At 49.0% G+C, this 144,179-nt stretch overlaps 1 long non-coding RNA gene across 5 annotated transcripts; it reads right to left on the bottom strand.

Moving 5' to 3' along the window:
* Positions 1-44,528: 44,528 nt before the first annotated feature.
* On the bottom strand, positions 44,529-104,984 carry LOC103348944 (uncharacterized). Of its 5 annotated transcripts, none has more exons than XR_011379087.1 (4): positions 99,825-104,984; positions 95,900-98,698; positions 68,823-69,257; positions 44,529-45,450 (listed from the first exon to the last, which is right to left on the bottom strand). It is a non-coding gene; the product is annotated as an uncharacterized lncRNA (long non-coding RNA). The 5 variants fall into 5 exon arrangements; XR_011379090.1 differs by having other exon boundaries at positions 95,900-100,378; positions 100,853-104,982; XR_011379089.1 differs by having other exon boundaries at positions 68,898-69,257; positions 95,900-104,965.
* Between the last annotated feature and the right edge of the window lie 39,195 nt (positions 104,985-144,179).

Genomic DNA, 144,179 nt, shown 5'->3' with positions numbered 1-144,179 from the left:
AGCCAGGAGTCAGGTGCTTCTCCTGGTCTCCCATGGGGTGCAGGGCCCAAGCACCTGGGCCATCCTCCACTGCACTCCCTGGCCACAGCAGAGAGCTGGCCTGGAAGAGGGGCAACCGGGACAGAATCCGGCGCCCCGACCAGGACTAGAACCCGGTGTGCCGGCGCCGCAAGGCAGAGGATTACCCTAGTGAGCCGCGGCGCCGGCCACCTACTCTGTTTTAAGGTCTCTTGCCTCAGCACAGCCAATTAGAGAAAGAAAGAGAAATTACCAGATAATTATCGGATAGACTTGCCTCCTTGAATTAGTTCGCTTTTATTGTATTCACTTAATAGACATTATGGTAAACTCACGGTCACCCAGTAAAAGGTCTGCTGGGATATAATTTTACTTATTTATATATATTACATATTACTATAACAAGTGATTTTAAAAATACTTATTCACTTTTTTCTTTGACTGACAGAGAGAGAGATTTTCCATCTGCTGGTTCATTCCCCACATGTCAAAAAACATCCAGGGCTGCTGGCCCAGGCTGAAGCCAGGAGCCAAGAACCCCATCCTCGTTTCCCAAGGACCTACATTATCACCGTCTGAAAGCTGGCTGAGAAACAGAGAAATCGGGACAGGAACTGGCACTCTGATATGGGATGCCAGCGTCACAAACCCCAGCTTCTCCCACTGCACCACAACCCTGGCTCCTCGTTCACACTTTTAAAACCCTCCATTGCATCCACTCTAATATCCCTGTTCCCTCCCGTCAGCACCTCCCGTTTGACCCTCTCCACTGGTGCCACCTGCTCTCCCTGACATTCCTGCAACATCCTGGCCCTCTGGGACCCCTCCCAGTGTGGGTGTTCCCGGCTCAGCTCTGGCGTGGGTGGAAAAGGGAGCTTTTCAATGACGTTATGCAAAAAGGAGAAGAGTGGTGTGAGGGCTGAGTGACAAGGACCTCTCCAGAGTCTCACACTCACACCTGTGCCTCCAGACGAGCGGGGTGCACCTGCTCACTGCCTCCCACCTCTGCGAGAAGCTGTCTGTCACACGTGCTAATACTCTTACAGAGCCCCCTGGAGCAGGTGCTGGTCAGACCCAAGTCCACGTGCGAGTGGCACAGGGGAACTGCCCAGCAATGACCCGCTCCCCCATTTGTTTCAGACGTTCTGAATTTCTCAGTGCGGCAAGAGAACTCCCAGGAGAGCTAAGGAACAGCACTGCTGGAGACCTGAGCACTGAGGGAGGGGTCATGCTGTGCCTGTCCCTGACGGCCCCCATGGAAACAAAACAACCCAAAAGGCAGGTGGGATGCCAGTGTCCCACAAGGAGTGCTTCCTGCTAGCGCAGACCCTGGAGGCAGCAGGGGATGGCTCACGTGACTGGGTTCTGCCACCCAGGGAGGCGACCCGGCTGGAGTTCCCAGCTCCTGGCTCGCACCTGTCCAGTCCTGGCCATTGCGGGCAACTGGGGAGTTGACTTGCAGACTGGGGAGCTCTCTTCCCTCTCTGCTTCTCAGTATCTCTCCCTCTGCCTCTGAAACAAATTTTCCAAAGAATTAAGGAATCCAAGGAAGATGAAAAATTTAGTTTCTAAAGTTAAAACTGCAACCTCACAGGTTTCCTTTGAGCACTCACTGTTCTGGCTACATAAAATCCACGTGTTTGCTCCCTTCCAACCGCTCCAGCACTGGCTCCTTGCAGGAAAGAAAGCAAGCCCATGACTCAGCACAGCACGCATTAACCTCCCCGACACGCAGGCCCAGGACCTGTAAGTAACCTGGTCCCCAAGGCAGGACCCCTGCAGCCCTGTGCTGCCAACACTGGGCACTTTGGGTTCCTGTCCTCACTGCTCCCAACTCAATGCCATCCCAGAACTCAGCAGCCCTCCTGAGTCTACAGCACCACTGCTTTTTCTCCCCAGACCAACCCCCCTGCTGACCCCTACGTTCCCCTAACCTGTCCCATCCTCCCCTGTGACTCGCATCCTCTGTGAGTCCTGCTTCCCTCTCTCTCTATCTCCCAGATCCAATCAAGTGCTGCATTCTATTTTCTGTACGGCACTGTGGCTCTGTAAAATAGGGTCACCTTCACTCACAAAGCACTCTGCTTTTACAAAGAAAAATAGCCTTTTTTATTCCCTAATACTGCTCTGTCACTCTGGGAGTCCTATTGTGAGGGTGGCAGAAAATCCCCAGCTAAATAAACGTCTGGTCTGGTCAACTCTTGTCTACGGCCATACCATCCTGAATACGCCCAATCTTATCTGAATGGATCTCTTAGGTAAAGTGCAGCTTCTGGGGCCAAAGGTGTTCAGTCTCTTCCTCCCTTGGCCCCTCCCTGAGATGGCACGGTGAGGAGACCTGTGCAAGGCCGTAGAGCTAGACAGATCCCTGGACAGAACACCAGGCCCTCCCTGTGCACTGGGCTGTGCCTGCACCCCTGGCAATGGGCCCCTGCTGGCCACAACCCTGGAGCTCTGGCTGCACCTGACGCTGAGGCCTGTGCCCTTCCCACTGGCTCAGCCGCCTCCCTGCCACTTTGTCTTCCCACTGGGACTGCTCCTGCAGTTCCTGCCTTGGGTCACCACAGGCAAGGCCTCCCTGGCTCCTCACTCAGCTGCTTTCTGTGGCCCCTCTATCAGCTTCTGCAACATTCCAGTTTCAGTTCTTAGCAGACAAGAATTCAACACGGCTCAGAAACCGTCAACTCCGGCTCTCTTCTGCCTGAAGAGGCTACAGAGAAGACGTTGCTTGGGTGGAGCACCACCCACTCCCTTGGACCCAACTCACTGGTCCATCCTGGAAGAGAGGGCACTCAGGAAGCTCCACTGTTGCTCTCCCGCCTCCATCGAGCCTCGTCCTCTGTCCCCCAGAATCCAAGCCATCAAGTCCAGGCCCCTTTCTCAGCTGGCTGATCCAGGACCTCTTTAACACACACCCCACCCTACCCAAACACATATATGCAGGCTGTCTCCTAAAACTGCAGTCTCACTACAGACTTTGATTTGGGCTGCCAGATGCTGCAGGGTAATGCTTTCCACCCCTGCTGTAAGAAACCCCCTCCCTGCACAAACAGACGTGCACGCGCACACACGTACACGCATGCACACAGGTGCCGCACAGCAACAGTCGGCTGAAGAGACCGTCACAGGCTGCACAATACGCAAGAGACAGGTGTGCGTGCATCTTGCTTTTTCAAATACCATGTCTCCCTTCATCCTCACAACTTGTGTCTTAATATAGAGGGCGAGTCACTTCCTGGGGTTACATGGTAAGTGGCACAATCAGGCTTCAAAGACAGATCAGAGACTCCAAGGCTCAGCTTCCTTCAGGGACACCATGAAGCCTCTCCAGGGCCTCTCCCACCCAACCCTGCCCCCTTCCTCTGCAGGACCCCAGGCAGGACCCCGGGAACCTCCTGCGTCAATGGCAGCTCTGCCAGGGGCTGCCTGTTCTCTAGCCTCCCTTCCCCATTACATCACTGCCATCTCTCGGTCAAGTCCCACCCCTCAGTTCCAGACATGGCAACCCTCCACACAAAAGGCTGTTTCTCCTGCCCTGCCTGCAAATCGATCAAAATCTTAGCAAAGTGGGGCAGATGCTTTTGAAGGATGGCCAAGACCCCTTCCACCCCTATGGGCACTCCTGGATGTGCCTGTGTGTCCCTCAAGAGTGGATCTGCCCGTAGGACTTACTCTGGCCAACAGGACACTGGAAGATATGACACATCCAAGACGTGCCCAGTGCTTACCAATGGTGCTTGCCTTCTTTTGTTGTCTTTGGTATCCTGCGTTGGGCACATGAAGGAGCCTACTGGAGACTGGAACAGAGACCAGCAAACTAGTGTACAATCCAAGTCTACCTGTCAAAGAACAGTTTTCACAGACAACACAAACAACTTATTTGATGGTGCTGTAGGACTACAGTGGTGTCTCCCCAAATTCACACTGTAACCCTAACCCCAGTGAGGTGAGCTTGGGAGCAGAGCTGTGGAAGGGCACAAAGGCTTCAGGGCGGACCCCTCAGGAATGGAACTAGCACCCTTAGGAAAGAAGACCCCAGAGCACCTCCACGCCCCAAGAAGGCACCACCCATGCCTCCAGGAGTGAGCCCTCCCCAGACACATCTCCTAGAACTCGGTCTCAGACTTCCCGGTTCCAAAACTATGAGAAATAAGCTTCTACTGCTGATAAGCCTCCAATGGATGCATTCTCTGACTGCAGTTCACATAAGCTAAAATAATATGAAATCCTAACTTTTAACCCCAACAAAATCCAACATTATTCACCTTGCCAAAATGTTCCATTCTTCTGATTAGAAGACCTATCTTACCAAAAAAAATTCTTTTTATTTTAAATTTTGTCAAAAAGCTGCAGACATTATTTTTCTCTTGTTTTATAAATAACTGCATTATATTTTTTATTTCTGCTGCTTGGGCTGCAAAGTCTGAAACACGGATGAAGGACTCTTTCAGAGGAAACCACTAGACCCCCAGCCCCTGGGCCGGCCTCTCGCAGAGCCGTGAGAAGTGGCAGAGGGTTGCCGTCTGGAGGCACGAGGTGTTAGTGCCATTTACCAGCCACCAGGAGCTAACTTGCTCACAACACAAGCAGCTCTACCAGGTGGCCTAGGGTCCTCAGAGCCTTAGCCCACTCTGCTTTCAGACCACGCTGTCTCCCTGGTCTCCTGGTCCTGGCTTCAGCCACTTCTCCACCATCTTCCTCTGTACCCTCGCCCATGGTGGCCTCTTTGGCGAAACGTCCCTAGGTTCCTAGCCATGCATCAGCACGTGCTGGGCTCCACACCCTTTCCACCTTGTGTCACATCTACTCGCCCATTTCCATTCTGCCTGCACAGATTCCACATACAGAAGTCACATGATGGTGTTGGTGAGTTCGTAATTCCACATCATTACGGCTCTTGAAGATACCTAAGGTCTTTCTCATGTAGTTTAAGGACATGTTAATGTCTCAAAAAAAAAATGCACACTAGGAAGTGACATTGCTCTTCAAGGAAAATTACTCTCACTAGTTTATCAAGCCAGCAACGTCTGGTTTGTGGCAATCGAGGGAGTACATGTGAAGATACACCCCACTTGGAGATCATCGTGAGCCACATTCTGCTGCAGTACTACTTCTGTGGAGCCCCAAACCCTCATTTTTAAAGAAATCATTCGCGAGCAGAGAAGCAGAGAGATACAGATGTGGACAGACAGGGAGTTCCTATCTGTGATGCCTTTCTCTGGAGGCCTGCAGTCTCATCTGTGCGTCCCTGGTAGGTTTTGCCAAGACCGCATTACTTGCCTCCTGAATTCAGTACTCGAGTTAGGCAAAGCTGCCGTCTCCGAGAGGAGCAAACCCATTCTTCCAAGCCTTTTCAAGAAGGGCTCCAATCCATCCGCGAGGTATCTGCCACAGGCCTCCATCCCCTCCTGGAACCCCCCACTTCTTAGCCTTGTCACATTGGCTACTGAGTCGCAGCACACAAATCTGGTGGGGCACATTCAGACCAGAGCAATCATTTAATCCCACGGGAATCAATTTTCTTAATAAAGAGGTACAGCAGGAAGCCTCTAATGCCTCCCCAGACCCATTTTTTTACTTTTCTGCTTGTCAACAATGAGGGATCCTGGTCCCCACAAGGCAGTATGCCATGAAGTCCTACTTCTGAGGCACTCTTGTCCCAACTTGTCACTTCAGCACCCACCACCCTCCATTAAAATTCTTTTCAAGATAATTATAGAGCTTCACATCAGTTTTTTTTTTTTTTTTTGAGGAGGCTTTAAAAAGAAATCAAAGAGGTGAGTGAGAAGTTATTGACAGACACCAGAAGATGGCAATGGTTTAAATATGAACTTCTATGGTGGTTACGGTTATGGACCCAAGAGGCAGCATCTCTGTTTCCCTCTACAATTTCAAATCCTTTAATCCAAATGGAATTTGCAACCCTGTCCCACTACTTATGCCTGTAATCTGTCTGCTCAGTGTGGGTTTGTCAGCCTTGGAAACAACCTACAAATTATGTAAATAATGAGGTGCAATATCGTAAAAAGTGAGATAATTATATAGCATTTTAAAGATACAACTAAATTGTTTGCATTTTCCAATCAAAGTAGTAACATATTTCAATTTTATGTTTAGTCAAAATAGAGATTTGAGGAACAGGGATTTTTTAATAGCTTGTCAATCTAACTTTAATGTTTTAATAAATTATCCCATGATTCACCATAGTCTCTTCCAATTAACTGCTCCTCACCGTGTTCCTCAGAAACTCTAATTACACCCTAGATTATCATTCGGAACACCTGCACTGGTGGGTTTCCGTCAGCTCAGCCCTGAGTGTTCTGACAGCAAGGGCTGTAATCAGGGAGAGTTTCTGGTTTTGGACAAGTATTCCATGCCCCACCTTCCTGGTCAGGGCGTTTCGCTCACTCCATGGTCTTTCATCTTGGGCTACTCATCTGGGAAAATGTGGGTAGTTAGCGTGAAAGCCGAGAGCATGAAGGAGCCTGAAGGAGCCCAGAGTTCACGCTCTGAGCAGACATGACTTATCCTGGACCGCCATTTCCTGGAGAACAAAAGGGATGTCTGTGCACTGTGTTCGCAGGAAGCCTGTTCTCCCAGCCAGCGACACCCTGAGGGAAGATGTGTGATGAGATCCAGAGCCCCACGTGCACAACTGCACCTTCATCCCCGCATCAGGAATGCACGTGTGAACGCCTAGCCTTAATACGCGACCACATCCTGTGTACTCACCCAGCGTCAGCCAGTGGCAGCGACTGGAGTCAGATGCACACAGTCCTCCCCGCTGGTGTTCAAGCAGCAGCCATCAGTCTCACTCTTCACTGACGGAGATCCAATTCCAAGCTCTTTACCACCACCCATGACATGTTGATGACAGATTAAATGTGGTTAATGATTTTGGTGGCTTGGAGTAGGCTGTATGAAGCCACCTCAGTTAACTTCAGCCCCTAATCAGCTGTACTCACAACCTGGTGCCTTACTCCACAGGGACCATCCTCACACCAATATTCATGGTGTGTTGCTTCTTTGTAACTATTCAGATGTGATTATCACTCCCACATATCACACCGCCATTCCAACTGTCAAAGCTGTGTATATATATATATACACAACTGGTGTTTTTAGTGTATATGTACATGTAACCATTAAATATATACATTTTAATATATAAGTGCATAATATAATATATACATATATTTATATACACATGTATACCCATTAAAGACCCTCATTAATAAACTAGGACATTTTACTGTGCCAGTTGTTAAACTATAAAGTTATCCAATCAGTATAATTAAAGGAAAAGTTGTATGTGCGAGATGCAATATGGCAAACGGCCGACACTAGAAGTGCCATCAGGTGAAAATTATGCATGCACTGTAAGCCATGAATACAAAATGTGGTACTTGTGTCACAGTGACTACTGGGCGGACTGGCAATGGGGTTGGTTCCAGCAGGACAACAGCAACAAACAGGAGGCTATGCCTGTTTGGGGGCTGTCCTAGGAGACAAGCGTTATCACTGCCAAGTGCCTCTGTCCGTCCAGTAGAGAGTGACCCAAGTGCACAGACAGGCACCCTAGATCCTGACCCTCCTTTCCTTCCCTCCATGCCTGTCGCAGAGATGGACATATGCTGGTCGCCTCCTCTGAGGACCACAGCAGGGCTGGGCTCTGGGATGGTTGGAAAGGGAGCAAGAAAGAAGTTACTCTGATGCACCCTCAAACTAGCTACGGGAAGGCGGGACACCTGCAGGGATCGGTACAAACCGCAGACAGTGGGACCCTGGACTTCCTTCCACTTTCTTATTACAGGTCCAAATTATTAATTTGGGGGACCACCCCCACTTTATAAGCAGATGCCTGTTTTAAATTTCAACAAAATGAACCTGTGTAATCTCCGAACTGTGTAATCTCAGAACTGTTTCCAAATTTGAAGTCCAACTCAACACTTGCCAACACACCTCTCCTGCACCTCCAGTAGGCACCATGGCAGGGTGCTGTGGCCCCAAGTGCCTGAGACTGACACCTCAAGGCTTGTGCGTGAATCCTACACTTAGGGCAGTTAGGCTGCACTTGGACTGCCTCCTAAGACTCTGCGCCATTCTCTCACCGTCTGTGAAGTGAGAACACTGGATCACACCAGAGTTCTGGGCACTGGATGAGGTGACCGATGCATGAGCATGGGCAGAGGGTCTCAGGAGTGGCAGGTGTCACTCTGTAGTCGCTGCAGCTGATCACGCTCCAACAGCAGCACCCAAGCAACTGGGAAGGCGACTCGGATGGAAGCAGCAGCTTAACAGGCAGGGCTCTTCCTAATGACCTCAGGGAAGCAGCTATGAGAAGAAGCCTTCATCAAATGAGCCGCCGGTCCTCCTGCAACCCTTTCGTTCACAGGAGTGCACTTCTCCTCCTGACTTCACCCACAGAAACTGCGGATATTGGTCTCGGCTGAAGCCTCCTGAACTCCTGTGGCCTGCAAGGAAAATACGTACTACGGAGGAAAACAGTCCAGCCCGTCCATCATGGGGAAGAAGTAGGATAACTTTTATTTTCTCAGTGGATTCAACTTCTCCTTGTTACTTATCACTGTCTGAGTGGAGCTAACATTTGAATATATTCTGCTTTGTTTCACTGAACTTTATTCAAGGGTTTTCAAGAAACTGGATGTCGAAGTCTTCCTTTGTCAAATTAGATGTGAATGTGACCACCCAAAACAAGCTCCAGGCCATAAACTGTCCAGGACTGGTGTTACCAGGGGCCAGGGTCAGACAACAGAACTGCACCGCACCGCACTTGGATTTGTGTTAAGATTAAAAAGCAGGGGGGGACCTCTGAGCTTAGAGGCCAAACTGAAAAATGTCCAGGAGCCCTGGGGACAGAAGTGCCAGTCTCTCCCACTGGGACATTGGTTCACTACTGATTTGTCTTTACTGGAACATCTTTTTTTTTTTTAAGATTTATTAATTATGCTTCAAAGGCAGAGTTGTAGAGACAGAGAGAGAGAGAGAGAGAAATAGAGAAATAAGGATCTTCCATCTGCTGGTTTGCTCCATAAATGGCTGCATTGGCCAGGGCTGGAAGATGCTGGAGACAGGAGCCTGAAACTCCATCCAGGTCTCCCCCATGGATGGCAGCAGCCCAAGCCCTCTTCCACTGCTCTCCCAGGTGTATGAGCAGGGAGCTGGATCACAAGTGGAGCAGCCAAGACTTGAACCAGCACCCATTTAAGATGCCAGCACTGAAGGCACTGGCTTAACCTGCTGCGCCATAATGCCAGCCCCAGAATGGAACATCTTTTTGAAAGACAAGGTTAAATCTTTGGATTTTAATTATTAATTACTGAACTTTAAACAAATGAAAGAGAAGTAGTCCTAGGAAGGTTTAGCTTGCAATCTGCTTTGTGGATTCTGGAGGGTATTTTCAGCTTCATTCCTTCTGTTGCTAGAGGCTCTCCCTGAGCTCTGACGATACACTGCCTGTAACTGCTGTACACGTATGAAGAAAAATGGAGGATGAACAACACAACTTTTAAAAGTTCATGCAAACAAATGACAAGTTTATTCTGGCACAAAATAAAATTCTGAAATCCACGTGTATGAGGGGTCCTCAAGAAGTGCATGGAAACACGTATGACAAAGAATTGTGCATGGGTTTCAATTTTGGGGCACGAGAATCAACTTGTCTTCTAATTGCATTTTCCCATGAACTTTCTGAATAAGCTTCATATTAGTCATGGTTTTATTTTATAGTGTTTGCCATCCTGGAGCCTGAAGACCCCAGAGGGAGCCCCCTTCCTCAGGGTTAGCTGACTCTTAGCGCTAGCAAGAAGCACTGAAGCCAACCTTTAACCCAGAAATCAGTGAATCCGGGCTCCAAATCCCCACGCGCCCTGTGTATCAGGCTCCTGCAGTCCAGAACAGCAGCTCCCTGGCTACAGACATTACCGAGGGCCAGGCATGGGCAGGCCAGAGCCCACCAGGATCACCTGCACCCAAAGTGGACACGCCCAGGGCGTCACCAAGCAGCTTCTACCCCTGCCTCCCCCATGCTCCTTCTGCCCTTGGCTACGCCTGGTCCTTCCCCAGGTAGCCTCTGGGGGTGTGATGGGTATCATACCCCTGTTTCTAACTGTGTCTAACACTAGCTGCTGCCAACAGCAGCTCCCTCCTCATCGGATGTCCTCGCCACACCTGATACACACCTGTTCTTAACGTACACTGAGACGAGATGGAGGACTCTGGAAGAGGGAAGAAGGGAAAGGCAGGGATGGAGAGAGGAGAACAAACAAAGAAGGAAGGAAAGAGACAAGAGCTCTCCCTTCGAGTTTTTTTTGTTTGTTTGTTTGTTTGTTTTAAAGAATGAAACCCTGGCTGGTGCCGAGGCTCAATAGGCTAATCCCACACCGGGTTCTAGTCCTGGTCGAGGCACCAGATTCTGTCCTGGTTGCTCCTCTTCCAGTCCAGCTCTCTGCTGTGGCCCGGGAGGGCAGTGGAGGATGGCCTAAGTGCTTGGGCCCTGCACCCCATGGGAGACCAGGAGGAAGCACCTGGCTCCTGGCTTCGAGTCAGCGCAGTGTGCTGGCTGCAGCGGCCATTGGGGAGTGAACCAACGGAAAAGGAAGACTTTTCTCTGTCTCTCTCTCACTGTCCACTCTGCCTGTCAAAAAAAAAAAAAAAAAAAAAAGAATGAAACCCTTTCTTCTTTTTCTTTTTTTTTTTACTTGACAGAGTTAGAGAGAGAGAGAGAGAGAGAGAGAGAGAAAGGTCTTCCTTCTATTGGTTCACTTCCCAAATGGCCACTACAGCCGGTGCTGCAGCGATCCAAAGCCAGGAGCCAGGTGCTTCCTCCTGGTCTCCCATGGGGTGCAGGGCCCAAGTACTTGGGCCATCCTCCACAGCTCTCCCTGGCCACAGCAGAGAGCTGGACTGGAAGAGGAGCAACCAGGACTAGAACCCAGCGTCCATATGGGATGTCGCCACCACAGGCGGAGGATTAACCAAGTGAGCCACGCCGCCGGCTCCTCAAGAGATTTTAACACAAATGCAGCCAGGACCTGGCACTGGACATGAACCATAAGAGGAACACACTGAACATTTACCAGCCACAGAAGGAGAGTGTGGCACCAATTTTCCCATAAAATGTGTTAGAATACATAACAATGTGACAGAGATTATGAATGAGATGGTCAGGGTTGTGGCTGGACACTGTATTTTTTCTGATATGATTTTTCTGTTTAAAACCTCAAAACACTCTTTCCCAGGTGGTGTGTTGTATGAAATTATGATGCTTCCTACTTTCTGTTTTTATTTAAGTTTTCATTTTTAACTGACAATTATATATTATATATATTTATGTGGTAAAATGTGGTATTACTATATATAATTGTATGCTTATGGGGTAAAATGTGATATTTAGGTACATGTATACATTGTAGAATGTTATAACAAGATAATTAACATATCCATCACCTCATATATTTGTCATTTTTTCACACTCTTTCAGCGATTTTGCAGTACATAAAACATCACCGTTAGCTTTGGTCACCTGAAGTGCAATATACATGTCCACAAAACCTACTCCTGCCAAATGGGACTTTGCACCCTGGACCATTTCCCTCTGCCACCCCACACCCCAGCCTATTCTGCTCTCTACTTCCCTAAGTCCAACTGTTTTAGATACCACATCTAAGTGAGATTAGGTGGTATCTGTGCCTGACGCATTTCCTTCTTCAGAAGGTCCTCCCGGAATAATAACGAATGCGGAATAGGAGTCCACTGTGCACATGTGCCAAGTACTTCCCTCGTTTACCTGCTGATGGGCACTTAGGCTGGCATAAACCTTGGCTGTTATGAATAACGCTGCAGTGACTCTGGGAGTGCAGACAGCTCGCCACCACGCTGGTTCCAAATCCTTTAGATGTACACTCCCAAGTGGGCCTGCTGGATTTCTGGTAGTACTTCCATACCGTTTTCCATAACGGCGCCCACCAACGGTGTTTAGGAATTCCCTTTGGCTAAACCTTTACCCCAGTGCTAAGACGCCGGTTATGACATCTAAGTCTGCATCGGAGCGGCCAAGTTCAGTTCCCTGCCTCCTTCAGCCTGCTGCTAACACAGACCCAGGGAGGGAGTGGTAATGGCTTGAGTAGCTGGGTTCCTGGCACTCATGAGCGAGACTGGACTGACTTCCCAGCTCCCAGCTGGGGCCCCTCACCCCCTGGCCACTGTGGACGTCCGGGGTGTGGACTAACAGACGGAAGCTCACTTGCAAAGCCCTTTTCTTCATATGCTCTTCTTTATTTCACAGTTTTGATAACAAGTACCCTAACAGGTGTGAGGTGGTATCTCAGCGTGGCTTCCATTTGCACTTCCCTGGTGATCAGTGACACTGAGCGCTCTCTAAACTGCTTCCAGCCACCTGTGTATCTTTTTACAAAACACCCTTCATGGCCTTTTTAACTGGATTTTTAGTTTGCTCACTATTGAGCTGTTCCTTACACATTGTGGATAGTAACCCCCATCCGATATTTGGGCAGCAAACATCTCCTCCCCCTCTGTGGGCCGTCAGTGCACCCCGTCCAGTTTGCTCTGCTGGACTCCGGGCGGTCTTGCTTGGCTATTCTGCTTTGCACTGCCTGTGCTTTCAGAATCAGATCCCCGGAGGCCCTGGACAGACCAACCTTGTGGAGCACTTAGACTTTCTGCCGGCATCGGTTACAGTTTCAGGTCTCATGTTCATGTCTTTGATCCGTTGTGAGTCTGTCTGTGCATGCCATGTGAGATAATGATTCACTTTCGGTATCCTGCATGTGGCTGTCCTGTTTCCCCACATCACTTATTAAAGAAACTGTCCTTTCCCCATTGTGTGTTCTTGGCACATTTATTGAAAAGCAATTGACTGTAAATGCTTCGTTTTATTTCTAGGATTTACTCTCTTCCCTTGGTCAATGTTGCCTTCCAGGCCAAAACCATGCTGTTTTGATTACTAAAGCTTTGTAATATAATTTGATATCAGCTAGTAAGATGCTTCGAACACATTTCTAACTATTTATTCTTTGGCTGTATAACCACTGAGATTTTATTTAACATCTAAAATATACCAAGAACTATGTTAAGCACCAATAATAGAAAAAAAGGTACAATTCTTATCAAAACAATGTCTTTAGTAAGAGATATAAATGTCAAGAAAATAGACATTACTATGTGTAAAAAGTACTGATATAAAATAACGCGTAATGGAAATTCAGAGAAGGGAATTCTGCCATGATTCCACTATGGATTTAATGACAGTTTGCTTTCTCTTACTAAAATAAAGGGCATTTCAGCAACTTCTACTTTCAAGCAACTGCCTTCTTTGGTAGTTTTCAGTCCTAATAGTTCTCAGTGCCCAGTAACACTGCCAAAAGCCCTGGCCCTAGTCTGAACACAGCCTTCCAGACCAGAGGAAGCCTATATTCCACTTAAGAATTCCTCTGTCACCCTCAGCTGTACTGTCCCTGGTGAGCAGTTCCTTAGTACTTTATACCCACGACCCAGTTCTCCAGTCTATAAAACCGGGGCAATAATATTTATCTGCTTTTTATGATTTGGCATTCAGCAGTTAAACGGCTTGTTTATTTTAAAGGGGCCTTATAATTACTAGTTGGCTTTTCCTAACTAGCTAGGCCTGCTTCACAGGGGCCACGTGGGGTCACCGGGTTGATGCTGCCAAACGTTCCTGAAGAGGAGATGTTCACACCACCATGCAGTCACTTTCTATGGCATGACGCGGCTCCCTGAGCTGCTCGCACCCGGGGCGGATCTGGGGTGCAGCATTCTCTTACCAGACAGCCTCTGTTGATGGGTTACCAGCAGGATCGCGCCCCGACTCAGGGAAAACGTTTCAATACATACATCCTACTCTCCAGACAAACCAGGCCGACAGGGCAGTCACACTCCCAGGTGCTCAACCCGGCACCTCCATGTGCTTCCAACAGCAGTCAAACTGCTGCACAAAGCCAGGGACGTGGGACACCACTGACGTCAACAGGAAACATTCCTGAAAGCACGCACACCAGGCGGTGGGAAGGTGCTTTCTGTTCATTTACTACTTCACCGAGTCTCAAACACACCAACAGCACTGTCCTTTAGGCTTAAACAAAAGCATACTTTTGGCTGATAAGGAAACAACAGGAAATTAGATGAGATTATTTACGACTTTAAAAATGAAAAACTACAGCTGGCACCGCGGCTCACTAGGGTAATCCTCTGCCTAGCAGCGCCGGCACACCGGGTTCTAGTCCCGGTCGGGGCGCCGGATTCTGTCCCGGTGGCCCCTCTTCCAGGCCAGCTCTCTGCTGTGGCCCAGGAGGGCAGTGGAGGATGGCCCAAGTGCTTGGGCCCTGCACCCCATGGGAGACCAGGAGGAAGCACCTGGCTCCTGCCATCGGATCAGCGCGGTGCGCCGGCCGCAGTGCACCGGCCGCGGCAGCCATTGGAGGGTGAACCAATGGTAAAGGAAGACCTTTCTCTCTGTCTCTCTGTCTCACTGTCCACTCTGCTTGTCAAAAAAAAAAAAAAAAAAAAACTACATAAATAATCAATGACACAAGAACAACTAAATTATATAAAGGGAAACATTTTTCAGACATTTGAAGTTATGTTTAACAACATTTACTGATGAAGGAAAGCGTTCTGAGCAAATTAAGTAAAACAGAAAATGTCCAGAGAGATGTGCTCAGCCCTGCTCTTCCTCCAGAGAGAGGAAATCAAACAAACGAGCTGCCACCTTCCAAGACGAGTGTCTGGGGAACAGCAACGAGGTGGGAATCCTGCAGGACACTGAGACCTGAGGTGGTGCACAGAGAGAGGACCCCAACTCCCCGGTCAGAGTGAACCCCACCACTGGAAAGGTTGAAGAGGAAACCCCTTCACCATGGACACTGATGATTCTAGCTACAGGAGACGCCCACAGTCATCACAGGCTTCATAGAAACAGGAGCTACCCCAAGTCAACACAGCAGCTGTGTTTCAGAGAGGGAATTCCTGTTGCCTCCTCCAGCCCCCAGAGCACAGGCTGCAGTAGTGTGCAACCATCTTGAGAAAGGAGACGCTTTCAGAGTTCACAGTGCTCTAGAGGACAGAAGCCCTCACACATTCCCATCCTTGCCTCACAGGCATTCTCCACATTAGCAAACAAAGACTGCCAACTGCAAGAACCCAGCTAGATCCAGCTGCCCAACTGTGACTCCACACCGTAACCCATGCAGAGCTCTGCACGACAGTGGCAGGTGTGTTACAACGGGCAGGTGATCCAGGGAAGCAAGACCTGAAAAACAACTCAGAAAAATAATCCCAAGGAAAGTCAATGAGATTCAAGAGAACACAGACAACTCAGAAAAATTAGGAAACATTCCTGGGTGAGAAATTAAGCGAAGAAATAGAGAAGATGAAAATGAACCAAACAGAACTCATGGAACCCACATACTCAATCTGTATACAAAGTACAGTTGAGAGCCTCGAACACAGACTAGAAGAAAGAATAACCTTGACTGAAGACCAGAACAACAACAACAAGAAGGAGAAGAAGAGGAATAGGAAGAAAAAAATGAACAAATACTTTACGGGAGGGCAAGGTAGTCTAGAAGGCTAAGGGAAAGAAAAAGACACTAAAATTCAGTTCAGTGAAATAAAGGCTGAAAAGTTACTTAATCCTGAGAAATACATGAACATCTAAGCCTCAAGGACCCCAAACACACTGGACGTAACAAAGTCTCACCACAGCATATTATAGTCAAATTGTCAAAAGTACAAGACTAAGACAGAACTCTAAAAACAGCAATAGAAAAATACAAAAATCACCCTGAGAGGAACCCTCATTAGACTAACATCAGTCTCCTCAGCAGAAACCTTACAGTCTGGAAAGGAAGAGAATGACATATTAAAAATAAATAAATAAAACTTCCAAGTGAAAATATTATACCCAGCCGTCTATCCTTCAGAAATTAAGGAGAAATAAGACATTCCAAGACAAATAGACACTTAAAGGCTAGACTAGCCTCACAAGAAATGCTTTAGGGGATCCTATATTTGGAAATAGAAGATGATAACTACCATCATGAAAACACAAGAAAAAATAAAATTCACTGGTAAAACAGTTATCAAAATATAAAAGAGAAAATAACATGGCTGAATCACTCCAGAAAACCACCAAAGCACAAAAATCAACAATAAGAAAAATGGAGAGAAGTACCTGCGAAGTTTCCAAGATGGCAGAATAGGGAGGGAGCTTACTGTTGTAGTCCAGGAGAAGATAGTTAGAAAAAGTGGAGAGAGTGCAATCTCAGGGAAGAGTTAGAAAACTGCAGTGGAAACTCCACGCAAATGAGAGGGACACTGTGGACCTACATGGAGGATGTGGATGTGCTCAACTCAGGACCCCAGCAGCCAAGAGCCTCAGCACCAGTTTGGAGAGTAAGGTGAGACCAGACTGCAGCAGTCCAAGCCACTGTGATAAAGCTGTGGGAAGAGCCTGGTGTGAGTCTGGCTTGGAGCCCAGTGGAGGACAGTGTCCCTGTTAACCTAGAAGGATAAAAGGGGGTCTCATTCCCCTCTCCCCAACCACCCGGCACTGGTATCCTTTAACCAGCCGAGAGAGGGCAGGTGCCACTCTGGACACCTAACAGCTCTGCCAGCCTGAGTCCCTGTGCTCAGCACCCACCCAAGAGGAGACACCTGAGTCTGGCTGGGAGAACTGACGGGGGCTGGGTGCTTGTGACTGTGACTATCATGTGTGCTGGGACCACATATACACGGTGGCTGCATGGATGGTGCAAGGGTATGGCTGGGTCTTGTGGCAGTCCCGGTGGGCAGATCCAAATGCTTGGGGTTCCCTGATTCCCTGGTGGAGGTCATTGATGTGGGATCCGTGCCCACACCAAGAACTGCATGAACCCTTTGTATGGTTATTGTGGCAGTGCAGATGCCTGGGCTAGCACCAGGCACTGATCTCCTGGGAGGTGAGAAAGAGCATGAAACTATGCTAAGAGAGCTGAACACACCTCCCCTGATTGAAAAAGAGAGAGATTTATCATGCCTAACTTAGCTGTCACCTTAGACACTCTCCTCACCCTGGAGCACTGAACAGAGCTCCCTGACCACACCCAGCACATGCCTCTGAAAATTCAGTTAAAGAAGGGACACTCCACTAAGCCACAGAGGAAAATAATAAACACAAAATTAAAGAAAAAAGAGTAAGAAAGACAACATGACACCCCCAAAACAACACAACACTTCAATACTAGAATGTAAAGATATGGAAGAAATGCCAGAAATGTAATTAAAACAAATTGATCATAGGATTACTTAGAAGTAATCAGAAGCAAATCTAAAAAACTAAAGAAATACATATATGACATGAATTAAATATTTTTCCATGAAATTGAGATTTTACAAAGAAATCAAAATGAATATTGGAAATGAAGAATTCAGTAGAACAAATTTAAAATGTGGTGGAAAGCCTTAACAACAGAGTCAGGGAGGCAGAACAAATAATATCTGACTTAGAAGAAAAATCTCTGGAAATTTTACTGTCAGTTCAAAAACAAGAAGAAATTAGAAAACTAAAAACAGTGTTGGAGATTTATGGAATGCTACCAAACGACCCAACATACAGATCCTAGGAGTTCCTGAAGGTGTGGAAATAGAAAATGAATTAGAAGGCCTTGTTAGTGAAATAATTACATAAAATGTCCCCAATTTGGAGAAACAAAGGGATATCCAAGTACAGAAAGCACACAGAACTCCTAACAGACATGAACAGAAAAAATTTTTACCAGAACACACTGTAGTCAACTGTAGTCAAACTATCCACAATAAAATACAAAGAAAAGATTCTAAAATGTACATGAAAGAAACACCAAACTACTTTCAGAGGATCTCTAATTAGACTCATAGAAGACTTCTCATCAGAAACCCTACAGCTAGGGGAGAATGGTGAGAGATACTCCAAGTCTTAACAGGAAAAAAAAAAAAACTGTTAACCCAGAATACTGTACCCTGCAAACCTCTCATTTATGAATGAAGGTGACATAAAAATCCTCCATAACAAACAGAAATTGAAAGAATTTGTCACCAATTGTACAGCTTTGCAAAAGATGCTTAAGGATGTGCTACACACAGAAACATGGTCATCACAATCAAAGAATGTGAAGGCAGAAAATCTCCCAGCAAAAGTACAAAGGAAATCCAAAGTAAAATAAATAGGAATATTTATGGAAACACTGCAGGGCCAAGTTGTTTCTTATTAGTAGTCACCCTGAATGTAAACAATCTCAACTCTGTTAAAAGATACAGAATGACTGAATGGATTACAAAATAGAACCCATCTATTTGCTGCCTACAAGAAACAAATCTTACTAACAAAGATCCAAGTAGACTGAAAGGGAAAGGATGCAAAAAGATAATCCATGCTAACAGAAACCAAAAAAAGAGCTGGTATAGCCATCCTAATATCAGAAAACATAGACTTTAACACAAAAACTGTTAAAGGAAGGGCAATATGAAATTATTAAGGGAACAATTTAACAGGAAGACTATTATAAACATATATGCACCTAATACAGGGCACATGGCTATTTAAAAGAAATGTTAATGGATCTAAATGGAGACATACACTCAAATACAATAGTAATGGAGGAGTTCAATACCCCAGTTTCAGCAGTGAACAGATCAACCAGACAGAAAATCAGCAAGCAAACAACAGAGTTTTTCAACACTATAGACCAAATGCCCCTTACGGATATCTACAGAACTTTTCATCCTACAGTTACAGAGTAAACATTCTGCTCACCAGTGCATGAAACTTTCTCTAGGATGGACCACATGCAAGTCTCAATGAATTAAAAAAAATCAGAATCATACTAGGCATTTTCTCTGACAACAATATCCAGATCATATGAAAACATAGAGACTGAACAATACGCTCCTAAATGAACAGTGGGTCTTGAAGAAATCAAAAAATTTAAAAAAATCTCTGGAAATGAATGAAGATGACAATACAACACATAAAAACTTATGGGATATAGCAAAAGCAATGTTATGAGTAAAGTTTACAGTAACTGGTACCTACATCAAAGAACTGGAAAAACAAAATAAATGTGCTATCAATGCATCTCAAGGAACTAAAAAAAAAAAAAAAAAAAAAAAAAAAAAAAAAAAGCAAACCAAACAAAAAACTAGTAGAAGAGAATTAATTAAAATTAGAGAGGAAATAAAAAAAATTGAAACAAAAAATACAAAAATCAGTAAAACAAAGAGCTAGTTTTCTAAAAAGATAAACAAAATTGACACACCAACTAATAAAAGAAAGGAAGGGGAAAGACCCCGGCATTCGATATGGGCACTGGTTTAAGTCCCAGCTGCTCCTTACCTGATTCAGCTCTCTGCTATGGCCTGTGAAAGCAGAAGACAGCTCAACTCCTTGGGCCCCTGCATCCACAGGGGAGACCTGGAAGGAGATCAGCTCTAGCTGTTGTTGTAATTTGGGGAGTGAACCAGCGGAATGGAAGACCCCTCCCTCTCTCTGGCTATACCTCTCTCTGTAATTCTACCTTTCAAATAAATAATTGTTTAAAAAATAAAATTAGAGCTGAAAAAGGAAATGTAACAACAGAACTAAAGAAATAAAAAGAATCATCAGATTACTACAAGGAGCTGTATGTCAACAAACCAGGAAGCCTAGAAGAAATGGATAGATTGCTAGACACATAATATCCTACCTACATTGAGCCATCAAGACACAGAAAATCTAAATAAACTCATAACCAAGATGGAAACTGAATCAGTAATAAAGACCCTCCCAAAAAAGAAAAAACCCAGAACCGGATGGCATCACTGCTGAATTCTACCAGGTATTTAAAGAAAAACTAATTCCAATTCTTCTCAAGCTATTCAAATCATTGAAGGGAGGGAATCCTTACAAATTCCTTCTATGAAGCCTGGATCACCTGAATTCCTAAACCTGAAAAAAATACAACAGAGGAAGAGAACTACAGATAAATTTCCCTGATGAATAGACACAGAAATCCTCAACAAAACACTATTCAATCGAATCCAACAACACATCAGAAGAATCATTCACCAGGACCACGTGGGACTTATCCCTGGTAGGCAGGGATGGTTCAACACTGACAAATGTGATACGTCACATTCACAAACTGAAGAAATAAAACAGCTGATTATCTCAATAGATGCAGAAAAAGCATCTGATAAAATACAACACCCTTACATGATAAAAACTCTAAGCAAATTGGGTATAGAAGGAATATTCCTCAACACAATCAAGGCAATTTATGACAAACCCATGGCCAGCATCCTATTGAACAGGGAAAAGTTGGAAGCAATCCCTCAGAGATCCAGAAACAGACAAGGATACCCACTCTCACCATTGCTATTCAATATATTCCTGGAAGTTTTAGCCAGAGCCATTAGACTAGAAAAAGAAATCAAAGGGATACAAACTGGGAAGGAGGAAGTCAAACTATCCCTATCTGTGGAGGACATGACTCTAGATACAAGGGATCGAAAAGACCATGTAGAGACTACCACAACTCATGGAAGAGTTTGGTAAAGTGGCAGGTTATAAAATCAACACACAAAAATCAATAGCCTTTGTATACACAGATAATGCCATGACTGAGAAATAACTCCTAAGATCAACACCATTCACAGTAACCACAAAACATATCAAATACTTTGGAATAAATTTAACCAAGGACGTCAAAGATCTCTACAATGAGAATTACGAAACATTAAAGAAAGAAATAGGCCGGCGCCGTGGCTCACTTGGCTAATCCTCCACCTGTGGCACCAGCACCCAGGGCTCTAGTCCCGGTTGGGGTGCCAGATTCTGTCCCGGTTGCTCCTCTTCCAGTCTATCTCTCTGCTGTGGCCCGGGAGGGCAGTGGAGGATGGCCCAAGTACTTGGGCCCTGCACCCCATGGGAGACCAGGATAAGTACAACTGAAAGCAATTTGCTGATTCAATGCAATACCAATCAAAACACCAAAGACATTCTTCTCAGATATAAGATCAACGATGCTGAAATTCATATGGAACCACAGGAGACTCTGAATACCTAAAACAATCTTATACAACAAAACAAAGCCAGAGGTATCACATACCAGATTTCAAGACATACTACAGGGGCTGGTGCCATGGCACACTGGGTTAATCCTCTGCCTGCAGTGACGGCACCCCATATGGGCACCAGTTCTAGTCTTGGCTGCTCCTCTTCCAGTCCTGCTCTCTGCTATGGCCTGGAATAGCAGTGGAAGACGGCCCAAGTGCTTGGGCTCCTGCGCCTGCATGGGAGACCAGGAGGAAGCACCTGACTCCTGGCTTCGGATCAGCACAGCTCCTACCATTGAGGGCATTTGGGGAATAAACCAACGGAGAGAAGATCTTTCTCTCTCATTGTCTCTCTCACTGTCTGTAACCCTACCTGTCAAATAAATAAATAAAATCTTTAAGAAAAAAAAGACATACTACAGGGAAGTCATAATCAAAAAGCCTGATACTGGTACAAAAACATATGGCTAGACCAAAGAAACAAAATAGAAATTCCAGAAATAAACCCAAGCATCTACAACCAACTTTTCTTTCACAAAGCAGCTAAAATCAATCCCTGGAGCAAGGACTGTCTCTTCAACAAATGGTGCTGGGAAAATGGATCTCCACATGTGAAAGTATAAAACAAGACCCCTTCCTTACCCAAAAATTCACTCAAAATGGGTTAAATACCTAAATCTACATTCCAATACAATCAAATTATTAAAGAACATTGGGGAAACACCGAAAGATATTGGCATAGGCAAAGAGTTTTTGGAAAAGGCCCCAGAGGCACAGGCAATCATAGCCAAAATTGACAAATAGGATTACAACAAATTGAGAAGCTTCTACACTGCAAAAGAAACACTCTACAAAGTGAAGAGGCAATGGACAGAATGGGAGAAATTATTTGCAAACTATGCAACTGATAAAGTATTAATAACCAGAATATATAAAGAGATCAACAAATTCCACAACAAAACAAACAACCCAGTTAAGAAATGGGCAAAGGATTTGAACAGTCATTTTTCAAGAGGCAATAAAAATGGCCAAAAGACACATGAAAAAAATGCTCAGGAAGTGAGCCAGCAGTGAAGTGCAAATCTAAACCACAATGAGGTTTCATCTCACCCCCATAAGAACGGCTTTCATTCAAAAATCAACAAATCAACAAACAAAAAATACTGGAGAACATGCAGGGGGAAAGGTACCTTAATTCACTGTTGGTGGGTATGTAAACTGGCCCAGCCACTGTGGAAGACAGTATGGAGATACTGAGAAATTTGAATAGATCTACCATATGACCCTGCCATTCCACTACTCGGAATTTACCCAAGGGAAATGAAATCAGCTTATGAAAGAGTTACATATATCCCCATGTTTATTGCAGCTCAATTCACAATAGATAAATATGAAATCAATCCAATTTCTGTCAACTGTAGACTAAAGATATTACGGAACATGTACAGCATGAAATACTACGCAGTGGTAAAAAAAAAAAAAGGTGAAATCCTGTCATTTGCAACATAATGGATGAAACTGGAAAATATCATACTTACTGAAATAAGCCAGTCACAAAAGGACAAATACCACATGTTCTCCCTGTTCTGTGATAACTAAAAACTAGCTAATAGAGCACTTAAATGGTAACCTATAGAAGTGAAACTGACACTTTGAGATGCAATGTCTTTGACCACTGATGAAGTTTTTTTCCCATACTATTTGTTGAACTCTTTACTTAGTATAATCATATGTATAGTTAATTGATAATAAATCTTAGTAAAAAAATATAAGAATGGGAATAGGAGAGGGAAGAGGAGGAGGGTGGGTACCGTGTGAAGAATCACTATCTTCCTGAAGTTGTGCTTATGAAATTCATGAAGTTTGTATTCCTTAAATAAAAGATTGCTGAGGGGGAAGTACCTGTATGGACTCATGATTACATCAGATGCATACTGGTGTACTGTGCCTTTAATGACTTTACGCTTGACTTCCCTCTAAATTCCCCTACTGTGGAGCATTTGGGTTACTTCCAGTTTTTTTTTTTTTTTGCACCATATGTTGTAATGAACATATATTTTTATGACTTATTTGTCATTACCTACAGAATACTTTAAAAGTGTAACTGTTGAATGGAAGGGCATGTGCTTTGAAAATTTTGACAGTTACTACCTAATTATTCTCCAAAACAGTTGTGCTCGTAATTGATATACCTGCCTGACTTCCAGCCCTTATAGATATTTGGGGAGTGAACAGTAGATAGGAGCTCTCTGTCCCTCAAATAAATAAATAAAATTAAAAACAGAAGGTGTATCAAAAACAGAGAAATGGAAAGGAACAAAGAAGACAAAGAACAATCAGAAAACAATGAATATATGGCAAAAGGAAATTCTTACTATCAAAAATAATCTTGAGGCTGATGCTGCGGCTCACTAGGCTAATCCTCCACCTGCGGCGCTGGCACCCCGGGTTCTAGTCCCAGTTGGGGCGCCAGGTACTAGTCCCGGTTGCTCCTCATCCAGTCCAGCTCTCTGCTGTGGATGGGGAGGGCAGTGGAAGATGGCCCAAGTGCTTGGGTCCCTGCGCCAGCATGGGAGACCGGGAGGACATACTCGGCTCCTGGCTTCGGTTCGGCACAATGCTGGCCGTAGCGGCCATTAGGGGAGTGAACCAATGGAAGGAAGACCTTTCTCTCTATCTCTCTCTCTCACTGTCTATAACTCTCTCTCTTACTGTCTAACTCTGCTTGGCAAAATAAATAAATAAATAAATAAATAAATAAATAAATAAATAACTTTGACTATAAACAGGTTAGAAATGGGTTGAATTCTTCCAGCAAAAGATATAGGACATCTGCATGGTTTTTTAAAAACTTTTTATGCATTCATTTGAAAGCAGAGTGACAGAAAGATTGGGAGAGATAGAGAAATTGAGATCTTCTATCTCCTGGTTCATTCCCCAAATGGCTACAATGGTCAAGTTTGGGGCAGGCCAAAGCTAGGAGCCAGGAACTCCATCCAGGTGTTCCTCATGGGTGGCAAGGACCCAAATACTTGGGCACTCAACTGCAGCCTGCCAGGCACATCCAACAGCTGCAGAATGGGTCACATCAGTTCACAGCACATTCTCCAGGGCAGGTCACATGTTATGCCACAAAACAAGCCTCAACAAACTCAGGAAGACTGAAATTATATCGTGTGTCTTCTCTGACCCCAAGGGGATGAAGCTAGAAGTCAACAAAAACAGGAACTTTAGAAATTGCACAAATGCAAAAAATTTAAATATGCTCTTGCATTACCACTGCCTCAATAAAGAAATAAAACATTAATTTAAAAATTTCTTATAACAAATGAAAATGCAAATTATATACCAAAATCTTGGGACACAGCAAAAGCAGTACTAAAGTGGAGTTTATAATCATTAGTGCCTACATCAAAAAAGGAGAGAGATTTCAAATAAACTACCTAAGAATGCAACCCAAGGGGCTGGAAAATAACGAATAAACCAAGCCCAAAAGCAGCAGAAAGAAAGGAATAATACATACCAGAGCAGAAATAAATGAAACAGACATAAAAAAATACAAAAAGCCAATGAAATAGTTGATTTTGAAAAGATAAAATCAACAAACCTTTAGCAAGGTTAACCAAGAACAAAACAGAGAGAAGACGCAAATAAACAACATGAAAGAAGAAAAAGGTGACTTAATAACCAACACCACAAAAATACAAGGGATCGTTAGGGATGATTATTAACATCCTAATGACTGGGAGACCTGTAAGAAACATATGTATTTCTGGACACCAAAAAATTAACCATGAAGACAGAAAACTTGAATAGACCAGTAAAAAGTGGTGAAAGTCAATCAACAGTAAGTCTCACGAGGGAGAACAAGTCAAGCCGTGAAGGCCTCAGTGCTGCATTCTACAATACTTTTAAACAACAAATACTAATTCTTTTCAAACTGCTCAAAACATGTGAAAAGGGGATTCTGCCAAATACATTCTGTAAGGCCAGCATTATGCTGATACCAAAACCAAAGAAACAACCATGAAAGAAAGAAAGAAAAAACCTAGGCAAGAAAGGAAATGACCACTGGGACAGCCACCTGGCCTGCTGTTCAAGATGGCAGCAGGACACCAGCCTGCCATATGCGACTGTCTGGGTCTGAGGACGCTCCTGAGAGCAGTAGTGATGGTTCAAGTGCTTGGTCCTTGCCAGCCACAGGGGAGATCTTGACCGATCTCCTGGCCCTTGGATTCAGCCTCGCTCAGCCCCAGTCACTGCAGCACTTGAAGAGTAGACCAGTGGATGGGAGCTCGCTCTCTTTCTAGCTCTCTCTAGAAGATATAAAATTAGTCAATGGGTTTATGAAAAAAAGCTCAACGTCACTAATAAAATGCACATGAAAACAAATGAGACACAATTTCACTCCAGTTAGAATGGTTACTATAAAAAAAAAAGAGTAACAAACACTAGTGGGAATGCCACGTTTTCCCTCATTGGTGGGACCTAAAGACGGAAGTAGGGAGTAGACTAACGCTCACTGGAGCTAGAAGAGTAGAAGGCCGATACATAATGAGTACCAAAGCACAGTGGGAGAGAAGAAGCGTTCCTACTGTCACACTGCACAAGAGGGTAACCGCAGTCTACAACAGTTAAACAGGCATTTCAAAACAACTGAGAGGGGGAAGCCTTAGCAGCTTCCTAGCCCATAGATACGATACCACGTGAGAAGAAATGTTAATGTGGTTTGATCATCCACTCCCCACGTGGGTGGCAGGGACCCAAGAAGGGGCATCATTATTTCCTGCCTCTCAGAGTGCATGCTAACAGGAAGCTGGATTGCAGGCAGAGGCAGGACTTGATCCCAAGCACTCTAATATAGGATGCAGGCATCCCAACTGGGAACTTAACCCATGGTACCGTAATACCCACCTCTGGGGATTCTGTTTCTCACCAACTTTTTTTTTTTTTTTTTTTTTTTTGCCTTAGCATTGATAGCCGGAAAGTTGCGAAGATGAAAACAGGGTAGTCTGCATCCATTAGACCAGAGGTTTGACCACCACCTAGGAGCCCGTTAGACAAGGAATCCCAGGCTCATCCCAGACGAACTGTATTTGCACACTGAGGTTCAAGAGGTGCCGTTCCAAAGGATGGCAGGAAGCTAGAGAATTGTCAGGAGGCCCGGAGAATGTTCTGGAAACTCTGCATCCAGGATGCACAGGATGCTTGCAGGTGTGTCTCCAACATGTCCAGCTCATAGAAGCAGGCAGCAGCTCTCCCCCGGGCATGCCCAGAAGAGAGCACACATCCATGGGGACCTCTACTACTGCTGCCTCCAAAGCCCTAACACCAGGCTCCAGGTGGGTGACTTTTACGCACAGTCCCTGAATTAGCAGAGCCGAGAAAGAACAGTGGTTGATATTTTGGGATGGGACGTCTCATGTTGCGGAAATGTGTTCACAATAAGCTGGCAGCCAGCAATACATCAAATACTCTCTAAGGGCTGAAGCTAGAAACTGGGCACAATAGGCTAGGGACGCCTGCTGTTTGGGGTGAAGTTAGAAATAAAGGCAAACCTAACTCAGGTACACAAACAGGAGGCAAAGCCAAAAGCAGGCAGAACAAGCAAACACAGATGAGAAATGTGAGTCCCCCCGTCTATCCTGACGCGCATTAGAGCCGGGAACGGAAGCTGAGAAAGCGTGTGCTCGTTCTGCCGTCAGTTCAGATACACTGGAACCCGACTTCCCCGAGTTCCCTTTTCTATGAGGTTCTGCTGGAACTGGCCGAGAGGGAAACTGCTCGAGAATTAGATGGCAGACAGGACTTCCGGGGGCCCTGCGGTCAGAGGCAGAGGTGCCAGCGGGCTGCAGCCTGTCCTCACTCCTCCCAGCCTGACTCCACACACAGACACACACACACACCCCAGCTCTCCTCACGCACTGATGGTAAGCAGCCCTGGTAGCGAGCACTCTTTGGGCCTCCAGGACCACACGTGGACCTTATTCCGTGACACTCCCACTGCTCTGCTCGCTCAACAGAACGACGAGCTGGGGACGGGGAGATGCCGCGCTGATGGTCTGTTCCCAGTGACCAGAGTCGCTGCCGTCCGCCACATGCAGCGTGCGACACAGGCGTAGTTTAAGCCATTCTCTGTTGTCACATGTCATCGGATACTGACACAAGACAAGGCTCTCAGTGAACAGCGGTCACTACTGTATATTTCAGCGGAAAGGAAGAGTGCCATGGACTCTGTTGTTTCTCTGTGCACAGCCGAAGGCGCAGAGAGAAAAGCCTGAATGAGGCTTCCCAATTCCAGGGTGAGCTCTGGGGCAATGTGGCTACATGGTAACTACGCTGACGCTTTCTAAACGCCACCATAGGCCACAGCTGCGTGAACGGAGAAGCTGGGGCAGCTCCCGGGTCGCTGCAGCCGGCACACCAGCTGGAGGTTCTCCCAGCCAAACTGGGGACCCAGGAAGCTCTCCCTGCCAGGGAGAGAGCACGGCGGGGTGGGGAGAAAAGGCCCGGGAAGCTGCAGCCACTGCACGGGCCCGGCGCTGAAGCCTCCGCTCTAAACCAGACTCCAGGTCTGGCCCTGCAGGACACAAGGCCCTGGTCTCTTCTGTTTCAGGCTGGGCAACACGCAGCCTGCAGCCCGCAGAAGGCCTGTGAAGTCACCGGGGCTGGCCCTGCCAAGGAAACCACAGGTGGGACTCCAAACTCAGTAAATCTACAGCAGGTCAAATTTTTTAAAAGATTTTACTTGATTATTTATAATCAAGAGAGAGGGAGGGATCTTTAATCTGCTGGTTCACTCCGCAAATGGCTGCAACAGCTGGGGGTGGACCAGGACAAAGCCAGGAACCAGGAGTTTCTTCCAGGTCTCCCACATGGATGCAGGGGCCCTAGAACTTGGGTCATCTTCTCCTGCTTTCCCAGGTACATTAGCAGGGAGCTGGATCAGAAGTGCAGCAGCCAGGACTTGAACCAGCACCCATATGGGATGCTGGCAGTGCAGCCAACAGCTTAACCTGCTGTGCCACAACATCAGACAGACCCAAGCCAATTTTTAAGTTGATAATTTTGTGCAACCCATGAATGATGTTATAAATATCCTAACCGCCCTTTGCAGAAAACATAGGTTACCACCCTGCAGCAGAATATCCAAGCCTGAGTAATTTATAAAGAAGAGAATTCTAGCGGTCTACTTCGGGTCATGGCTCTGGAGAATGAGGAGTCAAAGGGCATGGCACCAGCATCTACTCAGCTCCTGGCCAAGGCCCCACGAGAGAGAACAAAGGGGCACACCTGGAGGAAAGACGCCGCCGGGGCAGGCGTGCTGTCCTGTCGCACCGGCTCTTGTGAGAAGGCCACTGCTCCTGCGTAAAAACCTGATCACCTCCCAAAGGCCGGAGCTCCAACACCACCACATGGCGATCAAATTTCCACATTAGCTACAGAGCAGACAAACTGCATCAGGGCCCTAGCGTGCCAGCCCAGGCCCCCACAAGGCATGTCTCACCTCAACACAAAATACCACCGTTGCCCAACAGTTCCCAAAGCCTTAGCGCGTTCCAGTGCCACCCGAAAAGCCCAAAGTCCAGCTGTGAGCCTGTGAAACCAAAGCAAGTCATCACCTTCCAAGATACAATGGCGGGACAGGCGCAAGGTGGACAATCCCATTCCCACAGGGAGAGACCTGCCAGCAGGAAGAGGTAACAGTTGCCAGGCCGGCCCAGGACCCGGCGGCAGGCATCGAGTCTTCAGTCTCAAGCTGACCTGGAGGCCGCCACTCCATCTGCGGCCTCCTACACTGGGGGCCCAGACTCTGCCCTACTACCCCGTCTCTGGGCTTAGCCCACACGTCCTCTGTCGGGTGCACTTGCTCAGTGTTGCGTGCGGCTTCCCCAGGCAGGCGCTGCAGGCAGCTGGGGTCTCAGCCGCAGCCCTGCCCGGGGGCTCTCTGAAACCTGGTGGGGGGAGCCAGGCCCCACAGGTCCTGAGTTCCGCACCCCTGCAGAATCGCCAGCCCTTGCACACCACCAAGGCTTCCGACGTGGCCCTCCGGGGCTGCCCACCAGGGTGTGGAAGCAGAGCCTCAGGGCGGCCCCGGCCAGGGAGCCAGTGGGGGACACGCGGACCCGAGGCTCCTGCCCTCCTGGGAGCTCTAGGCCTGTGACAGAGGTCCATCCTGAACGGTCTCTGGAGTCGGGGCCAGTTTCCCACCGGTCTGACCCTTCGCTCCTGGCTCCCCGCTATGCCGTTCACACCTGGTAATCAGCCACCCAGCCACAGCTTGACTCTGTTCTCCCGGGCATGCCTCGTGGTTCTGTGGTCACCGCCTGCTTCCCTCTCCCTCACTCCTTCTGTCTTTCCCTCGCCCCTCTGTGCCACACCGCAGTGGCAGCACCTGCCGGCCCCCACCGCTCCGGTCCGCCCAGCACCGCGGCCCAGGGCGCCCTCGCCTCTGTCCAGTGAGGAGGCCCGAGGCCGACGCCCACAGCTCCACTGCGCACCTGCCCACACCAGTTCAGACCAAAGCCCCTAAGACGGCCTCGGGACGCCCCCGCCGCGACCCACCCCGACCTGCGCTCCCGAGTCCGCCTGGGGTCCCCGGGACCTGCGTTCCTCTGCGTGGGCCGTGAATACTCACTTTCCACTACCGCTAGGCGGGGACAGGTGCCGTGGGCAAACAGGGCCCGTTCGGCTGTCCGGGAGGAGAAACACACAGGTCCCCGCGGCAGGGGGGTCGCCCCTTACGGGGAAGCACCCAACGTGAGTAGGCCTGAGACGGGTACCTGGGACCGGGCCTGTCCCTCCGACCGGGGTGGACTGCAGGACTGGAAAGGTCCCTCGGAGCGCGGGGGCCGGACAGCGCAGAGCGCAACCCGAAGCTCTCCCCTCACCCTGCTTCCACGGCAGAGAAAGGCGATCCACACTGTCCACACTATTTATAAGGCAGGGGGCAGTGCCCCATCGAATAGGCAAAGGAGCCGGGGTTTGAGCGATGGGAAGGCAAATTGGCCGTTAAAGGGACCGCGTTTCTTGGCGAGGCAGGAGAGTCCCTCCTCGCCCCACCTGCGTGTCCTGAAGTCAATTCGGGCAGCTGCTGCCCATGGGCGCCGCCGCGCCCTTCTTCCCAGCGTCAAAGCGGCGTCCGCTCGCTCGGGAGCTCTTCACAGGCGCCGCGCTTCTCGGCCGCTCCGGCCTCGCCGCACTGTCGGGCCTGCGCCCGGAGATCCGGGCCTCACACCCGGACGACGGCGCGGGTGTGCAGCGGCGTGGTCAGCGAGATCGGGCCGCTGTGTCACTCACTCGGAATACAACTTAAAAATTCAAACACCTGTCCAGACTAGCGCATTGGTCAGGCGCGGCAGTGACGCGACAGGACGGAAGGCCAGGGTGGATTTGGAACTCGGCCCTGGACTTCATGCACGCACACACCAGCTGAGTTACCGCAGTCGGTGTGGCCGGGCAGCAACGCCCTCTGCTCGGCACCTAGACGGCCCAGGTGCTTGCGCCCCTGCACAAACCGGGGAGACCCCGAAGAAGCGCCTGGCTCCCAGCTTCAGCCTGGCCCAGCCCTGGTCATTGCGGCCATCGGGGCAGTGAACCAGCAGATGGAGACCTCTCTCTCTCTCTCTCTCTCTCTCTCTCTGTGTCTCTCTCTCTCTCTCTCAGTACCCTTTTGTATGACTAACGAATTTTATCGAAATAAGATGGTAAGCACAGACTCGGCACCTTGTGGGTTTCCCTCTGTTTACTCGGAGATTTTAATGAGACACTTTGTGCTGGATGGAAGGTTTCTGCATGGCCGGGCCGTGCATGGCGCAGAGCGACCGTCAGAAAATGCGGTTCCTGCAGAAATGCTTTGTCAGCACGAACGTGGAGTTTCCTGGAGGGAGGATGCTGGAATCATCTTACTTGAACAGAAACAAAACAGCAACTTACCCTGACCACAAGCACACGTGAAACTGCCTTCCGGTCCCTTCCCTCCCAGGGAGAAGAGACAACAAGGACTCTGATAAGCAGCGGATTCTTCTCGCCGGGCCGGGCCTCTGCCAGCTCCAGGCCTCCAGCTGTGGAAGGCTCTGCGAGGCTGCTGCTGACTCAGGTGCCAGGGAGGCAGGGGCTGTTGGCCAGAAAGGAAGAAATGCGGCCTCCTTTGTTCCCCGTGCCGCGAAGCACCCTGCAGACGACGACGATCAGAAGCAGCGCTGGCCTTCGCGAATCACGGGACTTGGCTCCTTTGTGGCTCCGTCTTCAGAGACTCCCCGAGACGGGTCTGCTGCTCAGCCTCCCCGATACACATGGCTTTGTTTGTTCCTGTTTGCCTTGGTTTCCCATTTATGTGCATGGCCTCAAGGAACGGCTTTGATGCTGGGCTTTGCGGGGAAGAAGTAAGTGAGTAAACACAGACGTGACATACACACAAAATGCAAAGAGAGAAATCAATGGGACCCTGGTGGTTTTCAAAACCCACGTGTGCCTGCAGTTTTTCTAAGCAAGAGTCCATTTCAACAGCAGTTGTGTGTCTGCGACTACTGAAGTGTGCGGATTTCCAGGGCCATGAATTAGTCAGGCGTTTGGTTTCGTGGTGAAATGTGGTAACTGTAGAAACAAAATGTGTAAGAGGCGTAAAACCATTTTAATGCCATCTTTTCCCACGTGACTATGAAATGAAGTGTGGATCAGTTCTCTGGCACATCTTTCTCAAGGGTGACTAATTCATTACCTGCTGCCTGGAAAAATTCACTTGCCCGAGAGTCCCTGTGTTATGTTCTTTGACTGGGAGTCTAATTGGACTTCCCAGTGTATTCCACGCATTCACGGAATCTGCTCAGACTTCCTTTTTCTCCCGCCCCATCCCTTGTACATCAAGGTGGGTGGCACTCGGTTGGTTTGTTTGTTTTTGTTTTGTTTTGTTTTGTTTTTGACAGGCAGAGTGGACAGTGAGAGAGAGAGACAGAGAGAAAGGTCTTCCTTTGCCGTTGGTTCACCCTCCAATGGCCGCCACGGCTGGCACACCACGCTGATCCGAAGCCAGGAGCCAGGTGCTTCTCCTGGTCTCCCATGGGGTGCAGGGCCCAAGCACTTGGGCCATCCTCCACTGCCTTTCCAGGCCACAGCAGAGAGCTGGCCTGGAAGAGGGGCAACCGGGACAGAATCCGGCGCCCCGACCGGGACTAGAACCCGGTGTGCCTGCGCCGCAAGGTGGAGGATTAGCCTAGTGAGCCGCGGCACCAGCCGGCACTCGGTTTTAAAATACAGTTTCAGCAAATGCCCCAAAATGGTATGAAAGCAGGATTTCACGTTGGCTGCCACGTTTGAAGTGATCTGTCAGCAAAGTGGATAAATAGTCTTCATACGACCTGAGGTCGCCCAGGAGCTGTTCAGGGAGTACACCCAGGCACTCGGAGATTTAGGAAATTGTCTGACACAGAGGACTCAAGAATGCAGAGTGAGCCCTGCCCAGGTCCTGCAGCCTGCCATGTCGGCCTCTTCTCCGTGAGTCTTGATGGAGGTCTCGCACCAAGCATGCCAGCTAGGCCTTCCCAGAAGCTTCAAAGTTTGGACATAAAATTTGTATCTCACAGAAAAGCGCTGGGGAGATAAAAGCCGGATTCTAGGGTGTGAATGGGTCCTGCATTTGGTCTCCACAGGAAGAAACAGGAATGGTTCTGACGCACGGCGGGGGAGAGGCACCCAGGCCACCTTTACCAGGTCTGGGCGGCTAGACGGAGGAACACCTGTGCTGCTGCCACCCCTCAGCCGCGGGGCCCACGATTTACAGGGTGTTTGGGATCCCTCAGCCGCCAAGCCGTCCTCTGTGGGAACCCAGCAGGCATCAGCGTGCATCTCTGAGAGGACGTTCTCAGTCAAGGCAGAGAGGCCGCTTACAGAGGGAAGCAGAGGAGAAGGGGTTTCGCTTTGTTTCAGTGGGGATGGTAGTTATGAGATCCTGTCTCCATGAGGGCAACGTGCACAGGCACTTAGCTTGGCTCTTCAAACTCGCATCGCACACTGGAGTGCCCGGTTTGCACTCTCCGCTGTGGCTCCCATTCCAGTTCCTCCCTCTGCAGACCCTGGCAGGCAGCAGTGGTGGCGCCGGCAGGTGGCTTCCTGTCACCCTCGTGGGAGAATTGAATTGAGTCTTTGGTTGCCAGCTTTGGCCTGGCCATTGCGGGCATTTGGGAAGTAAACCAGGGGATGGGGATTTTCTCTTTTCTCTGCACCTCTCAAATAAAGCTTTACTTTAAAAACAACAACAACAACAACAACAACAAAAAGATGGGAAAATTTATAGGTGCCAGGAGCATGGCCATTTCTTCCAAGGAAACAGGTGGACAAAAAGCCCATGTAGGCTGTGCTGGGGGCCAGTACACGTGTTGGTGGGAGTATGGGGTACCATCTTCAGTGATGCAGAAGAGAGTCCAGCAGAGGAAGTAGGTTTTGGAGTTTTAAGGAAGGGGAGAACAAACTAACCAACCCTCCAGAACAATGATGGAGTGAATAGATGAGGGGCTCGGGATGCTCCCGACAGCCCTGAGACACCCCCCGCCCCGAGAAGGCAGTTGTAGCTTTGGAGTGAGATCAGGCAGCGTGGGGGTTTTGTTCCCTTCTGGCCACTGTCAGCCTCTCCAATGTTTTTATGGTTGAATTTATGGACAATTGGACAATTGGGACTTTCCAGATGTGTACAATGAAAAGAAGGAAGAATGAGTGGACAGAATGAAGAAGAAGAGGGGCCGGCAGTGTGGCATAGCGGGCGAAACCGCCGCCTGCAGTGCCTGCATCCCATGTGGCTGCCAGTTCACGTCCTGGCTACTGCACTTCCAGTCCAGCTCTCTGCTGTGGCTGGGAAGGCAGTGAAGAATGGCTCAAGTACTTGGGCTCCTGCACCCGCGTGGGAGTCGCAGAGGAAGCTCCTGGCTCCTGGCTTCAGGTCAGCCCAGCCCCAGCCACTGTGGCTATTTTGGAAGCAAACCAATGGATGGAAGATTTCTCTCTTCTCTCTCTCTTTCTTTCTACCTCTGCCTCTCTATAACTCTGCCTTTCAAATCAACAAATACATATTAAAAAAAATGAAGAAGAAAGAAAAGGAAAAGGAGAAAGAGTAGAAGAAAGACTAAGGAGTGAACAAAGAGCAATCAGGACCAGGAGGAGGATGAGAGGCAATGAAAGGGAAGGAAATCCGATGGCCCTGAAGGGAGCAGAAACCACGGAGGGTTGCTTCCTGCAGGACACAGAACTGTTTGAGCCGTGCTCTCGAGAAAGTAAGAGGGAAAGTTACGAGGCTGTCTGCAGCTTGTGGGTGTGACAGAGACACTGTGAAGGGTCATGAAGACACCTATGGGGGCCGGCGCCACGGCTTACTAGGCTAATCCTCCACCTGCGGTGCCAGCACCCCGGGTTCTGGTCCCGGTTGGGGTGCCGGATTCTATCCCGGTTGCCCCTCTTCCAGTCCAGCTCTCTGCTGTGGCCCAGGAAGGCAGTGGAGGAAGGCCCAAGTGCTTGGGCCCTGCACCTGCATGAGAGACCAGGAGAAAGCACCTGGCTCCTGGCTTCGGATTGGCACAGCGCGCCGGCTGTAGCAGCCATTTGGGAGGTGAACCAATGGAAGGCTTTACTCTCTGTCTCTCATTGTCTAACTCTGCCTGTCAAAAAAAAAAAAAATGCCTATGGGATGCATGACCATAGGAGTCAGTGGCTAAACTGAGACAAGGACACTGGAAGACAGGCAGACACTTCCTGCTCCCTTGGGCAGAGTGGGAGAAAGCCGTGGCCACACCAGGTCTCCTGAGTGTCTGTAGGAGTTGCTGTGTTTGCAACGTGATGTGGGTGTCCACATGCCTCCTCAAAGCTACTTCTCTTTCCCGGGCCCACCACTTTGCTTCTCTTTATCTCGTGCTGGCCACCTTGGGTGTGCCTCCTATCCAGCCTTTGTCAGGCTGTAGGAGACCTGAGTGAATCAACCAGTCCACATGGTCAAAAGCAGTTTTGTGTTTGGTTCTTGTTTTCTTTCTTTTGTTTTTTTTTAAGATTTATTTATTTATTTGAAGTCAGAGTTACAGAGGCAGAGAGACAGAGACAGAGGTTTTCTATCTGCTGGTTCACTCCTCGGTGACTGCAACAGCCACAGCTGGGCCTGTTCAGAGCCAGGAGCTGCTTCTGGGTCTCCCACAATGGTACAGGGGCCCAAGGACTTGGGCTATTTTCCACTGCTTTCCCAGGCCATAGAGAGCTGGATAGGAAGTGGAGCAGCTGGGATTTAAACTGACGCCCGTATGGGATGTTGGTGCTGCAGGTGGCAGCTTTACCCTCTATGCCACGGGACGGGCCCCAGTTCTTGTTTTCTTAAATTGCTTTCACTTGCATCAGCCCCCAGCACTAGGACTTCAGTGTGGGAGGGGACTTGTATCCCCTACACAACTCCTGTCTGTCGACCCTCAACTACCCCAAGTATCATGAAATAATCTTTTTCACTGTAGATCCTTGACATATCTCAGTGTTAATAAGGTGTGAACAAAAGCATCTGGAGGAGAAGGCTGCTACTGTAATTGATTTGTGACTTACTCTCTACACTTGAAACGTGCTCCCACCTCACATTCCAGCTTCCCACCCCAGACCCTACTGCAGAAAATCCTGTAGCTACTACTGCCTGCTGCTTGCTTCGACAAGTCTGTAGCAGGGGTAAACACACACTGCTCATATTTGTGGACGCAACACTCAGTTCGTAACTATGGACCATCTTGAATTTCATCCAAGTAAATTAGTTGCAAAAAAGTGCTAGAAGACTCTTTATGCAGTTGTGTGAGTTAAACCCTGAAATGATGTTATAATGAGGTTGAGGAACATTACAAGGGGGCTTCAAAAGCCTCGCAGAAAAATCGAATTTCAAAACAAAGAATCAAAGGATTTATTTTTGTGCAAGAAACTTTGACATCCATGCAGTTTTTCCATAATACATATTTTCCATGAACTTCTGAAGAGCCCTCTATGAATGGACTTGAAAATTTTTGTGCCAGAATAAATTGATCTTTAAATTCCATTTCCATGAAGTTTTTGAAGTACCCTCCTATGTGTTTTTATGAATACTGCATATTGAATTATTTGAAGCGTGTTTCACCTTTCCTAAAAGCCCACAGGATGACCTTTCGCTCAAGGGAGCTTCACATAAATAGGATTGTCCCTAAGAGTCAGCGGGGTCAGCAGTCACAGTCAATGGAAAAAGACTTCTCCCTCAGATGCTGACTCTTGGGAATCCCTGGGGTGGCCCAAGGCAAGGGTAAACACTCCATCCTGACCTGGCTGACTTGACTTTGGAAATAGGAACCCAGGAAAACTGGTGCAACTCCACTCCATAGAGCTCAGGAGCTTGTCTGTGTGCGAATGTATGTGTGTGTGCATGCACCTGCACACATTGGATGTGAACGCTCACCTATCAGGTGTGGGAGAAGTGGGCTGAGGGATGCGAGGCCCAGAAACAAGGCTGGGGAAGACAGGTGCGAGGGAAGCCAGGGCCCGAGACCCCTCTCCCAGGACACTGGCTGGTGACCTTGCCCAGCTCCGGGCATGAGATGAGCTCAGGCATGCTTAGGAAAGCGCAGGTTCACCGCAGACAGTGTGTGGCTTCCTGGTGAATGGATGTGATTGACTGTCCCGGGACTCTCCGCATTGAAATTAGACAAAGAACTCATCTGATTTCCTTGTAGATCATTATGTGGGTCATTAAGTCATCTTTGGTTTAATTTGCATGTCAAACCTTCAACTTCACTTAGAGACTCATCCCCACAGGCCTCAGACTACAAAACTGATTTAACTTTCCACAGGTGTTTTAGCCAAGACCCTCCTAAGTGACTGAAACAGTAAGAACATGCATAAACTCAGCTTTGGAAGATACCGTGAGGATAAAGATCTGGTCTTAATTCACTTGTGGGTCTCCGAAGTTGAGGAGGCAATGCAAAGGGAATATGTGTGTGTCATTAGCTTGCCACCACCAAGTTAATGACTAAATGCTGAACTAACTTAACAAAATATAATATTGGAATACATATATACTGCATGTAAATTCCATATTTATGGTCGCAATAAACTTGTAATAAAACCTCAGTGCCTGCCTGCAGTATTACCACTATTAAGCTTCATCTCCATCTGCAACTGCCGGATTCTAAAAATATGTCACATTACCTTGAGCCGTTTGACGTTTATGTGACAACTGCACTTACCTTAACTCTTCCCTGGAGGAAGACCAGGTCATTTACTTCTTTCTGAAGGAAATGACTTTCTGCAACAGAACGGAATCGAATGGCGACATGTGAGCTGAGTCCCTTAATCCTCCTTGGGTCAAAGGCCTACCGACTCACCGCGGCTAAGCGCACTGTGTGCAGCCAGGGACCAGAGTGCAGCCCTGCGCGCAGCTTGAAGACGTGCTGTGTGCAAAGGAAGCATGGTCACGGGGTGAGACCAGCCCCCCGACCTGCCATGCGCTGCACATGTGTCCACAATTCACCCCGGTTTTTGTTTACTATCATTGTTAGGCTTCTTGGATGCCGTGTAAGTCACCTGACTCCAGGGCGCTGGGATCACATTTTGCCTGCGTGTTGTGTGCAGGGCCCATCCTGTCTGTGGCAAGTGCACCCTCGGGTCCCCAGCCCTGCATGGGCGACCACCGTGAGCCCTGTGCGCCGGGTTGACTCAGGGACGGCAGCACTGTCTCACACAGGCTCAGAGGGAATGAGAGAGACAGAGAGACAGGCTGGAGAAGGTGGACACACTTCCATGCAATGGGAAGGAGGCACGGACCGCAGAGGCAGGAGCGTGTGCCACAGGGGTCTTCCGGTGCACTGTGGGGTCTGAGTGGCTGTGGGGCCGGCCTCATGCTGGGGTTCAACTGGTGTCTGTGCAAGTCCTAACCCCAGGCCGCCCGGAGGCTACCACACCGCACCGAGATTGAGATCACGAGCGTGTGGGCGTGTGCCACAGGACTGGGGTCCTTGTCAAAAGCCAGAGCTTCGGGACTGGCGTGCAAGGAGAACGAGGGGAAGCCGCCCAGAACCCCCTGCCCGTGCCTGGCTCTCACGCGGGCTGGTGACTCTACAGTAGCGGCCCCGCAAAATCATGAAGGCCGAGCCCCCTACGGGGTCTCCAAGCTGCCCTTCCCGCATCGGACGCCCGCGCTACGCTGGGAATGTGGGCGCATCAGCACAGGGTGCAGCCCCGAGCTAACACTTCACCTCACCTGACCAGCTACCTGCGAAGGTCAACTTCACGAACTGGTCCAGCTCCCGCAAGCACTCTGGCCACGCCGGGGCTTGTAATATGCTCTTGGTTCTCAAGTCCAGGTCCTAAAGCAATCCTTTACCTAGCAGGGACAGCCGCGTGCTTCCCCCAGCAGCTCTGCCCTTTCCCTTCCCACACCTGGGCACACAGAATGCAGGGCTGCAGGTCTAGAGTCGATGTCTGTGTGTGCAGTCTCACTCCCACCCCACACCTGAGCTGGTGCTGGCAGGCACGAAGTCATTTCTCCCTTGTGAGCTGAAATGGCTCAGGGTTTCAGCTGCGGCATCACCAGCGCTTCATTGCTGGGGGAAGGCTGAGTCCACCCCTGTGTGTAGCTTTGAGGCATTCACAGGCAGTGTACGGGGTTATAAGCAGAAGCCTGCAAACAAGGCAGAACATCTCTGGAGCAGAGGGAAACGAAGCGTCATCGGCAACGCCTGCTTCCCTTTGCTCACAATCCCCCCCCTTCCCCCCCGCCCCCCCCGTCACTCCCTGGTATTCAAACCCTACCCTGATCGCTTGGGATCTGGAGTTCGCAGTTCTCACAGACCGGAAGATTCTCAGCGAAACACCACAGTGAGCTCAACCGGCACCCACGATCCCCCCCAGAAGCCCACCACGGGCACCAACAACCTCGCAGGACCCCCGCAGGGACAGGACCCCATTAGGAGAGTGCCCACAAACCACGGACACTGCGGCCTGCCCTCGGAGAGCCCGTGCCTGTGGACCCTCCCGTGCACGAGATGAAAGCCCGCCTCCTGCTCCAAAAAGACCCCAAAAAGACACAATCACGCCAACACAAGGAATAGAACACGGAGAAACAGATATATAATCTCAAACATACGTAACAAAAGCAAACATCAGTGTGAATTGTAAAAGCAACACCATTCCAAACACAGAGCTTTGATTCATAAACAAGCACAAAACAAAAACATCTCCAAGACAGTTCTAAGTACATTTTTATAGTGCCAGACACTTCTTTCAAGAAATTACAAAGGAAAAATCAGAACGAAGCCAGGCCCCTTGTATTCCACTAGAAATGCAGAATGCAGAGGTCACTTGGATGCTCAGAGCACGTCCAGAGGTTGTGTACGTTTCCTTTACAAATAACTGGGAAACATTAAAAGAGACACGGGGCGCGGGGAGGGTGGGGGGAGTTTGCTCTGTGAATTAAACAGCAACTTGACCTCAACATCATGAAAAATAAACTTCCACCTGTTACTAATTTTCTTCCCGGTTCCAGAGTCATTGTTTGTTTAAACAAACGGGCAAGAACATCTCCAAGTAGGGGAACAAACGGCGAAGGTCCGCGGGCGCTGAAACGGCGAAGGTCCGCGGGCGCTGAAACACGAACCGAAGAGCCTTTCCGAGCTGGTGTGGAAAGCGTGAGCGTGGCGGGGGTCCCGCAGGCCGGGCTGCGGGGCACGGCCTAGGGCAGGCCTGGGAGCACGCGGGACGCTGCGCCCGAGCCACCAAGCCCCGCGCAGCCTAGGCCCGCAGAGCCAGCGAGCATGCGGTGGGGTGCATCTGACTTCAGCCTCGGGCGTGTGTCTGATGGTGCGTGTGCACCCACGTGTGGACACCTGACTGGTGCTCCTGTGGGAACGCAGCGGCGAGAGGCCCGGGGAGGCCAGGACGACCCAAGGAAGAGAAGGGGCATGCACTCCTGGACACCTGCGTGCGCCCAGGTCGGCCCCGCCGCGCCCGGAGACACAGCCAGCGCACTGCCGGAAGACAACCTGGGAAAAGACTTGCAAGGCCCTCAGAATCCGGGCGCCCCAGCCTTCTCCCACACCGGCCTCTTTGCGCGTCCGCACCCGCAGCGATCCTCCTGCTACCCGCTACCCGGGCGCCTCCTGGGCCCCGCGTCCTCCCTGCTCAGCCCGGGGCCTCCCCGGCTGCCGCACTCACTACTTGCAGTTTCGCCCACCAGAAATCACGCGCTTTTATGGGGTTTACTTTCCGCAGCCAAATGAAATATTCCACGCACGAAACGTCGTAACAATGAAATACGTGGGGGTTGGCGCTGTGGCATGGAAGGTAAAGCCACAGTCTGGGGCGCCCGCGGTGGGACGCCCGTTGGAGTCCTGGCTGCTCCCTGCTAAAGGACTGGGAAAACAGGGAGACGCCCATGCTGGGGCCCTGCAACCCCGTGGAGACTCATGAGAGCTCCTGGCTCTTGCTGCCGTCTGGGGAGTGAATCAGCAGATGGAAGATCTCTCCTCTCTGCGCTTTCAAAATACGTCAGTATTTTTAGTGAAATGTTTTAAGGCACTTGCCGGCCTCTCCACCACGACCACTGAGGAACGCGTCCCTGTGGCCGCTCTCCTCTGCCAGCTCTGACCCAGGCTGCCCCATTTTCTGTCTCCTCCACGCTGCTCCTTGCCACCCTGGTGACAGTGCGGGCTGGCCTCGTCCCTGGGGGCTTAGGCTGTGAGTCCACATTTGGCACAGCGCTCACCCTCTGGCAGCTTGGTTGTTTTGTGTTTAAGTAACACACAGGCTGACCACCCCATGATCCGGAGACTCTGGGAGGCAGTAATGCACACATCAGGCCAGGGACCTGGGACACCTGCCCTGACTCAAGCAACTCCATCTGAGCAACAGCCAGCCAAGAGGTGCTGCCGACTGTGGGCGCACCGTGGCGGCATTCCCCGAAGATCCATCGCCCCGCGCCGGGCCCCGCTGCCGCCCTCAGCCCTGAGCCAGGGGAACCACGTCTCTGGTTTGGGACTGCTCGTCTTTGTCATCCCCTGTGCCTCTGTCCCGAAACACTGCTCGGCTCCTCAAGTTCACTCAGGGACCTGCTGGCAGCAATGCTGCCGGGTGACCAGGAGGCGACCCCTCCCCCGTCACTGTCACCGTGCGCTTTCCCATCTCCCAGCAGGACAAGCAGACACATCCCGCAGGAATGCACAAGACTGCCAGAGTCCTGGCTCCCTGGGACCAACAGGACGCCCGTGCCTCTTTGAGTAAGCCATCTTTGGAGCCCCAGGAGCAATTGCATCTGGGTGCCGTGCACACGGGGACCTGCCTCAAGCCCTAACCCTGTCACCTTCCTGTTTCCTGTGCAGAGCACTCTGTGAGAGACGAAAGCGGGCCTCCTTGTCCCTTTAGAGGAAATGGACTTCTGCACAGGCTTGCAAGCCTAAATGGAATGCAAAGGCAGCAGTATCAGAGCTACTGCTCCAGGCTCCAGGTGGAAGTGGAGTCCGGATCAGGACCCAGCCAACAATGCTACGACGCTACCTCTTCACACACTCTTTGCCACAGCCATTGGAGTCTTGTGTCTGTAACTGAATAGGGAAAGAGCGTCTCCTGAGAGACTGTCAGTCCCAAGGACTAGTAAAGCGTGTTTGGAAGTTGTATGCATTCTCTCTGGCTATCTGGGGGCCTGCTGAAGATCTGAGAGAAAAAATAAACACAGTAATTTGTCGCTCCCCCATTTGCAGAGGAACGACACCAGACCCTGCGCTGTTCTCTTTGCCCGGCCCTTCCTGGGTTTGCTGCTGGCCCCTCACTCACAGAGGAATGACGCTGTCCCGGGTTAGCTGCCGGCCCCCTGGTCTCCGCGGAGGGGCGGCACCCCCACCACTTTCCCCGCTTCCACGGAGGAGCGGCACACCGCCGGCCGGCTCCCTCAGGGGCTGCTCAGATGTTCCCGGTGCATGTTGTCTCTCTCCTCCTTTATAGTCCTCTTCCACCAATCCCAACTCTGCTGCCCACACGCCGAGCATGCTGCTCTCCTCCAATCAGGGGCAGGATCAGCACCTGCAGCTTATCAGTCAAATTGGCGAGGCAGCTGTGTAGAAGTTGCTTGCTGTCTCTCAGCGCCATATTGTGGGAGATCAGATGCATAGAATTAGTCCTAGTTCCAGTAATTTAGTCTAGTCTCGGTTGCTCCCCACAGTTCCCCCTTTCTTTTTATTCTTTGGCGTTGATACGCGCCTGTCTTCGGTGCCCCGTGGCACACACTCTGCTCTGCTCGAGTTGCCCACAGGTGCTTATAGCCCTACCAATCAGGCAGACCGAATCCAGGTCCTCTCTTCACCATGTTGTGGGGAGGCTTTTAGGTGTTGATGCATGCCTGTGTTCAGTGCCCTGCGGCGCATACTCTGCTCTGCTCTGCTCTGCTAGAGCTGCCCGCAGGTGCTTACCACCTTACTAATCAGGCAGACCGAATCTGAGCCCTCTCATTGCCATGTTGTGGGGAGACTTTTATTGGTGTTGATACGTGCCTATCTTCGGTGACCCACGGCGCATACTCTGTTCTGCTCTGCTAGAGCTGCCCGCAGCTGCTTATCGCCTTACTAATCAGGCAGACCGAATCCGAGCCCTCTCATTGCCGTATTGTGGGGAGGCCTTTTTTATTTTTCTCTATTTCTCTCTATCTCTGGGCATTCTTATTTCTCTTATTTTACTTCTATCTCCCAGCATTCTTATTCCTCTCATTTTACTTCTATCTCTGGGCATTCTTATTTCTCTTATCTTACTTCTATCTCCCAGCATTCTTATTCCTCCTATCTGTGCGGCTTTCCGGCTCCGTGCACGCTCTGTGGTCTCTGCGCCTTTCGCGCGCGCCCTACACTTATCTGCTCGTGCCCCGCACGCTCTCTCCGCGCTCGGCGGCTTCCACGAATCACGGCCTAGCTCACGTTTCCACTACCGGTTTAGTTTTCAGTCTAAGTTCCCCAGGCTAACCTGACAAATTCCAACCTAGCTTACGTCTCCGCTTCCGGTTTGGCTTCCTGTCTTTTGCTCCCCAGGCTAATCTGACGAATGCCAACCTAGCTTACGTCTCCGCTTCGGCCTACCCCCGCGACTTCACTTTCCCTAGCTTATATTTTTCTCTCCCCAGTACTCTTCCTTGTTTTCTTCCAGCAATATTTCTCTCTCATTTCTCCTAGCTTCTCCCCACAGTCTGCATCCAAGTCTAAGTTTTTTCTAACTTTCACTTTCGCTTTCAATCTTAGATTTCTTCTAGCTTCTCCCTGCAGTCCGTATCCGAGTCTATGCCTAGGCTTTCGCTAGCTTCTTCCTGCACCTTTTCCGTCTGGCTTTTCCCTAGGCTCTTCCCTAGTCTCTCTCCAGTATTTTCCTACTTTTTCCCTCCTAGGTTTCATATCCGAGTCACGGCACCATTATGTTGCTCCCCCATTCGCGGAAGAACGACACCAGACCCTGCTCTGTTCTCTTTGCCCGGCCCTTCCCGGATTTGCTGCCGGCCCCTCACTCGCGGAGGAACGACACCATCCCGGGTTAGTTGCCGGCCCCCCGGGCTCCGCGGAGGGGCGGCACCCCCGCCGCTTTCCCCGCTTCTGCGGAGGAGGGGCACACCGCCGGCCGGCTCTCTCAGGGGCTGCTCAGATGTTCCTCAGTGTTCCTGGTGCATGTTGTCTCTCTCCTCCTTTATAGTCCTCTTCCACCAATCCCAACTCTGCTGCCCACATGCTGAGCACGCTGCTCTCCTCCAATCAGGAAAAGGATCAGCTCCTGCCACTTGTTATTCAAATTGGCGAAGCAGCTGTGTAGAAGTTGTTTGCTGTCTCTCAGTGCCATATTGTGGGAGATCAGATGCATAGAATTAGTCCTAGTTCCAGTAATTTAGTCTAGTCTCAGTTGCTCCCCACAGTAATTTACTAAGTGGTTTCTGGTTGCAACCTGAAAATAATGACGCGACTTCCCAGGGTGCTCATCCTGTTATCCCAGGAGCCGTCCCCCACCATCTAAGGCTCAGCACATGTTTTCTCATTCCAGAGCTAGCGGGGGCAACAGTGGGAGCTGACGGAAGGGAAGACTCCTGTCCACCTTAGTTCCTGCATAAGAGTTACTGTCCATCATCAGCCCCAAGTCCCTCCCCCATGTCTCAGGATAATCCTCAACGCTGCACAAATCACAAATAAGAGGTCGCAGGGGTGGCATTTGGCCCTGGCTGTCTAGAAGCTGCAGCCCATATCAGAGTGCCTGGGCTCAAGTCCTGGCCCTGCTCTTGATGCCTGGGAGGCAGCAATAGTGGCTCAAGGACTTGGGTCCCTGCCCTGCCTGTGGGAGATGCGGACTGAGCTCCTGGCTCCTAGCTGTGGGCTCCCATCTACTGCAGGCATTTGGGGAGTGGGCCAACAATTGGCAGTGCTCAGGCAGAGTAAGACAGTGAGAGAGAGACAGAGAGAAAGGTCTTCCTTCCGTTGGTTCACCCCCCAAATGGCTGCTGCGTGCTGCACCGATCTGAAGCCAGGAGCTAGGTGCTTCCTCCTGGTCTCCCATGCGGGTGCAGAGCCCAAGCACTTGGGCAATCCTCCACTGCACTCCCGGACCACAGCAGAGAGCTAGACTGGAAGAGGAGCAACCAGGACAGAATCCGGCACCCCAACCAGGACTAGAACCCAGGGTGCCAGCACCACAGGCGGAGGATTAGCCAAGTGAGCTTTGGCGCCAGCCAAGACAAGACTCTTTCCTAGACTGTCTACCTCCAGAGCTATGAAGGGCTCCCTGTTCCCTTTGAACAGATGTAATTCTCAGCGCAAGGCCCTGAGCTGGGTTATTCTGCAAATCCAAAGCTTGTCAGGGAGGCCGGCTCCACTGAGAGGCTGGTTCTGGGAGCTGCATGGGAGGGGACAGGGCTGAATCTGGCCTGCAATCGCCAGAGAATCCGGGCTGCAAGGAAGGTGGACCCAGCCGTCTGTCTGCCCACAGAGATAGAAAGACCCTCCCAGCGGGGACAGGCTGGCCAGTGAGGGTCAGGCTCAAATAAGAAGCCACAGAACAGCACCGTGGCAGGGGCAGAGCCCTGCCAGAGTCTCCCAGACCATCCTGGAGGCCAGACCCAGCTTCAGTCACGGGGAATGCAAAATAAATCTGAGCACACCATCAACGCACCCGCAGGTGCGAAGGCTGTGCACGGTGCTCCATGCCAGGCAGGTCCTGTCAGACCTCTCACTAAGTCGCTGGGCGCTTCAGCAGTGAGCTCTTACCCTTAGCGTCTTTCTCAGAAGTGGGAGAGCCATGTATTCCTCTCTCTGTATATATTTGCGTTCTCGTGGAGGAAGTGAACTTAACCTGCGGAGAGATGAGCTTGTTAGAATTCATGGCAATTCTCAAGCCATTTTATTTATTGCTTTCCTCTGTGGCCCTGCCCACCTCCCACCTCCATCAGTGTGCAGGTGCGCCTGGGCCTCACCCAGCGACAAAGGGATGTCTCAGTGCCTGCCTGGGGTCAGCTCTGTATCCAACATGACCTGAAGGTTCAAAGACCCACCGGATTAAACAAGTACTGGGATTTCTACATGTAAGATCCAACCTGCACACACGTTCCTGAACTGCAAAGGTGTGAAATAAGGCCGAAGAGAGAAGAGGGACCCACACTCACAGGGACAGCTGCCCGTTGAGGGGTCTGACCAGGTGTGCTCTGAAATGGGCCGCCTTCCTGGGCCCAGTGCAACCAGTGAAGAGGAGGGAAGGGCTTTCCCGACGACTCCGACGATCCATGTGTTTAAAATAATAGGGCATGGGAAAGGCACTGTGGCCTAGTGGGCAAAGTGGCTGCCTGTGACGCCGGCACCCCACATCGTGTCCCAGCTGCTCCACTTCTGACCCAGCTCCCTGATAATGGCCTGGGGAAAGCAACAGAAGATGGCCCAAGTGCTTGGGCCCCAGCTACCCACATGGGAGACCTGGAAGAAAGTCCTGACTCCAGGCTTCAGCCTGATCCAGCCCTGGTCATTGCAGCTCTCTGGGGAGTGAACCAGCAGATGAGAGATCTCTGTCTCTGCCTCTCCCTCTCTCCCTATAACTCTGATTTCAGATGAAAAAAATGGATATTTTCTAAAATAGTTTAAAAATTTGTAATAAATAGAAGACTATTGCCATAGTTTGCTGTTCTTTTTTGTAAGAGTTTAGAATAAGATAAAAATATTCTTATAGGGGTATAAAATATTACATATGTGATTCTACTGACATATTTATGTTTCTTTGATTATTTTTCAGTGAAATACTTTCACTAAAGGTAAAATACATTAGATGAGCTACTCTACTTATTTACCCTACATACTGAAGTATTTTCATCAAATTCAATCGTGCCTTTATTCCCTCCCCACCCCCACTGGGGTTAGAGACCCTGTAGAGGAGAAGCTGTGACCAGGAAGGAAATGTCCATAGTATTTATTTGCAGGTACAATGTTTTGGTCTTTTATAGCAATTTTTAAAATTTTTTTAAAGATTTTATTTTATTTATTTGAAAGAGTTACAGAGAGAGGTAGACACACAGAGAGAGGTCTTCCATCCGCTAGTTCATTCCCCAGATGGCCACAATAGCCAGAGCTGTGCCAATCCGAAGCCAGGAGCCAGGAGCTTCTTCCAGGTCTCCTTCATGAGTTCAGGGGCCCAAGGACTTGGGCCATCTTCTACAGCTTTCCCAGGCCAAGCAGAGAGCTGGATCAGAAGTGGAGCAGCAAGGTCTCAAACCGGCGCCCATATGGGATGCCGGCGCTTCAGGCCAGGGCTTTAACCCGCTGTGCCACAGTGCCGGCCCCTTTATAGCAATTTTTAAAACCAGATACTGAGTTATTGACAACCCATAAATCCGCCTGTCAGGAACTCTGAAGGACATTAAGAATTTGCACTGATGATTCTCAGGACAAGCTGCTTAGAAACGAAATGTGACCTATTATTTTTGAGTGTTAGTGAACATTTTCTGTAGCCTTGAAAAGCAGGTATTTAAGACAGCTGCTTGCACTCCCTTGCTTGCTGCTGTTGCTATCCAGGCGAGAAGACACTGCATCACAACCAAGACAGTAAACCCTAATCCCATCGGTCAAACAGAAAGAAAGCTAGGAGCTCAGTCTAAGAAGGTGCTGCAGAGAAAAAGAAAAAAACGCCTTTGCAAACTGTCGACAGTGCTCGCGGCTGCCAACCTCACCGGGACGGAGCAAGCCAGCTCCCAGCACCCAGCAGACCTGTCCCCAGGTTCCCTATACCCCGCCGAGTGTGGCTGTCTGGGGCAAGCGCTGGCACCAGCCTCGCGAGGGGCTCTGTTGCAGGAGAAAGAAAACATTGTCCGGGTGGGAGCACCACCCCAGGAGGAGCGAGGGGGCCCGGCACCTGGAAGCAATTACGTGCATGGCCGAGATTATCCATCATGCTCTGCTCGCCATCCCCTTTGTTTTCGCACGCGGAAGCTGCGCTCCGGGCTGGAAAGCTTGCTTCACCACTGTGTTTTCGCTTAGTGCCGCTCCCACGTGATGTTGCTCATGGGTTTGCACAGCTGCTGTGATGGGAGCTGCTCGGAGGCCTGCAAGCCACTCGGAACCTGCCCCCGGCACCACGCAGCAGAGTGTATCCTGGGCCCGTGGCCGGCGTTGTTCAAACACAGCTCACCCCTTGGGTCCTAACATTGTCCTTACCCGATTAGTCGCGACTGCTGGGGCACCTCTGACACTGTCTCACGACTCAAATCCTGTTCCCCACTGCCCGGCTTCCAGCTGAGCCTCGGGCCGCGGGGCAGGGGCACAGAACCCAGGAGGAGGATGGGCTCTCAGTCGAGCTCCGGGGCTGCGAAGGCTACATGAGGCTTCACGTCCAACCTCAAAGACACTCAGGGAGGTGAACAGTGTCTGTATGACGATTAAAAACCCAGCAAGGGCTGACGCTGCGGCTCACTTGGCTAGTCCTCCACCTGCGGTGCCAGCACCCCGGATTCTGTCCCAGTTGCCCCTCTTCCAGTGCAGCTCTCTGCTGTGGTCCGGGAAGGCAGTGGAGGATGGCCCAAGTGCTTGGGCCCTGCACCCGCATGGGAGACCAGGAGGAAGCACCTGGCTCCTGGCTTGGATCGGCGCAGTGCGCTGGCTGTAGAGGCCATTTAGGGGGTGAACCAACAGAAGGAAGACCTCTCTCTCTCTCTCTCTCTCTCTAACTCTGCTTGTCAAAAAAATAAAAATAATAAAAAAAATAAACCAGCAAGGCCGAGTTGGGCTGTTTCCTCAAGAGAACCCAAAGGCTGTGGCAGGGCCTTCATGAATGTGGCACTGACCACTGATCACTCCCACGTGAGCGCTGCATGAATGCCACTATCGGGAAGCCTGGCTTATGAAGAAAAAGACTCCTCTCCGCCCAGCCTGGCGTGAAAGCATCATGAAGGTTCTCTGAAGCCTGCTAGCATTGGTATAAGAAATCTTACACCACAGGATGTGTGCAATCCCCAGGCTGGAGGGGTGAATCTGAACTTCTGAATGACTGGAAGCTATCTAAGGTTCCCGTGGTGTGGGCAAACGCGCATGAAAGCACAGAGTTGAAACCACCTTTGTTCCTCGGGATCTAACACTGGAAAGTTGTCAAAACAGACAGACATGGGGCCGGCGCTGTGGCACAGCAGGTAGAACCGCTGCCCTCGGTGCCAGCATCCCATGTGGGCGCCAGTTCCAGTCCCAGCTTCTCCACTTCTCATCCAGCTCCCTGCTATGGGCTGGGAAGAGCAGTGGGAAATGGCCCAAGTGTTTGGGCTGCTATAACCATGAGGGAGACATGGATGAAGCTCCTAGATTCTGACTTCAGGTTGGCCCAGTCCTGGCTGTTGTGGCCATCTGGGCAGTGGACCAGTGGTTAGAAGATCTCTCCCTCTCCCTCTCCCTCTCCCTCTCCCTCTCTCTGCAATTCTGGTTTTCAAATAAGTAAAGCTTTTAATATAAAATAAAACAGCCAGGATGTGGAGAACAGGGCAGGGCGGCAGCGGGGAGCCCAGGTTTCAGCTGTGGAGCCGTGGGCAGCAGGAAGCCAGCACTGCCTGGCACTTGTCACCGCAGGGGAGTGGCTCCGAGGGAAGCAGAGTGAGGCCCCTGGAGCCGACTCCAGGCCCTCTGCCACACAGCCAACTGTCTCCAAATGGCTGGTCCTGGCCGTGGGCACCGGGGCCAGTGTCGGTGCCTTCCTATCCAGCGTCTGCAGAGGATGACTGCTCCCGGCATCTGTGCTCTGAGTGGGCCGCCTCCCAACACATTTACCCAACTTCATAAAAACCAGCCTCCTCTTACGACACCGTCCAGCTTCAAAGGAGACTGCTATAGGAAAGGGATCCATGTTTGTACACCAACACTTTTTAAGATGAAAATTTTACATCCTAATGTGTCTTTTAAGGTTGATTTATTTGAAAGAACAACAGAGAGAGAGGGAGAGACACAGATTCTTCCACCCACTGGCTCACTCCTCAGATGGCCACAATAGCCAGGGCTGGGCCAGGCCAAAGCCAGGAGCCAAGAACAACATCTGGGTCTCCCACCAGGGTGCAGGGGCCCAAGCACGTGGGTCAAATTCCACTGCCTTCCCAGGCCATTAGCAGGGAGCTGGCTGGGAAGTGGAGCAGCCTGGAACTGGTGCCCTGACATGGGAAGCCAGTGTAACAAGAGGCGGCTTAACCTGCCACACCACAACAGCAGCCCCTACAAACGAACGTTAACTCTGGAAACTGGAAGAGGGCAAGCACCTGCACCATCGTCCCAACAAGCTGAGAGACTGGATGCAATGCAACACCTTGTCCATGTAACGGTCCGTGCTCCTCAACCCTTCCCGCCCACAGGTGACCGGCAGCCCCTCACAGCCTCTTCCTGCACCTTCGCCAGCCCACGGCGCCCTCCACACCACACTCTGCCAATCTCACGTGCCCTGGTTGTGCTGGGAGTGCCAGGGAGCGTTCACGGTGGGATCAGGGCTTCCCTCCCATTCCCACGGCTGCCTGAAAGTCAGATAAATGGTTCCATCAGTTCCATTTTTTTGATGCAGGAGCCCTAGCCTGTGGACTGACCTCTGAACTGAAGGCTACTTCTGAACATTGCTACCCTAGGATTCCGAAGCTTGTGTACTTCCATGGTTAGCATGACAGACAGGTCTGGTGCGGGAGATCAAATCCAGCGCTGAGACACTGCTTTAATTAGCGGCATAGTGACCACTGGCAGCAGCGTGGGCCACAGCCCAGCTCTGGCTCCCACGGGAATCTCTCCCCGGGTGCCGAGTGACCTGGTGTCATGAAGAACAGGTTCTCAGCCCACTCATTTCTTCTGTCATCTGGGGAAGCGGTCCCCAGTCTGCAGTAGTCCCCGCCTCAGGATCCTGACTGCACAGACACGTGGTGATGACCGTCCCCAGCTGGTGCCCCTGGGCTGAGACCGCAGCACCCACCCACCTGCCCACAGCAGGCTGGGGCTAGCCACACACGCAGCCTCGCTAGCCACACACCCTCCCTCCCAGTCCTGACATTCGAGATGTTCTGGGGGCCAGGCCTTTACAGTTTCCAAAATTATCCAGATAATTCTGACAGGCACCATCCATTGGGAGTCAAGGATACAGAGATTTAATCAGAAATATTTCCTAGCGAGAGCGAGCGTAATAAAGTGGAAACTCGACGATGCCCTCCTTCCCGTGGCTGAGCAATGAGAACCGGGAGGAGCAACCGCATAGAAGCCCCTTTGTTCTTCACCCCAGGGTGTTCCTAAACTGGACCTCAGACAACAGCGTGACCAGCTTCGGTACAAGTTTAGAATGCTCTAGCGCAGGGGGTCCACAACCTCTCTCTGGGGTCTAGCTCGGGGTGCAGCCCTCTTCACTTCCCCCTGCTGTGGGCTGAGCCCCTCTCCCCTCCCATCAGCAGAGACAGCACACGGTGGTAGTGCAAGCATCAGGGACAACTGAAAATCATCTTGCGCCCTTACGGCTGTGATCAACACAGCTCCTAGATCCCCTTCACGCCGTCTGTGGCAGGATCAGAATGGCAGGCCAATTTATCAACTAAAAGCACTGGTGTGCACAGCCTCAAGGCCAGGGTGTTGTTTACACCCCCTTGAAAACTGTCATCAGTGCGTAGGGAGGTGAGGACATCGCCGATTCCTTGAAGGAACTGTCAGCAGGTGCACACAGATGTGAAAGACGGAGGCTTTCACAAAGTCTTGGGGAAGGAGGCTTCAGCTGTCCACGCACGTCACTTCTCCACAGCCGGGCCTGGAGCAGGGCGAGTCATGGGCCACATGCAGCCCTCAGCACACGGAACACCATACTCCAGGACATTTCCAGAAACACATTCCTTAGCTGTGAAGTATCGGAATGGCAGCGATGTCGCCTGCGCCACAGTGACCCGCGGTGCCAGCCCTCAGATAAGCCTGGGTCCCAGCAGCCCCGAGCCGAGCCCTCCGACCCCCGCTTTCTGAAGCCCACTGTTTGGCCTCGTACGCTGAGTCTAGATCGTGTTTCTCTTAGATATCATGCTGCCGTGGTAAAAACCTGCAGGCTGGCTGCAGTCTCAAACCTCACACAAGGCTTGGGAGTCATTGATGTAGGAAAAAAGAGTAGACTTGCCTTTTGTGTACGGAGACATCGTGGCAATCTTGCAGGTTGGTTTTTATGGGCAATTGACCAAAAGCTCCTTCCAGCCAACCTGCTGCAATATTTAAATGGCCTGATTAAAAAGTTGTCTCAGTCGTCAGGGTCAGTGTTAGAAAGAACCAGGTGTGGGTCACCCACAAGGCATGAATAAAATCGTCTGGCCTTTGTTAGGCTGGTTTGGGAAGATGCTTTAAAAGCAGCAGATAGAAAATGACTTCAAACACTTTCAAAGTGCTGGATAGCTGCAATGTTCAATTAGTACTAACTTCTGTAGGTTTATTTCTTTTTCTTTTTTTTTTTTTTTTTTTTTTTTTTTTTTTTTTTTTTTTTTTTTACAGGCAGAGTGGATAGTGAGAGAGAGAGACAGAGAGAAAGGTCTTCCTTTTGCCGTTGGTTCACCCTCCAATGGCCGCCACAGCTGGTGCGCTGCGGCCGGCGCACCGCGCTGATCCGAAGCCAGGAGCCAGGTGCTTCTCCTGGTCTCCCATGGGGTGCAGGGCCCAAGCACTTGGGCCATCCTCCACTGCACTCCCGGGCCACAGCAGAGAGCTGGCCTGGAAGAGGGGCAACCAGAACAGAATCCGGCGCCCTGACCGGGACTAGAACCCGGTGTGCCGGCGCCACAAGGCGGAGGATTAGCCTAGTGAGCTGCGGCGCCGGCCACGTTTATTTCTATAAGCAGTATGTTACACATAAAAGGAAGTCAATTTATGTCAGTAATGTAACATATCATTAAAGTTAGGTTGATTTTTTTCTCACTACAATGCTCTTTTGTGTTGTAGGGATTTTAACTGTGGCAAAAGAAGATAAACCATCCATGGGAAAGAATGGGAAGCAAGTGAAAAGTAAGATGTGGGGGCCAGCACTGTGGCGTAGCGGGTGAGGGCACTGGCTGCAGTGCTGGCATCCCATATGGGAACTGGATTGAGTCCCAGCTGCTCCAGCCTGCGAAAGCAGTGGAAGACGGCCCACATGCTTGGGCCCTTGCACCCATATGGGAGACGTGGAAGAAGCTCCTGATTCTTGGTGGCTTCAGTTTGGTGCAGCTCTAGCCATTGTGGCCATTTGGGGAGGAAACCAGAAGATGGTAAACCTTTCTCTCTGGCTCTGCCTCTGCCTCTCTGTGACTCTTTCAAATAAATAAATAAATAAATCTTTTTTAAAAAAGTGATATATTACATCTTGAAAGATTTAAACCCACCCATCAAGCCATAAGCAATTTAAGATTATCCTTGAAATGCACACTCTATGCGAATGGCTGTATGAAAACCATGCCTTCTTTTCTATCACTCGACTAACACAGCTTAAATCTATGCTAACAGCAAACAAATTCAGACTCCCCCAACAAATGGTGGTTTCTGTGACAACAAAACCACAGAACAAAACAAAAAGAGAACGCACTGAATTACTCTAACATCTTAAACCTAGGTTTCTCTGGTCTGGTCCTGATTTCCTGGGTGTGCAGAATACAGCTGCACTGAATGCTGCCGGAAGTCATGGAAGACAACGGCTTTGGGTGCTGGGAGCAGTGTGTTCCCAGCTGGTCCTGCCACCCTTGCTCACGCCCGACTGGAGCCTGCAGTGTCGAGACAGCGGAGTGCTGGCTCAGGGTTGGTTTCGGGTCCATTTGTTCTCACACAGAAGTGGGCCTCCCGTGACATCTCAGGCAGGTTCCGGTTTGGAGGGTGAGCGACCAGCCACCAGGCCTAACAGGGGTTCAAGTCCAGCCTGGGAGGGGCCACCTGCCTACAGACAGCTTCGCCTCCCTCCCTAGAGAAATACAGCTTCGCAGCAACTCACGTCACCCAGCTGAAGAGACAAAATACAAAGGAGACACCTAGGAGATCGGATCATTTCTAAAGGAGAACATAAGAAAAGCAGGAATTCTCTCTCTCTGTCTCTGTCTCTGTAACTCTGCCTTCAGATAAATAACTAAATTTTAAACGTGGTGGGGGAGGGCCGGCGCCGTGGCTCAACAGGCTAATCCTCCGCCTTGCGGTGCCAGCACACCGGGTTCTAGTCCCAGTTGGGGCACCGGATTCTGTCCCAGTTGCCCCTCTTCCAGGCCAGCTCTCTGCTATGGCCCGGGAGTGCAGTGGAGGATGCCCCAAGTACTTGGGCCCTGCACCCCATGGGAGACCAGGAAAAAGCACCTGGCTCCTGGCTCCGGATCAGCGCAATGCGCCGGCCGCAGAGCACCGGCCGTGGTGGCCATTGTAGGGTGAACCAACGGCAAAAGGAAGACCTTTCTCTCTGTCTCTCTCTCTCTCACACTCTGCCTGTCAAAAATAAAATAAATAAATAAATAAATAGTAAAGCCGCTGCCTGCAGTGCCGGCATCCCATATGGGCACCGGTTCTAGTCCTGGCTGCTCCACTTCTGATCCAGCTCTCTGCTATGGCCTGGGAAAGCAGTGGAAGATGACCCAAGTGCTTGGGCCCCTGCACCCACATGGGAGACCTGGAAAAAGCTCCTGGCTCCTGGCTTGGGATCTGCACAGCCCCAGCCATTGCGGCCATCTGGGGGGTGAACCAGCAAATGGAAGACCTCTCTATCTCTCTGCCTCTCTGTAACTCTGCCTTCAAATAAATAAGTCTTAAAAGAAAGAAAGAAAGAGAGCGAGAGAGCGAGAGAGAGGGAGAGAAGGAGGGAGGGAGGGAGAGAGAGAGAGAGAGGGAGGGATCGCAGGCATCAGAACTTGTCTCAGGGCAGATGTTCGGGTACAGGTTAACACCCCATCTGGGACACCCACATTCCGTACTGGAGTGCCTGGGCTCTGCTTCTCATTCCAGTTTCCTGCTAATATGCACCCTGGAAGGCAGTAAAGATGAATCAAATGGTGGGTCCCTGCCACCCACATGAAATCCTAGCCCTGCACTGAAATCTACCTGAGCCAGCCCCAGCCCCAGCTACTGTCAGCATTTGGGGAGTGAACCAGCAAACAGAAGGTCTTTCCCTTCCCCCTGCTTTCAAAGAAAATACCTATTTTTAAAATTGTTTCACTTTCCCCGCCCCCAGGTCTGCCCCGATGAGCCAGGCATGGAGCAGACAGCCCACCTTGCAGACCCCCGGCTCCAGGGACCTTCTCTGCAGAGCCCTACGAGCGGCTGCTCCTGCCGAGGGCTCGCTCCAGTCAGTCTGCGTCCGCGGCACGCTCGCTCTGTTCCCGTGCTGGTCCAGGCAGATCTGGCCGGCACAGTCGGGTGCAGAGATGGGGGACGGGCAAGTTCAATGCCTAGGATTCTCAGGCCAAGGACTGAGGGAGCTGAACTTGGGCTCAAGGTCGATGGCCTTAGCTGAATTCTGCGACATGGCAAGCCCGCTTTTTACAGTCACATAAGCTCTGTTCAGGGGTCTTAGTGCTTCTGGTTCTGCCACAGCTGCTGGCACCTTTGTCTTAAACCCAAGGCATCCGACACAGGGGCCAACCTACTCGGGTCCTGCTGCCCCTTGTGCCACAGCTAACAGCAGACGCCATTGCTAAACAGCCTGGTGCGACTGGACCACCTGTTACACCACCTGCCACACCGCGGCCGCTCCTGCAGACCTGGGAGATGCTGTGGTACACGCGGAGCTCATTTCCAGGCGAAGACCACCGCGCTTGCTATGGGCAGGGATGGTTGTCTTCTTTGCCCACTGCCGTCTTCTCTGCTGGGTGAAACACCACGTGGCAGGCATGCGTGTGCCCTGTCTGGGAGACTGCCGGGATCGTCTGCCCCTTCTCCAGATCCCAGGCCTTCCACGGCTCTCTCCCAGTTACATGGCTGTGGCGCTGTGTGTTTGCGTCTCTCTCTGGGGTGCTCAGACAGGAACCCTTGCTGGAGGCCCTGCTGACAGCGGCTCCTCGGCCAGTCACTCAACACCCTGCACAGCCGGGGCCAGCGAAGCAGCGAGACCTGTGGACAGCCACCGGGAAAGCTGAGACAGCACCGAAACTGGTGGAGCCCTGGCCCACGGTTTCATTCCTGTTCGCAAATAGTTTTTATAGGAATGAACCGACATTTCCCCCACCCCAGGTACAAAGGGCTATTTTCTTTGCCCTCTCTAGAAGCCGGGGGTGGGGGAGAAGGCCCAGGGACAGTGCCGCGGTGCCCAGGGCAGACTCGCTGACCTTCTGGCCTTCTGCAGTTTAACCATCTCCTGATGTCTTTGAACAGCCATTTGCTTGTTGGAAAAGCCCTTCTCGACACTGATAGCATCTAAACAAGGCTCTACCTTAATTGGAAAAAGTCTCCCATAAATATTTATGCGGCAGTGATTAGGCCATTTACCGAACTCAACTGCCCATTATGGGTTAAAACAGGGAGCATTGTGCCGGGCTGCCTAAAGCCTGACATGGTTTATTGGAGGGGACCAGAGCTGTAATTTCGTTAATCAAGCCTCTGACCCCAGGCCCCTGGAGTAGCTGGTAATTGTGAGGGAGAAACAACCCAAGACCACATGGACTGGAGTCAGTATTCTGGGCTGTAAATTCTGATGATCCAATTTAAAAGAAAAAAAAAAGAAAAAGAGCTAACAATGTAGAAATGAAAGTCCCATGTGTTTGAACATTGCGCAATGGTAAAGTGAGAGACCTAGATAAATGGATGGATGGATGGATGCGTAGATGGATGACAGACTGGTGATGGATGACCGACTGATGATAGATATATAACCTTTTTTAAGATTAATTTTTTGAGAGGCAGAGTTACAGAAAAAGAAAAGGAGAGACATAGAGAGAGGTCTTCCTTCTGCTGGTTCACTCCTCAAATGGCTTCAATGACTGGAGCTGGGCCGATCCTAAGCCAGAAGCCAGGAGCTTCTTCCAGGTCTCTCACATGGATGCAGGTGCCCAAGCACTTGGGCCATCTTCCACTGCTTTCCCAGGCCATAAGCAGAGAGCTGATCAGAAGAGGAGCAGCTGGGACTTGAACCAGCACCCACAGGGGATGCTGGCACCACAGGCAGAGGCTTAACCTACTAGGCCACAGAAGCAGCCCCACAGCAGTGCAGAAGAACCAAGCTTCCTGCAGGCCCCACTGCCGGCTGGTCACCCACCCCGCGGCTGAGCGCCCACATCACAGTTCCAAAGCTCAGTCACCCAGCCCTCACGTGGCCTTTACGTGACTTTTTGCTTTTAGAAGTAGATCAGACTTGGGGTGCGAACAGGGGTCAGGAAAGGCTTCTGTATTAGAATCTGCTCACAAGGCTCGACTGAAGCACACACTCCACAACCGGAGTAAAAGGTGGAAATCCAGTCTCTCTTCTCACATTTGAGGCTGCATCATCTCCGCCTTTAGGGTCATGTTTCCCTGGAGGTAGACAGTGAGTGTGAGCTCATGTTTATACCACATATGGGCACACACGGGTACACACACTTGTGTGTGTTTCTGCCAATAAATCGCTAAGAACTTTTTTTTTTTTTTTGACAGGCAGAGTGGACAGTGAGAGAGAGAGAGACAGAGAGAAAGGTCTTCCTTTGCCGTTGGTTCACCCTCCAATGGCCACCGCAGCCGGCGCACCACGCTGATCCGATGGCAGGAGCCAGGTGCTTCTCCTGGTCTCCCATGGGGTGCAGGGCCCAAGCACTTGGGCCATCCTCCACTGCACTCCCTGGCCACAGCAGAGAGCTGGCCTGGAAGAGGGGCAACCGGGACAGAATCCGGCGCCCCAACCGGGACTAGAACCCGGGGTGCCGGCGCCACAGGCAGAGGATTAGCCTAGTGAGCCACAGCGCCAACCTTCTCTTACTTCTCAGGGACATACCCCTTCTCCACCGGCCTCTCGACCCCCCAGCTGCAACCTCAGACCCCCACTCCCTATTTCATGTCGTGATTATAAACCCAAGAACTTCTTTCCTTCTTTCAACCCTCGACTACCACTACTCAAATACTCATTTCCAGATTGTGATCCTAGAGATTCTAAAGTTAGATGCTAAAATGACTTATTAACCCATGAATCTCCTCTCCTCTCTGTTTAAACCTGTGCATCATGTCTTCCTCAACCCCTACAGAGCTCAGCAACACCAGTGTCTTCCAGTGACTTCCTCCATCCTATTTTCCACTGGCAAGCATGGGCAAACCCTGTGTGGATGTGAGAAAAATACATCACAAAACCAGCTTCCGCCCGAGGCAACAGTGAGAGCCCACGGTGCGAACCCATGGTGCTGAGGTCTCCTGGACTCAGTTTTTACCCTTGGTGGGTCGATCAAGCAGCTTGGTTTTCCAACCAGTGGGGATTGCAGGCGATGAAATTCACAGGCACCAATAGCTTTGGGTCCAAGCCTGTGAGTGACATTCGTAAAGTCTGCTTGGAGACCTTGCTTAGACGTGTAGGCTGGGCAGGTCGTTGCAGAGGGCTTTCTATACAACAAAGAGAGTGCTAGCACAATGCTTCTGGCCCCCCGGATGCTACCCAACGGTTGCCGCTAAGTAAGAGTTACGTATCCCCCCCCCCCAAAGAAGCTCTGGCCACCAAACAAAGGGTTAATTTATTCTACACCAAACAGATGACCTCACCTTTAATTCAGAACATCCCTTTGAAGAAGCTTACACTGAGAATCTAATTTTTCCTGTTAAATTATTCATTCCTTAGTCTGCTTGGGTGTCATTATCTCTGTCAGAGTGATGGATATTACAGAAACAGTCATTAGGTTGCCAACTACACAGATTTTTTTTAAAGGTAAAATTATGGCAAAACAACACAAACAATAGATGTGATTGTGCAGTCTCTCTGGAGCCGGGGATGCATGGGTGTCGTGTTAAAGGATGGAAATGTCTCTAAGAAAGGAAAACAAAGCAGGGAAGAGCCCTCGCCCGCGGTGGCCTGGGAAGGGAGCCTGCAGATTCCAGCGTTCTTCAGTGGCTTTGACCACAGTGCTCCTGAGCCACACAGGGCCCTTGCACTCCTAGTCGGAAAACTAAAATGTAGGCCACTTTTTTTTTTTTAAGTGTATGCTTTTTTAAAAATCTAACTGGACAACCAAATCAGAGCCAGCCCAGAAAAACTCAGTGGCCACCAGAAGTTGAGGCCATTGTATTTGTGCGGCGGTAGAAGCTCACTTCGTGTGCACTGCCCACACGCTCGGCGCTGTCCCAGTGTGTGATCCACAGAGGCCCCTCAACAACCACTTTGACCTTTTTTATGTACAGAAAACTGAGACACAGAGAAGTCAGCCCCGTCACCCAAGGTTGCACAGCTTGTCAGTGACACAGCCATACAGGTCCACTCTCCACACTGGGCATCCAGACACCATGACCTAGCGGCACAGGGTGCTGCCATGCGTAAAAGTCACAAGATTCTTGGGCAGGCAACTGGCCTAGTGATTGGTAGGCTGCTGAGATGTCCTTGTCCTGGCTCGAGTTCCTGACACCAGCTTCCTGCTAATGGAGACTCCGGGAGGCAGCAGTGAGGCTCAGCTAATTAGCTCCCTGCCACTGTTAGGGGCGGCCAAACTGAGTTCCCAGCTACTAACTCGGATCTGGCCCAGCCCTGGTCACTGCAGGCGTTTGGAGGAGTGAAGCAGCAGATGGAAAATCTTGTCTGTCGGTCACTCTCTCTCTGTCTCTCTGCCTTTCAATTAAATTAAAAAAAAAAAAAAAACACACATAGTGGGGGCCAGCACTGTGCTGTAGTGGGTAAAGTCAATGCCTGCAGTGCCGGCATCCCATATGGGTACTGGTTCGAGACCCAGCTGCTCCATTTCCAATTCAGCTCTCTGCTATGGCCTGCGAAAGCAGTAGAAGATGGCCCAAGTCCTTGGGCCCCTGCACTCATGTAGGAGATCCGGAAGAAGCTCCTGGCGTCTGGCTTCAGATGGGTAGAGCTCCAGCCATTGCAGCCAATTGAGGAGTGAACCAGCAGATGGAGGACGCCCCCCCCCCACCCGCTTCTTCGCTTCTCTTCTCTGTGTAACTCTTTCAAATAAATAAATAAATCTTTAAAAATAAAATTAATAAAACACACACAGGGTAAAATAGATAAGGACATGCATGTCCCATGAGAAAGGGCCCTCCTGAGCCAGGAAAGCAGGAACATCACTGAGACAGAGAGCTGGTGCTGTGGGCATCTGCACGAGTAACTGCAGAAAACCTCCTGCTCCGTCAGCTTCCCAGCCGCCTTCCCACCACTGCCCAGCCCTGCTCTCTGTCTTGCCAGGTCCCCACAACCTGCCACTCTTTGTCCAAATGATACCTAAGCTCCAGGCCTCACTGCTGCTTTGAGGTTTTCACTTCTTCATGTGAAGCCCCGCCATGCCACTTAAAAATACTCGGACTGGGGCCAGTGCTATGGTGCAGTGGGTTAAGCCACCACCTGCAACACCACCATCCCATACAAGTACCAGTCCAGGTCCTGGCTACTACACTTCCAGTCCAGCTCTCTGCCATGGCCTGGGAAAGCAGTGGAAGAGGGCCTGAGTGCTTGGACCCCTGCACCCACATAAGAGACCCAGATGGAGTTCCTGGGTCCTGGCTTCTAACTTCAGCCTGGCCCAGCCACAGGCATTGAGAACATTTGGGGAGTAAACCAGAAGATGGAATCTCTCTCTCCCTCTCTCTCTCTCTCTCTCTCTCTCTTTAAAATAAATAAATTAGGAATAATTCATTTAAGAACATGTGTGCTGTTTGCCTCCTGTTAGTCTGTGCTTTGCCAGCAAATTGTTAGACCTCCCCTGAGCCAGCATCTCCTCACCTCCTCCGTCCCCTCATCCCGCTGGCCTTGCTCTCAGGTCCTTGTCCTTGTCAGCCTTGTCAGCCCAGTGAACTAACCCCTCCTACTCTGCCAGATGCTGTTCCTCACAACCTTACACCATACCCTACACGGCACAGACCGTGACCCTCGGTCCTGGTGAGCTCTACCACCTGCTTCTTGCTTTAGGTCCCAGATGGTGAGCTCCCAGCAGACAACAGCTGACTGCTCAGGCTCCCACACGGAGGCCAGCTCTGGCCCCCACCTTGCCACTCCTCCTCCACAGTGCTTCGGCTTCACTTTGTTCCAGGCCTTCCACCAGCATCTGAGCACGTCATCTGCGTCAGGCCCTACTCTCACACCTGTTACAGAAGGAGAAGTCAGAACTCTGAACCATGTGCTACGGCTGCATCACACAGGTAACGGGCTCAGGATTCACCCCGAGGCCCCGTGCCAGGGCCGCAGCGTGACACACCCGCACAGGGCAGGCTCGCCTCCTGTGGCTGATGGCCTACCCCAGTGCAAGCCGAATGCTCGTCTGGGGCAAAACCAAGGAAACGGCCTGAGTTCACTGGCTACTGGGTGAGAAACAGGGCCGGGCACGCGGACGTCGCAGACCACGTTCCATAGGAGAGGTGGGGGGTTCAGGGGCGACTTCCTTTAGGTGCGATGTCCACTCCGTGTGCTGATGTGAGCATTGCACGCTGTGTTGTGTGCAGCCACGATTTCAGCGTCTCTGCCCCTGGCTGCCTTGGACCAGACCTGGCACCACGTGTCCCAGACAAAGCCAGCTCTGGTGTCCTGTTCCCTCAGGGGACGATGTTGCCAGAACCAAACTGGTGGACCAGGTCTCCCAAAACAAGCCCGCTGTCTCCAATTCCTTCTCCTTGCACCCCTCTCCCGGTACTGCTCCGCACGCCTCCCACTGCCCACTGCCTGGCCCTCCCTCTCCCCTTCCTCTTCACCTGCACCACTCCCTTAGGCTACCAGCAGCTCGAGACCCTGCCCTCCACTGAGAGGCTGGCTGTGCTTGAACACAAGGCCCAAAGACTGTAATTCCATCAGGCGGCCGGTGTAGAGACCCTGACTCCCCTCGCTGTGGGAGCGCATCTTTACTGCCTCAGTTTCCCATCTAGGAGATATAAACAGCAGGAACACACAAACAGAGACATTGGGGGGATTCACTGTATACACACCCTTAATAAACTCAGTAGCCTACGCCCGGTTTGGCTCTGGTCCCCCACTCACTTCTCCAAAGATGTGCAGACCGTGGGGGTCTACACTTCGGCACACTGCTCGCTCTCCCTGTGCTGTGCGGACGACATCACGCTCCTCTAAGGGGTGACCCCCTCTCCCTGCAGCGGCTGACAGCCCAGCCCTGGTCCAGCCAGCACCACTAAGGCTGTCTTCGTTTCCCACGAGTCAGCATGTCCAATTCAGGGCTCACCTCGCCCCAAACAATCTTCCATTTTCCTTCCTTGCCTTTTGGTTAGTCTGGCATCCTAGTCCATGGCGCAAAGACCCCACGGTTCCTGTGGTTTGGTGAGGGACATGTGGACTGTCTAGTCTGGATGGTCAGGTCACAGACGGGGCTGCTGAGAATATTCTTACACGTTGGTCCTGCTGCACAGGTGTGGGTTTCCACACTGGGTAACACCAAGCCACGGTACAATGGGATCAGTGACACCAGCAGTGGATGGAAATTCTTCCTGCTCCACATCCTTACTAAGTGCGGGCTTTAACACTTCACTTCTCGTCCTGTCTTGCATTTCCCTGAGGACGACAGCTGCAGCAACTGTCCATGTGTCTGTTCCCCCACGCTTTCGTGGTCATCCTTTGCAAACGCCTCTGCGCCAGGTGCCACTTGAATGCTTCAAAGCGCTGAATTCTGTTTCCTAACTGGAAGGTTCCTCTTCGAGCTAAAAAAAATCAGCCCATATTCATTTGCTACGATCAGTGATGCATTTTTATTTATTTCTACATTCTTCACTTGTGCTTTCTAAATCTTCTGCTTTTTGTTAGCTTCTTTTCATGTTCCCTCATGCACATTTTCTACTATTTATTCTCATTGTTGCTTCTGCCCCACAACTACTTTGGAACCCTAAATTCCTCCTTTATTAATTTAATCACGAACATAGACATTTTAGCATATGTATTTAATGAAGTCCAAAGCTAGGAAAATACATAGTACATTACTATGTTATTTTGATTAGATCAGTGTTTTACCCACAAAATTAGACACTGCTGCTGTTTAAACAAATTGTTCTTGCTCATCTAGCCTTCTTGCAAGTTTAGGGTGTGTAATTGATCAAATTCCAACAATGCTGTTTGAGAAATCTTTGTTAGTTTCAAGCTTGAAAGATAACTTTGCTAGACACACAACACTAGGTTCACTTATTTTCTCTACAATCTGAAAATAATTTCCTCTGTTCTTTCAGTTTACACTGTTGTCTCGGAGAAGTTAACTACTATTTAACTATTACTACTATTCTGAATGAACAATTTGACTATTATTCTTCCAGAGATAACAAACACCCATTTTTTCTCTCTGGCTATGGGGATAAGGCAGAAGTCTTCAGTGTCTTGATGGAGATTAGTTTTTATCTAACTTCCACCTTGGGGCTTCCTGGCCCGCAGGCTTCCAAGGGCTCCAGGAATTTCATGTTCTTGTATCATTTTTAGATAATTTTCAGGCCTTATCACTTCACCAGTCTCTCCCTGCATTACTTCTGCTTTTCCACTAAGTCCAACCAGACGCTTGATCCACGGTCTCACTGCATCTTTCGGGACTCTTCATTGCTCTTTCATGATTCTGTCTCTTGATGTATTCTGGATTTCCTCAGGCACCTTCCTGCTCACTCATTCTCTCTATGGCTTTTCCAATTTGCTGTTTATACTATTCAGTGTATTTTTTATGCAATTATTATGTTTTTTTATCTCGACAATTCCTGTTTGAGTCTTTTCAAATTTATTTTTTTCAAATCTCTTATGCCATACACATACTTCAAATATTCTTTTTTATTTCTCTAAATACATTAACTATATTAAAGCTATTATTACGATAACTAATATCCTTACAGACCTGACGCTACTATTTCTATTTTGCAAATTTGTTTGGCTGTTTTCTCTTTCTTTGGTTTTGTCCTTTGCTGATTTGTACTCATTGTTACTTCTTTGTATTTTAGGATTTTCTTATCAAAAGTACGTGTGTAATAAACTTCCCCTTTGGGAAGTTTTGAGACCTGGGTTAAAGGTACATCACACATGGGGTCACTTTACAATAAACTCTCAGATGCAGTGTCTCAAATACAAGAGTAGTGTGAATTAGGAGCTCAAGCCCCTGAAATAACCAACTCAGGAGAAGGTTGGCTCCCTTCCACTCAGCAAGTCCGGTGTTTCTCCAAGCACAAAACGTGAAGCACCTACACTTCCTGCTTCGTCTCTCACCTAAGGTCCCCGGCAGCGTGCTCTGAGATTCTGCTTTCTGGCCCAAATTTCACAACAAAACCCAGCAGAGGACGACTTTAGGGGACTTGTACATTTTCCTTAGTTTTTTAGCCTCTTGGGACTTCCCTGACTTTCAACTTCAGCAATGCATTTTAAAAACACACATTAAATATGCTTAAACAGTTCACTGAACATTTTTAGGTAAGGGAGGGAATTCTTGAAGAGCACTTGTTCACAGTTATTGTAAGGAGCCCATTATGGAGTTCATCAAGCAGCCTGGGCTGTATCTCTGTGTGCTGCATCCCACCACAGCACGTAGAGTTCCCACAGGAGAGGAAACGTTTCTCTGAGTTTCCCTTGCCCAGTTGCAGGACAAAGCCCAGCCTGCAGCAGCCACGGCGCGGTGACCTTGCTCTCCTGCCTCCCGGGGCTTCTGCAGAGAGCAAGTGTGTGGTGGGCACTGAGCACACCACTCGCACTCGCCTCCCCAGGACACCTGGGCTGCCTTTGCATTCTCAGAGCTTGGTGTGCAGAGCATACGTCAGTGCCCATTCAGAGGGGTCTCAGTGTCCATCTGTGGGACTGGCCAATCCGGTGACGACTGTGCTGACTCCGTGGCCTGGGGGAAGCCCGTCAACTCTGAGACACAGGGCACTAAGAGTGGGGCCTGAGAGACAGTCCCTGGGGTCACCTTCCCTGAGACCTGTTGCTTCAGGGGCTGGAGATGAGGGAAGGATGGAAAAATCCAGACTTTCTCAACAGAAAGCAGAACCATTGTCTTCTGGCCGTCGACTCCGACAAGTCGCTCCGACAAGGGAGAGCGGAGCCTCCTGCTTGTACTCACTTTGAAGAGAGCAGATGTGAAATATTTCAGCATCTTTAGTCCCCGAAGCTCTTTAAACGAGCGGCGTGGATTGGCAAAGGTGAAATACCACGTAAGTGTCTCTCTTTTAAAACCACTTATAACGTGACTGTGAAATTTTATGTTTATTTATTATTTGAAAGGCAGAAAGTGTGAGAGAGACAGAGAGATCTCCTATTTGGGGGTTCATTTCCCAAATATTTGCAACAATTGGGGCTGGGCCAGGCCGAAGCTGAGAGCGGGGAACTCAATCTGAATCTCTCACGTGTGTGGCAGGGACCCAGCTACTTGAACCTCTGTGTAAACACATTAGCAGGGGTGGAGGCGGAACGTGAAGCCAAACACTCCGATACGAAATATGATCTTACCCTCGGCACCAAACGCCTGCGAATGATTGCTTATAAAACCCCACCAACAGGCACTCTAATCTGAAGCCGCCATTGTTTTCTGGAAAACGCACCGAAGTGAAACAATGAACACTGGGAAGTCTGCAGGTTCTGCCAGCTCCCCTCCGACACAGTGGAGGACATCGCAGGCCACAGAGCCATGGGCACACAGCTCCGGAGGCCCTGGTGAGCTCACGTGGGAGGTCCTGACGAGGGTGGGCCCGCCTCTGCCTGCACACCCTCTTTGTGCACATGGGCTTCAGCAAGCACCTGCAGACAGGCGGCTCCCGGGGGTCCAGGCAAGCCCTCCTGCACCTGCTGGCTCTCCACTTTGCCTCCCCGACCTGTGATCCCCTCAGCTCTCTCCCACAGCCTCACTTAACTTTCCCCCTCTGCTCTAGAATTCTCGACCTTACACAGAAGTCTCCGTCTTTTCTCTATCTACCGGGGAGAGTGAGAAAATGCTGCAAGCTCTTGGGAGGAAACCATACTACATAATTTCAAAAGTGGGCCGCCTGGGCACTTTTTCCATGAAACCCTTACCCACTGCCCTAAAACGCACAAATGCACCCTAAAATCCTCTGTTCTATGAAGCCCCAAAACAGGAGGTTACAAGAGCTTGGCTTCCAACGTCAGCTCCGACATCACCTCTTCCAGGAAAATTTCCTGACCTCCCCAGTCAAAGTCTGTCACCTGCTCTTTGATTACTGTTGGAAACACTTCTTACAAGTCAGACACAGTGCCAAGGCCTCACAAGCAGATCATGTTTCCATTCACTTATTCCCCCATTAAGTATCAAGTAGTTAAAGTGCACCCTGTGTGCCAAGCTTTGTTCTGAAATGAATCCACGGTGATGAGCCGAAAAAGATCTAACCTCACCCTCGCCGAGCTACAGTACAGGCAGCAGGATGCACGTTACACTAACGCAGCCCAAATCACTGGGCAGCTAGGAAAGAACGCAGCAAAGTGCATGAAGGCGATGCACACCCTGGGGTCAGACAGGGATGCTTCTGCAAGACAAGGGACCAGCATGTGCTAAGGCCCTGGGGCAGGGAGAACATGGAGCACTCCAGGCTGGGAGTGGGGAGTAAGGGAGAGATGAGACCAATGACAGAGGCAAGGCTAGAATGTGGCAGGGCACTAAGGAGTTTCTACTGTATCTTTTTTTTTTTTTTTTTGACAGGCAGAGTGGACAGTGAGAGAGAGAGACAGAGAGAAAGGTCTTCCTTTTGCCATTGGTTCACCCTCCAATGGCCGCCGCGGCCGGTGTGCTGCGGCCGGTGCACCGCGCTGATCCGAAGCCAGGAGCCAGGTGCTTCTCCTGGTCTCCCATGCGGGTGCAGGGCCCAAGTACTTGGGCCATCCTCCACTGCACTCCCGGGCCACAGCAGAGGGCTGGCCTGGAAGAGGGGCAACCGGGACAGAATCCGGCGCCCCAACCGGGACTAGAACCCGGTGTGCCAGCGCCGCAAGGCAGAGGATTAGCCTAGTGAGCCGCGGCGCCAGCCTCTACTGTATCTTAAGTGATTTCATTACTAGCATAGCTCATTAAGTCCCCAAAACACTTTTTGGATTGAACACGACTACTATCTCCATCTACCCAAAGAACGCTGAGGGTCTGGGAGACAAAGAAATTTGCCCAACAGCCCAGCTTGCAAGGGTTCAGGCAGACCAGACCCCAGACTTCAACAATCCAAGTGAAAACTACCCTTTGAAAATGACAGTAGGGGCTGGCATCGTGGCGTAGCGGGTTTAGCCGCTGCCTGCAATGCTGGCATCATGTACGGGGGCCGCTTCCTGTTGCAGCTGCTCCACTTCCGATCCCACTCCCTGATGATGCGCTTGGGAAAGCAGCAGCAGATGGCCCAAGTGTGTGGGCCCTGCACCCACACGGCAGACCCGAATGAGGCTGCTGGCTTCAGCCATCCTGGCCATTTGGGAAGTTAACCAGCAGATGGAAGATCTCTTTCTGTAATTCTCTGTAACTCTGCATGTTAAATAAACAAATCTTGAAGAAAACACAAAAAGATAGTACATGGCTCCCCTGCATCCAGAGGACACGGTGGAAGCCGCTGTTTCAACACAGACATTGCACCACTTCCCTCCATTGTAACTGCTCGTCTGCCTTTATCCTCTGATAGATGGACAGGCGCCCGAGTGGGAATCAGACCACAGCTGCCACGGGTCTTCAACACGGGAGGGCCACACTCAGCCTGCAGGAATGGGCACTCGGAGCACAAAGCCGGAAAGACTTTAACTGAAACCCTGGAACTCTCAGACCTGCTCTTTGTAAAAACTGCGTCTGGGCCGGCGCCATGGCTCACTAGGCTAATCCTCCACCTAGCGGCGCCGGCACACCGGGTTCTAGTCCCGGTCGGGGCGCCGGATTCTGTCCCGGTTGCCCCTCTTCCAGGCCAGCTCTCTGCTGTGGCCAGGGAGTGCAGTGGAGGATGGCCCAGGTGCTTGGGCCCTGCACCCCATGGGAGACCAGGAAAAGCACCTGGCTCCTGGCTCCTGCCATCGGATCAGCGCGGTGTGCCGGCCGCAGCGCGCCGGCCACGGCGGCCATTGGAGGGTGAACCAATGGCAAAAGGAAGACCTTTCTCTCTGCCTCTCTCTCTCACTGTCCACTCTGCCTGTCAAAAAAAAAAAAAAAAAAAAACCTGCGTCTGCCTAGCAGTTAGGTTCCACACCGGAGCCTGCGGGGTCCACCAGCGCCTGATTGCAGCTTCCCACTGATGTGCACCCTGGGAGACAGCAGGTGAGGGGTCAGGACTGAAGCCCCTGCCACTCACATGGGGGACCCTGGGGCACCCGAATTGGGTTTCCAGCTTCCAGCTTCAGCCTGGCCCAGTGGATGGACGCTCTCTTGATCATCGGTCCTCCCTCCCCTCTCAAAGAAAAAAACAACATTTTATGAAAGGAGGAAGTCAGGGAGAACGTCTACACGAGGATAGGCTTATCAGCCGCTTTGTTGTGGGTATCAGTATTAAGGTACAGTTTAATCTGCTCTTTGTGTCTGCTTCCAGGATGAGGACTTCAGGATTTCCCCCACCCTCCTGAGCAGCAGACCGAGGAAGGTACTATGAGCTCAGGTTTTAACTCATGGTTACCGGTCTTCCTTCAGGTACTGTCTCACCCCTGAAAGGAGTCTGCCCGTCATGGGTTATAAACCAAATGCTAGAAAATAAAGATTCAACTCCAGAAAGGCCCTGCGGTGTCATGGGAGACTCCAGCCTCCACGGCCCTCCGCTTGTCCCCGCGGTGGCTGCTCAGGGGCATTGTAAGCATCCCGAGCCCAGGAGGCAGTGAGGGTGGAAAGCCTGCACCACGTCATCGAATGTCCCGAAACAGCAGCACTGCGTTCCCGCTCACTCTCACGTCAACTTGCAGCAATGCAGTTTTAGGCTACTTTGTATTTCCCCTCAAATCCTAACCACTCTTTCAGGGCCCCAAACTGAACCCAAACCTCTGTCCCTCTCACCCACCCCAGGGTCCCCATCGCTGTCCCACCAGTGAGGAAGCCAGACCATCTCTTTGCAGATTCCGGCCTCCCCTGTGGGGACTCAGGCCAAGGCCACAGCACCTCTGCAGCAGCTCCCCAGAGTCCTCAGCTGAGTCCCCCCCACCCCGAGCCTCCAGACCTTGTCGCTGCTCTGCCTCCCTTTCCCCCATAGCACCCCCTCCCTGGGCAAGCAGGTCCACACCTGCGCTGCACACACACTGCCAGCTGCTTTGCCTCTGCACAACCTCTGCTCGCGCTACCCCATCACGCAACAAACCATCTTGGCTGGATCGTTGTCTTTCGCTGCATCCAGGCCCCAAGTCCCAGCCACGTGAAAGCCGTACGTGTATCCCTGACCTCTGCAGGTCCTCCTTCCCATGCTGCATGTGTGTAGACACATACGGTGTGTCTGCACAGCGACTCCTGCGTACATCAGAGGGAGCTGCACTCCTCCATGCGACCTTGATTAAGACGTGGCACAGACGGGCAGCTCCACGTGGAGGCAGGACATTTCCTTCAGGACAGATGCTGGGACCCGCAGGAGAGCGTGCTTCATCCCGCTGCCCCTCCTCTGTGTCCCTTCCTGCTCCACCCAACCACCGAAGCACAGATGCTGTGACCAGGAGCAGGCCATCTCCTGCAAAGAGCAGAAAGGGAGAGAGCTTGAGCCCTGGGGACTTTGTCAGAAAACCCCAAAGCCCACCCCAGGTCCACCAATGTCGCCAAGGCTTAAACGAAATTCCTACCTGGTGTATGTGTGCAACATGCCCAACATGCTATGCGTGTGTGCATATCCATTCACATGCACGCTCACGTTTATTACTGGTGGTCTATACACCTTGCATACATTATAAAGGCCCATAAGAAATCAGTATAAAGCAGCTATCACCGGACGATGCAGAGCAAGCCGTCTGCCGGCAGGAACCTTTAAACTTCTTGCTGTGGGGAGCAATCCGGACTGGACTAAGTTACTGGAATTAAGACTTATTCTATGCATCTGCTCTCCCACAATATGGCGCTGGGAGAGGAGTAAACAACTTCTACACAGCTGCCTCTCACCAACTTGACAAGCTGCAGAAGCTGCTCCTGATTGGAGGAGAGCGGCGTGCTCGGCGTGTGGGCAGCCGAGTTGGGATTGGCAGAGGAGGACTATAAAGGAGGAGAGAGACGGCATGCACCGGGAACATCTATGGGGAACATCTAAGGGAACCCGTGCAGCCCCCGAGAGAGCCGGCCGGCGGTGTGCCGCTCCCCTGCGGAAGTGGGGAAAGCGGCCAGGGGGAACTGCCCTTCCACGGAGGTGGAAGGGACAGTAGCCAACCCGGGAAGAACCAGCAGCAAACCCGGGGAGGGCCGAGCAGACGAAAGAACAGCGCAGGGTCCTGTGTCGTTCCTCCACGAAGAGGGGGAGCGACACTTGCCACATGGGAGGAGACGGAATCTTGGGCAGGGAATGTGCACGCCTGAACACACAGCTCGCAAGGGGCAGAGTCAAGCTTTGGGCTCAAGTCCATTGTTTCCAGAACTCTGGGTCTTCAAGACAAGGTTCACCACCACATCCAACACAGTGTGGAATCGCGAGGAAAATAAGCCAGGGCAGTTGTGCTGGGTGACAAGAGAAGGGAACGCAAGCAAAGAGTGAGGGCTCCTGTGCAAAGTTCCAGCTCTGCCCCTTGCTGGCTTGGCCCTGGCTCAAGCCCTCCCTGCTCCCCAGGGCCTCTTTCTCTGCACAGTGAAGAGGTGGACTTGGTTCCCTGGTGATTTCCTGCGGCTGCTTCACTGGGAGAGGACAGGAAACAACCTGACGCTGTGGTCTGAATGAGGAATGCTGGTCTCCACATGCTTGCATCCAGCTGTCCTCTGAGCCCCTCATCCCCGTATGTGGAAAACGCCGCCGAGGCGGATGAGCATGTAGAAAGAACTGTCCGTCAGCACACAGTAGGAGTAAGACAAGGGCTAGAGAAGCAAGAGGCAGAGAGGGAGGAGACGGTAGAAAGTGCTCCGTGTCCACTGGACGGAGTGGGAAGAGACTCTGTAAATTGCACAAATCCTCAGTGTCCCGCACTCTGCGCTCACCCCAGGCTTCCTGCCTACTTTGGCTCCTCCCAAGGCAGACATCAGGAGGGGCCTCAGCTGCGGGTGCACCGATGGAACTGTGCAGAAGGGCCTGGCTGTTTGTTCCAGCGCTGCCATTTGCTGGCGCAGTGACCATGCACTTCCCTGTACTTGCATGACTGTTAGTGACTCCTCGTGGTGAGTCCCCCACACGGACCTGAGGCGGGCAGCAGCCATCACTTCCGGGGGCTCTGGCCATGGGGAGAGCTGCTGTGCCTGGGAGCTCAGGCCCACAGTGGAATCCACACCAACCACCCATCGGACTCCACCTCCAACATGGGTGTTGGGCAGTTCTACAAATTCCAGGTTCAAAGAGTGCCCTATTGCACTTGTGACTTGTGTGGGCAGAAGAGACCTGCTCCTGTTTCATGCACGCCCCGTGCTGAATCAGCTACAACTTGGAGCTGGGCCCGGAGGCTCCAGGATCTGCAGAGTCGGGTGCGGTCGGCCATGCTTCTGTGGGTTTTTACTTTAATGGTTTTTCAGTGGTAGCTTGTAGTTTGCTTAGCTTTCAAAAGTGAATTCTGCTCAAAGACTTCCGCTGTTAGACCCTGAAGACGGCTCTCAGCGTGACTGACAGGAGGACACTAGCTGGGGTTTGGTCGGAGACTCAGTGTCTGAGGCAGCCAGACAGCCGGCCTCAAGTTCAAATCAGAGCTCTCCTTTCTCTTGTGTCGCCTCTGGATCTCTCCATCTGAGGGTTAAATGCCTTGGGGTTACCGTCGACACAACACACTGATGCACAGTACTCACTGCCTCCGCTCATGTCACACAATTAAGGTGCTTTGAAGGGAGCGTGCAGAAGCCAGGCCTCCAGAAAGGATGCCACAGGGTCCTCTCACAGGGCAGCTGTGGGCTTCAAAACAAGTCAGTACTAAATTTGCCACAGATGTTCCCTCAACAGAACAAAGAGAGAACCGCTGAGCTTCTTGCAAAGGAAAATAAACCTGCGAAAATCGTGATTCGCCAAGGCAGGCAGGAGCATGAGGAGGGAAAGCAAGCAAGACTTCTAGAATGATCCAGCAGCTCTCGCTGGGGACAAGAGAAAGAGCTGTCCCCACACTGGTGCTGTCTTTGTTCATCCATTGCACATCTGTTCACTCTTGAGTTCTGTTTGGTGCTGATCAGACTGGCTGCTGGCCTCTTTTTTTTTAAGATTTATTTATTTATTTGAAAGTCAGAGTTAACACAGAGAAAGGAGAGGCAGAGAGAGAGAGAGAGAGAGAGAGGTCTTCCATCCACTGGTTCACTCCCCAATTGGCTGCAACAGCCGGAGCTGCACCGATCCGAAGCCAGGAGCCAGGAGCTTCTTCTAGGTCTCCCACGTGGGTGCAGGGCCCAAGGACTTGGGCCACCTTCCACTGCTTTCCCAGTGATAGCAGAGAGCTGCATTGGTAGAGGAGCAGCCGGGACTCGAACAGGCCCCCATATGGAATGCCGGTGCTTCAGGCCAGGGCGTTAACCCGCTGCGCCACAGTGCCAGCCCCTTGTTGACCTCTTAAATCATGCAGCTGGGGTGCTGAGGCTGCAGCACAGCCGCCCTGTGTTTTCATTGCATAGGATTTCACTGGGGTTGTCATGATGCCACGGCGACTCAGCACCACGACCCCTCCATCAGCACCCGCGATTCCTGCCTGTTTTCCTGTGTCATATTGCTGGACTGTTTCTACTGAACATTTTTACTTTAACAACAAAATCCCAAAACAACTAGGTGTCTATGGGTAGAGCAGACTGCGATGCCTCTTGTTTTGTATTTAAATCAACTAGATTCTTATTTCTTTATCTACAGTCTCTACCAGATTCTGAAACCTCCATGGCCCATAAAACAAAGGACGTATTTTGGGGACATTATAGCCAGAATGGGTCGGTATAAAAGCAGGGACATAAACTCGCTTTCTCCCTTTTCCAAGAGGCTGACAGTAGCTGTATATGAATGATGGACAGAGCTCTGAGGATTAGCTTAACTGAATTTAGTTATACCATATCTGGTATATTTCTCAACTTTTTGGTCCGAACCACATAGAGGACACAACATCTTCTTCACCTTACCACCTACCTCAAAGATAAAAGCTTGATATTATTAAATTCAGATTGAGAGAGGGAGGGAGGGAGGGACAGGGAGGTAGAGAGAGAGAGAGGGAGAGAGAGAGAGCGCTAGACATCTGTAAGCACCTGTTGCCAACGTGAGACAAAACGGAAACTACTCTGCTCTCAGATTCCTTACTGGCAACTGTGCAGACATATATAGCAACTCAGCGGATGCAGCACAGAGACCCAGAACACAGCCAGAGGCCTGGGCCCTTTACGTCCTTGTGCACTGTCTTGGGCAAGGTGGATCAGCAGTGACATGTGGAGGGAGCCGTGCTGCCCATCTCCCAGGGCTGCTGTGAACATCAGACAGTGGAAACACACAAAATGCTTAACACAGTGCCTGGCAGGCCATCAGCACTGATACGTGTTTGTCACCATTACAGCCCCCATTCTCTGTGGGCGAAACAGCCCAGCACCCCGGGGTGCCACACCCTCTATCCCCCAACTATGTTTGCTTCTATGCAGACACACCTATGCTAGTTTAATCCATTAATTGGGCACAGTAAGTGCAGCAATAACTAATTATGCAATAAACTAATAATAATAAATAATAAAACTAATAATAACAATACAATAAAATGACTATAACAATATGTTAAAACTTATGAATGGTTTATTTCCAGAATTCTCTGGCTACTACTATTTTCAGACCACAGTTGGCTCCAGGTAGCAGAACAATGGAAACCAAAACCATGGACAAGGGAGAGGGCTGTGTTTCTGTGTCCTGACTGCCCACTCTGGCTGTTCTGACAAGGAATCAGAGGAAGGGGGTGGGGATGCCTCCCACACTCAGGACACGGGGCCACACCTGGAAACAGAAAGGCCTTCCGGAATCTGACCTACTCAGGAAATGCAGAGGGCATAAAAGACACCTCACAGGCAGCGAACAAGGAGTGTGTCTACACGTGTTTATTGCCGGCTATGTCATACATGCAACGTGTTGCATGGATTAACTGCTCGTATAAGCTGAGAGGATGAGCCGGTGACTACAGCGGCAGCCCCTGGACTGCTCAATAAAATGAAATGCTGCGTACCTCTATGTACTTTAACAACGGAAATGGCTTCACAAAATCTGTTGCGATATTTTCATTCTATTTTACTACACTTAATAATGTGGTTTGGATTATTGATTGACTATGGATCTGATCTCTGTCTAGCAATGTATTATGTGGAAACAGGCCCATTTCTTATTTCCCTTTGTATCCTTTTGTATCTAACACGCTGATTTGCACCTCACAGGTATTTGAAAGAGTTAAGGATGCTCTCTGTGAAATCGTAATTTGAGTCAACATTCACCTTTAACCCATAAATTTTCATTGCTATCTCTCCATAGCTTCCTCTTACTCTCTGAGTCGCAGTTCTTGGTTGCATGTGGCAGTGGATGCATTAAATCATCTTCAAAGACAGAAAGTAAAACGCGAGCAGCCAACAGCATTTCAAGAGTTTCGGGAGGCACAATGGGCCCAATTCAAGAGGGCAGCCGAGCAAACTGAAGGCCCGGCTGGGAGCAAAATGTTCAGTTGTGTGCCAAGCTCTGGCCGAGGTAATCACCTCTCCTGGACAAGCCTGCTTCTCCCCAGGGGCTGGTTGGCTCACCCTGACTTGACTCAACTTTGGTTCAGCTCCAACACAAACATCCCTGCAGAAAGTCAAGCACGGGGAGCACAGGGAAGGGTCTCAGTACTTTTACACTGGGTGGCCTCTCAGTTTTACATCTCTGGTTTTGCCATCAGCACACAGCACTCTGCCCTCTGTGTGACTCACAGGTGCGTGGTTCAGGTGTGCCCACACGACACCCTCTGGCTCAGCTGCCAAAACTCATTTCTTTCTTTCCTCAAGGTCCCAAATGTCCTCATTTAATGTGTTGATGACATCACACTTGAGGGTGGCATGGCTGGTGAGATATTAAATAAATTACATTTTATAAGGTGCCTAATGTGTTAACACTGGCAGGGCCAAGTTGAACCCTCTGCCATCAAAGTTCCTATGTGGATCTCAGAAACAAACCTAGAATCTTAGAGAACCACCCCAGCCTCTTGTTGATGTACTCAGCCTCTTGTGAGTTCCCTGTGGTTCTTCAGACCAAGAGAACACGATCGGCCTATAGAGATTCTATTCATTGTGAGTTAAGACCATACATGAGGATGCACATGGTCTTACCTTCTAAATTTGTGGGAAAGGGCGAGTTCCATTTCTGAATTCAGGAAGATGAGGTTAAGATCGCTGTGTCCAATCAGAGGTGGAACGTGACACCGCTGCACATCTCAGTGCATGAGAAAAAAAAAAAAAAAGCTGTGCACGGAACAGTGACAGAAGTTTATTTCCCATGGTTCTGGAGGCTAGGAAGCCCCAGGCATAGGCACCAGCAGCTCAGGTGTCCGGGAGGACCTGCTTTCTGGCCCACAAGTGATTCCTCATGGGTCCCCGCATGGTGGGACAGCAAGACAGCCCCCTGGGCCCCTCCTACGAGGCACGAAGCCCACAAGCGTTCCGACCAGAGCACGGTGGGGAGAAAGCCAGTACTGAGCCCTCGCAACAACGTGTCACAGACAACGCCGGGATTCCACGTGGGTACCACACACATTCTCCTATCACATGAAGAGGCGGGCTTTTCACTTCTGCGGTTTTCCTTCCCAAAACCCAGAACCCCTGGTCTGATGGTGAGAGAGACTTCAGATAAACCTAGCCTGGCGGACATTTCCCAGGAGGGCTGGCCAGCACTTCTCAAGGAAGTGAAAAAACAGTCTTCCAGGGAAAGACTGGGAAGGGCCAGAGATCAAAGACGACGGGGAGACATGAAAACTAACACAGGGTGCGATGCCACACTGCGTTCTAGAAGAGAGAATAGCAAGGGGCACACTGCTGAAGACCCAAATAAAATCGGGAGTTTACTCTTCTTTTACAAAACTCAGAATGTCCTTCAGTTAGCACTGCCCCTAAGACAACCAGAAGTAAAGACAAGCATTGGAAAGTGCCTATGGGAAGAAATGCCCATTGGTGATCGCCGGCAGTGGTCATGAGGAGCTTAGAAGTTTTGTCTGTCCATTCACTCATTCCTGTACTTAGTTCATTCATTCACTTAGTAAAACAAGCTCTGAGCACTTGCCAGGAGCCAGGCCCTTCTCTGGGTGCTACAACCCAGGTCCCCAGGCTCTCTGTAAGCTGTCTCCTTTTGGGAGCCAGTTTCTCTTTGTTCATCATCTGTACAAACAGGAATAACACTTGTTAGGGTTGGGCTGTCATACTAAATGCCATAAGCAGCAGAGATTTATTTCCTCAGAGTCTGGAGGCTGAGATGTATAAGATCAAAGTCCCAGCAAATGTGATTTCTGGTGAGGGCTCTATCTCAGGCTTGCAGAAGGCCGCAGTCCGGCTACCTCTCCATACGGCCTCTCCTCAAGGCAGGCACACAGGGGAACAGGAGCTGAGGTGAGTTCTCTCATGTCTCTTCCCATCAGGACACAAATCCTATCAGACCAGAGACTGACCACTGTGATCTCATTAGTTACCTCCTTACTGCAAATACAGCCACAATGCACGGTAGAGCTTCAACACACTAATCTGGGTGAGACACATTCAGCCCACAGCAAATACCAAAAAAAAAAAAAAAAAAAGGATGAGCTATTGATAATCCAAACCGTAGGCTGAGTCAAGGCTTGAGGAACTTGAAATAGGGAAGCCAGGCAATTTTAGATCCCATCTTCCTCCGGGGTTTTTTATACACCCCGGAGAGTGCTGAGAAGGACAGCAAAGTCTGCCTCTCACACAATTCATGTGAGCTTCTGCTCCTGCAAAGCTGAACCCAGATCACACAGAGTTACATAAAAATAGAAGGACCCAAGCCAGCCTTCAAGACTCAGTGCTATTTCTAATGCTGCCTTCTCTCACTGTGAGGAGAGGGCGGCCTCCGAATCAGCATGGCAAACGCGACGTAGATCTGGCTCATAAAAGCTTAGGACATACCAACCTGTGCAAAAGCTGAGAGGAAAACCAAAACCGACGTGAGACCATGGGATGCAGAGTCTAGAATGTTCCCAAGTTGAAGTCGGCAGTGTTGCCAGGGAGTTTTATCAGGAACCTAGCAAACAGTGTTGAGGATGGCAGGTGCAGAGCCAGCGTTCACAATGCACCTGTTCTCAGGTGCCCTTGCCTTTCCCAACAGACAGGACTGTGATGTGAATTAGCGCTGCAGTCCTAACTGTCTTAACTAGAACACTTTTTATAGAAAAGCTCTGGTTATTCGGAGTGGGCAGCCATTGACTTCATTCTTACCCTGCTCTCATCCTTGTTAAAGAGGCAGGCACAGTTCCCAGACAGAAAATTGAGGCAGATATTTTTTTCCAGTAGCATCTGGTGTTTTTGGCAGAGAAATCGTTTGGAGAATCTTCAATATGGCTAGTTTTCTTTCTCCAAATCTTTTTTTCCTTCAAACATTGAGAGAAGCTGAATCTTCATTATTTTAAGAACTGAGTGGAAAAATAGTCAAGAAGTACTTTTAAAGATAATTTATCCTTAAATTCAGAAGAGAAAAATCACTGTGGGGAAGTGCTAAAAAGAGAGCTCTAGCATTCATTCCTTCAAAAAAAATCTTATTTTTCCTGAAACACATGAACATGAATTCTACCTCTTCTCTCTCACTTGCTCTCGCATTTTCTCTGGGAACCAAAAGCTGAAACAAAATCAATATCAATTTACTCCGAATTTCCAAAGCGGAATTAAAAATTTCTTTTTCTGGACGAATTCCAAATGTCATGATCAAACTCCCAACTTCAAAGCTTGCAACCCCTGGGATCCTGGTGATTGGCATCAAGGATGCAAGCAGACAAGGCCACTTGTAGGGCACAGAGGCAGTCTCCCACTGGCTTCAAAGAGGCCACTAAAACCAGGTTTTGCTAGGCCTGTTAGGAGAGTGGACTTCAAAATGACAAGCACAGAAGGTTTTTATGCAACATGATCACACGACCAAAATAGTGTTTCCAGAAAAGGGATCTGGTTGCATTGGGGAGGACGCTGGAATATGGCACAGCGGTACCTGGGAATTGAAGCCTGGAGCTGATGGAGCAGCAGAGGCGATGGAAGAAGGAGAGGTGGCGAGAAGGGCTTTGGAAGGAAGGGCTTTAAGAGGTGTCTGCTTCCCTGTGGGATCTGCAGAGGCCAGGCCAGCTCCAGCAGCTGCCCAGGCAGCCCTGTGTCTCTGCAGAAGGCACAGCGAGCATGGCAGCATGGCCAGCTTCCGCCTGCCCCCTCCCCGCCCAGGAGGCCACACTGCCCAGAGGTCCGGCCACGCTGCCTAGAGGTTCATCCACGCTGCCTAGAGGCTCGGCCACGCCGCCTAGAGGTTCGGCCACACTGCCTAGAGGTTCAGCCATGCTGCGCAGAGGTGCGGCCACGCCGCCTAGAGGTTCAGCCACACCGCCTAGAGGTTCAGCCACGCCGCGCAGAGGTTCAGCCACGCCGCGCAGAGGTGCGGCCACGCTGCCCAGAGGTGCGGCCACGCTGCCTGCCTCCTCCTGTGCTTTTCTGCTACATACTTCAAAAAGTCAGAGTTCCCCTAATACACTTTATTCTCATAGTTTTAACCTCATTTTTTATTTTCCTTTGTTGCCTTTTCAGTTCTGACTTCCTGTTCCAAATCCTTAATCCCAAGAAATGGTCTGTTTTTAGCATTTCATCTCAGAGGCTTTAGCCTTTCAGCCTGAACCATTATAGCTTTTACTCACGTTTTAACCTTTTATCTCATTGGCTTACAGCGTTTTATCTTTTATTTTTAAATCTCATCTGTTTTGTATTTTTAAACTCTTAACCTTTTACCTTCATGGAGACTTTAAATCCTTATTCTAGGTTCTATTTCATTCCACTTTAGTTTACTTTATTTTCACTTTTGAAATTTTAACCTCTACTTAACCAACTGTCCCTTTTTAATTTTTATAAATTTTTAAAAATTCTTTCTCTGTCTTCCTTCTTTTATATCACATCCTGACTTGGGCGCATTTTTCTGATGATGACTACCCAGGGTGGGTGCACATGAGGGACCCGGATCCTCACAACCAGACGAAAGACTGCCCTTCCCCCTATCACCCACCTCCACCGACCTCCCCACACAAAGCCTCTCATTCTGATACCCTACTGGGTATTCCAGCTTCTGTAGGACTGGATGTTAAAAATAAAAATAAATCATAGTTTCATACACAAAACAAGCAACTGTGTTTTCAAATCCATGACCTCTGGGATTTTCTGGTGAAGCTGCCCTGTCCTACCCTGAGTCCTGCCTTGGAGAGGGAGCCTATGACACCGAAACAGTCCCCGGGGAAAGGGTGACCCCGGCCCTGCACTCTGCAGCACCTGCAAACTCCTCCACTCCCGACACAGAAGTCCAGGTGTGTCTGTCCCTTTCTCCACAGACACAAGGACCATCTCCCTGCAGGAGGACCCTTCCCTTCGCACACAAGAGGAAGATGAGCTGCTGCCAATACAACTTCCAAAACCACGGCTCAGGGCTGCTGCTGCAGGCAGCCTTTCTTGTCATGACCTACACTGGAATCCCAAGGACAGGAAGTGGAACACTTGACCTGTCCATCAGGGTGACAGGCCTGCCTTAGAAAGTGTCAGGAACACAGCTGAGACTGAACTCTGTAATCTCTTCCCTGCCTTTTAAGGAAGCAGTGTTGCGTCTCCAAGGCATGGCTAAGTCACAGAAGCTGTGCCTGCCACGTGCACCATCATCCCATTGAACTCTCCTTCAAGATGCTCCCTTCTGAGAATCAATCCTGCCCCATTATTTTACAGTGAATTCCTTGTAACTCCTTCCCTGCCTCAGGAAGTAACGTGGCTCCCAATCCTTTCTATTTACAAAACAGGGCAGGAGTCACCCTCTGCACTATTTCACTGGAGTAGATTCTTTTTTTTTTTTTTTTTTTTTTTTTTGACAGGCAGAGTGGACAGTGAGAGAGAGACACAGAGAGAAAGGTCTTCCTTTTGCCATTGGTTCACCCTCCAATGGCCACCGCGGCCGGCGCACCGCGCTGATCTGATGGCAGGTGCCAGGTGCTTCTCCTGGTCTCCCATGGGGTGCAGGGCCCAAGCTCCTGGGCCATCATCCACTGCACTCCCTGGCCACAGCAGAGAGCTGGCCTGGAAGAGGGGCAACCGGGACAGAATCCGGCGCCCCGACCAAGACTAGAACCCGGTGTGCCAGTGCCACAAGGCGGAGGATTAGCCTAGTGAGCCGCAGCGCCGGCCTGGAGTAGATTCTCACTCGGGTGAGTACCAGTCCCAGCCTACTGCGCTGAGACAAACTGCACATCAAGTGAGACACTTGGCAGTAAGTACAGTCTTAAAGCCCCAGAGTTTCCCGACGACACTCTGGCTTTGCGGTCACTGAAAACTATATACTGACATCACCATGTGCCATACACCTTCCTAGACATGTGCAGTATAGGAACAAAACAATGCGTCCCTGCTGTCATAGAACTTACATGTTAAAAGAGAGATAAACAATAAAGTAATAAAGGTAGGTCAGTTGATGAAGAGAAAAAGAGTGATTTTCACTGCCATGAAGGATGTAATCTCTACTGTATTAACACTTAATACACTGTGTTAGAATGCTCTAGAATGCACTAGAAAGCCAGAGATCTGCAGCTGTAGTTCCTAGAGATCTGGCCAAGTATTTTTTTTTTTTTTTTTTTTTGACAGGCAGAGTGGACAGTGAGAGAGAGACACAGAGAGAAAGGTCTTCCTTTGCCGTTGGTTCACCCTCCAATGGCCGCCGCAGCCAGCGCGCTGCGGCCGGCGCACCGTGCTGATCCGATGGCAGGAGCCAGGAGCCATGGTCTCCCATGGGGTGCAGGGCCCAAGCACCTGGGCCATCCTCCACTGCACTCCCTGGCCACAGCAGAGAGCTGAGATCTGGCCAAGTATTTTTAAATGGTCTTTCCAACTGATAATGTATAAAGAGAATGTATTCAACCACTTGACATTATTTCACTCTCCTGTCTGAGTTACTGCTGAGTGTTGGTCCTTCTCTGGCCATCCTTCTGCTCTGAGACATCCGAGACAGAAGGGTTGGAAGTCCAGAAGCCCCAACAATGAAACAGTAGGAAGTACAGAAGTAAAGAGAAGAAAAAAAAGGAGAATTTTCATTGTGATTTTCCAGAGTTACATACATGAGTCTCTAGACTGAAAAGGTTCATAAGAGCTCCCTAGAAAACAAGTGGGGAAAAATCCACCAATAAAGATATTTTCAGATATAAAAGGTCTACAAAAGTTTCATGTGCACAGTTTCTTTCTTTAATGTTTGTTTATTTTCATCTGCTTGAAAGGCAAAGCAAGAGGGGTGGAGAGAGAGAGAGAGAGAGAGAGTGAAATCTTTCTTTTGCTGGTTCACTCCTCAAATGCCTACAACAGCTGGGACTGGGCCAGGCCAAAGCCAGGACAAGGAACCACACCCAGTTCTCACATGTGGGTGGCATGGACCCAAGCACCACAGCCATAATCTGTTGCCTTCCAGGATCCATTAGCAGGAACCTGGATTGGAAACGGAACAGCCAGGACTGAATCCCAGGTGCTCTGATACAGGATGCAGGACCCCACGCTGCGGTTTAACCTGCTGAGTCACAGCAACCTTTAAAGAAGTTCCAATAAAGTAAACCAAAAAAGGGCTGCGTAGAATCCAAGAAGCAGGAGACCCCAGTTCAGGAGAAAAGAGAAAGGAACCCCCAGAATTATGATGTCCAAGAGGGACTTCACAGCGGCAACTGGGCAGGTGGGCCAGAGAGCGAGAGGCGCCCTCTCACTCCTGGGCAGAACTACTTCCTCCATGCTGCGGGGCTCTAGTTATTTATATGTGTTCGCATCCCTTGCGAGCCCAGGCTCTCGCAAGCAGCTGCTCCATCACAGGTATCCATTCACACCCAGGGGTCCCGGTGCAGTGCATGGAACTTAGGTACTCACCCAGTACTGAAAGAACAAACCAGAAAGTCATAATACATAGAAAGTGATAAGAAATACACAAAGGAAGTAGCAACAAATTGCCAGGCTGGCCTACGACAACCACCCTCAGAAGAACAATTGTTTCCCAAAATAGTTACCACTATCATGGTTGCTTTCACCGTTTCTCAAAACATCAACAGATTTGACCATGAAAGGCACCGTCCTACATTTTTAGATTTCTAAAGCTTTTCTAAGTGTACTAGCAACATGATTTTTTAAAATAGCTTGATTACATTTTTAGAACTTAAAGAAATTATCCAACAGGCTAATTGTTGCTAACAACTCGCTGTAGCACATGCATGAGCAAGTGTGTACATGTATTTTTGTGTGTGTGTTCTTTCTTTAACTGGCCTCCCAAAAGTCGCATGAATACACCACGACACCTAGACCTGAAATTGGGCACAGTCAAGTGTATCCAGTGACAGCCTATTTTCAACACCTTCTAAATGAGATCACCCAAGGACAAGTTGGAACCCTAAGTAAATTTTGCCCTCCACAGTTACCAAGGGGGTGAGGATTATTTCTCTGTTCACAAACATTTTTCTCTGTCCTTTTATGATGGAAGCTCAAAATATTTCATACTTAAATAATCTGCTTTGTCTTAAATTTAAAATTTGTTCCTGCCCTAAGAAGACTCACCTGTTTCATCCTAGCTTCACTTCTCCTTCACATTGAGTTTACTAGCAGAGGCCAAGATATAGAGACCCTTCGAATGCAGGGCTGGGCAGCACAGCCCAGATCCTTCCATTCTAATTAGCTGGCCTGACTCTTTCACCTCCATAAACAAAGAGATAAAGATCTGAACTGGAAGTAGGTGTGGGTTTTTAAATTGTCTAAGAACTTGGGTTGAAGCAAATGTCAAGACGGTATTGCGATGAAGGGTTCTGCCTGAGCAGATCTTGCAAGCATTTCAGGTTGCCCAATGTATTTATGTGGCTAGGTACTGACAATTACTTATCTGGTAAACAAATATTTCTGTGTCCAGACATTGTTTTAGAAGTGAAGATTGAAATAAGACGTAGTCTTCTCTTTGTGGAATTCAGGGTCTGGTGAGAAAGACAAATATGAAAGAGATCCCCACAGTGCTTGTGGTAAGAGACATAAGAGATGTATTCATTGGGCACCTAGGAGGAGCAGCTAACCCACTGCTGGAGAATAAAAACGTTCTTTCAAAAGAGATCATGTTCAAGTGAAGGACTGAAAGATGAGTAGGAAGTTGAAGCTGGGAATTGGGAGGTGGGTGGGAAGTTTTAGAAAAAGAGAACATTGTGTCCAAAAATCTGAACACCAAAAAAAAATGCACTTTTAGGGAAAATGCAAATAATTGAGTATGGCTAAAGCCTGGAGGAGGAGAACAGTGAGCCAAGACCTGCCAGAGATGGAAGCAGTCACGTCCCTGCGAAGGTCCTCAGAATTTGGTCTCTACTTCCAGGCTGCGGGAGAACCATGCCATCATTAGGCAGGACCAACGCACAGTCACGTTTGCTTCTCAGAAGAATCACTGAACTGCACTATAAAGAATGGGTAATGAAGGAGACAAAACAAGCCCCAGCCCTTTTCAGTTACCTGTGATGAGGGTGTGGGGGGTGGATGCAGTCCCTGGGCAGGGCGCTGGCTTTGAAATTGGAACAAAGAGGGTAGATGTGCAACACTTGAAGGAGGAAGAATTAGACCTGGTGATGGGTGAATGTGGGTGTTACAGTAAGAACACAAATTGGCCCTCAAACTCATTATTTTTAAGCCCCAAAGTCATATACTAATGGTACTTAGAAAGTAGAAACTTCATCCAATTATAATGTTTAGGAGGTGGGCCCAGTGAGGGGTCCTGTGGTCACTGGGTGCACACCTTCAGTAGGCAGTGCTCAGTAGAGAGTTGGTTATAAAAGCCTGAGTTGGGCCCAGCCACTCACTCTGCCTCCCGGCTCACTGTGAGATCCATCCTCTGTATAAGCTCTGTCATTTCCTTCCACCACCCCACCAGGGGCCAAACCAAATGGGCTGCCCAGTCCTGGACTCGAGTCTCCAAAACTCTCACCTAAATAGATATATTCTCGTCATAGAGTGAGTTGTCTTAGGTATTTCCTTATAGTAACAAAAAGCTGATGAATACAGCAGGAGGGTGAGAGAGTCTCCAGAGTGCTTGAGAACAACTCCCAGGTTTCATTCATCCTCTCTGAGAGAGAACGGGGCAGGGGCTGGGAAGTAGGCAAGCAGGCCTGGCCAACAGGTACTCTAGGTCTTCCACTGAATCAGCATCAGTTGAAGACTAGATTCATCCCCACGGACATGGCCATTGCAGCTTCTGGTCCACTGGGGATCAGAGTTGAGGAACTGTGCCATCTCCGGGCCATATATTTACAAAGTAGACAATTTGTCAAGTTCCTTTCAGTAGTTCCCAGTTGTGTTCAGATGTTTCCCCCTGAAGACACACCACAGACACTCCATAAAATACTTCCCTTAAATACCAACAATATTTCACAAAGGTTTAAGGTGGAGTTCAGAAACAATGGACTCAAGATTCTCATCAAACACCTCTTAGCTCCCAAGCACCGTGCAGAGGTCTTGGCTGAAGAAATTGTAGCTCAGACCCTTCCTTCAAAGTGCTCATGGTGGGGCCGGTGCTGTGGTGCAAAAGGTAAAGCTGTCGCCTGCTGCGCCGGCATCCCATATGGGTGCCAGTTCAAGTCCCAGCTGCTCCACTTCCAATCCAGCTATCTGCTATGGCCTGGGAAAGCACTGGAAGATGGCCCAAGTCCTTGGGCCCCTATATCCACATGGGAGACCCAGAGGAGGCTCCTGGCTCCTGGCTTTGGATTGGCGCAGCTCCAGCCACTGCAGCCAACTGGGGAGTGAACCAGCAGGTGGAGGACCTCTCTCTCTCTCTCTCTCTCTCTCTCTGCCTCTCCTTCTCTCTGTGTATATCTCTGACTTTCAAATAAATAAGATAAATCTTTAAAAAAAGAAGTGCTCCTGGTGCATCAGAGTCAAGGCAACTAGTGAATAATTATAGCAACATAAATAACATAAACAGGGGCTAACAGTCAAGAGGAGAAGGCCTGAAAACTCTGGGGAGGCTACTTTAAAGTAGTCTTTTTTACATTTTTATACATTTATTTTTTATTTATTTGAGAGGCAGAGAGAAACAGAAACATACACACAAAGATCTTTCATCCACTGGCTCACTCCACAAATGCTTCCAATTGCTAGTGCTAGGGCAGGCTGAAACCAGGAACCTGAAACTCAACCTGGATACCCAAAACAGCTGACAAAGACCCGAGCTCCTGGGTCATCTTCGCTGCCTCCAAGGGAGGACAAAGCAGGAAGCTGGAACCAGAAACAGAGCCAGGACTCAAACCCAGGCATATCGAGGATGCAGGCATTGCAAACAGTGTCTTAACTACTGTGTGAATGTCTGTCCCTGAGCTGGGTCTTAGACGTGAGTTTGTCAAGCAGAGGAGATAAGGGGCTTAGAGCAGCAGAGAGAAGCATCCAGAAACTCGAAGCTGTTTTGTACATTTTACTTTCAGGAAACGGCAGATGGTTCAGACTGCCCGGAAGTAGGCAGGGTGTGAGAGGTCACATCAGAGCTGCCGTGTGTGTCACAGTAAGGAGCAGAGGGAGAAAAGCCAGTCCCAAGGTCCCAAGGGAGAAGCTACAAGAGCCTGAATGAGGACAGGGACGGAGAGACAGGACTTGGAGATGAGGGAGCAGACACGGAGATTCAGAGAGGAAGATTTTAACATTCTAACTGCTTGGCAGCCAGGGAAATGATTTACACTGAGTTTATTGCTACCAGTATACTCTCACAAGACGACAGACGGTTTGGAATCGGGTCTGACCTTCTGAACTGGATGCCCGTCCTACCACAGCACCTCCTTCAGCCTGCAGTCAACAGTGAGGCAAGCTGGGACTAAGCAACAAAGATAGCATAGTGTAACAGGGAGGAGCGAAGCAGGCAAGACCCTGGGGCTCGGAAGACCCGTGCCTAAGAACTGGCTCCACACTGGCCACGGGGTGCTATGGTTTGGAGATGGTTGAGTGCGCCTCCCAATGGCCCATGTGTTGCAACTTTGGCCCCGTGTGGTGGTGCTGGGAGGTGGCGGCACCTTTAACCCCTGGGTACACTGGGATATTGCTCCTGGCCCTCCGTGGTCTCTGGTTTCCTGTCCTGCACTCTCTCCCTTTCACATTTCCCACCCGTGCACCCTTGTGATGTTGCCACCACAAAGCGATACAGCCGAGAGGGCCTCACAGCCAACGTCAGGCTGTTTGGAGTTTCAGCCTCCCAAAAAAACCTCTTTTCTTTATGAAGTTACGCAGCCTCAAGTCCTTGGTCACAGTAGCACAGTGGCCAAACACAATGATCTTGAGCTCAAAGAGAACCAAAACTAAGCATGACTCTGATGACAGTCTTTACACCTTGACACCACCAGTGAACAGGAAAGGATGTGTGTGTCTGTGTGTGTAACGAGCACATGTGTGTACATGTAAGCTGACAACATCACACGGGAGACAGTTATTCCTATTTCAGGTGGTGGCTGTCATGGCAGAAAACCAGCTACAGGAGTCCACAATAAGGAATGGCTTATTACACCTCTTCCACGGTGCCAGGCACTGTGTGTTTCTCAACACCAACATCCCTCTGCCCTCTCAGGTGGTTTCAGCCAGTAGATCTTGCAATCACCTTAAAAACTGGGGGAATGCTGAATATCTCTTTAGAAGAAGAAGAAGAAACCAAAATTAAGAGCACCCGGGGAGGTATGCAGTCAGGACTCAAAACAGCTTTCCTGCGCTGTGGTTAAAGCTTCATCCCCAAAGGATGCACTTGGAAATTTCACCCCGAGGAACCCAGAGCTGACAAAAGCATCAGTGTTTGCCGATGTTCTTGCAAGCAGGACTGGGCGTCTTCACCGGCACCACCCTTTACCTCTCCCAGGAATTCAGCCTCGTCCTGCCATTCGGATTCTGGAAAAATCGCTGATGCTGAACGCGTACCACATGCCGGCACTCTCCCTGGCTCATGAGCAGGTGGGTGCCTCTGTTGCTGCCGCCGGCAGCTCCCCCCTCCTCCCAGGCTCTCTGCTCTGTCAGTTTTTCATCGCTGGAGCTGAGGCTTCGCCTGAGCCCTCCAGGCACGCACCGTCCACTCTCCGGAGATGCTCCTCTGGCAGATGGTGCAAATGGCCTGGCACTTACACTCTGATTCATCGCAGAGAACCGACTGCCAGACTGCTGACTAGCTGGGCGAGAAACAGAGAACGCTGTTGCTGAAAAAGCCATTAGGAGTCACCCTGCCTGTGGTGACTACGGACTCGTCCCTGTGTGACAATGAGTAGTAAGTTATTTAACCAGACGAAATGAGAGCTGTCAGAGGAGTGCCCTGTTTGCAAAGATAGACGCAGGTGGCAGGAATGTGCCCCTCTGGAACAAGAGGCAAACAACAGGAAGGTGAAGCACAATGCATTGAATGCAAAAAATTTTAATATGATTGATTACATGAAAATAGCAAAAGTTCATTCAGACTTTTTTTTTAAACTTTACAGTACTATTCCAAAAACTCTACACAAAATTGTTTCTTAACATTATTATTAATAGTCTGTGAAATTAAAGAACATTTTACAAAAAATACTTTTTTGGTTAATTACTTTGTGCAAAGTGCTTCCTATTTGTTGCCCATTTAGAAAGAACAATTTTGGAAAAGTAAAAGAATCTACCATGCAAATCTTTACAGAAAGACAGAGACAGAGGCAGAGGGAGGGACGTGTCTACAGGTTCCCTTTGTGTAGTTAGAACCTTAGAGTCAGGTCTTCAGTTCCCCTGCATCACCTCTAGTATTTTGCTTGACTCTTACTTGGGGTCATTTTCAGTCCTGCTATTCCCTGCCCTTCCAGTAGGCTCCCGAATGCCTCCTTGTGTAGGCTTAGCCACACTCCATTTCCACCCTAGGCTTATGTTGTCGCCACAGAACTCTGGATTGAGTCCTGATGGCAGAAACCCAAGGGTGTCTTGATTCAGGATTTCCTGTACTGTTACTCAGATGGCCCACTCTACCCCACAGACTCCTAATTTGAGCCCCCTGCCCTCCTGGGGGGATCCCAGCCAGCCACCTACCAGAAGGCTCTAGATCCTGCACCCCACACCCCAGTACCTAGGCTTGTTCCAAGTTTCCCCCAGCTTACTTCACAGACCAGCATTGGTGATGAGATCATCTTAAAAGCCTCAAAAAAAAGGACAAGTTACATAAGCAGGAACAAAGGTAAGGATAATAGCATATTTCTCATCGGAAATAACACAGGTGAGAGAAGAAAGCACACCTACGTCTCTAAAGAGCAGAAGGAAAGAACCCGCCCATTTGGAACTCTCTGAAAATGTCTTTCATTTCACAAAAGTGAAGCAAACACTTTGTCAGATATATGAAAGTTGAAAGAATGCCCACTGCCAACCCACACTGCAAGAAATGTCAAAGGAAGTCCTTTTGGCATGAGGAAAATGATGACAGATAGAAATATGGTGTGTGTGGAGGCATGAGGAGCCCTGGGATGGTGAAAACAAGGCAAAATAGAAACTGGTCTTACTTGTACTCAATTCTTTCCTAAAGGTGAACGGTTAACTAAAAACAACAAGCCACATAAACATGAAATGTCTGACAACAACAGCACAAAGGTTTGCAAGGTATGCATGGCAGTAAACTGTTCTTCAGTAATCACAGAGTGGTCTAACACCAGTTGAGGACAGACCGTGAGAAGTTAGAGGCCTGCACCGTGTGACTCTCGCGTCAGAATCAAAATGTGTTTGGTGCAGCAGTTAGGAGACCCAAGTGGAGCTCCCAGCTCCTGGCTCTGGCCTGGCTGCTTTGGGCACTGAAGGGGTGAATTGGTGGATGGGAAATATCTGTATGTATGCATGTGCGCATGTGTGCACCTGGCTCTCCGTCTTCCAAGCAAATTAATAATTTTAAATGGAATCACATTCTTCAAACTCCAACAAAAAGAAATGAAAAAAATAAAGCTGGGAGGTTATGAAGCAGCAGCTCTCTTACATATACAAGGAGACTTCAAAAAGTTACGGAAAATGGAATTAGAAGATATATTTCTTTTAGGTTGTATAAAACCCTTTGTAACCTTTCACAGAAAATTCTCAAAGGCATCTGCCCAACAACTACCTGTTCGGCCTTTTGACTGACACATTTGTGTAATTCTCCCCATGTTTTCTTCCCCTGCCTCAACATCTCTGAGTCGCAAGTACTCACAAATACATGATTTTCTGGTCCCACATAAATGTTTTACTCTTTGGAGAATTTCTCTCAATTTGTTACTTAGATTGACAACTGTCAAGTCAAAAACAACTGACATGATAAAACAAAGTTATCTATAGCTAATAAGACAGGAAATGAGACAAAATAAAATCTTTAAAATATTTAATTTATTCAAAAGACTGAAAAAGAGAACAAAAGGAACAAAGAATGGGTGTGATGAAGAGCAAGAAGATATATTTAAGCCTAGATGTATCATAATCACACTAAATGTAAATGGTCTGTATACTCCAATTAAATGTGAAAGTGTGAAAGACTGTCAGATTAGATCTAAAAAAAAAAAAAACAAGACTCAAGTTTATGGGCCCATAAGAATTATAGTTTAAATGTAAAGACACAGAAGAGTTAAGAATAAAGCAGTCTACGGGCCGGCACTGCGGCGTAGCAAGTAAGGCCACCACCTGCAGTGCCAGCATCCCATATGGGCGCTGGTTTGAGACCCGGCTGCTCCACTTCTGATCCAGCTCTCCACTGTAGCTTGGGAAAGCAGTGGAGGATGGCCCATGTCCTTGGGCCCCTGTATCCACATAGGAGACCGGGAAGAAGCTCCTGGCTTCTGGCTCCAGATTGGCATAGCTCCGGCAACTGCAGCCAATTGGGGAGTGAACCAGCGGATGGAAGACCTCTCCCTCTCTCTCTCTCTCCCTCTCTCTCTCTCTCTCACCTTCTCTCTCTGTGTAACTCTGACTTACAAGTAAAATAAATAAATCTTTAAAAAAAAGAATAAAGGAGGCTAAAATGTTGACACACATCAAAAGAAAACTGGAGTAGCTACATGAATATCAGACAATGCAGATTTCAGAGCAAAGAATACTACTGGGGATAAAGAAGTTGTTTCATAAAACTCAATGGCTCAATTCATTCAGAGCTGCATAAGCATTTATGCAAAACAGAGTTTCAGCATGAAGCAAAACTGATAAAACTGCAAAAGGAAATAGATTCATTATCAGAGAGATTTCAATATACATCTTCCAATAATTGATAAAAATGAAGATAGAAAATAAGTATTATTATAGAAGACATCACTATCAATAAACATGACATAATTGGCATTACCAGAACACTCCTTCCAATACATACTCTCTCACACACACACACACACACAATCTTCTCAAGTGGACAGGGGCATTTTCCAAGAAAAAACTATACTCTGTGCAATCCCCACGAAAAGGTTTGTAAATGGAGATCTAACAAGCCACCAAATACAAGTTTGTCTTTTTATGTGAAATGGATGCATGATCCTTGGGCCCTTCTAGATGATGGAGTTGTCTCAGGTGTGATTGGACGCTTGTTCACATGACAAACATGGCAGAGAGAAGTGCTGGGTTATGTGGAGTGCTGCCTTCCTTTGTTCATCTTTTGACTCCATGGAATATTACCTGATTCTTATTCAAAGCAGGAAAAAGTGCTTTAATTAACTGAAATAAATCAAGTGGAAGGTAATTGGCAATATATGCTAGTGGTTAAGAACAAGACATTGTGGGATGGTGGTGGGTGGGGGTTTCCTAGGGCAAACTCCATCCAGTTTTACCTTCTTTGATACAGTGACCTTGTGAAAAGAACAAAACAAAAGCACTGGAATGGTCAGGTTCAAATTCTAGCTGTTTGTTATGGACAATGTGCTCTGCTTGTCCCCACCAACTTACTCATCTTTCAAAAGAGCTAAGACACACTACAGAAAGTTGCTGCGAGGGTTAGCGACAACAGGAAAAGTGCTGCATTTATTTATTTATCTATTTATTATTTTATTTATTATTTATTGTGAGGACAGTGTGGTGAAAGAAAGAGAGAAAAGAGGAAGCCGGACTGTTAGAGAAGCACAATACCTCTCTTGACCCAAAGTAGGTACTGTCAGAGACCCTCTACAAGAAAAAAAAGGCAAGAAACAAGACTAGCAACAAAAAAACTTCAAAATTAATATAGGCTTTTTAAAAAACATTTTTATCTATTAATCTGAGATTTCTTTATCTGAGAGAGAGCATTCCTATCCACTGGTTTACTCCCCAAATGCCCACAACCACAGGGCAGAGGCCAACGCTGGGAGCCGATAACTCATTCCAGGTCTTTCATGCAGGTGGCAAGAACCCAGCCACCTCTGCTGTCATTGCTATCTGCCAGCATCTGCATGAGCAGGAAGCTGGAGTCAGGAGCCAAAGCCAGAACCTGAACCCAGGCATTCCAATGGGGGACTAGGCTAGACACCTGCTTCTGAAATGGAAATTTACAATGTCCATTGGAATAACAGGCATCTTAAACCCTACCAAGCGGAACTTCCAGCAAGTGGCATTAAGCATGCAAATTTTAGTGTATTTTTTGTGTGCAAAGAACTAAAGAATTGAGCACCCCTGCAAAGTGTGCCAACCCGACCTGGGAGTCCAGATGCTCACATCCCACCACCTGCCAGACCCTCTGTGAGCAGCAGACCTTGCAACACAGGTTGCCCAGCCATGAATGCTTTAGTCTCACTGCCCGCCTACCGTAGCCTCACACATGCTGCTTCCCCCTGGTGTTCTCTACCTCACTGTGGCTTCCGTGCAGCTGTGACTACTGCGCGAGAACAGCAAGCTCAGGGTCACAGGTTCCTCCCTCATCCCTCATACTTGGGAAGACCTCCAAGTTCTGCCCATGGCCCGTGTCCCTCTCCTCTCTGCGTGATGTCATCTGCTCAGTTCTAGAAGTGACCATCTCTCACTTGAACATGATGACAGCTTCCCAACTGGTCTCCTTCTACCCTACCCTGTCATCTTCCAAGTCACTCAAGGATGTACACAAGTTCTTCTCTAAAACTTCAGGGCAACCAACTCACTATGCTGATTAAACCCTGCTGCACCTACTCCGGTGTCTACAGGACGAGTGCCAGCTCCTTACAGAATGGCACAGAAGTTACCTCCTGATCTGGCTTCTCCTTGACTCTCGGGAGTTCCTCCATTCTACTCTCTCCCTCTCATCTTTATGTTCCAACAGGAATTCATTTCTAACTTCTATAGTACATCTTTCTCTCGTGCCACGGCACACAATTCTTTCTACCTATAATTTCCCTTCCACCTCTTGTTGTCTCTCTAGAGAATTCAACGAAGCCTTCCGTGACACACTCCCTGCACTGCTACCCCACAAAGTTAATTTCTCTGCTGTGTGTTGTTGTGCTATTGCTTCTATTAGGCTGTCCCGTAGGTGTGTGTCTATAGGAAACTCTTCCACACTCACTCGCAACTCCTCAGAGGTAGGGGAGGAGTCTCCTTCACTACCTAATGCAGGCACAGTCAGAGCTGCATCTGTCTTTGCATCCAGTAGGACTGTTCAGTGGTTCTTGATTCTCTCCGTGGTTATACAGCTAATGTTTTGCAGGATCTGGTCTGGAAATGTCTATATGCACTGGTTACAATGCCTCATATAAATCCACTCTGAAATAAAACTCAGCTCAGAACCAGAGACCATGCCAAAGATGAAAGTATTAGGAAGGCAGCCCTGAGTCACACATCAGGGGGGAGCATTGCAGTGCTGAAGCTCATGGCTCAGGACAAGGTCATGCCTGTCTGGCTTGAGACAAGATGGCAGGCCACTGGGGGGTCTGGAACTCGCTGGTGCGTGTGCTTTCGGGACCATAAATCAGTCTTTGGTTCTGCGTCTGGCAGGTGGAGTCCTTCACCGCGACAACAGGCTCTGTTCTGATGAGTTGGATGTTCATGGCACTGAGTCAGCAGCACCAGCTCTTTCGTGTCAGGACTCAGCTAAATGCTAACGACACATCTCACTAACCAACCACAACACCCACATGTCGCGTGGTGACATTCAGCATCAACGCTGGATGCTTCAAACAACGCTCCTTAACTCGCACCAGTCAGTCCGTGGATCTCCATTATTCCACCCTGTGGTTATGTAAGTAACTGATTCTTGTGCTGGTCCTCAGACTAAACGTCTCATACCAACTTTAAACGTCTCTTCTGCACCTGCTCTGCCTTTTAGGTGAAGCTGCCTTCTTTCTCTCACTATTGAATCTAAAGAAGACTAAGTTTTCTATACAAGTTCCCCAAGAAAAGCAGAACTAAACTCTGCTGATGCAGAGCTGTCCTTTGTACAGAACAGAACCAGTCCTCCTGAGTGACACCACACTAAGGACACAAGTTCCCCGTGGGACAGGCCTGACTGCTGTGAATTTTCTCTGAAGGGGAAGTTCCCTATCCACTGAACAATCCAGCCTTTCGCTAAGGAGAAGCCTACGTGCTATGCTGAAACTACATAGGGAGCCACATCTTCTCTAACAGAGTCCAACGTGCAGAGAATTCGGTTCAGTGCGGCTCCCTTGTGATGAGACGAAACTCCAGGATGGAGGGGATGACCCCTAATGGACACTCACCCCTGCTCTCCCAGGAAAATGGAACAGCTTCATTAGCTCAGCCTCCACTGGTGCAGACAGGGGCCGGTGCGGTCCATTCTCTGCCCACTGAGCAAGCCACCTTGCCATTTCTTCTACCACAGCAGAAGCCTTACCTTGAAAATAAAATGCCTGTACCCAGACAGCGGGGTACTATTCAGTACCACAACAAGTGCGCTATCAAGCCATGAAAACACACGGAGGAGCTTTACCTGCACATTACTAAGTGGCAGGAGCCGTCTGTAAAGGTCACTCACTGTATGATTCCACCTACTGGACAGCCTAGGACAGCAAAACTATGGAGACAATGAAGACCATTGATTTCCAGGGTTCGGAGAGGGGGGTGCATGGGTTAGGGCAGAGAGGATATTTAGGACAGTGAAATTGACCTGGATGATCCTCCAATAGCAGACACATGTCATTAAACATTTGTCAAACCACCGGAACGTAGAGATTCAAGAGTGAGCTCTAATGTAAACAACGGATACTGGGTGATAATGAACCCGCAGTGGTTATCCTAACGCATTGATTTCCTGTCTGCTTAGTTAGGCTACAAGGATATAATGATGAACAAGACACAACTCCTAAATCTACAAAACTGAGAGCTGAATGTGGGAGAGTTCCTTGTAGAAAAACGCTGAGGTTCATGAACTGCAACACAGGGCAGTGGGGACAGTGCCCGGGCGGGCGGTGTGCACGTGGTGCTGCACAAGAAGTCTCAGTACGTCTCCAATTTTGCTTTCAACTTAAAATTTTCCTAAAAAAATTTTTTAGAAAAGATTTAGTTGTTGAAAGATACAGTTTGAAAGGCAGAGTTACAGAGAGAGAGAGGAAGAGATATGAGAGAGAGAGAGAGAGAGAGAGAGAGAGACAGACAGACAGACAGAGAGAATCTTTTGTTTGCTGGTTCACTTCCCAAATGGCCACAATGGCTGGAGCTAGGCTAATCCAAAGCCAGGAGTCAGGAGCTTCTTCCAGGTCTGCCACGTGGGTGCAGGGGCCCAAGCACTCAGACCCTTTTCCACTGCTTTCCCAGGCCATTACAGAGAGCTGGATCGGAAGACGAGCAGCTGGGACATGATCCGGTGCCCATATGGGATGCCAGCATCGCAGGCAGAAGTTTAACCTACTACACCATAACACTGGCTCCCAAATAAAACTTTTTCATAAAAAAAATTAAATACCTGATGAAGATGCATCTCTGGGTGCTTTAAAAAGGCTGTCTTTTCTGTTGTATCAGCCCATTCCAACATCTTTCCAATACAGGAGATAAATTTTAGGAATTTCTTCAGATTTCCACTTTTTAATTGCAATAATCTACCTCATACCTGTCCTAGGCCTTTCAAACAGAAGAGCCAAGGCTGACTTAGGAGTCGGTGAGACACATGCATGTTGGATTTACTCTCCTCAGAGGGTGCTAGGTCACCAAAGAGGATAAACACAATAGGATTCACTTTTAATCAGTGTAATGGTTGCTGCCCTAGTGCTGAATGTTTTATTCACAGGATATCAACTGCATGGGAGATAGATCTCAGTGGGTGAGAAATGTGTTGGACCCACATAACAAACTGCCCCCGCCCCGCCGCACCGACCCACCACGCGGCCATGTTACCGGTCACCATGGGTGAGCTTACTCAGAGCACACGTGGTCCTTTCAAGTCAGATGAACGCACAAAGGCCAAGGAGCTGCTCTCCAGCCCCCGCCCCCGCCCCCGCCCCCAGGGCCCCCAGCTTGCTGGTCCTCTGACACTTAATCCTGGCTCACCCTCGGCTGCACCATAAAGCCTTCTTCTAGACTATAAAATTAACCAGAACGTTGAGATACGCTGCTAGTGCAAAAAAATACCAGCCAACCAGATCTGGGTGTAAGCAAATGCAAGCCAACTTCTCAAGATTTTACAAGGCTTTCCAGGGTGCATTTGTTACTGCCTGTCTCTCAACCATCCCATGAAAGACAGTGGAGCACGCTCGTTCTGTTTGTGCGTGCCAGGAAAGATTTCCTAATGATTTTTGCACTTCCTTGGCTTCTGTAGCTCTCCTGTGGGCAGGTATGGTGGAGCACACTTTCCCTCTGGACAGGGGGTCACACGGTTCTCAAGCTGTAAAACCAGGACCTCCCTCACTGGGGGCTCTCCTCAAGTCTGCTGGCCCTCTAAGTTCCCCGCTCCTCATCAGCCCTCCCTGCAGCACACACAGGCAGTTTCTATCACTTCCTGTCTTGTGAAAGCAAATGCAAAACACCCTCCAATGGATTAAACCACCGCAGCCCCTCCCAGCTTTGTTCGCATCACACAGGGGAACACAAGTGATGTTCTGAACCGGGTCCTGGGGCACTGGCTGCCGGCCGAGCGCTTCCACCGTGGCCATGGCTGTCTCCTGCGCTGGTTTCTCTGGCACTAACCTCAGTGCTTGTGAAAGGTAGATGGCGTGCCTGCCTCCCAGCTCTGGCAGCTGGCACCTCGGGAAGCTGCGCCTGTGCTCACGCTGATGCAAGCTTTCGGGGCTGGTGCTGTAGGTGGTCCCACACCTGCTCTCCATCCGAGCACCAGCAGCTGTTATTCTAAGACTGACTGAAGTAGGTCAAAGTATGTGGCCGCATTTCCACGGTGTCATTTATGAGGTAATGATTATGGCCTAAGACCGTGTGAATTGCCATGTACCTGACTGGAGGAATAAAAATTTCATAGCATCATCAAACCACCTTTTTTCATGCAGAAGGTATACACACTCACCAAATCCTCTCACACTTAAATTTAGTCACAAACCCAAAGCCAAAAAAAAGTTAACTGTGCATTGAACACTGAAGCATAGCAATGTCCTTGCTCTGCCTCATATATTCACAGCTTAAACACTCCCGGCACTCACTCCCCTGCCGCTGGCAAGGATCTCCTGTGCCCCAGGCCTCCCACCTGCTGAGGGCGGCCGGCTGTACACAGCAGACACGTGCACAGTGAGGGTGGAGGGACGGCCCTCCAGCACTGAAATGATCCAAGAGAACTCAATACATCAAAATCGGAACCATCCTCATAAACATCTCAAGTTGAAGCCTACGACGGACTCACAGCACCATCATACAGAGGATGAATGACGGGACCCCAAATGGGCAGTAAAAATCTCTCAACACCAGGTTATAAGGAACTAAGCTGGGGGCCGGTGCTGTGGCGCAGTAGGTTAGTCCTCTGCCTGTGGAGCTGGCATCCCATATGAGCACCAGTTCTAGTCCTGGCTGCTCCTCTTTTAGTCCAGCTCTCTGCTGTGGCCTGACAAAGCAGTAGAAGATGGCCCAAGTCCTTGGGCCCCTGCACCCACATGAGGCCAGGAGGAATCTCCTGGCTCCTGGCTTCGAATTGGCGCAGCTCTGACTGTTGCAGCCACTGGGGAGTGAACCAACAGACGGAAGACCTTTCTCTCTGTTTCTCCTCTCACTGTCTGTAACTCTTTCAAATAAATAATAAATAAAATCTTAAAAAAAAGAAACTAAGCTAAATAATATCAACTCCATCATAAACCACCTTATGTTTGCAAGACACGTGTGTGCTAACCAGGTGTGGATAGGGCTAAACTTTCTCATTCTAGGTCCCTGACAAGAAAACTCTAGGAGTCAAAATATGTGTTCCTCCACACTCAGGGATTTTTAACAATTATCATCCTGAAAAATTCTAAGAATATTGCTAAAAATATCAAAGTCTCTGATGGGCTACTAAGCAAATGCCTCCTCCCCATCCACACACTACCAGGTTTTTGCCCCCGGTCATCACAAGGGACAGGTGACAGGTGACATCCTTGTGGACATGCATGCTACAGGGAAGCCAGTGAGGCTCACATACTCAGCTGAACACAACTCCTGTAGGAAGTCCCTGCATTTGAAATTAAAGGCAAAAACTCCTGCTGCAGTGACCCGAGCATCTCCATCCTGCCCAAGCCCAGTGTAACCCTACTAACCTCACTCAGTTCCAAAACACCTTCACACCACACACTTAGGAAATACGACAAACACGTCACATCAGGGCAATCGGCGTGTCCATCCTCTTAAACTTTCAGCGTTTCTTTATGATGAGCACATAAATCCTCCCTTCTGGCTATTTCAAACATACAATGCACCATTGTTGACCATTACACAATGAATGCATGCACTGAACCATCATGCTGCACCCAAAACAGGTAAATAATTCTGTGTCAATCAAAAATTAAAATTTGTCAAACAAATATAATTTGGGATATGCTCATGCTCTTTCAACAAGAACGTCTTGGTGACCAGTGCAACAGTGGTTTTGGTAAAGATACAGGAGAAAGCAGAAGCAGCAAGTGTGAGAGAGAACAATCAGTGGTGACAAGCGCAGGCTTCCAGGGTAGAAAGATTTCTTATTTCTGATGTTGGCTGCAGAGGGAAAGGCTGTTCACTCAGGACGACTTCCTGAGTTGCATGCTGTCAGAGCCTGGTTCAGTCTCCAGGTCCCCGGGGAAGCCTGGCAGCTCTGCCCCATTTGAGAGCTGTCAGGGAGGCCCCAGCTGGGATAATTACTCTTTTCCCATAAGCCTCCCTCCTCATTTCCCATCAAGGAGTAGATTCCAGAGGGAGAGCCCTACCCAACAAGGCCGAGGGAGCCGGGGTTCAGAGCTCAAGTGAGAAGCACTGATCGTGATTGGGAGGAGCAATGCTGACACCAGAGAAGCTGGACGTGTCTCTGCCCTGTGTCCTGTGAGAGCTGTCACACACAAGAAGAGGTCCACTGAGTGGACACAATTTCAGGACAACGGTCGGGGTAAGAAGCAACCATTGCAGAAAGTGCGAACGAGAGAGAACACTTTAAGAATTAGATTCAATGATGCCATACACACTGGGAGTTATTTTATGTCTAACGCTCAGTTTTCATTTGTAATAAAATCATGAGTGCTCTACTGAATGGGGGATTAAATGAGACACTAGGTGCAGAACCTTTAAACAGGGCTTGGCACGGTGTTCCAGCCCTGAGCAGATGGAAGGAGGAACGTCTCCAGGGAGCCTGACTCTGGGCCCAGTGAGCGGCTCACCGGCTCACCTGTCCCCCACCCTATTTTATTTTCTCCATAATGCATCATCCCAGAGAACACGAGGATGCTTGCTTATGCATTGCTTACCCTTTCCAGCAGAACACATGCTCCATGAAGGCAAAGATTTTGTCATTTCTGCTGTTGTTGCTCACTATTTCATGTCCAGCCCCTAAAAGAATTCCTGGCATGTAGTAGCTTCTAAATAAATACTCTCGTGAGTTATTTCAATGAATTGATACCAATAGCCTGGGTGATCTCTAAACTGTCAGTGAACTTGGGTGGCTTGGGTCTGGCTTTTAGTCTAGGGGTTGAGATGACCCCCTCCCACATCGGAGGCCATGGGCTCGGTGCCCGGATCTGGCTCCTGACTCAGGCTCCCACTCGTGCGCAGCCTGAGAGGATCACATGGTGGGATTCCTGAGCCCACAGGTGAGACCTGAGCTGAGGCCCCTGCCCCTGGCTCCAGCCCAGCCCCAGCTGCTGTGTGCATGTGCAGAGTGAGTCAGTGGATGGAATCTCTCTCTCTCTCTCTCTCTGCATTTCTTTCTTTTTTTTTCTAGATTTATTTATTTATTTGAAAGTCAGAGTTATACAGAGAGAGCAGAGATGGAGAGAAAGAGAGGTCTTCCATCCACTGGTTCACTCACCAGTTGGCTGCCATTGCTGGAGCTGTGCCGATCTGGAGCCAGGAGCCAGGAGCTTCTTCCAGGTCTCCCACACAGGTGCAGGGCCCCAAGGACTTGGGCCACCCTCTACTGCTTTCCCAGGCCATATCAGAGAGCTGGATCAGAAGTGGAGCAGCCGGGACTCAAACCGGCGCCCATATGGGATGCTGGCACTGCAGGCGGCGGCCATACTTGCTACACCACAGCACTGGCCCCTGTCTGTGTATTTCAATCTCTGCGTCTTAAATAAGATACATGAAGACATAAAATAAGACACATAATAAGCTCAGGTCTTCTCTAACCGAGAGTAAATCAAGTAACTTGAGGAAGATTCAGCATGATTATTCATAAAAAACGTACTGCATAGGTACGCTGCATTGTAGCACAGAGGTTCAAGACAAACAGCCGAGACCCAGGCCCATATCCCTAGCATGTCATCCCAAGTCTTCACACTGGGCTCCAGTTTTTCTGTATTGCTCATCGTCTAGTGACAATGAATCACTCAGCATTTCCTGGAGACACTGACGGTGAATTCCCCACCGGCGCCTGGGAAGCAGCTCTCAGAGCAGCCTGCCCTGAACCCTGGACATGGGAGCTCCTTGCTCCATCCTGGACAGATTTTACACCTACCTGTGAGAGTGGGAGCTGCCACAGGCAGCTGTTACCACGGACCTCATGCTCTCACAGTCAGAGGCTGGAAATCCATGCTGTGGGTTGGTTCTTTCTGGAAGCTGCGTGGGAGAATCCTTGCTTGTGAATTCCTGGCTGCTTCTGGCAATCTTAGCTGACTTTGCAAATACCAGTCTCTGCCTCGGTCAGGGCAATTGCTTCTCTGTGTGTGCCCTGTGTCTCAGAGGTCCCTCTGCTTTCTCTTACAAGGACGCAAAGATTCAGGTTGCATCCTAAATTCCAGATGATCACGTCCTAGGATCCTTCATCACACCCGCAAAGACCGTATTTCCAAGCAAGTTTACAGGCACAGGTATTGGACATACCTTCTCAATGGACACGGTTCACCACACTGCGGTATCTCGGTCAGAACGGAGAGTGAGTTTGTTCCCATGTATGTCCTCGTCACCAGATGTAGACTCCTTAAGGGCAAGAACCATCTCCCACTCTTTCCTCAGATGGTCCTCACAGCTCACTGTTCTCCCCAGCAGCTGCTAAGTACTCAATCAAAGCATCTGAGGGGAAGGAAGAGAAAAGCGCAGGGAGGGGTGGTTCTAAGCGAATTCTCTCTAGATTTCTCCCATGCATCAACTCTCACTCTTGGACTTCTGAGATTCTTCCACACCTAGGGTCCTTGGCAAGAGCTCCACCAAGAATCCATTGCCAAGTCCTGTTTCTGCACAGAGCTGTGGATCTGAAGGCATTCAGAGGCCACTCAGAGCTGCCAGGAGGCCCAGCTGAACAGCTGGGCTGACCCAGCACCTGATAAACCAGACTTAGGAGCATCAGTCTTGTTGTTAAAAGGTATCAGAGAAATGCTATTTTTTGAAGATTCATTTGTTTGAAAGGAAGAGTTACAGAGATAGAAATAGAGATAGATAGATAGATATATAGATAGAGGAGAGAGAGAGAGAGAGAGAGAGAGAGAGAGAATCTTCCATCCTCTGGTTCACCCCCTAAATGGCCCCAAGGGCAGGAATTGGGCCAACCTGAAGCCAGGAGTTTCTTCCAGGTCACCCACATGGGTGCAGGGGCCCAGGAGCTTGGGTCATCCTTCGTTGCTCTCCTGGGCACATTGGCAAGGGAGTCAGGTGGGAAGTGAAGCAGCCGGGATGTCAACTGGTGTCCAAAATGTCAGCTTTCCCCTATACCACAGCACCAGTCCCCAGGGGAATGCTTCTTATAACCTCCTACCCAACCAGTCCCATCAGCACTTAATTAAGAAGAAAAAGGAAGGAGGAGGAAGAGGATGAGGAAGAGAAGGAGGAAGAGGAAGAAGAAGAGCCCAAGCCGGCTTGCACTCAGTCGCTATTCCCGGATTCTCCCTCTGCCAAGCAGCAGAGACTGAGATGGCGAGAACCTCAGAACTCCCATCCAACTGCTTCCCTACCCTTGGAAACTGAACACAGCTCACCAGACAGAACCTCCGGAGCTCTTGGCCCGAGGCAAAGCACTGACATTTCCAAGGCTCCAGCTGTGTTGCTATCAAGTTCAAAGATAAACTTCACTCTAGTTCTTAGAATAGGCACAATCACCCAATTAATTACTCCAAAAATGTCCCTTTATAACTGTATAACCATTAATTACCCCTATCTTTCCCTCTTAAGCCTGGACTTTCAATCTACCTGTAAAACCAAAAAATATGATATCTTGCTGTTGCAAGATTAAGTTTCCTTTTAGTCCCAGAAAGAAGTCAAAACAAAAAGGAGAGGGAGAGAGGGAGACACCTCCAAGCCATGCATAGTTAAGGATTTGGTTTCAGATGGATGTTAAAAAGCAGAGATAATTAGAAACATCATAGGATGTGTGTACAACACAAGAACTGCATTGCTAACAAAAACCATAACTGACCTAATTTCACTGAATGTTCCAATGAAAATGACAGACATGCAAAGAAAGAAATATAATACAAGCGATGGAGGATCCAGATTTTCTCCCTGAGTTTCAAACACATTCCTCAGGCGGCAGACAACACTGAAATGTTACTGGGGCGGGGCGGGGGCAGGGGGGCAGACCCTCGGATGGCCAGCAAGGGTCTGTCTACACATCTGAAAACCCACATTGCAGCTGCTCGACCCCAACAAGACCACGCGATTTTTGTTTGCACTAAACCTCAGCGTACTCAGTGGAACAAAAAGCTCATTAAAGGCCAACCCATCACAAAAGCCTTCTCTTTCATCAAAAAATAAGCAACGCGATTTATTCTCTCTTTCGATCTAGAACAAAATTAGGTAAATCTCTTCCTTCACCTACACAATTCATATGTCTCGAACTGCACACTGAGGAGCAGCTGCAAAACACAGCCAGCAGCGCCCCAAGCCTTATGTCTGGTTCAGACAGCTTCTGGGGCCTTCCTGCAGCCACTGCTCCGTGCAAACCTTCTACTGCTCCGTGCAAACCTTCTACGGAAAGGGCACATTTTGTGAGTTATCTCAGGTCACCTGGCAGGAGTAAAGCTTAAGCTGCCATTTTATCTCACTGGCTGTGCTTGGAAATCCCTCGCAACACCTCTGCTTTCACGAAGGAGTCAGGCCGTGCTATTTAATCCTGAATATTCTTTCCTGGATCCCAGGAGGCCAATGCGTATGGAGTCTGCCCAATGAAGTGTCACGGACAGCACGATGTCAGCAACAGCCAGGGCTGAGAGTCTGCGGGGGACTCCTGCCCATCACAAACAAGGCCTAGAGCAGCAAGGCCTGGGAAGCCCAACCTCTGTGCCATCTTATCTCTGTCCAGCCTGCTTATCTCCATCTCTGCTTTCATGTAGAGCCCAGCCCTGCGTTCCTGATGCCAGAGCCTTCACAGTGAACAGGGAAGGAGGTCCTGGCCGCAGAGGTGATGAGGTCACAGCTGTTCGTTTATTACAGCGCTGTTGTGTCATAGCAGCTGCGGGTAACGACATCAGCTCCCTGGGAACCTGCTGAGGCACAGGTGAGGACAGGCCAGGCCCTTGGCCAAACGCCCAGCTGGACCAGCACTGACGTCCATCCTCAGGTCCAAGCAGGTGTGGACTGCAAACTGGATCTCCCAGGACTGCTGAGAGTGATGACCATTTCACTGGCAGGCAGTTTTGTTTCTGCTTGAGCGGGGCCTTGTATTTGATTTTCTAGATGTCGCTCTGTAGGCTATTCCCTCTCCAAGGAACATTCACTGAGTATGAGACCGCTCTAGACGCTAGGAAGCACCACGGTGAATGGAAACCCTCCCTTGCCCAGTGTGGTGGGGGAGACTCACAGCCAGGTTCTCGTACTTAAGGGACACAGGGCTCTGCTGTGAGCGAGCCAGGTGGGTCCACATATGTGACCTTCAATGATCCTGGATAATTCTGGGATCCCTGCTCGAAGGGATGAGAATGTCTTAGAGAGACCCATGAGAAATACATGCAGAATGACAAGAGGGAGATGCCGCTGCTTCTGGGGGCACAGGGACTGTGAAGATTAGGGCAGACTGACTCTGCCCCAATCACTGCCTGGGGAGTGATATGTGCCCAGGTCTTAAACCACACTGAGACTCACCGCCTTAAGATGCCACACATCTGGGCCAGCACTGGGGCCCAGAGGGTTGAAACACCACCTGCAATACCAGCTTCCCATGTGGACACCAGTTTGAGTGTTCATTGTTCCACTTCTGATCCAGCTCCCTGCTAATGTGCCTGGGAAAGCAACCTAAAATAGCCCAAGTACATGGGCCCCTGCACCCATGTGGGTAGCCCAGAAGAAGCTCCTGGCTTCTGGCTTCTACCTGGCCCATCTCTGGCTGTTGTGGCCACCTGGGGAATGAACCAGCAGATGGAAGATCTCTGTTTCTCCCTCCCTGTCTGTAACTATGACTTTCAAATAATAAAAAAAAAAGATGGCCACACATAACAGCCAGGAGTTCAGGAAGGGCTCAGTTGGGTGGTTCTTGGCCTGTGTGGAGTCTGTTACAGCTGCTAAGGCTCTAGGATCCTCTTACACCAGGGTCTCCTTCTTGTTTGTCTGGTACCTCGGTGTCTGTAACTCCCCTTCCTTCTCTTCCCAAAGCACCTCAGAATCCTGGGCTTCTCCACGTGGCCTGGGCTTCTCACAAGCATGACAGCCTCAGGACTCCTGGGCCTACGACATGGCAGTCCCCCAGAGCCAGCGTTCCACGGGACAGGAAGTGGACGCTGCCAGCCTCAGTGGACAGGATTTATCACATCCTGTCAGCTGAGTGGTCCCAGAGCTTGCCAGGTCCAGAGTGAGGGGATCCAGACCCCATCCTCACATGAGGCGTAGTGAAGACTGGCAGCCATCTTGACTGTCTCAGATGTGTAGCAGACAGAGAAGTAGGAAGCTCCGGCTGACTCAGAGCACACACCGTGTGGACAGAGGCTGGCAGTGGCCCCGTGTCTCCTTCTGTCCCAGAGTGCAATGCTCACAGATGCATGGTGGCGGGCTGGGGGTGGGGCTGTTACTGGTGTTGGATTTTCAGAATCCTTACTTCACGTTGCACCTGGTAGGACAATGGGGTTATTCATGTCCCTGGACAGAGGGAAACCAGTCTTCTGATTCAGCTTTTCTCATCCTGAGGATGCTGTATCCAGCAGTGAGGGGAAAGTCTAATGGTCAGTGATGACCTCTAAGACAACATTCTCTCAGGCTTCTGTCCTTACAGATGAGACACCTTGACTCCCTGTTGTCCCTGGGTTATCTACAGGGCACTTATCATGTCACAAACCTTTGCATCCTTTGTTCCAGACGGCCCCACTGAGATATAAGCATCCTGTTTGGACTCACGGCTCCCCTGCCCCTGCCCCTGCATCATGCCTGGCCCATGCAGAGCCAGGAGCAGTTTCAACTCTGAAAATGCAATATAGTGTGATTGGTATCCTCAGGAGCTTCTCTTGTTGAGAGGCAGTGCACTGAAGACAAACCTGCACTACATGCTGTGCCAAGCAGAACCAGGGAGACCCCTGTCACCCAGCTGTGTTAAGCACAAGGCTGAGGGAAGGCAGGGCCACCAAGCTGTCCCTAAGCTGGCAGAGGGGCTTATCTGGGGCATTCTTAGGTAATCAGGTGATTTTAGAAAAATTAAACCCACACTCACACAGTGAGGCGTGGTTAAGGTACAAACTGAGATGAGAAAACCATTCTCTGAGCACCCTGGCAGGGAGAGGCCAGCGTTTAAGGGTGGGATGAACGCTGACCACAGAGATGATGGAACTGAACCCCGCTTCCTTTATCCTGCTCAGCTTTTCTTCAAGTGCCCGGCAGGGGATTTGGGGGTCAGGGGCATTGACCCTATCCTCAGCTGCTGAGTCTCTGACCCAAGGCTCCATCACTTAACTACCACATATATGGCCAGTGGATTTCAGACACAGCCTGTGCCCTCCACCAGTAAAGTGCACGTCCCCCCTTCTCATCCCACACACAGATCCCTGCCAGCATGAGACCGTCCCCTGAATCACAGGAGGAGGGAGTCGGTGGGAACAGGGAGGACGCGGAGCCAGGTTCTGCCGCTGTGAGCTGCCCACGGCTCCATGTGCTGGCTTCTTTCCTTTCTATCATCTGTTTCAAAGAACCCTCATAAATAAGCATTAAATGTCAGCATCATCCACTTTTTACCATTTCCATATCATTTAAGAGGAACTCTACTGGACTTCCTTCAACTTCTTACTGGGAGAGTTAAGAACTGAGGACCATGTACACAAATGTCTTCCAGTGTCACAAAGTCAGAGATCTCACCCCATCAAAGCCAGCTGCCCTTCCTGGCCAAGCTCGCATCCATGATGAAGGAGACCTGCATCCCAGCAAGGACACCCTGTCGGCAAGAGTCACAGCCACGCTGTTTCCTTAAAAGTATGGCTCTATCCCTCCTATTTGACTACAGAAGGCCTGAGAACATCTGGAATTTGCCCAAGTTCAAGGCAAAGGAGCCTGCAAAGCAGGCAAACACTTCTAACCCAGTTCCAGGAACAGAGCTAGAGATACCTGGTTCCTAAACAAAGAGCCCAGTGTCTCTTCCAACTGGAGTGAGTGTTCATCGGCTATTCTGAACATAAAAATAAGTTCTTCATACAAATTCACTCTAAGAAAAAAGAACGTCTGTGTGTTGCTCTTCTGGAGACAAATAGGTAATGATGATGTCAATTAAAATCTTGTGAGTGACCACTGACAGATGGACACAAACGGCGCTTTATTAGCACACAAGTGACTTTGCTGAACTGCTATAAAATACAGTCTCTTCCTTAACCAGCAGAAAGGAAATTGGTTTATATAATAGCAATTACATAATTAGGAGGAACTACAATAATGTTTGACTATTTTGCCTTAATAACTGTGTTATGATAGAAACAAAATGCTATTTATATTAGCCTCTCATTGAAGCCAATAAAAATTAGAAGGCAGCTGATTTTATTTAAGGATGTCTATTTATTGCAGACTTCTTTTAGACTTAGCTACCACAAAAATGACTTTTTGGCTATAAATATGGATGGCTGGATAATTTAATACCATACTATCTTAGCCAAATCAAATAAAAACATATGGACTTCTATCTTCCACTCAAGCAGTATTTCTGTAACTGTTTTTCTCCAAGAATTCTTGATATGTTCTGACCAGCTCACCATTGCGCTTTCAGTGAGTATCGCAGTCACACAGAGCGACACGGGGCAGGACACTGAGGGGTCAGTTCTGCAAATAAGTGTCTGGACGAGTCACGAGGGGCTGGGGGACAGCAGGACAACAGGGTGAGGCATGGCTGGGCAGGCACCAGATGGCAGTGCTCAGGCAGGGGGCGGAGGGTTGGAAGCAGAAGCAGAAATTCCCCCATTTATCAGGGCACACAGCTGGATGAAGGCAGCTAAGGGGAAGTCCCAGCTGCTGAGCGCACATGGAAAAGAATTACTTGACAAGCTGCACCTTTCTGCTCGCCACACACGGGCAAGCCCTCATGTGAGGACAACACTCGGGCTATGGCCAAGTTGGACAGGGGCTCTTGGCAAAACAGTGGTTGAGAGGTGGCACCAGGAAGGGATGCACAGCACCCAGAGTCTCCCACCCGGGTGTGCACCTCTGAAATGGGCACATGATGACGTGATGGACGTAGACAAGTGAACTGTGAATAAGGGAGTCCAGAGGAGAAAGTGCTGACACTGCTGAACACAAGGGACGCAAATCCACAGTCACCTGGGTGGAGTTTATAAGTTCCTGTCCAGAGTGCAGGGTTCCTCTTGTTATTTTTTTTCCTTAAGAGACCACTAAAATGCCTAGATCAAACTTAAGATATCTTCTGGTCATTTTCTCCCTTTGTTGAAAATGTATTTTTTCTTAGGTTTCACATTCTTCTTATAGCCTAACAACATTAAAATAAATTTCTAGCTATTCTTCTGTTTTGTGTGGTTTGCAATAAGAACACAAGTGGCCTCAAGACAGGGGGCCCAGTTGTTACCTTTGAATCAGTCAAGGTGGCCAACACAGGAGGGTTTACATGACCATTTCTCATATCCAAATGTCTCATTCCCGAGAAGCAATGCAGTGACTTATCTCACAAAAGAATGACTTTACATGTTATCACTCTGAGACAAGGTGTGGTCATTAGTGCTTCCCTGTGACGGGGTGAGTAATGGACAGTTCTGAGTCCAGCAGCTGCCCGAGGGTGGGAGCTGAGCCTGTGCAGGGCCTGTGCAGCCCTGCACATCTGTGGGAGCTTCAACCCCAGCAGAGCGGCCTTGCCACCTCCACGCCAATGACTGCCAGGCCCGGCTCTGCCACTGGTGCGCACAGCACGCCGCAGCGTGAGGCCTCCATGTCAGCTCTGCCAGCCTTCCTATCGTGCGTGCCATTGCATGCCAAAAGACACAGCCATCAGAAAGCCTCAACTCTCAACAGCAGTGGATGTGAACCAGAACAGGAGTTTCTCAGCACTCTGCTTTCTCTCTAAATAAAAGGCTATTTGAGTTAACCTGAGTTTTCCATTATGCCGCGTGGTCTGCCAATACTGGATTTATGATATATCAAAACTGCTTCTTCAAGGGTAAATATCATTCAGGGAGAGAAAATAACTGCTTTGTTAATAGAATAATGTTATATACTGGCCCATACTTCATTTCATGCTGTCATCACCTGCTAATGTTCAGATGTTAAAACACAGAAAGATGCTGAAATGTTAAATAGTTGGCAAGTGTATATTACCACCTTAAGAGTATTCACTTCTTTCCTTTCCTTTGATGCATTACTTTTGCTTTAATTACTCTGAAATAATATCTGTTCACGGGAAAAAAATATTATAGCTTGGTACTTTGTAGTCAAGTTTAAGCAACACCCCGTTTTGATAATCAGTGACCAAAAAAACACTCTTGTTCTAAAAAGCCACTGAGGTCCCCTAGCATGTAACTCCTACACCATCAGATATCTACAAATCAAAGAAAAAAATCAGAAAAACAAAAGCTTTTGATATAACTTCCTTTCCTTATTGCTGCTAGTCTCTGATGGCAGTGTCAAGAAGCGCACAAACATTTGGCACAGTGGTTGCAATGCTCTTGGCACACTTACATCCCACACCAGAGTGCAGCTTCCTGGCTTCCTGCTCTTGTTCATCCTGGGAGGCAGCACACGTGTGTATGTAATTTCCTGCCACCACCCACTTGGCAGTGCGGGATTGCATTCCTGGCTCCCAGCCCTGGCCTTGCGGGCCTTTGGGGAGTGAACCAGCAGATGGGAGATCATCTCTCTTCCTTTCTCTACCTGTCGCCTCTTGTGTGAGTGTGCATATGTGTCTAAAAATATATAATAAATATTAAAAAAAAAAAAAAAGAAGTCTAGAAAGGACAAAAATGTGAGAGAGGTCCAGAAGAAAACACAAATAATTCACACCAGCTCTTGACTTGGCCCAGGAAAGCCAAGTCAAGGAAGAAAGCAGACTGCGGTCCTCACGCTCATTATAATCCAGTTTTTAAATGCTTTTGGCCCAGAAAAAAAAAAAAAAAAAAAAAAAAAAACTTCCACTAATTGTTTGATTGATGAATGAATCCATGACCTTTTAAACTACAATTTATCACTTAACCATTCTTTTTTCAAAGTAGTCCCTAGCCTAGCATGGGATCTTTCTCGGCTCATCTCCCACCTATGAACCTATTCCTCCTCTCCTCCCTTGCAAAGTCGCCACTGTCTGGCCACGAGGCCCTCTCACCTGCCCGCTCTGTGCTCTCCCCAGAGGCTCTGGACAGTACTCAAGGTGTTGCTTACCTTTCTACACACAGGAGACCCACAAAGAGGTCTCCATCCCAGATCTCTCCCTGGCTGGAGCCAAACATTTCATCGTGCACACTTGACATTTCCACTGGAAGTCTAAAGAATCCATAGTTATGATTTCCCCACCTGGACCAAACAGGGCATTCCCTGCTTCAGTAGTGACACTACCACAGGCCCTTGGTGACTTCCATACCTCCACCTTCACACCCAGTATCTGGAACCCATCATCTGTATCTCCATCTTCTGTAGCCCCACCTGGCCAAAGAGGCCGTCATCTTTCACTCTCACTACTACTGTCTTTACTGTATAGTGTCCATTGCCACACTAAGTATGGCTATTCCCTACAAGTTCAAGGTTATTTTATTCATTCAGTACCTGCAGACATGTACATGGGTGTACATTCAACCATGTACAGCCATGCCTTAGACCAACATCCAATTATCTACATATATGATCCAAACAACAGCACGATTACCCCGAAGGCATGGCCAGTATTCATTACTGTGTGTTCATCTTTCTGTTCTTCCCATTCATCTCACTGTGCAAACTTACCAGTAAATTTTATAGTCCTAAGTCCAAGATCTACAGCTGTCTTCCTGGTATGAGATAACACGTATAAAGCACTGAGGGTGCTCGCTAAGGGTCAAAGCCAAGCTCTGAACACAGACAGTGAAGTATCACGGATTTCACAGCTGTATTTTCACCTGCTCCAAGCTGACCTAAACAATGCCATTCATTGGGCTAATTTGCATGTCACAGTATCTTGGGCTGCAAAACTCCAGGGTATAAGCCCGGCTCCACTGCCTTCTACTTCTGTGGTCTCAAACTACTGGACCTCAGAGGACTTGGGGGAGTTTTAGATGAGACAAATGGAAAGTTGCTGAACATTCTCTGGCCCCCAATGTCACCATCTATAAGTGGAAGTAACTCTACCTACCTCCTATGATGGCCTTAAGGTCATCTTGATCCAGGACAAGTGCTCATCACCGTGACTGGCATCAGGGAGGGTGAAGAGGCACCACTGGTGGGGAAGAAACCAGGACAAAGCGGGATGTATGCCAGGAAGGCCCTGGGCCAGCGAAAGGCAAAAGAGATGTGCAGAAGGCTGCTGGCAGCCAAAGCAATAACCGGAGACAGAAGAGACGGAAGTCAGCAAACAGAGCTGCCTGGAGCCAGGAATCTATCACCAGTAGTGAAAAATAAGAAAAGTTGATGAAGAAAACACCCCAAGTAAAGGAAGTGAGAGACCACAGAGCCCCACCGTGAGACCACTGGAGACACGGCTTCCTGGCGATTCTCGAAGCCTGTGGAACCTGCTATGACTCATCATGTGAGATCTCTCCGCGTTAGAACAACAGAAAACCTTTTCTGAGTAACTTTATGGGGGAAAGGCTGACAAGCACTACCTGTTCCCAGGGACTAAGATCGGCGCCAACAGTGCCAGGCACGCTGACGGCATGTAACGCTCTTATGACATGATGAGAAGGGAACCCTCTCTCTCTGGGTTCTTCCTCCCAGAAACACCGGCTGTGGACTAATTGTGAGAAAGACAGTAGAGAGGGCACAGCTGAGGGACATTCCACAACATACCTGGCCACTGCTCCCCAGTACCACCAACGTCATCGAACACAAGGGACAGGTGACACCACAGCGGAATTCAGTGTGGGACTGTGGGTAGGATCCTGGAACAGAAAGGACACTGGGTCAAACCCCAGGAAATCTCAGTAACTATGGACATTAGCCTCAATATTGGTGTACTCATTCTAACAAACGAGCTACACTAATGTTAACAGTAGGAGACGTCAGCTCTTGGGGATATGGGAACTTTCTGTACTATCTTCACAATTTTTCTGTAAGCCTACAACTATCCTAAAGTACAAATTTTATGCAAAAAATGGTTCTTTCCCCTGAGACTAGACTTACACAAGGTGTGGTGGACGTGTGACCAAAGCATTGTTGGCTACAGCAGGCTGAATCCCAGCTCTGGCACTAACTAGTGTAGGGACTTCAGGCAGTTCAGTGCTAACTTCTAAGCTTCTCCTCTCATCTGTAAAATGGAGAGAATGTGTTGCCAGGTGTGCAGAGAGGGTTAAATGGCTCAGTGTGTGTTGTGCAGAGCAAGCACGCATTAAGAAATCAAACTTATCAGTTTTACTATCAGCGTTATTATTATTTAGAAGCACATTATTTAGTACATGGGAGGTAATCAACAACTATGACTTCTTTTATCCACTCCTCTTGTGTATTTGTTCTTTGTCACGCAGACATACGCTACCTAGAACATGAACACATTTCCAATGTCTTTGCCAACTCCTTATTGAGCACAGTGTACATCAATGACACAAAATGTCACCACACTGGCGCCAGGCATCTCTCAAGGGCTCCACTGTGGCGGGGAGTGCACTGCCTCCTGCTAGCACTCACGCATGGCCACAGGACGAAGCTGGCACAGCTTGGCCTTTGTCCTTTTAGCCTTTTACTCTCCCTATGTTGAAAATGGCCTCAGCCTAGTCCACTGATCAATCTGAGCAGTACCGGCACGTGGTGGGCCCCTCTACTCTCCCCAGAATAAGGGGCATGTGGCGTCGGGGGGTGGGGCGGTGTTAATGTGCTATCGAGCCTGAACATGAAATGTGGATAAAAACAGCATCTCATGGTGATTAAATTTAAAAGCAGTTTTCCAACACAGGTTATGAATGTGGCCTCTTTATATTCAGGGAGGAGTAAGCACAGAAAAATAAGAAAAGAATATTTTACAGATTTTGGCCATTTTCATGAGCAGACATACTTTTTTTTTTAAGATTTATTTATTTATTTATTTATTTGAAAGGCAGAGTTACAGTGAGAGACAGAGAGAGAGAGAAAAAAAATTTCCCATCCACTGGTTCACTTCCCAAATAGCCAAAATGGCTGGGGCTGGGACAAGCTGAAGCCAGGAGCCAGAATCTTCTTTTGGGTCTCCCATGTGGGTGCAAGGGCCCAAATACTTGAACCACCTTCTGTTGCTTTCCTAGGCACATTATCAGGGATCTGGATCAGAAGTGGAGCAGCCAGGACTTGAACCGGCACCCATATGAGATGCTGTAGTCACAGGCAGTAGCTTAGCCCACTACACCACAACACCAGCCCCAAAACATACTCTCTTATAAACACAAAACATCACATGGTTAACTGATACTTGATCATCTGTGTGAATCGTAGCACACAAAGCACAAAGAGCAAAACTGAAAAATATTTCCAAGCCTGAGCAGGACACACTCCCCAACTTTAATTCTGATGTTTACAATCTTCCACTTATGTTATGTCAACAGGCACTGCTTTGGGGGCTTTGTCCAGTCCAAGGCCTATGTGTCCAGCTCTGACTCCATCTCATTTACTCACACCCACGTCTGGAGGAAGCAGGACACCTGGTGTCACTGCGCTGGGGCTTCCGAGGCCAGAAGGGGCAAAGACACGATCCATACCTGCAGGGGACACCCTTCACAGTGAGGGAATCCAACACCAGGGTGACCGTCAGGCCGGTGGCACTGGCTGCTGGGTCATGGTGTCCCGACAGTGCCAGTGAGCAGGAAGCCGATCCCAAGCACAAGGGCCGAGCACCTCATGAACAAGAGTGGGTCCAGAAAACTCAGCAGAATTACCCACGGGAAGTGGTCAGGAGGGAACAGGAAGAGTGAGGAGGTTCACAGGGGCAGGCGAGCTTTGTTCCTGGGCCAGGCTGGTCTTGGTGTTGAGTTGGTAACGTCCACTGCAAGAGCACCTTGCTACTCACTCAAGGCCATGTCTCCTTCTGTGGCTTTCACCTCATGTGACCCCTCCTCATCCGTCAGAGGAACTGGGTGGCGCTGCCTTGCTTCCAGACCCATCGTCCTGCTTCTCTGCAGGCTTTCGCCGGGGACACACGTCAGTTGCTCCTGCGTGTCCCCGCTGTCCCCGCTGTCCGGCTCAGCTTTCGCTGGTATGACTCAGTAATGACTTTTAAAAAACAGTACTATTGTGAAACGGGCAGCACCGCTCAACAGTTACCTTACTTAACACGGCGCTCATACACGGAGACCTCTAAAAAGAGACGTCATCACACAGAACTCAGGAAACGTGCCTCGTGCTTGCCACCGTCAACTCCCCCAATGTCTGCAGCTCACACAGTGGATCAACACTGAGAGCTGCGGGGTGATCCAGTCGGCCACATACGTGACCCCAAGCAAACCGCTCACTATCTCCCCAAGCCTCAGCTCCTCCCAGGTCATGGGAACATCTGACATGCCAACATGGTGGCAGGAAACTCAGGCATCAACACTGCAGAACCCACCAGGACATGTGCTCGGAGCTGTAGCTGAACTCTGATCATTTTCAGCAATGTGCCTGTGAGTTTGCAAATTCTCAGATTCCCCAGAACCACAAAGTGAGACAGAGCGCAGGGATGAGACACAATGCAGGCTCACTGAGGAGTTCAGCTGTCTCTGTGAAGAGGTGCCAGGCCTCCAGGACAGCCTGGGACACGGTCCATCAACGGCCGAGAGTGCCTGGGACGTACCCCAAGCACTCCCTGCTTATGGCTGTCCTGTGTGATTAGGTCCTCTAGACTGAAACGCTCTTTCCCGCGTGTCTCCACTGTAACCTAAGATCAGCAAGACAAATCTGACTGTACTGGTATAATGTAGTTCAGGGGAATGGATCCCTAGGGAAACAATAAACCCAAATATTACATACGCAATTCCATCAACTACCTTCACAATGGCATTCAAACCATTCGGCGAGGGAGGGAGAATGAAGAGGTCACTTAGCGTCTGCAGGAACTCAAACCTCTTCTGCCTGCACTGGGAAAGGGCTGTGGGAGAAGGCAGGGTCCCTGCTTCCCTCTGGGCCTCTACCTGCTGCTCTGTGTGGTCCATTCTTTGCAACAGAGGCTTGTGTGTGCTGTGTTACTAGAATTCCAGGCAGCGGGAACTCGGCATGGACCTCAGGTAGAATGAGGCGCCCATGTCTGCTCCTCCACTAAAGTGAAGGTGCGTGAAGAGGGACCTGGGCATTTTCTCATCCATAAGACACTCACTACCCACAGCTTTACACCTGGCACCTGACGGTGTCAACGAATTGCACAAGTTCACACCACAGCCCGAAAGCCTGACAGCATCCAGTGATACTGCTGGGACAGCCAAACTCTTTCCAGCCATGAGCCTGAGAAGGGAGGAGGAACCCTTGCAGCTGAGGGAGGGAGAGACCAGTGAGGTTTCTCTGACTCTCTGGAAAGACAAGCACCACACCGGCTCCTGCACACTGCACACTGAGCTCTCGGCTCAGGCTCCTCACCCCTCCTGCTGGGCTGTGCACTGAGAGCCGTCACGGTGCAGTTTCATTTCGCTCTCATGTGCTGGGTCCCGCAGGTGTCACCGAACTCTTGTTCAGAAACATTTTCTCTTCTCCGCGGAGGGAGAACTGCATTTCCTCTCCTTGCGGAAGGCACACTCGGCCACATGGTTTGCTTTGGCAATGAAAATGCAAGTGGATGTAACCGTCCCCTCTCTGAGACCAGCGTGGAGATCCACCCACAGCTCAACTCATCCCTTTACCTCCACCACAAGGTTTGCAACTCTCCAGACGGAAACCGCTCCACCTGCCTGGGTCCTGCATGAGAAGAGAGCCCAGGCTGATCGTGACGGACACGTGGTCCAAGCAAGAAAATCTCCTTTTGTCTCCCGTTCTGTCAGGATGCAAGTACTGTTTCTCCGCTAGCATAAGCCAGCCTGCTATGACTGTGGATGGAGCCTTCCTGAGCGTAGCAACTGTGCTGGGTGCCATGACGCCCGGACACTCACGTAAAGGGATTCCAGTTGAGGGATGGGGACTTAAAAACACTCAGCAAAGCGTGGTGAGAGTCAGACTTGTGAAGAAAACCTCAACCGTCTTGAGGACAAGCAGTCAGGGGCACACTGCAGTCAGGGTGGCACAGCCACTGTCTAGGACTGGCACGGGGAGCCTGTGTATCCAGGGGTCTCTGGGAGGTCTTTGGTATTCACAGAACTAAGAGTCCTTGTGTGGCAGTTTTCAAACAAGGGTTTGTATGGGTTGCCTGGAGTCATTATGAATAGCATCTCCTTTTATGCCTCCAGGGATCCCATTTAGACAATACATTATACCTGCAGAGTCAGAGAGAGGGTGACTAGAGCCTATTGGCCACCAGTATGCTACCATTCAAGAATGGCAAACTGGACAGGCCATAGCTCCCACGTGTGCTGCATGTCCTGGGCAGGCCACGTGTGGCCAAAGTGGCCTAGACTGCCTGCTCCTTGGACAGGAAGCTCCCTGCTACAACAGTCCAGAGGGCTCTCTCAAGGAAAACCACGTGCTTCTGCCTGTGGCTGTGACTGGCCCTGCAAGTCCAGCCACACCGGATTAGACCTGAGATGACCCTGGTCGCAGGGAGGATTTGATTCATTCCAGAAACACTGACGAAGCCCTCCTCATGTGCCAGGTCCTCCACACTGAACAGTGAGTGACAAGCTGGCCCTCCACACACTGTCACAGTAGGCATGGCAGGGAGCTGCCCAGAGGGAAGGGGGCAGCCCTAGGCACAGCGGGGGCCACTTCTGAGAGGTAACAACAGGTCACAAGAGCTGCTGTTCTGCCCAGAGCCCAGGGTCTATGGGTGAGGATCCATGTACCGGCTGCATGCCGAGGTAGTTCAAACCTCCCTCTTCCCAATTCCCCATGCACCCTTAAAGCCAACCCCATCCAGAGTTGCTAAATCTAAAGCCAATAAATACATACAATGGCAGAACAACTTGAATTTCACATAAACTATGAATAAGTTTTAGCATAAATATAGCCCATGCCATAGTTTTTAAAAACTGTTCATAGTTGGTCTGAAATTCAAATTTGGTGGAATGTCCTAGATTTTTTGTCTGGTGGTGTTACCCGACCCCATAAGCAGAGGCAGGTAGGTCAGGAGGGAGGGGTACAGGGAGTGTGGTCATAGTGACAGCAGTGGCTAAGGGCTTTATAACAAGACAACCCCAGTACTGCTTCTGTTTTCACCATGCCCCAGGATGTCAACAAGATATTCCTTCTAGGAAAATTGCCCAGGTCGAACCTTGCAGGTTCTTGGGAGCCCCGTCTCCCCACCACATGCTGTCATTCCTAACTTGTGAAGTGGCTCCATGCACAGAACATTCAACCCTGAGCATAGCCAGCAAGTGCGTGTGCATGACCTTGGGCAAGTCCCCAGGCTCGGATGTGTCAGGGTTGTTGAAAGATGCAGTTATTCCCTCGGCCCACACACACTTACCCAGGGCTCTCTCCGCCCCATGTCCCTGCTATGCTAGGCTCCCTGTCCACCATGAGCAAGCCACAGACCTCACAAGGATCCTGCGGCGCGGGGAGAGACTTCAGAGCGTGAATCTCTAGACGACATGGCTCCAGAGAGAAGCCTGGCAGTTGCTGCAGGGCATCAGCTGATATTTTTTATCCATCCAGGGACAAGACCTGGGGCCCCTGCCCTCCCTTAAGCCCACATCCTCCAAGGACCTGAGAGCTGCTCTGGTTTGCAGGCCCTAAGGGGGGCCCCCCGCCAGGCCTCCCTGCCTCGGTCTCCACCTTTGATGCTCTGCCCACTCGCCCGCCAGGAGCTCCCGTTTCCTGCCACAGGCCTCCCAGGTGCCGACCTCCCACCCTGCTGGCTGGCCGGTCACGGTGGCTGTATCGCCAAGACTGCCGCGTTCAGGAGCGCGGGGCAGAGAGGGTCAGCTGAGGACAATCCCCGCAGGCCCTCTCACTCAAGCCTGTGTCATGGGCACAGCAAGGTCTTGGGCATGCATACCATGGCAGTGAAACCCGCACTGTGCTGATGCTACAGGCTCACAGGCCTGTCGGAAGTGGGAATCACAGAGGGTGCAGCTTCTCCAGCCGGCAAGTGGGTGCCTCCTTCACTCTATGGCAACGTTCTAGCTTCCAGGCTGGCTCAAGCAATGAGGCAGCGGCGGCAGGGGTCTGCTTCAGCACAGGCTGGATTTTAAACACGAAAAGCAGAGCAGGGCTCTGGACTGTGTGAGGGAAGGCGTGGGGAGAGGCACTCGGATCCTCTGTCTACAGAGGCACCCCGCCCTCCCAGCTGCAGCTCACTACAGATGTGTCTGTGTTCCCACCTCCAGCTCCCCGAGCCAAGCCTTCAAAGAGGCCCATCGTTGTGGGGTTTGACTGTGCCTGCTTTTAGTAGCCAGCCCACATGGTGCCAGCCCTCCTGCCCTCTTGCTAACCACAGAGCTGCTGCAACACAGACAAACTGTCTTTTGCTGAGTGCAGGAATGGCCGGGTTCCTGTACACACACACAGTGCAGGAGGGGGTATCGCTACTCACTGTGGAACCCAAAGACTCCTCAGCTGCAGGACCCCCACGCCCATGGGACCCCGGGGAGCGAGGCCCGGAGGCAGCCATGGCTTTCTAACCTACCCTTCCAGAAGGGTCTGCACAGCAGCCTGGGTCTAACACAGTGAGTGGGCTTTCAGGGGCCCAGTCACAGAACCAGCACCCCAAGGCCAGGGGCATGCAAGGGGCACTTGTAGCTCCTGCCCTTGCTGATGGGTGCCTAGCCGACCGCAGCTCTAGCTGCTCCACTTTCCGATCCGGCTTCCTGCTAATGCGCCTAGGAAGGCAGCAGAAGGCAGCCCAGATGCTTGCAACCCTGCCACCCATGCTGGCGACCGAGCCAGAGTTCTTGGCCCCTGAGTCTGGCCCGGCCCACCTTGCCCCACTGAACAACTGTAAGGCTTAGCCTCCCAGATTGGGAAGAGCAGTTTTCCTGGGCTGGGTACACTCTCATAATAATTACCATTTTGGTCTTGCCAGACAAATAACGTACATAGTGATGTGAGGAGCGGACCCAGCACCAGGCACCTGGTATCAGATGACTCGGGATCAGGACCTGTGCCACCTGAGATGAGGTCTCCCCTCTGAGTGCCAGTGGTGATGGACAGATCTTTAAAGGCCACCTCTTGAGCACATGGGTATAAGCAATGTGACTCCTCTCACAACAAACAACCTGACTTGCTTTCTTCACACGTGTCAGTAACAGTACTCTTCCTCTGTGCTAACACCTTAACTACCTGGTGCTGATTGTCCGTCACCCTTTGTTGGCTCATTACCTGTCCTTTCACATGTGAGGGTGTCAGAATTCTCTGAGAGTGGTCTGAATCACTCATAAACACCATTCTTTGTGCTCACTGTTCCATTCTGGATGGGTTACGCCAACAGTAACCATCTAACCGTTTCCAATTGTTGTACAGGCCCTCCCTGTGTGATTTAATCTAATGCCATGTCTCTACACGCGTCCCTCTCCTTGTTAACTCCTGATTCCCATCAACACCAACATGACCCACCAAGAGATTCCAAGCCAGTACCACTTGTGCCACTTGTGCCACTGTTAGTGGACACAGGAGTCTGGTCACTTGGGGTGTCACCAACGTATCAGGCTCAGAGGGAAGCTCTGTTTACCTGTCACAAGTGCAGGAGATGGTGGAAAGGAAGTGCTCCCAAGGGCCCGCCTCCTTCAGAAATAGTTTCCTTGGGCCTTTACAGCAAGGCTTTGGGGGCATCTAGGGTGTGGAAAAGTGGGAGCAGGAGGGTCCTTCCTGCTTGCAACACACAGTTCCACACACCGTGTGTACAAAGCTCTAACTCAGACGGGTTTCTTGTTCTTTCCTCATTTGTGGCTCAACGCTGTAAGCTAAGCTCTCCTGGGACCATCTCAGAGAAACAAGCTGTAGTAAGTAGAGTGTTTCAGACCTCTGCCTGCCTCCTGCCTGAACTCCACCCTCTGGCTGCACCATCACCACCACAGCTCCTGGACAAGGGCTGAGGCTGGAGTCTCTTGAAGGCACCCACTTTATGCATTCGGCCCTGTGTTTGTTCAGGCTATTAATCAGGACTCCATCTGGAATACCAAATAAGCCGTTTTAAGCCCTTGTTTAAAAGCTTTCTGCTTGTAATTAGATGTCCTGGTTGAGCAGTGCAGAGGACAGGACCGAAAGCATCCTTCCTGTGCAAGCAAATGGAAACAGTAAATAAATGCAACACTATCTTTTCAGGCACAGCTGACCTCCACAGACAGGGAAACCTGCCGGAAATGAAGCAGGACTCCAAGCCTCGTTACACTCACCGCTCAGTGATGGTGGCACTTTGGGTCAGGTGGCCTTGGGGAAAACACCCAAGCTGTGAACGGCATGACCATCTTGGGGCTGCTGAAGGTGAAGCTTGAGGACTGAGATCCTCTGCTGGGGGGCAGGAGAGGCCACTGCCAGCCCTGAGGACTAAGCCCAGGAGAGGCCTGGGGGCGCCTGGCCAGCCTGCTCCACTCACAGCAAGAACGCCCTCACCAGCCGCCCAGCAGACACCACCGCCGTGTTCTTGGACTTCCCAACTCCAGAGCCATCATCTAGATAAGATTCTAGTCTTCCTAAGTCGCCCAGTCTGTGGCATGCAGTTCTAGCAAGAGAACAGAGTAGAAGAGCATCCAACACAGCACAGGCAAAACTCCTCTACTGCAACCATCCCGTCAGTAAGCCTGCATGCAATTCCCTCAAACATAAACACTCCCGGGGAAGGTGAGGTCCCACACAGCAGGAGGTTTGCTCAGGGAAGCAGTGGACATAACAGAGAACAGCACTAGCCAAAAGGGGCTGTAAAATAAAACCAGCTCTCTAAAACTTTTAAGGAAGGAAAACACAAAGAATGAAGGAAAGGGTGAAAATAATCAACAATCGGGGCCTGCATTGTGGCGTAACGGATCAAGGGGTAGAGCCACTGTCTACGATGCTGGCATCCCATGTGGGTGCCAGTTCATGTCCCAGATGCTCCACTTCCAATCCAGCTCCCTGCTAATGGCCTGGGAAAAGTAGCAGAGGATGGCCCAGATATCTGGGCCCCTGCCACCCATATGGGAGACCCAGAAGAAGTTCTTGACTGCTGGCTTTGGACTGGCCCAGCACTGGCCAAGTGGCCATTTGGGGAGTGAATGAGCGGACCGAAGATCTGCCTCTGTCTCTCCCTATCTCTATGTAACTCTAATCTTTATACACACACACACACACACACACACACACATATATATATATATATAACGAAAAATTTTGGAGGAAAGAGCAATTATAACATTAAGTCCAAAGATTTTGAAGTTAAAACCTCAATGAACTGGGGAAAAAGCACAGTGGAAGAAATAGTGGATTAGAATATGGCTCTGAAGAAATTATACGTAACAGAGCATAGGAAATGGATAGTAGACAAGAAAAGTTAAATAAGATATGATGGCGAAAAGAATCAGGTCTCAAATGCACCTAACAGGAATTACAAGAGAACAAATGGAATGACAGGTCATCTCTGGAAAACACAACAACTGAGAGATAGGGTTGCAAAGATAGAAATTCTCAGATTTAAGACTGAGCCTCAAGAGAGACTATCACCACACAAACATGAATTCTCAATTGTTAAAAAGATTTTATTTATTTATTTATTTGAGAGGTAGAGTTAATGAGAGAGAGAGAGAGAGAGAGAGAGAGAGAGAAACATCTTTCTTCACTCTCCAAATGGCTACAACGGCTAGATCTGAACCAGAGCTGAACTGATGTGAAGCCAGGAGCCAGGAGCTTCTTCCAGGTCTCCCATGTGGGTGCAGGGGCCCAAGCACTTGAAGCCATCTTCCACTGCTTTCTCAGGCCATAGCAGAGAGCTGGATCAGAAGAGGAGCAGCCAAGCACAAACCTGCACCCATATGGGAGCCGGCACTGCAGGCAGAGGCTTAGCTCACCACACCACAGTGCCAGCCCTTGAAATCTCAAATTGAAGAGGCATCTCAAGTCACATAAATAAAAGCCAGTCTTCCACCTATTTACATGGTGACGTGAGTCCAAAACACTAGTAACATCCACCAAGAATCCTAATGGGAACCAGAGAGAAAGGGCAGGTAACCTAAACAATAACTCAGATGGCAAGCATCTTCTTCCTCCATAAGAGAAGGCAGTCAGTAACAAGCAAACGTTTCTCAAAAGGAACTATTACCAGAAGGAGAAAGCTGGCAACACGCATGCTTGAGAGTGAAGGCAAGTTCAATAAGGAGGGCAGGGCAGGGCTTAGAAAGTGCCAGAGACCCGTAGGGTACCCCGGGGTTAACAAGAGCAGGAAATTATGTAATTTCTAAGCTCATAAAAATGATAGGAAGGAGGAATCACAGACATGCAGCAAGGTGATGGTAGCTTTGGCCTTCAGGCAACCTCAGGGGACCATGGGAGAAGACAGGAGGGAACGAACACGCCTGCTTATTCTCCTTCAGCCTGTCTCTGCCAGGGTCTCTGCTGCTAGACCCTATAGAAGTCCAAAGAACACTGGCCTTGTCTACTGGGCTCAGCTTTTTGGGGCGCGAGCAGGGTGTAGAAGAGCAGAGGATGAGCCTCAACGGGGCATAAAGGTAACACCCAGTGCACCTGTCCCACAGACTCCTGCACTGTCTGTGCTCTCCTTCAAGCCTGCGGTCAGAAGATGCTCCCAGACAAAGGCTGGGAGATGCACTACACCAGCTGAACTAACTACTACAGTGTGCACACCCTTCTCCTCAAGGAAGTAAGCCCAGACGGAAATCACAGGTTAAACACAATTTGTCAACCTGTGCAATTTAAAGACATGTATAGCGGCATGTGCTATAGATACTGCCACGGTAACCGTGACTAACAGGATGGGAATAAAAGCAATGCGGAATCGTGGATTTTGGATACAGAAGGGAGTAGTGATTGAAAGTACAGCACTGGGGCCGGCTTCCTCCAGGAAGCCAGGCTGGACTCCCTGCCAAGGGCAGACTCCTTGCCCAGGGTTCTGCCTGCTGTCTGCACACATCTGTGTACAGCAGCCACTCCCTCGCTGCCATGGTTGGTGTCCGTGTCTATGACCCTGTCCCCTTCACCAAATCCTTCCAGAACGAGTACTGTGCACCCCTGTCTCAGCCTCCTTCCCTTGCATGCTTCCTGATACAGGGGGGTCAGTTAATGGACACTTAACAGAAAGTGGAGAACAGTGGGTGCCTTAGAGTCCCCACTCCCAAAAGAGTTCTCCCCACTCTGAGAATGACAGCTTCTTTAAGTGGTGTCGTTCCGTCCACTTCCGGTAAGAGGAGAGCAGCACAGAATCCGCAGGACTCTTCACAAATGCCGAGTGCCGTGGCTGCATGGAAAGCCACGCTGCGCCGTTACCAGTCGCGCTGCAGCAGAACTACCTGTGCACCTGCTAGTGGACATTTGCATTGTTTGCCATCTGTCGCTTTTGCTTTCGGTCCTTGGACTTCCCACATAGAAAGCACCCAATAGATACTGAATACCAGATATTAACAAAATACATAACAAACAAAAATTGAACTGTTAAATGCTGCCATTTCTGTATGTTCGGCTTTAAATCTGCAAACGTTACTCTGGAGTTCTTACAAGTGCACTTTGTACTGCACTCTGTGGTCAGCAAGTGCTGACTCAGCTGCTGCCCGTGAATGAGGCAGTGTGCTCCTTCTACACCCCAGAGCCAGGCTGCCCACTGCAGGCGGATGCCAGCTCAGGCTCCCCACCGTGCCCTGGTCCCTTGGTGTTCACTACAGCACTTTCAAGCTGCGTCAGCAAACTGTAATACCACCACCTGTCAATCAACAAAAGCTTATTATCCATTTACCTTAATGCTACTCAAAAGAGGGTATGGATTGAGCCTGACGACAGCTAAGTAAAACCTTAATTTGTGGAATTAGCGAAAGAGGAGAATAAAAAGGCCTCAATTAGCATAAATGGAGGTGATCACATGGAAGATTAGCTCAGGCACAGGTTGGGTAGGGCATGAAACCGCCTGGGCAAAACCTGTCTGGGCAGCAAGTGCTCGCAGTCTGCTCCTCCACCCGCCACACTAAAAGCATTTCATTAAAGCCAGCCAAGGGAAAGCTACAAGGGAAAACACAGGGCACATGCAGGCCTGGGGTTGCAAGCACCTTGGGAAGCCCTCCAGGGGCAGTTTTCCACCCTTGACGTGCTCCAGAGCATGCAAACCCCAGCTGAGTCTCCATCTGTCTGTACCAGGCAGGCTCTCTGCCTCAGGAAAGTGTGTGTGTGTGTGTGTGTGTGTGTGTCCAGGTGCTCCATGTGTGTCACAAAATACACTGCCGCCACGTGAAAAATGGGTGTGCCCCATCACAGCATGCAAAGCACTGTCTCCGGACTGGCCAGTTCTCTCGGGGCAAGCTCCGCATTCTTCATGTGTCTCCAATACACTGTGCTGCTGGCTCGGGACTGCCTTCCCCAGGACGGGAAGATTCCTTGTGCGCAACGAGTGCCAAGGTGTTTAAACACAGCACAGATAAGGTCTGTGGAGCGTTCACGAGCTACACAACCCTTCTGAGAAAGGGGAAGTGTGTCATCTTCCAACTACCTTACACAGCTCGCTGTCCGCCCCCCACCCCGCCCCAGCCCACGCGAGGCAGGATGTGACCCGCATCTGCATCCCCAGCCTGTCTTCTGCACAGCGCTGGCTCCCTGTCACCTCTGCTCCGTCCTTGCTCTCTGGTTCCCACATGCAGGTCTCAGCCGTCCACTCTACCTGTAGACCGGCTTCCGGCATGCATCTGTGTTCTGCCTCCTTTTAATCACACTTCCCCTTCTGATGCTCACACTGAAATGCCCTTGTTAGACTGCACTCTACCTTTTATTCTCATAAGAATTCTGCTCGCTTTCCGGACTGCCCCCTGGAGTCGCAGTCCCGTTTGCTGTTTATGTTGGTGTCACCGAAACCCCTGGGGAGCAGGAGAGGACAGAGCAGCTGTCCTGGGAGGAGCTTCTCCTGCAGCAAAGTCCCGCATCTACAGGGAGACGTGGTTTCTCCAGTCGCACTGAATGCCCACCAACAGACATCGGTACGCATGGCGGCAGCAGCCACCTCTGACGGACACAAGGAACAGTAGCCGAGTCTCCCTCGAAACAGGGGTCACCAAGATAAACCAAGACGCCCCTTTCCTAGAAGTCTTGAAATACAAGCTTTTGCTGACTCCATTCACAAGAACTTGGTTCTGTCCTCACCAGAGCTTTTCACCCTGAGCTTGTCACCAGCTGAACACAGCCTGCTTGTGCAATTATCTTGTCCTTGGGTGGATCTCCAGCTCGTTTCTGCGGTTAGGTTCTCAGCTGGCTGGCACAGTGATCTCATCTCCATTTGTATCACCCCCTAGCTAGGGATCTGCAAACACTCTAACTAATCTGAGTTCACTCATGATGGATGACTGCTTAACAACGGTGTCCTATTTCAACAAAGGGTGGCTTGGAATACAGACAAGTTCTCCAGGTTTTTTCCACTTCTGTGACTCCCACCTTCCACCTCCTTAGCAGGCCCACACCATCCCAAGTCCATGTCATTTGCTGCTTTCTGCCGCTTTTCCATGCCTCACTCAGCTATTTCATGGTAAATCTTGAGTAAAAACTGGAGTCCAGTTCTGACAGCACTCAGCCGTCCAATGAGAGACACTTTTCCTGAAAATGTTTGGGGAGACAACCCCAGTCAATTCTGAGGTTCCTGTTTTAGGACAGTGTTTTTCAAAACATATTATAGCAGTTAGCGAATGCCACACACAAAACTTCCAGGCAAAAAAAAAAAAAAGTTGCATAGAGAAAATTGGAAAACCTGATGGGTTTTCATTGGGTGTTCAAGCATCCAAAGGGTTCCTTTACTGAGGGCGGACCTGACCCCACGAGGCTCTCCACAGGGCTGGCAAAGTCTGCTTCAGCACCAAAACTTTGTCTTCAGCAGAGTGGTCTCCGAAAAACCCCCTGGGACTGGCACAAGGATGAAAGAATGAGTAGGACTGCTTTAGTGTGAATTAGCTCACTGGTGTCTGTGCATTTCAGAGGGGCCGTATGCCTCAGCAGCACACACAGTCAAGCGTGCTCACTCCCCTTGTCTCTCACCAGGTCTCTTGCATTGCTGCTACCTGTGAGAACTCCCCTTCTGCAGTTGTCAACCTGTCACACCTGTTGGACATAAGGACGCATGACAGGCACAGGAAGCGATCAGTATTTCATGGAAAGCACATACACCGTATATTGCTTTTTTTCTCTGTGTTCTCAAGCTAGACCTGGGCAGTCGGTTCTGCACCTCAAGAGATCACCAGGATCGTGCCGGGAGGCTTCGTGTCATTTCTCGAGAGTGACAAGAGCGCTGGGATTGCACAGGTGTCTCCCGGTTCCTCGACTGAAACCCCCCTTTCAGCCCAGGGAACTGAGCGTCAGTGTACGCATGTGACAGAGATGATTAAGTTCGGCACAGACTGGAATTTGTAGCCGACAGCTGTCCAAACACAGAGTAGAGGGTATACGTTCTCAACAATTCTCTTTTGACAACTGATGGAGTAGGTCCTTATTTTTGGGAATCAGTACATCTAGAGAGAAACAGAAACTTATTCATGTCAGCAAAGACTGTATTACCAATCATGTTATCTGTTTTAGCCATTTAAAACAAGCACGTTTACCTAAAGTATATTTTAGTTATAATTTAGAAATACCCCAGAGTGACTTTTGTGCAGTGTCGGCCCAGCAGGTGGGGCTGCTATGGAAGTGGTAGCCTCTCTGTACTAATCGCCCCACTACCTTTCTTCTCAAACTCCACTTCTACCATTTAGTCACTTTTTTATTTATTTTTTAATTTGAAACTTGGAGAGAGCTCTGGTTCACTCTCCAAATGCTCACAATGACCAGTACTGAGCCGGGCATAGCCCGGAGCCTGTAACTCAATCCAGGTCTCACAATCGGCGGCTGGGGCCCAACTGCTCAAGCCATCTCCGGCCTCCCAGGCTGTGCAGCCCCAGAACACCAGAAGTAGAAGCACAGCCAGTGTTTGAACCCCGGCACCGTCAAGCTGTGTCTGAACTGAGGCACCAAACCCCCACCTCTCAGTTGTCAAATTGCTTTCCTCTAACATCAAGGTTCCTGGCAGCCTCCGAATCCCACTGATTGTGTCTCCTGGATGTATGTCCAGAGACGCACTTCCCACAAGAAGTCTCCAGCAAAGCTCCCAGGCAGCAGGTGAATCAGGCTGTCCTGCTCCTCTTTGTTTCACTCTTGCTCATCAGGGTCAGCAATGGTGACAGCTCTACCTTAGGGTCAGGAGCTAAAATGAAAACGACGAACAATGAACCAGACTAGAAACCTCCACGCCACTCATCTAACATCAGACGCTGACTGAGCATAAACGAGTGAGCCCTCGTCAGTGCCAGGACCAGACACAGATGGAATTAGCATCTTTACTTCCACTCCCCCTGAGCCGCGTACATCTCATGAAAACAGTGCAAACAGGAACAAATCCTTTAATTTTTAACATGCACTGACTCACTACAGCCCAGACTTTATTCTAAGCACTTTACATGTATTAACACAAGGGGCATTTAAAACCAAGATGATTCTAAGCTGAAATTTTTCTGTATTATTGGTTCATAGTTTATCACCCTAATTTAAACCTTCTCTCTGACAAGTGTATCTACACATTTTGCAAAGTATATCTGCACACATGCATACTTTTTCAGCTACATTAATGCAACCCATCACTAAAAATTAAAACTGGGATGCCTGTATTTACACATAACAAACAACAGGATAAGCTCTAAATTATTTGCTATTTTTCACATATACCAAAATCTGCTAAAAATCCTAAAACATATCAAATTCATAAATATTTTAATATCTAGTTTCATTAGCAGATATTATAGATCAAAGCAATGTGTTCACAGAAGTGATCAGATATTTCTAAATGAGCCTAATGCTCTAAAATGAGATGCCCGGGGCACACCCAGGTTCCTTCTCTCCATCTCGACATTTTGATTAAATAAATTATGGTAAGAGTATGAGTATTTTAAAAATTCATATTCAAATAATGATAAGAGTACTCAGACTTCTACCGTTGGCACTGTAGTCATCACAGATCATTTTCACAAAAGCTTGAAAGTAGTTTGAGGTCTATGTCTTCACAAAAGTAAGCCTACAGCAAACTCAATTTAAAATACTTAGTGTCCAGCTGCAGAAGCACATACTTATTTTGCTATTCCATCATTTAAGGGTATGCTTCTTGATGTGCTCTCTAAATTAACACTTTAAAAACTAAATTTATTCTTTCATTTCTGACTAAGATGCAGCAAAAGAGGCTGGCATTTTCTTTCTCGCTTACAGCCGAAGAACATACACACACACGGACGCGCACGCACACACATGCATACACACACACACACACAGATCCCAGATAATTTATCACACAACAGGACAGTCCTTGTCAAAACACTGGACATGAGGCAGACAAACAAGCTGAGCACTCTGCCTATCCCCTCACTGCTGTCACCTGTAGGCAGTAACAGAGAACGCGGGAAGCCCAGGGTAGACGAGAGGACACAGGGGCTGGGGAGATAGAGCTGAGCACACAGGGACCAAGGGGAGAAGCTGGAGAGGAGAGAGCTGCACACAGGGAACCCAGGAGGTGCCTTACTTAAGTCAGCAGCTCACTTAAGCAGGGCACATGTGTGGGAAACAACTCGTGGGGCCCAGTGGAAGAACCATTCAGGGATCAGAGGAAGCACTGCTTGGCACTCACAGGCAAGAAATCATGCCTGTTTCCCCTGTGCAGACCAAAAAGCTCCATTTGTCCAGGGCAATGAGTACTCAAAGGGGCCTTGCATCAGGAGCACTGACTGTCTCAGGAATAAGCACTGTTCCGGTTGCATCCAACATATCTTAAAAACCAGAGCCAAAAGGGCAAATTGGTGCCACATAACTTAACTGCATCCCAGAACAATGCTCAAGAATATATGAACGAAAAAGTATCTGGCACACAAACAGGTAAAACATACAGTGTTGAGCATCCCATAGAAGAGTACTAGAGATGCCAAGAAGTAGCAAAAATTAGCTGTAGTAAGGGGGAAATAAATCCATCAAAACATTGAGAACTGATGCAAACATTACAACCAGCATTCGAAGACAATACAGTCAAAAAGTTAAATGATGACAAGAGAGATTTTTTAAGACCTAAGCCAGCACACAAAAAAATGTTCGCCATCCCACAATGCAAATTTCACACTGCCTGGCATCCAATCAAAAATTACCAAAGAAAAATGTACCTCATAATAGAAAGTTAAATAAATTAATGGACACCAGCCAGTAACTGACAGAGATGTCGTTTGCACACAAGAATAATACCAAGGACCATAACTCTCCATATGTTCAAACAGTAAGTTCAGACGTGAAAGAGATTTTTGAAGAGAGCAAATTAAACTTCTAACAATGGAAACGATTATGTCTGAGATGAATAAAACACTAGATGGAATGGCTAGCAAGCTAGACTCTGCAGAAGAAGCAATTAGCAAGCATGAATATATACTAATAAAAACTACCCAAGTGAAACAATGGGGGCCACCATGTGGCACAGCGGATTGGGCTACCATGTGTGATGCCAGCATCCCATATGGGCACCAGTTCACATCCCAGATGCTTCATTTCCGATTCAGCTCCCTGGGGAAAACAGTGGAAGACAGCCCAAGTGTTTGGGAGCCTGCACCTACACGGGAGTCCCTGAAGAAACTCCTGACTCCTGCCCTGGGCCTGGCCCAGCCCTGACAGATGAGCACATTTTGGGGAGTGAACCAGCCAACGAATGATCATTATCTCTCCTTTCTTCCCTCTTTGTAACTCTGCTTTTCAAATAAATAAATCTTTTTTTAAAATGTGAAACAATGAGAAAAGGAAATTTATAAACAAGCAGAGCAGCAAAGATCTTGGGAGATTTTAAAGTAGCCAAATACTTAAAAAAAAGTTCATGGAAAATAGAATGAAAAGATACGTTTAACCTATACAAAAATTCTGAAATCCATGCACGGCTTTTTCATAATAGATGTTTTCCATGAACTCTATGAAGACCTACATATGTGAAATGAGATTACCCAAGGATAGGAACGGCAGAAGACACAGAAAAAATTCTGGAAACAATAATAATAAAGAATTTTCAAAATTTGATGAAACCAAAACTGTAATTTCTTGAGCAAAGTACAAGAATATTTACAAGAATATGAAACTACCCATAAGAAAAACCCTAAAGTTCATCATAACAAAATTGCCCAAAACCATTAATAAAGAAAATATCTAAAAGAAATCAGAGAAAGAAACCTGATAAGGAAGCCAGAAGCTTCCTTATTAGAAACAATACAAGGGATAAAATGGACAAGAAGTATATAATACGGCGAGCAACTGACCATCAATTTGGTGGTGTACTTATGAAAATAATCTTCAACAATGAAGTTTAATAAATGCAGTAATAGAAGAGCTGGGAGCACGGGCCTGCTGTCTGGTAGATGCCTACCGTAAGACATCCTGCAGGAAGAAGGGAAATCGTGACCACCAAAACGGGGGCTCGTGAAAGGAAGAGATACACACGGGATCTACATGGGAAAATAAACGCTGGCGAGAGCCAACAGCAGAAAACAACGCAAATGCCACTACCGGGGGACCTGTGGTTATACAGGTGTAGCCGATAACCGCACGATGTAGTGTTCTATGCAGTCACGTGGTAGCCGATAACCGCACGATGTAGTGTTCTATGCAGTCACGTGGTTGTCACTTCAAAAGAGCACTATGGATTCCAGGCCACTATCCTCTTAACAGGACGTATTACAAACGCATTCACTTTCAAGTCTTCAGTGTTTAAGATTTTTCAATATTTACTTTGTTATTAACATCGGTACCTTTATTGCATACTATGTACCCTCATATGCTCATTTCTAAAACTTCACTATAATTGAAATGAACAAGGCAGATCAACACAGCAGAATATGAAGTGGCATCAACTTGACCCACAGTTTGTCCCCTCAGCATGCAGTTTCCTGCCCCCAAGATGACCACTCATGGTTTCATTTCACAGCTTTTGTACGGGTTCTATTATTATTTTAACACAAAACACTTTTAGCCTTATGTCTCTGTTTACAGCACATCTATTTTCTCCCTTTTATAACAAACAATATGCTTATGCTAGGACCCATCTCTCCTATTGTCTCTTTCTTCATGTTACAGCTCTTTTATTGGTCATTTGAGATGGGCTTTATATATCTGAAAAAAACTTTGACCTTCTCTGACACTTTACATAAAGACATATAGTAATTCAATGTGGCAAACATACAAAACTTATTATACTGATTAATGAAAACTGCTTTAAAATAGGTAAAATTTCTTTAGAAACATGCTCCTTTAGGGGATGCTGGACAGAGAGACACCATGCTTGGCACGGAACAAGTGCTGAGCCCTAACCTGCTCACTTGAAGATGTCAGTGGGGCTGAAAAGTGTGATCTTGCACAGGAGCCGGGGCCAGCAGGGAGCAGGCAAGAAAGGGATCTGAGAAGGATCGCTCAGTACAACGTCCGGAGCAAGATCAGGGAGGAGGGGCGCAAGGGTGAGTGGGTTATGGTCTTGTGCCGTCTGAGACTGAGACTGTCAACAGGACAGGAGAGCAAGAGATGTGTGGGTGCCACTCATTCTAGACACCCATCTGAACAGCACTGCACCTCCACCAGCAGACTGGAAGGGTACAAAACCAGCAAGCCAACAATGATGGTGACTATGGTAAAGAAAAGAATCTCTTCACTACAAAGCAGAAAGGAGATGTGTTGACATGTTTTCCCTAAGTTACGACTGGTAGAGCACTTCAGCACTGGCACACGGTCCTGCTCACACACACACACACACATACACACACGCATCTTCCCCACATCCCACCAGTAACACCCAGAGTTAAAGAACAGCATGGTGGTACACAGTTGGCACAATACTTACAACTCTTCTTGGGATGCCTGTACCCCACATCAAAGTGCTTAGGATTGTGTCCCAGCTCCGCTTCAGATTTCAGCTTCCTACAAGTGCCCACACTGGGAAGCAGCAGGTGGTGCCTCAAGTAGTTGGCATGTGCCACTCACATGGGAGACCAGGACCGACTCCCAGTTTCCTGACTTTGACCTGGCCCAGACCTAGCTGCCATGGAAGATCTCTTTCATATCTATCTCTGTGTGTGTGTGTGTGTGTGTGTGTCTAACCTTCAAATAAAAGGAAAATAAGGGGCAGCGGCTTAAATCACCATGTGGAACACGTACAGAGCACAACAGAGTGCCTGCTTCAAGTGCTAGCTACTCTGCTTCCGCTTCAGCTTTGCGCTAATGTGCATTGGGAACAGGAGGCAACACATGGAAGCCCAAGGGCCTGAGTTCCTGCCATCCACGTGGGAGATCCAAGACGCATTTTCTTGCTCCTGGCTTCAGCCTGGTCCAGTCCTGGTTTAATGGCCATTTGAGGAATGAACGATAGGATGGAAGATCTCTCTGTCTCTTTTTTTCTGTGTTTTTGCCTTTCAAACAAAATGAAAACAAAATTTAAAAATTAAATCAAATAAAAAAAACTTTTGGGGCCACAGCTGTGGTGAAGTGGGTAAAGCCCTGGCCTGCAGTGCTGGCATCCCATATGGGCTCCAATTTGAGCCCTGGCTGCTCCACTTCCGATCCAGCTTTCTACCATTGCCTGGGAAAGCAGTGGAAGATGGTCTAAGTCCTTGGGTCCCTGTACCCACATGGGAGACCTGGAGGAAGGTCCTGGCTCCTGGCTTTGCATCGGCGCAGCTCCAGCTGTCACGACCAGCTGGGGAGTGATCCAGCGGATGGAAGACCTCTCTCTCTCTCTGCCTCTCTTTCTCTCTCTGCATAACTCTAACTTTCAAATAAATAATCTTCTAAAATAACTTTTTAAAAAAATTAATGACTCTAAAATATTTTTAAATAGCACAGCATGTGTGTTTAGACCACCCAGGATACTGCTGGCAAAGATTCCCCTCTGATGTGGGGATACAAAAGAAGTAATTCTTTTACATGTTACATATCTTGAAGAATTACAAAATAGTAAATCCACAAAATCCGTGAATGTCACAGCCACACCCGTGAAGTCCGCCAGGTTAACTCTGGTGTCCCTCACTGCTCATCACCCGGCCGTAACCCACCTGCCTTCCCTTCTGCAGGTCATTTGCTCCTGTCCTGGGCTCCCTGGCCATGGGAACTCACCATGCTGCTGGACTTGACCGCCAGAACTGGCCCTCCTCCAGCTGGGATGCCCTGGAGAAACACACTCTCAGCGTTCACGGGCACTGGACCCCCATGTTGGTACCACTGCAGCTTCCACACAGAGCTGTGCCTTCACTACCTTGATCCAGGCTCTCCAAGGGGGTTCAGATCGGACCTCTCTGCCATGCTGCTGCAAGTGCTGGGTGTGACAGAAGTGACAACCATCGATATTTACGGTGAGCTTGCCGGCTTGCTCAGAAAAGCCACGCGTGATCTCATAAGATTCTATAATAACCTCAGGCGTCACCACGCCCATGCTACGCATTATAGAGAGAGCACAAAACCATCATCATCAGCAACAGAAACTACCAACTTCTTTCCCTACTGAGGACTACTGTGTTCCAGAACAATCCCTCATGGTGAAAGCAGGAAAAGCCAGCCTGAGTGTGCACACCTGCTATTTTCTGGAAGCGTTAGCTTCCAAGGCTGTGAGGACCAACAGGCCACGGCCCTGGAGGCAAACGGAACCCTGAGGGGAAGGGGCCGGTGCCTGCTACTGCTCTTCCCCCAAGGTCACTTGGGGGTTCCCAAGTGACTGCCGCAGTGCTGGGAAGCTGTGTAGAAAATGGCAGCTGGAGATGTCCTAAATAGCACTCTGGCCTCAGAATCAGCCCTTAAGGCAGTCAGATAGGGCTGAAGAGCCCATGAGAGTATTTTAGGCATGGAAAGCCAAGACACCCTGGAAAAAAAAAAAAAAAGAAGACCTAAATGAAAGATCTTTGCGAGTTAGATCCCAGTGGAAAGAACGGGGCCATCAAAGAAAGAGGTACCTTTCTCTGAAGGGAGGAGAGAACTCCCACTTTGACTATGACCCTGTCGGAATAAGATTGAAGTTGGCGAACTCAAAAGGCTTCCATAGCCTTGGCAGCTCATGACTAGAGCCTAGGGAGATTACTGACGCCATAAACAAGAGTGTCAAATTGTTAAGTCAACAACAGGAGTCACTGTGTACTTACTTCTCATGTGGGATCTGTCCTTAGTGTGTTGTCCAATGTGAAGTAATACTATAACTGGTACTGCAACAGTATTTTACACTTTGTATTTCTGTGTGGGTGCAAACTGATGAAATCCTTACTTAATATATACTAAATCGATCTTCTATATATAAAGATAATTGAAAATGAATCTTGATGTGAATGGAATGGGAGAGGGAGCGGGAGATGGGAGGGGTGTGAGTGGGAAGGAAATTATGGGGGGGGGGCATTGGAATCCATAAACTGTACTTTGGAAATTTATATTTACTAAATAAAAAAATAAAAAAGATGACATCAACAATTAAAAAAATGGCAGCTGGGATGCTAAAAGCCTGGGCAGCCTTTTCCAGGGTTACTTATCCATCTGTATTTGAAAGACAAAAGAAGAAACACACACAGAGACAGAGACAAAGATCTTCCATCTACTGGTTACTCCCCAGAGGCCCACAACAGCATGCACGAGGCCAGGCTGAAACCAGGAGCCAGGGTCTCCCATGTGGGTCTCCCATGAGGGTGGCAGAAGCCCAGGTATTTGGGCCATCCTCTGCTGCTGCTTGGGTTTGCATCAGCAGGGAGCTGGATCACCAGCAGAGGCAGGCTCAACCCCAGGCACTCCAGTACGGAATGCCAGAGTCCCACTACGATGCCAAAGCCCACTTTCACAGGTCTACACAAGTGGGGAACAAAACTTTATCTTCAAAATGAAAAGGCCATATAAACTACCAGGTCTTGGATTCAGGGCCCCATCTTGTGAATAGAAACCAAAATTACATATTCTTCCCAAAGACTGAATCCCAGATTTGTGTTAGCTAAACCCGATGGGGTGAAGGTGAACGGTCCACACCCTAACTGCTGACAGATGCGAAGTAAATTCTCTAGGGATGCAGAAGGCACTGCTCAGAGCCTCAATTTACTCTGCACTCATCCATACTCGGTGTCCTACAGTCAGTCAAACACTACCAGGGACGGGAAACAAAATCATGTGGCCAAAAACTAAGATAAATAAAATAGAAACAAACCCAATGGAGAAACAGAAATTAAATTATCAGATACATACATTAAACTATGTCTTATTAATATGTTAACAAATTAAATGAAGAGGTAGAGAAATTTATCTAAAAAAATCAAATGGGGGACTGGTGTTGTAGCATAACAGGTTAAACTGCCACCTGAGATGCTGACATCTCATGTAGGTACCTGTTCAAGTCCCAGCTGTTCCACTTCCACTCCACCACCCCTATTAATGCACCTGGGAAAACAGTGGAAGGTGGCCCAAATGCTTCAGCCCCTGCCACCCATGTGGGAGACCCAGATGAAGCTCCTGGGATCCTGGCTTCAGCCTTGGCCAGCCCCGGCCATTGTAACCATTTGGGGAGTGAACCAGTAGATGGAAAATATTTCCCTCTATCTCTCTCTCTCTCTCTCCTTCTCTCTCTCTCTCTCTCTCTCTAACTCTGCATTTCAAATAAATCAATAAATTTTTTAAAAAATCAAATTAAATTCTAGAATTGAAAAATTAGGTTAAATCAAAACTGTAATGGATAAGTTAACAGGAAAAAAAAAATAGATAAGTTAACAGGAAAAATACATGGACAAATAAATGATTAAATAATTGAAAATTCAAGAGAAAACATTCAGACTTAAATTTGTTTGTCTATTTATCTATTTCAGGATTCTTCCCTGAAGAAGAAAGAAAAATTCAAATGCAATTTTAAGGAGATAATGGCCTTAAATTTTCCCAACACTGAAAGAAGACATCCAGCCACAAATTAGAAAGGGCTACCAAACCCAATGAGAATGAATTCAAAGGATTTACATTTAAATTTAAATTCAGCAGTGATAGAAATGATAGTAAAACTGCCAAAAAACCAAAGAGACATATGCAGCACCATGGCAGGGGCATTATGATTAAAGAGAATCGGGGGGGGGGGGCCGGCACTGTGGCATAGCGGGTTAAAGCTGCCACCCGCAGTGCCGGCATCCCATATGGGCACCAGTTCAAGTCCCAGATGGTCCACTTCCGATCCAGCTCTCTGCTATTGCCTGGGAAAGCAGTGGAAGATGGCTCAAGTCCTTGGTCCCTTGCACCTTCTGGGTGACCCAGAAGGAGCTCCTGGCTCCTGGCTTCGGATTGGCCATTGTGGCCAACTGGGGAGTGAACCAGCAGATCAAAGACCTCTCTCTCTGTTTCTACCTCTCTCTGCCTCTGCCTCTCTGTAACTTACCTTTCAAATAAATAAATCTTTAAAAAAAATAAAGAGAATCAGGAACACAGGGCTGACTACTGAGCAGAAACAGAGATCCAGATAACAATGGTGAACCTCCAAGTGCTGAAAGAAAACAGCTTGTTATTAAACACCAGTGTAGAACTCTACTTCTATCCACACAGCAAAAGCAAAGGCAAAGAGCACATTTTGAGACAAACAAAATAGAGTCACCCTAAAGGAAATATGAAAGGGAGTGCTTCCAGAGAAAGAAACAAGCTGGCAGTATGAGAATGCAGAACATAATTAAGAGTAAAGGCAGGGTAGCAATGCAGCCAGATCAAAGAGAACACCAGGTAGAGAAGACAGTAACAACACCACTGCAGAGAGCACACAGAGCTGTGTTCTGAGGTCCTTTCAATAACTGGAAAATGGTAAAAAGTAATAATTCATGTTAAACCCTAACAGATCAGATCTCATGTTGTACTCCAGAGGAAATGCTAAAAGAGGAGCAAATTTATACATCACGAACAGGCCAATATAAAGGAGAAATGAAATAACACAAAATATTTAACCCAACAAAAGGTAAGAAATGATTTCAAACAAAGAAGCAAAGAAGAATTACAACATCCAAAAAATCATAAATGTAAACGTGTCTGTAACTTGCTATTGCTAATAAGTGAAATACTACAAATAAACAAAATGTTGAAATACCTGGATCGAAAAAATACACTTCATGCAGCTTAATGAGGCAAACCTCAACACTAGAATATAATAAGGTTTAAAGGCTTATCTAGACAGGTCAATATAACAGATGTACACAATGCAACCATTAATGAAAAATAAGCCAATGTAATTATGTTAATATCCAATAGAGTAGAGTTAAATGCAGGAAGCACTGTGAGAGATAAACTATAATGACACATAGCTCAAAGCACCAGGGACAAGCATTAAATTCTAATTTGTAAACCAATGACAGCACTAAAAAGGAGAAAGCGGCCAATCCGCAATCTCAGGGACATATCTTAACACACTGTTCTCAGTCGCAGCCAGGACAGATGAAGCCCTTACTACAAACAGAGACTTGAGAAACATGAGTACCAAATCTAACCCAATGAACAGAGAGCACTACACCCGCCCGTGCCAGAAGTCACATGCTTTAGAGCACATGGAACAGTAGGTCAACATGGAGAACATGCTGAGGCACAGAAAGCAGCTCAGTTGGTATCCACACCATGAGGACAAGCGGGGCATTCTCCAACACAGTGGAATGCATCAGAGTGGTAACAAGCAGGTTCTATCTGAAACCTAAATAATAAGACACTCATCTATTTATCCCCTCCTCCCCCAAAAAAAACACGGCCTAAAAAGGAAATCATAGTAGAAAGTAGAAAACATTTTTAACTAAGTGTTAATGAAAACCAGGATATCCTAACATTTGTAGGACGCCACCAAAGCAATAGCTTCAGGAAAACTTACGGTGTTGAATAAATGTATTTATTAGGAAAAAATAAAGGATGACAATAATTGTCTAAGCAACCATCTCAAGAACTCAGAAAAAGAACAATGAATTTAGAAGAGAAAAAAAAAACAGAAGCAAATATCAGAAAATATAAAACAAATATACAATACAAAGAATCAATAAATCTGAAATCAGCTTTATTTAAAAGACTACTAAGACTAAGAAACATACAGTAAAACTATGTAAGAAAAAATAGAAGTCATGACTTAGCATTATATTCAGGATAACAATGTAGACATTGCTATAGATTCTACAGATGCTAATGAAAGAATTACAAATAACTTCCCATCAGTTAATATGACAGTTATTTCAGAACACAGACGCATATGTCATTGTGGGTGGGCAGCTGCCACAGCAGTTAGAATACTGGCTGGGACACCTGCATCCCATGGTCAGTGCCTGATTCGAGTCCTGGCTCTACCCCTGCCTCAGCTTCCTGCTAGGGTGTCCTCCGGGAAGCAGCAGGTGTTGGCTCAGGAGTGCCCCTGCCCGTGTGTGAAACCTGGGTTGAGCTTCTGGTTCCAGCTTGGCCCTACCTAGCCCCAGACGATGTGAACATCTGGGAGTGTGTGGGGAGCAAACCGGACTGGACTGAGTTACTGGAATTAAGACTTGTTCTATGCATCTGCTCTCCCACAATATGGCGCTGGGAGAGAAGTAAACAGCTTCTGCACAGCTGCCTCCAGTTCAACCAATAAACTGTAGGACTTGCTCCTGATTGGAGAGCAGCGTACTCGGCGTGTGGGCAGCCGAGTTGGGATTGGCGGAGGAGGACTATAAAGGAGGAGAGAGCCGGCATGCACCAGAAACATCTAAGGGGAACATCTAGCTGAAGGAACACCTGTGCAGCCCCCGAGAAGAGCCGGCCGGCGGTGTGCCGCTCCCCTGCGGAAGTGGGGAATGTGGCAGGGGGAACTGCCCTTCCACGGAGGTGGAAGGGATAGTAGCCAACCCGGGAAGAACCAGCAGCAAACCCGGGGAGGGCCGAGCAGACGAAAGAACAGCGCAGGGTCCTGTGTCGTTCCTCCACGAAGAGGGGGAGCGACAGGAGTGAGTCAGTGAAGGGAGCTCAAATGTAATAAATAAATATTTATGTACTTCCTCAAGGAGAGAAAAATGCCTTTAAACTAAATACATAATGAAAAACCTCACTCACAAAGACACAGCAATACCTATGCACAAAGCTTCACAGGTAAACTGTATTTAAAAATTCGACAGGCGGTAATATCCATCTTACTCAAATCTTTCACGTTATAAAAAGGGAAGAAATGTCTCCCAAGTCATCTTATGAAGACAGCAATGCTTTCTTACCAAAACCAGACAAAGACATTCAAGAAAGAAAAATACAGATTAATAGTCCTCATTAAAGTCTATACAGAAATTCTTAAAACCAGCGTACTTAACCTAGGAACAAATTTAAAAGGTATGAGAATGTGTCCAAGAGGAAGTTATCCCAGGAACGCAAGTTAGTTTAACAATCAAAAACCAATCAATGTAATCTGCTCCGTTAACAAAATAAAAATAAAGATTATGTGATTACCTCGTCAGATTTAAAAAGAGCAGTTGAAATGATTCAACTTCTATTTTGATTGAAAGCTTTTAGCAAACTGCAAGTAAATGGGTTTACTTTAAAAAGGTTATCTTTTTAACAAGCCACAGCAAACACTGTATTAAATGTTTCCATATTAGAACACCTACTTGTGAGACAAGGGCACCTGCCATTCAGAACTGTTCTGGGGATTCTAGCTAATGTAATAAGGCCAAAGTACAAATTAATAGGCTAAAAAGACTGAATTAAAAGAAACAAACCTTTTAAGTCTACAGATGGACTATAATAAAAAATAAACCATCAGTGAAAAAATACCCAAAAATAATTTAGGAAATTACCAGGTACAAAATTAACCTTTCAACAATCCCTTAATGTTTATATACAAGCAACAAACTACTAGAAAATGGAATTTAAGAGACAACTTTAGGGGCAGGCATTTGGTGTTATAGTTAAGGCACCTGCACCTGCAAACAATGTTGTAGCCCAGCAGGTTAAGCCGCTGCCTGCGAAGCTGGCATCCCATATGCGCACCAGTTCAAATCTTAGCTCTTCCACTGCCAATCCAGCTCCCTGCTGATACGCCTGGGAAAACAGCGTAAGATGGATAAAGTAGTTGGACCCCTGCCACCCAGATGAGAGGCCCGGATGCATTTCCAGGTTCCTGGCCTTAGCCTGGCCCATCCTAGCCATTGCAGCCATTTGGGAAGTGAACCAGTGAATGGAAGATCTCTCTCTCCGTCTCTCCCTCTCTCTTTGTAACTCTGCCTTTCAAATAAATGAATCTTTAAAAAGAAAACACAAAGATGCCTACATCTCACATCAGAGTGACTGGGTTTGAGGCCCAAATCCAATCCTGACTCCAGCATCCTACTAATGTGGACCCTGGGAGCAACTCAAGCAACTGGGTCCCTGCCACCACCATGGGTGACCTGGATGGTGTTCCTGACTCCAGCCTGCTCCTCTTCAGATCCAGCTTCCTGCCAATGGCCTTGGAAAGCAGCAGAAAATGGCTCAAATACTTGTGCCCCTATTCATACATGGGAGACCCAGAAGGAGTTTTTGGCTCCTAACTTTGGCTTGGCCCAGCCCAGGCCATTGTGGCCATTTGGGGAATGAACCAGTTGGTAAAAGATCTCTCTCTCTCTCTCTCTCTAAATGCATTTCTTTTTCTTTTTTTGTTTAATCTAAATCCCTGTTCTCATAGAGCTTACATTTCTTTTTTTTAAAAAAAGGATTTATTTATTTATTTGAAAGTCAGAGTTACACAGAGAGAGGAGAGACAGAGAGAGAGAAAGAGAGAGAGAGAGAGAGAGGTCTTTCATCTGCTGGTTGGTTCACTCCCCAAATGGCCACAATGGCCAGAGCTGCACTGATTCGAAGCCAGGAGCCAAGAGCTTCTTCCAGGTCTCCCATGTGGGTGCAGAGATACAAGGACTTGGGCCATCTTCTACTGCTTTCCCAGGCCATAGCAGAGAGCTGGATCAGAAGTGGTGCAGCCAGGACTCGAACTGGCGTCTGTATGGGATGCCAGCACGACAGGTGGCAGCTTTACGCACTACACCACAGCACTGGCCCCTCTAACTGCATTTTAAGTAAATAAACAAATTTTTAAAAATTACTGAGGAAAATTAAAGAAGATCTGAATAAATGTAAAGAAAAAACATTATCATAGATTAGAAAGTTCAATCTCATAAAATCATCAGTTTTGTCAAAACTGATCTATATATTTCATCTACTCCTAATCACAATCCCAACAAACAAGACACAGAGCTACAAAAGCTGGAATTGGACAAAGGGGGCCAGCGTAATTCAACTGAGAAAAGAGAGTTTTCTCAACCAAGGGTACTCAAATACTTGGGCCTCGATATACAAAAATAGAGGAAGTATCCAAACATAAATCACACCTTGCACAAAGATCAATTCAAAATGATTCACAGAACCAGATGCAAAATATAAAGCATAAAACTTGCAGAAGCAAAGAAATGCTGCGTGATTTCAGTGTTGGTGATGCTTCAGACATCAAAAGAGAAAAAACTGATTGAGTTGGACTTAATTTGACAGCAAAAGCTTTGCTGTGTGAAAGATACTTTAAAGAGTGCAAAGAGAAGCCACCGACTGGAAGAAGTTAGTTTTATTAAAGTCAAATATCTGATAAAGGACTTTATCCGGAATTGTTAAAGAACCCTTAAAACTAAACAAGAGGATAGTAGCCCCCCCCCCCACAGGCAGAGTGGACAGTGAGAGAGAGAGAGAAAGGTCTTCCTTTGCCGTTGGTTCACCCTCCAATGGCCGCCGCGGCCGGCGCACTGTGGCCAGCGCACCACGCTGATCCAATGGCAGGAGCCAGGTACTTCTCCTGGTCTCCCATGGGGTGCAGGGCCCAAGCACTTGGGCCATCCTCCACTGCACTCCCGGGCCACAGCAGAGAGCTGGCCTGGAAGAGGGGTGACCGGGACAGAATCCGGCGCCCTGACTGGGACTAGAACCCGGTGCGCCGGCGCCACAGGCAGAGGATTAGCCTAGTGAGCCGTGGCGCCGGCAAGAGGAGTTTAGTTTTAAAGAAGGCCAACGATTTAGCATATATTTTACCCCAAAAGATATATGGCTGTCAACTAAAAACATGAAAAAGTGCCATTATAGATCACTAGGGGAATGCACATGAAAAACCAAAAGATGTCACTGCATGCTTATTAGAATCGCTTCACTTCAAACAGCTGATAATAACAAATGGTGACAAGGATGCAGGTTGGAGTAGTCCATTTCTTGTGGCTGTTGCTACAGTGAGATTCCAGGGGTAAGCTAACCTTATATAGAAAAGAGGTTGGTTGTGCTCCCAGTTTGGGAGCTGAACGTCCTCTGGAGAGGGTGCACAGCAGATGGTGAGGAGGCCGTGCAGGATGAGAAGGCACAGCCCAAACAAGGAGCAGAGAGTAACTCAGGAGTGGGCTCGCTCTTGTACACTCCTTCCAGAGCTCTGGGTTCCCAGAGAGCTTTCTCAATCCCTTCCACAGGCATAGTCCCAGTGGAACGAAGTCCTACCTCCTAAAGGTTCCACACCTCCCAACATCAGCCTCCAGAGGGCCAAGCTTCCAACACACGAACCTGTGAGGGACGCGCTCCAACCACTCCTGACACACAGCACAGGTCGAGAGCAGTTCCCGTCTGCTGCTCGCGGGGATGAGACACAGTGTGGGCAATTCAGGGGTCAGTTCAGTAGTTCCTGAAAGCCAACATGAGGGCCGGCGCTATGGCATAGCGGGTAGAGCTGCCACCTGCAGTGCTGGCATCCTCTATGGGCGCTGGTTCGAGTCCAGGATGCTCCACTTCTGATCCAGCTCTCTGCTGTGGCCTGGGAAGGCAGTGGAAGATGCCCCAAGCTCTTGGGCCCTTGCACCCATGTGGGAGACCCGGAGGAAGCTCCTGGCTCTTGATCGGCGCAGTTGTGGCTGGTTGGGGACTGGCCAGTGGATGGAAGACCTCTCTCTCTCTCTCTCTCTCCCTCTCTCCCTCTCCTCTCTCTGTGTAACTCTTTCAAATAAATAAATAAATCTTAAAAAAAAAAAAGCTAGCATCACTCAGTTTTCACAATCCCAGGTATTTACATCCACACAGACACCTGTGTATAAACGCTTCTAGCAGCTTTCTTCCTAATCCCTAAAAACTGGAAGCAAACACGATGTGGAACAGATTTTTTAAAAACTGTGGCACATCCATACCATGAATACTGTGAGCTATAAGAAGAAACAAGCTGCTAATTCATCCAATGACATGGATAAATCTTAAACACATTGTCCCAAGTTGAAAAGGCCAAACTCCAAAGACTACAGGCACCTTGTATGATTTCATTCTCATAGCATCTGGGAAAGCAGAACTGTAAAGAATGAAAACGTAACTGGGGTCCCAAGGGTGGGCACGGGGATGGTTGTTGCCGAGCAGCTCAGTGCAGCTTCACAGGTGAGGGGAACTGGTCAGGGTGAAGGGCACAGGAGCCAATGCAGCTCTCCAGCCACACAGCTGGAGAAAAGGAACTGCAACGCGCACCAACCGAAAAAGCTCTGAAGCTTTGCAAACTGATGCTCTGGCAAGAACTTGAAGGCTACAGACAAAAGGAACTGCTCATAACACTGTACTCCAACTGGCAGATCCCTTCCCCTTGGAGACGCATGTTCAAATGCTGAGAATCCTGCAGCTGACTAGCAGGGCTGAATGAATGACCGCAGGAATAACTACAGGTGACGACCAGGTTTCTCACTGACAGAAAAGATAGTCATAGAGGAGCTAGAAAGCAGCCTAGAACGAATCTGGTACTACTTGATTTGAGTCACAGATAGTAAAGAGACATGTAGCTAGACAGAGATTATGTGCATATACGTATACCTCCATTTATACATATTGATACACATAGATACCTAAAGTATAAAGGAAATATCTACTAGTCCATAGTACTACAAATGAATGAATAGATATCTTTCTCAAAGAATTTTATTTTAAACATTTATTCATTTATTTGTAAGTCACAGTTTCATCGAGAGGGAGAGGCAGAGGGTAGAGAAGAAATTTTTCACCCACTGGTTCACTCCCCAGATGGCCACAATGGTCAAGGCTGGGCCAGGCTGAAACCAGGAGCCAGGAGCTTCATCTGGGTCTCCTGTGTGAGTAGAGAGGCCCGAGCACTTGGGCCATCTTTTGCTGCCTTTTTTCCAGGCACATTAGCAGGGAGCTGGATTGGAAGTGGAGGAGCTGGGATGTGAACAGGCAACAATATGGGATGTAGGCAATGCAGGCAGCAGCTTTACCCACTATGCTACAACACTGGCCCCTCAAAGAAGAATTTTAAATATATGAAGACAATGCATTCTATATGAGGTAGAGCTTTTGAACCTGCTACTTACCTATCAGTGGTAAAAGTATGAGTAAGAAAAGGGGGAAATAACCTTAAAATGGAGAAGTCTGGCAAACCCTCTTTTAACCAAGTGATTAACATAAACATCGCCTGTGGTTCATGTCATACTCCTGACATTATATGATAGGAGGAGAAGGGCACCTCAGTTCTCTCGTATTCTTTCTAAAAACCCATGGCCCCAGTGTAATCACAAGAAAAACAGCAGAAATGCCAGATTAGGTACATTCTCTGGGATAGCTGGCACGCACGCCTCAGAGCTGTCAGCCCTGAAGAAAAACGGTGACAGACTGAGAACCCATCGCCGAGCAGGGCAGCAGGAGAAACTACTGCACTGCTAATGGCGGGGTGGTCTGCTGGACCGAGTCCTGGGGAGGAAGAGGACGTCACTGGAGAGGCTGGTGAAATCCAAACAGAGTCTGGAGGTCAGGAATAGTAACATATCAATGCCAGCTCCTCGGTTCTGAGAAGTCCACCAGCGTCACGACGATGTCACCAACGTGAGGAGCCATGAAGGGTAAGAGGTGCACAAGAGAATCTGTGTTCTCCTGGCAGCGTCTCCGGAAGCATGACTTACCCCGACACAAAAAGTTTACTAAAAACTATACAAATGGTTTTTGCAGAAATTGATCAGATAATTCTAAAACTTTCATGGAAATGCAGTGGGTTAAGAATAATCAAGACAATCTTCAAGAAAAATATTTGGAGGGCTTGTGCTACAAGATGCCATGACATCATAAATCTATAGCTAGGAAGACACAGTGGTATTAATGCAAGAAG

The sequence above is a fragment of the Oryctolagus cuniculus genome, chromosome 9 (genome assembly GCF_964237555.1).
Source record: "Oryctolagus cuniculus chromosome 9, mOryCun1.1, whole genome shotgun sequence".
In the NCBI taxonomy this organism is placed as follows: Eukaryota; Metazoa; Chordata; class Mammalia; order Lagomorpha; family Leporidae; genus Oryctolagus; species Oryctolagus cuniculus.
This window is presented reverse-complemented; position numbering and strand designations above follow the sequence as displayed.